Source organism: Lagopus leucura, unplaced genomic scaffold (assembly GCF_019238085.1).
Source record: "Lagopus leucura isolate 7727_CA_CO unplaced genomic scaffold, USGS_WTPT01 Super-Scaffold_100001, whole genome shotgun sequence".
Classification (NCBI taxonomy): Eukaryota; Metazoa; Chordata; class Aves; order Galliformes; family Phasianidae; genus Lagopus; species Lagopus leucura.
In genome coordinates, this window is record NW_024962262.1 from 44,810,229 (window position 1) to 44,941,886 (window position 131,658).

The 131,658-nt window shown below is 40.1% G+C and overlaps 2 protein-coding genes across 4 annotated transcripts; one reads left to right on the forward strand and one right to left on the reverse strand.

Annotated features, from left to right (window-relative positions):
* Nucleotides 1-64,601: 64,601 nt before the first annotated feature.
* On the forward strand, nt 64,602-121,242 carry UXS1 (UDP-glucuronate decarboxylase 1). 3 transcript variants are annotated; one of them, XM_042867329.1, is made up of 15 exons: nt 64,602-64,754; nt 76,939-76,966; nt 79,813-79,864; nt 81,780-81,823; nt 85,244-85,304; nt 90,123-90,303; nt 95,025-95,129; nt 96,370-96,429; nt 97,282-97,403; nt 107,866-107,985; nt 113,206-113,249; nt 114,399-114,459; nt 115,828-115,885; nt 118,253-118,356; nt 120,415-121,242. In XM_042867329.1, the coding sequence occupies exons 1-15, from the start codon at nt 64,658-64,660 to the stop codon at nt 120,544-120,546; spliced, it is 1,269 nt and encodes a 422-aa protein (XP_042723263.1). In that variant the 5' UTR covers nt 64,602-64,657; the 3' UTR covers nt 120,547-121,242. The 3 variants fall into 3 exon arrangements, with proteins under 3 accessions (XP_042723263.1, XP_042723264.1, XP_042723265.1); XM_042867330.1 differs by having other exon boundaries at nt 79,816-79,864; XM_042867331.1 differs by lacking the exon at nt 107,866-107,985.
* Nucleotides 121,243-128,118: 6,876 nt separating this feature from the next.
* Nucleotides 128,119-131,205, reverse strand: ECRG4 (ECRG4 augurin precursor). The gene is made up of 4 exons (XM_042867678.1): nt 131,052-131,205; nt 130,634-130,681; nt 129,996-130,153; nt 128,119-128,493 (listed from the first exon to the last, which is right to left on the reverse strand). The coding sequence occupies exons 1-4, from the start codon at nt 131,140-131,142 to the stop codon at nt 128,332-128,334; spliced, it is 459 nt and encodes a 152-aa protein (XP_042723612.1). The 5' UTR covers nt 131,143-131,205; the 3' UTR covers nt 128,119-128,331.
* Nucleotides 131,206-131,658: the final 453 nt, after the last annotated feature.

The window sequence follows — 131,658 nt, forward strand, 5'->3', positions numbered from 1 at the left end:
ACCCCCCTGACAAAGCAGGTTCCCTACAGCAGGTCGCACAGGTAGGCATCCAGGCAGGTCTTGAACATCTCCAGAGAAGGAGACTCCACCACCTCCCTGGGCAGCCTGTTCCAGTGATTCCTTCTTCTTTTACAGATTCTAGCATATTGCTTCAGGAAAGCAGCAAAGCAGTGAAAAGTCATCAGCTGTTGACATGCACATTTTTTTTCTGAGAGAGGAAAGCTTTAGAAACCTTTAAAGCCATTTCCATTTCACTGTTTTAAACTAACAGAGGGGAGATTTATGTTAGATGTTAGAAGGATATTCTTTACCCAGAGCGTGGTGAGGCGCTGGCACAGCTGCCCAGAGAAGATGTGATGCCCCATCCAGTGCTCAAGGCCAGGTTGGATGGAGACCTGGGCAGCCTGAGCTGGTGGGGGGCAGCCCTGCCTACGGCATGGGATGGGGCTAGGTAAGCCTTCCGTTTCCACAAAGAAAGAAAGTCCTCCATGAAATGTATTGGAAATAAGACTAACTTTGGGGGGGTCTCCTTTGAGATATCATTACAAATGCTATCACATTTAAATTGCAATTTGAAGCCCGGAAAGCTAAGAAAAATATTTCTATAACATGCAGCAGTGAAACAGTGCTGCACACTTAAACAGTCATGGGATTTATTTCTTCTCTGTTTAATATTACTCATAAAAACATTGTCTCTAATCCTCCAGCTTCCAGCAGTGACCTGTGTTTGACTGGATAAGCCCATAATGCACATGTATGGCCATGTGATGTTGAAACTCTGGTCTAGGGCTTGATTTACCTAACAGTTTTTGATTCAGATCACACAGAAATGTGCGAACAACAGATGACAAATGTCATAGAATGTATTTCAGTCATACTAGTAGGATGCTGAGTTAAGAGTGCACTTTTATTTCTGACCGTTCATTCTAATCTATGGATGTTAGTCTGGGACAGGATTAGCACCTCCACCCAAAGAATATTTTGGCCTTAGTATACAAATGCAGTATTCCCATGCTTCAGTTTTCATAAAGTGATCACAACTTTGGACAGTTTTTCACTGGAAAAATTATTATCAATAATTTCAGGCTAGTAGGGACAATAGTATGCAGGCAGTTATTGGGACTTTACCAAGAAATAATACAAGCCTGAGTAGTGGAGAAAGATTATATTTAATGCCCCATGGATCATCTCAAGAGATCAGAAAGCCCTAGATGCAATCCTTGTGTAGGTCTGCATGTATGTGGAGAACAGTCTTCTGGATAGCCAATCCAATCTCTATGGATGAGGGATCTGTCAGTCCTTCTGTGTTTATATGGGTAGCAGTTTCTGTCTGGCCCATGAATTAGGCATTTGCCTCTGCAGTAGTGGGAATAGTTAGCAGGAGGCATTAGGATGGCAAAAGTCAACTAGGATCAACAGTGAACACAGTGTTCCAAACAGAAATATATGACAGTGACTCAAACTATATGCACTCCTCAGGGATCTGTACTGGGACTGGTGTTATTTATCATTTTTGTAGGTGACATGGACAGTGGAATTGAGTGCATCCTCAGCAAGTGGTGCAGCTGACATGCTAGAGTGAAGGAATGCCATCCAGAGGAACCTGGACAGTCTTGAGAGGTGGGCCCAGGACAACTTCATGAAATTGAACTAAGCCAAGTGCACCTGTGACTCCTGTACCTGGATCAGAGTAATCTCAAGCACAGATACAGGATGGGCAGAGAATGGCTTGAAAGCAGCTCTGAGGAGAAGGATTTGGGAGTGTTGACTGAAGATTCAACACAAGCTTGCAGCCCAGAAGGCCAACTGGATCCTTGATTGCATCAAGAGAAATGTGACCAGCAAGTTGAGGAGGTGATTTTGCTCCTCTACTCTGCCCTCATAAGACCTCACCTGGAGTACTGCGTCCAGATCTGGGCCCACAGCACAAGAAGGACATGAAGCTGTTGGAGCTGGTCTAGAGGAGGGCCATGAAGATGATCAGAGGGCTGGAGCACCTCCACTACAAGGACAGGCTGAGAGAGTTGTGGGTCTTCAGCCTGGAGAAGAGAAGGCTCTAAGACCATATGGCAGCTTTGCAGTACCTGAAGGGGCCTAAAGGAAAGTGGGGACTTTCTATAAGGGCATGTAATGATAGGACAAGGGGAAATGGCTTTAAACTGGAAGAGGGTAGATTTAGACTAGATATTAGGAAGAAATTCCTTACTGCGAGTGTGGTGAGACACTCGAACAGGCTGCTCAGCAAGGTTGTGGATGCCCCCTCCCTGAAAGCTTTCAAGTCCAGGATGGATGGGGCTTTGAGCAACCTAGTCTAGAGGGAGGTGTCCCTGCCTATAGCAGGGGCTTGGAACTAGGTGATCTTGAAGGTCCCCTCTAACCCAAACCATCTATGATTCTATGATTCCTCTGTACAGCTAACATGAATTTAAGCTACATATCCATTTATATAGCAATTCTTAAAAAATTTTTGAAAAAATATACATCATTCTGGTAAATTACAAGTACTACCATGACCTTAATGCTGCCCATATTAATGGGGTCAATGCTAATGATGCTTAGTTTCAAATGCCAGAGCTTTGTAATTGTGTGTAACTCCTCCCTTCTCCATTTGAAGGATTCTTACTCTGTAGTACAAATGTTTCAGTTCACACCCACCCACAAACATTCAGACAAATCTCATGCAACCTACAAAACTTCCAGGGGTGAATCCCTTGAATCTGCAAAGCTTTCTTTTCCCACAGACATTCTGGAGATTGTCAAGGAATGCCCTAATTACCCGGTAAGCAGATGAACACTCAGCAGCAGCTATATGAAGGAAGCCTAGACTGAAATTTAACACATTGCTGGGCATTGAAGGCTGGTGCTCAGGAACTACTTGAGACAAAAACTGTGATCGTCTCTCTGCAAAGCGTGCCTGATGCATTTGTGGTCCAGCCACACAGGCATTACATGCTTCTGCCCAGATGCAGCCAACAGTTCAGGTGCTGCATCTGCACACAGTGATCCCAAATGAAGGAGCACAGTCTGCTTCACATGATGCAGATGAATGTGTCCTCCATCTCACCCCTAGCATTATTAATCTTTACAGCTGCTATTATATTTCTTCCTGCCCACAGCAAATACATGCCTGAATGTGTCAAAATAGGATTCTGATAGCATAAATGCAGTGGCAGGATGTTCAGTGTTTCCCTTGATCTCAGAAGGAAATTACAATAGCTGTTTTTATGATTAAATCACTTGGGAAAATAGCTGTCATAAATCATCTGAAATCTCCTATCTTATATAAGTAAAAGATTTCAGTAAAAGCCAGTCTGTCTTATAACACCAATAGCTATTTAAACCATCTGTCATTAACACACATTTGCCTCTACTGTGAGAACTGTCCAGGGTTTTTTAATCTCTTCTTGCACTTCCTTCAAGTGAATGATTACACTATATAATCCAGAATGGCTAAGAACTTAGAAAAGGACCTGATGTTTCCTTGCAACACAAATACTATATCTGTACATTATCACAAAACAAGGTCAGAGGAAGAAATGCAAATTTCCCACTGGGATGTTGGAGTCAGCATTTAAGCATGATAGACAGAGATGAGATTTTTCTTTTGTGATTTTATGTCATGTGTGAGATTTGTATTACTTTCTTTGAGTTTACCAGCTAGGATTCATCTAATCACTAGTAGATGTCTCTGCCTGAGCTGGTCACTGCCTGTTGACATCACAGTATTAACAAATATTGTTACTGCAGATAAATGGTGTCTGGTAGGAGGACTCCCTAGTGCAATGCCCTGTTGGCCTGCTGCTCCTCAGGTTTCATTCTCATTCTTGGTCTGAGTGTGCACAGCACCAGATGGCTGCCTTCATCGACCTAAGTGCTGTGGAAACACAACCAAGCCTGAACGCAAAAATGAAATCAGTAAACTTCTTACTGTTGAAATAAGAGATGTAATCTTCATTTATAAAAATATTCAAATAATACATAATTTTTTTATTTAGAAAATGTAAATTTGAGGTACAGTATCTAAATCTTACCTAACCACAGATTCCTCTGGCTCTGTGTGTCTTCAGACTTTTCTATATGAATAGACACCCTTATATAGTCTCGAGCTTTTATTCAATCACAGAACCACAGAATGGTTGAAATTGCACTTCTTGAGTCCCATTGGCCACCCTCTGCTCCAGAAAGGCCACCCAGAGCAGGGTTCCTGGAGCCATGGCCAGGAAGCTTTTGGAGATCCCCAAGGAGGAGACCCTACAGTTTCTGGGCAGCCTGTGCAGTGCCCTGTTACTTGCACAGCACAGAAGTGCTTCTGGTGTTCAGAAGGAGCCTCCTGTGTTCCAGTCTGTGCCTGAGGCCTCTTGTCCTGATATTGAGCACTGTTGAGAATAGATTGGCTCTATCTTCTTTGCAAGTATCTGTTCAGGTGTTTATAAACATTAATGAGAATGCCCTGATCATCAGCTCTCTCAGCCTCTCCTCATAGTAGAGGTGCTCTGATCCCTCTGTCATAACCTCTGTGGTCTTCTGTTGGACTCTCTCCATTATGCCCATGCCTGTCTCGTTGTCAGCCCAGAGCTGTTCCAGGTATGGCCTCCTTGGTGCTGAATATAGTTCACTTCTCTGGATCTGCTGATGATATTTTGACTAATGCAACCCAAGATACCATTAGCATTCTCAGCAGCAAGAGCACACTGCTGGTTCATGTTCAGCTTGGTAACCACCAAAACTCCAGGTCTTTTCCTGCAGAGCTGCTTTCTATTTGGGTATCCCTCAGCATGTGATGATGCTCAGGGTTGCGCTTCCCCAGCTGCAGGACTCTGCACTTCCTTTGGTTGAATTTTGTGAGGTTTCCATCATCAGTCAGTTTCTCCAGTGTGTCAAGGTCCCTGTGCATGGCAGCATGGCCCTCTGGTGAATCAGCGACTCTCTCAGGTTTTACACGGGTTTTCTTTGGTTCTTTCATTTGCTCCAGAGTAATCTCCCCTTACAAAAACAAATCCAAACCTCCTGAATGCTTTACAAGGTTAATTTACTTGTACAAGCAATTCATAATCTTAACTAGCAGAAATTCAGTCTCTGCTATGAAATCTTCCCAAAGGACTCAACTTGTTTTCTGTCTGATCCTGATTAAAGCATACTGTGCCTTGTTGCTACACAAATTCTCATAAATATGTTCAGTAAGTGAAAAAAAGAAAAAAAAAAACACATTGGAAAATAAATATGATCAGAGTTTTCATTTTATATCAGAAACTGTATAACCATTTCAATACAAACATGCTATTTTTTACTTACCAGTTGGAAAACACAACCAATATTAACACACTCCACCAAGCAGAAACAATGTTATTTTGTCCAAGTTATTAACTTTACCTGAGGTGTAATAAAACTCTCGCCTGATTAAACAGACTTCTTACTGTTTTCATCCTAAATAACACTCTTTTCTGCTCCACCAGCTCTTTCAGAAGCAGTCCTTACCCCGTTCTGCCTTCCTTGCCCAAACTTCAGATAACGTCATGCTCTGCAGCACAGCAGGAAGCAAGATCAAAGACCAGATGTTCCTTCAGAGCCTGCATTCTCTGTGCTCACCTCTCCGTTACAGGTGGAGATTAACATTTGCTGGTTCATGAAGAGGATGCTAGCAGCCACATTGCAATCTCTGAGACTCCCCAAAGAGGGGACATAGAGCACATCCTTTCTTCTCCAAGAAACTACCCAAAAGACTCAAGAGTTGCACATCTTCATCTTGTACAGCTTGTACCGAGGATGTCTAAGTGGAAACTAGTGTCTGTAATAAGGCCTGTGAAATTCAGCAGATGTGCCAGTCATTGCACTGTTCATCTTAATTCCTTAGAGTGTTTGATGTCTTTTGATCTAATACCTCAACGCATCGAGGTTGTACAGGTTTCATGGTTACAGGAAAAGGCATAAAACTACAGACAGAGCATGAAAGATCTAATGCAGAAAGAGGTCAAGCTTCAACATTCTATCTGCACATCCATACCTGGTCTTTTTTGCTTGAAAGGAAAATTCTTTCAATTCTTTCAAGTCAGCTGTCTTCAACCATTCAAGTTACATGCTCAGTTCCATTTAGCAATCCAGCAATCTAGCAATACTTCCTTCATAGTTGTTGAAAAAGTTGAGAAATGCCTCCAGGTTCAGCTACTCATTTTGGGATAGGACAAATCACTTGAGAAAGCAGCCTGTCTCTGGATGATTAGTTATAAAACAGCCTGTTTTTAAAGTGAGTGGCATGAAACCCACTTTCTATGTATGTCAGTGACAACTGATCCACCACCCAAATATGTGAAAAAAATCCCTTGTGTAGCTGGCTGTCGAGGAAAATTATCTTTCAGATTTAAGAGTCGACACTAAAACTACGGCCAGGCAGGAAATGGTTGCAGTGGCAAGCAGAAGAATTGGAAATAAGATGAAACAATATCCTTCCACAAGAGGAAAATACCTTCTTTAGGATCATTGGTGGGTCTTGTGTTGAAATAGAAATCTGTTCCTGCTCAAACTGAAGCCTGTTGCTGCAAAAGCTCCACAAACTGGCTAAATTTTGCTCCTGAAAGGGACTTGTATTCAGTGAAGAAAGTAAACTCTACACTGAATCTGATGTCTGCTGCACTTAACATCTGCCCCACTGCAGGCATCCACCGTGGTCATGCAGTCACAGGGCCGTGTGGTGGCATTCCCCTATATAATTTCATTAAGACCTGGAGAAGTTAGCACTGCTACCGGCACACGCATGCAGCCCTGAGATGTCCCTGACAAAAAGAGAGAGAAAGAATGTAAACAGATTCTCTCACAAATGACATGCAGCTGTTTCTTCCCTTTAAGCTGAAACTGCTTCTCTTCTGACCACAGAGGATCAGAATTGTATGCAGCCAACTTGCCTGGGGGATGCACTCACATCAGGGAGCCTCCACCTCCACCATGAACATCAGTGTCCCACTTTCTGAGGTCTTGTAGGACAGCAGATGTCTAAGGATGCAAGAATAAACAGCAATCCTGATGCATGCCAGGGACCGTGGTGATGTGCCAGCTGCCCTTCAGCCAGCGCCTGCTTTTGCTATATTCTCCTTCTCGCTTCATGCCAATGTTCTTAATAAGGATACACCTCATTTTGGCTTAAGGAGCTTCTCTCAAGCCAGATAACCTGATGGTGGTCATCCAGGAGCCATACTCCTACCTCCTTCCTGGGCACTTGCTCCCAGAGCTGAGTGTGAATCTCAGCAAGGACACCCATATGGGGCGACTCCCTCCACTCTGGTGGCAGTGGCAGGTCTGTCCTGAGGAGACCATCTGTCACTGACAGGCAGCAGCACCCAGAATGCTTTTTTCCTGTCTTCTCCCGTGCTTCTCCTATTTCTGCATTATTCTCATCCTTCAAGCAGTAGTTTTTATTCTCTCCCACTGTTACAAATCTCTACACTGTATTCCATCAGGTATGGCATACACTCATCAATTATATAAGAGATGTTAGGAGCTTTTATAGGTGATCAAATAATACACATTTGAAAATATAAATATCAAATATGCTTAGTTTTTAAGATCTGTTAAGATGTCTTATTTTTAAAGCCTTTTTTAGTTTGAAGATAGAAGCAATCTGACAAATAAATTTCCTTGGGACCTGCAGAATGCATTTTAATGAGTCAAGAAATGTCATGCTTCTGCAGAGAAATCATTTCGTATTTGAAAAGATTTGCAAAGCCTCTAGAAACTAAAATAATTTAAATCATTGTGCATTGATTTCAGTTTCTGTGTTTGCCTATAGATCTGTACTGTTCCTGATCCACAGAGATTTTTCATCTCTCTGCCATAAACAGAGTAAGAATAGCTGTAATTCAGCAGCTGTTGTTCCTGAAGCAAGAAGAAATTCTACTCAAAGTGTAAGGAGAGTGATATTGCTATTACACACAAAAAAACCAACACATGTAGAAAATCTGAAAGTAATAGAAAAATCTAATCAAGAAGAGAAAGGCAGAATTCCCTCTCCAACTTCAGAGAATCATGGCGCAACTAAATTAGTTTGATAGCCTTGCTTGTGCTTTTGTAATTAAACGTACAATGGATGTCTCAATAACCAAATAATAAGGAGCAGTGAAGCTTTCTACAGAATGCCCTGCATCTTACAGTAAAGGTAGCAAGGTATGGCTCCACTCCATTTGAAGCATTTTCTATTTTGTTGTTGATTAGGTAATAATTAATTTGAAGACTTTCTTTAATTGTGCATAGATCTTGTTACATTTAGGAATGTTACTAATTCTCTTCAGTAAGACACTTTATTCCCTGTTCTATCTGTATTCTATATGATGTAGTTCTATAATTGTACCTTATAACAACGTCATGCAGTTTTACCATGTATGCATATACTACATCTATCCCTCGTGCAATAGGAAAAGGAAGAGGATAGATGGTCCTCAACATGAAATTAGGAGGTTAAGCTGTGGTCTTTGGGGTCTACATATTCTACAGGCTAAAATGAGTTAAATTAAAGAGATATTTTTCATTCTTGTACATATCAGTCTCCTTCCTTCCCCCAAAAGCCACTGAGTTTTGGGTTCTGTATTGGCTTTGGTAGTAACAGAAGGACTAAAATGCGATTGTTGGTGCTATATTTTAAGATGAGAGTAAAGTACAAAGAATTTCTAATTACTCTTTCTCATGACAATTTTTTAAACCCTTTTTGTTATTAACAGGCACACTGCCCCGTGTGCCATCATTGCAGACCTTCACTGTTTGAAATCAGCCCTATCGAGGCACAGACCAGTAGGATAACACCCATCCAAATCTTCTCTTCTTCAAAGAAAGCTCCAAATGAGAAGGACCCAAGTTCTCTGAGGACTTCTCATGCACAGATTTTGCATAGCAGTTCTAAAAGACAAGGCTGAGGAATGACAAGATAAGTGGGACTTTTCCTGAAGTGATATCATTTACAGATCACTGTTTTCCATCAAGTGCACAGAAGGGAAGACACATTTCTTATTTAAATGAAGCATGACTGCTAGTTTGATCTGTAACCAAGTTGTATTCTGTACTGTTTTCTTTCTCTCTTTTCCCCTCCCTCCCCCACCTCCTCCCAACTCTCATAAGCATAAAGATTTTTGGCAGTTTTAAACTCTATGTCTAGGCATTTTTTTGAATTGTTAATGATGCGTGATTTCTGTGCTCATGTCTGGAAATCCACACATAATTGAGAAAATTATGCAAGTTTTATGAAATGTGTAATTGGAAATTAAATACCAGTGGGTTGGGATTAAATCAAAATCAGTATTAAGTTGTATCTACCCCCTTGAAAATTCTTCCTATTATTTCTTTCAGACTGTGTTGCAAAACAAAAATGATATTTAAAGATCTTTCACAAATAGCTGTAGCCTTTTGTGCAATTAGAGTAGGGTTAAATTGCTCTGTTTTTTTGCTTTTGCTATGGTCAGATTTTCCATTTTTGACCAGCAAAGAACAAGCTAGTTTATGTAATTGTTTAGAATTGCCTTGCTTAATTGATCTGCCTCTCTGACAACCATTTGTCTGTAGGGGCTATGCTTGTTCTGCCACTAAGCCTCTATCCGTTTATTGCTGAATGTCCTGTACATTCATACAGATAGCTGACCCAAAGCAATCAACTTGAAACATATTCTTAAAAATATTACCTTCCAATTCATGTCATGAACATTTATGTAAGCCATAAGTTTTGAATGGGTTTGACAGAGCTAATTCCCAGAGCTATAAAATATGCGGGAAAGATGTTACGCATTTGGAAACCACTGTTCCAGCTTTTAAACTGAAATGACATCAGCTCGCATGTTGGCACCTACACAAACATCCCAGATGCTGCTATATTATTCATAATTAGGACTACATATTTTTTTTCAGTGATTTTGTTATAGTATGGTAATTCACGTACACAGTAACATAAACATGAAGGTAAATTGATTCCTAAATAACACTTCATTTATCAAAACATGTTTCTAAGTGGATCTTGCAATTGTATTTACCACTGCTATCTAAAAGATTTAAAGGTAGCTAGAGATTTCTGGGATTTATTTTTCTGCTCACAGAACAGCATAACAACAATGAATTCCACTCAGAAACAGCAAAGGCAATGCAGTTGCCACACTGTTGTCTAATCATTGACCATATAGTTTATCAATGTTTTATGATGTTTGAACACATAATAGCTGAAAATACATACTCTCTGCTACTCTTCTCTCAAGAGTAAGCAAGGGATTGTAACAGTCCATAAGATTAAGAGCCTAAACCATGAGAGGAGAACTGGAGGGAATAAGTGAGCCATTGCTTATTTCAATATGATATTACAATTGGTTTTGCAAATGTAGCCTGCTGAAGTGGACAAAATACCCTGACAGTCAGAGATGGCTCAGCAAGCCTCCTTCTAAGCTTTAAAAATAGAAATAATGTCATATAGGATCTATGTAAGTATGGTGAATTTAAGATTAAAATCCTTTTGATGATGTGAAAGCAAACAGTTAAAATAAAAGTTGTTCTGACTCCCTCACTACAGAAAAACATTTGCCTTTGGTGCCTGTTCAAACAAAGAATTGCCTCATGCTGTTCCTTTGCCACTGCTCTTATTCACCTGTACTTTACCTGCGCATTATAGCCAAGGAGGTGGATGGGTCTCCCCATACTCAGCTCCAGAAGGATCTTATCCGTGCTCTGCTTTTGCAAGCTTTTATAAGATCTCATTAGTACTAGCAAGGTTTCTTGACCCTACTGTTCCCAACAGGATGCCACTTCTAGCCTTTCCTTACCTTAGACTCTCATTAAACCTATGCTAATACTACCCACTCAACTGCTCTGAGTGTGGCCTTCATTATATTTACTATTTAGGCTGGCCTGAAACCATTTTCTGTTCAGAATATGATAAAAAATGCTCCTTCACATCCTTCCCACAAAGTGGAAAAAAGGCATGACTCCACAGGAAGAACAAAAAGCACTTATGACCTTGTTTTAATCAAGCTAATTTAGACCCTGTGAGGACTCCAACCTTATCTGTATGGGTTTCAATTACAATTAGATAAGTCAGCAGTTATATAGGCCCAGAAAATCACTGCCAGCCATGGTCCACTGGGTTAGAAATAGTCTGAGTGCACATTTCTGGGGTGCTGTCCCACCTCCAGCGGCAGCATAGAAAGGCCCACAGGACCTCTGCTTTTAAGGACCGTTGGTGCTTTCTTCTCAGTGCTTTGCAGAAATATTGTTTGTTCAGTTACTCTACTATGTATAAATACAAGAATGAGTTCCACTTCTAAAAGTTTCTGACAAAAATACTGCAGCTGTGTTATCATAAGCATATTCATCATCATCAGCTACCACTACTCCGTTCTCTCCAGCCTGGTGATGACAACTTCTGCTCTGTGCAGAATGAGGAACTACAGTAGGAGAATGGCTGAGATGAACAAAAGCTCAGTGAAAATAAGGGTTAACTTCCCCTATGCAGTGGATGGGTATCTTGACTCATTTCATTGTCCAACAGTACAAATGTTGATATCAGCTCAGCCCCATGGTCATTATGAGGCTGCACTGGCTAAGGGAGAGATGTGGATGGCTGAGAATATGAATGACAGTTTTGAGGTGCTTAAGCAAACCTTTTCCATTCACAGGCAGTAAGACTGGAGTCTTAATATCCCATATCATAACCACTAGGCAGTGTCCAGGTCCTGCTGTTGAGCAGTTCTGACTCACACCTGTAGAGGCTGCACAGTGACACCAGCAGAGATTGCAGCTTCCCTAGCAGCGAGTCCTACCCTACACATCACCATATTTGACACGTAATTCTTTGTACCTTCCATGACCTTCTCCCATTACAGCTGATCCAATAGTTAGTTTGAGAACACCAACCATAGCTGAACAACAGCTCTCTCAAAAACTGGGATTAGGGCCAAGAGGAGAGGAGAGGCATGGTAGCTCTGGAGGCAAGCTCCATTTTTCTGCCTTACAGTGTCAGTGATAAAATGTAGAGAAGTCACAGTGGTTTGCCTATACCTGACTTTTAACTTATCATCATACTGGGTGCACTATAGGAGATACCCCCTCTGCTTGGCCAAAGGAGTCAGAGAAGGGAGAAAAGACTGATCCAACATCAGTGAGAAAACCAGAAGACAGACTTACTCTTCATGAATACTGAGAGGTGTACAAAGAGCTTACAGCTTTTTCAAGGATTATTTGCTCTTTCCAAGATTATTTTGATGAGTTTCCATGTATTTCTCTTCCCATCATGATAGTTTTCTGAATTAAATTGTAATTCAACCGAATGCTCTAAGTATTGTGAGAAAATGTAAGGGAAAGCGTAACCATGGAGGCAAGCAGAAAATTCAATCTTCTGTCATTCAGAGTTTCACAAAATCATCTTTATCATGATTTATCACTTTGGCTTTGTCTTCCAACACCTGTGTTTCTCTTACTCTTAGAAGAATGGAAAAGAGTGAAAGTGTGCTACCTTAAGGGGCGATTCGAAAATGGGTTGTGAATTGGCCACAGTAGGAAAGAATTTTACAGAGCAAAACATAATGAATATAAGCTACACAGATGGGTGCCTTCTTACAGATGTCTATCTGATGAGGGTAAATGTGGCTGAGTATAAAGTAAGTGAAGACATGATAATTAAATCCACAGGCGATGGCTTTTCCATGATTCAAACCCCAGCAGAGAATAACAAATGAAACACGAAGATCTTGAACCACAATATACATCCCTGCCTGAAGGCATCCATCCACCTTTTCCTTCTGCTTGTGTTTATAGCCTGAGCCCTTCCAATAAATGCTAAATCCAGCAGTAGATTTACGAAATGATAGGAACACTGTCCAAAGCATTTAAGAATTTCTTTAGATGTGAAAAGGTGACGTTCTGAATTTCAGTTCCTAGCTGGTAGAAAACATGAGTCTCATACGTTCCTGCTGAGATATTTCTTACTCTCCCATCAGGCTGCTGTATTCCAAAGCAGGTGACACTGTTGGTTATCTCACTTGATTTGAGGGCATTGGAATAATTAAACATCAAGAAAATATCAAGGAGAAAAAGAGTCATCATCCCTCCTTCATAACCTTCACATATTCTAGTATTACTCTCATTTGCTACCCTTTCTTCTTCTCTTACTACTCATATATTTCTTCTCCCAAATGGCTTCCTTCTGAAAACAACTTGTTTCCTTACAGTTTAAGCATGACTTACTCAGAAATAGCACATCTGAATCAATATCAAGGTTTCTGCAGAAAACCTCAGCCACAGTTAATGTATGTGTGCTTAAATGCATTCCTAGGAAATTCCCGTGCATATAAACACGTATGTACCCTAATATTCAAAGCATTAAGTAGTCATGAATCGCAGCTACTGTTGTTCAGTCTGGTTTTGTATGAATAAAGGCACTACCTTTTTTTTTATTTTTGCTCTTTGCCTATCATTATCTGTTGGTTTTTTTAATTATTATTCTTCCTTAGGGCAAACAAAAAGAATTTGCAATGTAAATAATAATTAAAAAAAAAAGCAAAAACAGAACTAGCTTTTGGAGGCAAAAGAGGAGAGGAATTCACATTTCTTTCTTAGCCTACAGCCTACTCTCATATCAAACATACTTTCAAAAAGTTGATACTGCTGAGCTGAAACTTCTGCTTTTCTACCTCTGTGTTCTCCTGGCTCTTTTATCAGAACTGTTTGATTTTTAAAGGGAAAAAATTAATCCTGCCTTCATACAGAAGCTTTTTAGATGGATTTACCCTGAGGAATTCATGATTTTCAGTTCTTCCTGTCACTGAGAGCAGGTCCACCTAACTTACTCTTGGGGAGAGGCTTTTCATAACATTTCAGGGTCTTTTTTCCCCCTCCCTTTTTACTTTAGTTGAACATATATCTTCCAGATAACTATTTTTAATAGAGGTCATTCACACATATTTGTTTACTCACAAAACTCAGGAAGTCGGTGATATGTTACTCATTTGATTTCCCTTTGACCTTGGGAAGACTTGTGCTATCTCAAGTATTTTTGAAACTGTATTCATTATAACAGGACAGGAAAACCAGATCACATGGAAAGTAAGGGTGAAGATAGAATAAGAGCACCTTTCTTTCTCAAATTCGCACATTTTCATTTCTTCTTTTTCACCTCAGTTGTCATTTCAGTTTGATTATGTACAATAGCATGCCTGAATCTGACTACTTAGCTTTTGTGGTTTTGATCCAGTGCCCACTAGACAGTGGGCTTTTTAGTCTATCCACAATTATCATATAGTTACTTACATTATATGAAGCCCTTTTCTTCTATATTGGCTGACAATTTGCTGTGAGTTGTGGAGAGCAAGAACTGTGCTTTCTTTTGGTTGAAAAGTACTTAGTATGCTGTGGATGCCACCACCAACAGAGAAATAATAACAATCTTCCAATCAGTCTTTCTCTCCAACTGTGTAGTTTAGCAGTTTATCCTCCAGAAACTTAGAAAACTAAGATTTTTTTTTTTTTGGTCTTTTTTATTCCTTTTCTATTGTAAAGTCTGAATTTCTGAGTAACCAATGGATGTTTCCCAACAGAAAATCCAAAAATGAAAATGAGGAACCTCTTTATCATCACTCACATCTGAGGCCATAGAACAATGACAGATTCTTGCTTCAGAAGATCTCTGCAGTCCTCAAGTTTATGGCATACCATACACTTACCAAATTGTACCACTGGCTAGGTTTTTTCTCTGATGACTCCAGTCACTTTAAAATTACACATGTGAACAAATATTCTTATCTAGAGTCAACAGGAACACATATATTCTTCCAAGAAGAATGTCATTCGCCTCCCACTGGGTGTCTAAACTGAATATGCCTCCGGAGATTATCTAAATTTCAACACTGACTGAAGTTTTAAAAAGCTCAAAAGAGTTGAAAGAAGGTGATACGTTTAGATGATCTAAAAAGAAATTTATCTCACATAGAACATTAAGGAATGGTTTTGTTCTGTTTAGAAGGAGAATAAGATTTCCAAATGGATACCCTTATAAATGGAAAATACCGTTCCCACCAAATCCCATTCATTTATGCCACTCCTAAGTGAAAAACCTGCAAAACTGTTTTCCAGTATGGCCTTAGTCAGAGACTATGGTGGGAAGGCTGGATAAGGACTTTCACCGACATAGCACTGTGGTTTACTCTCACTATGAAAAACTAGGGATAGGAAAAAGTTTCAGTGAAATGTGTTTGTCAGGGTCTCAGAACTTCCACTGAGCTTTTTCAATACAAAGTTCAAATGGCTTCAAAATGCAACTAGGACACGATGATGAAGTTATTATTTTTGTGAGAATCATAGAATCATAGAAATGGTTTGGGTTGGAAGGAACCTTTAAGATTGCCTAGTTCCAAACTCCCTTGCTATAGGCAGGGATACTTCTACGAAACCAGATTGCTCAAAGCCCTAACCAGCCTGGAGCCTCATGGCAATCTGCATCATCCCACTCACATACTATTATTCATCAGTATTTTGGGTAATGTTTTGTATTTCTATGAAAGTCAGCAGACACCAAGAGAATGGAAGAGGTGCTCAGAATCTACATGAGCTCATGGAACTGACCTTAAAGAAGGAAGTATGACTCAACTCCTGCTTTGTAGATGGCAAAAGCAACACAACTACTTAAGAAATGTCCTCAACAAGGCTGACATTGTAGCCCTTTTTAATCTGTTAATTTTCAGTGCAATTAGACCTCTTGAGAACACAAGTGGCAGGGCTGGACCCTGCTTGTATATAACTTCATGGCACTACAGAAAAATACCTGTTGTCCTAGTTTTATTCCACAGTCGTTCTGCAAGCACAGATGGCCAAGCAGCACACACCTGATGTTGGGGCTTTTGTGTGTGTGCGTGTCTTGCAAAATACACAGTACAATGAGCAGACTGTGGACAAAGTATTCCAAAACCTTGCATCTCTGCACTGTTTTCAAAGTCCCGTTTTTCTGTAAACTAACACAAATACTACAAAAATATATTATTGATAAGCACAAAAAAAGCCTTGCATTCCATTCAGCCGCTGTCAAGAATTTATTACTCTATGCAGATGTATACTGTAAATGGGACAAGATGTTTGATTGTGGACCTCCATTTTGAAGAGCTGTAACATATATTTCCATTACCTTCTTTAGACTGTAACCTTGCAGACACAATGCATTTCATCAGCCTACAAAGGCTCAGTCCTTTTCCCACTGCCAATAAATTTTCCCAAAATATGTGGCTGTTGTGGAAAGCTTGCAAAACATTTGCCTGTTAGATGTTTAAAAGACCTAATTGCAAATGTTAATGCATTTACAGCAGCAAAATAAATACTGATCAATTTTCAAATTTTGTAATGATAATTTCAGTCTGGGTCAGCATTTTTGCCAGTTAAATTCTATTTAACAAGGGGGTTGAGATTATTTTCTTTCTTGGGATAATAATGAGAAGCAGAGAAAAACATAAAAGCAGAGGTCTGACAGCCTACTTTTGCGGAATGACAGAATGATAAGCAGCAACTTGCTTGTTTGTATTGAGCAACTGTGCTCAATACAGTTAACATCATGGGGCCCAAATACAGATACCCCGGCAACTTCATCAACTTTCTCAAAGAATTTGCCTGGAAGTACTGTCTTCTCAGCATCTTCTTGAGGGAGTGATGTATTACAGACACAAACACATTTATTCAAGTGGTGTTTAAATACTACCAATGTACTAAGAAAATGCACTGACAAAATCTTTGCACATCATTTATCACCACACACTTAAACTCTGAAGGACGATTGAATAGTACTCAAGATGCACTCTGTCCAGAAGCGTTGCAAATCAAGGAATGAGGAAAACTCACTCTCAGTGGGCAGATGTTCCTGGTGAAATACAGTAAATATGGAGGGCCCAATACATGGCTTGAGAATCAGAATTTGAGATGCTTGTTTATAAACAAGCATTGTTTATAAAAGGGATGTGATACTGGATGATGCTAGATTATAAACTCATGCTGCTGCAGGGTGCTGAACAGTGCCATGTAACCATTTTGAGATCATTTTCAGAACTGTTAACATAACTTCTTTCAGAGCTCTTAAAGTTACTTTGGTTCTAAATTAACTATTTGTCCCCAAAGCCTTTTTAGTTTCAAGGGTCCCGTCCTGTTGACACTGATGAAGAGATGACTTCATTTATCCTCATTCACTTTGCATTGCTCGACTTCCCTGAGCTGTTGTCAGCTTTATATTACACTTGCTACCCTGTGTGCTTTGCACCACAGAATCACAGAATTACAGAATCACAGAATCACAGAATGGCCAGGGTTAGAAGGGACCTCAAGGACAAAGTACTGCAGACGGGGCCTCACAGGAGTAGAGTAGAGGGGGACAATCACCTCCCTGTCCCTGCTGGCCACCCCTTTTCTGATGGAGCCCAGGATACCATATGCTTTCTGAGCTGCAAGAGCACACTGCTGGCTCATGTTAAGCTTTTCATCCATCAGGACCTGCAGGACCCCCCAGGTTCTTCTCTGCAGTGCTGCTCTCAAGGACCACTCCTTCCAGTCTGTACAGATGCACCCATTCTTCCAAGTGTATTCTATGGTACTACACTTATGAGTTACTTTCTCAGTCTCATCTTGATATACCTCCAGTTTCAGAATTCTCATCAAGTAGAGGAGAATTCTCATCAAGAGGAGTCACGGCACTAATGCAGTATTATGCTTTAGTGCACAAATAACTCTCTTGGACCACAGATCTTTTACGCACTGCATAAACTTTCTCAGTGAATGCATGATTTTTCTGACACGGGTATAATGCAGTTTAGGATAGAATTAGAATGCATTTCACATTGCGATTGACATCACTATTTCTAGTATAATTCTGTACAAAGAAAAGGCCACAATTTATCATTAGGGAGCTATTGTCAGTAGGGAATTATTCGTAGCTGAAAATGTATATTCTTCTTCGAGTGGCCCAGTCATTCAATGTTTCACATTATTTTTTCCTATTTGTCAAAGAAAATGAGTAACACCAGTAAGGTTTTAAGAAATTAGAGTATGAGCTGTCCAAGTATCAGCTCTTTTCATACACACAACTTACAAATTCTAGTCTAATGTTTAAAGCTCACAAGTTGATTTTAATACAAATTCTCAGTGACTGTAAAAGATAATACACAGAGATTCAGTCTTAAGAGAGATGCTGAGTGCAACTCTGCATAGTTCTCAGGTCATTTACATGGAGATTGTGAAAACTTCTTCATGGAAATGAACGATCAGTGACCACAATGAATTTTAATATCCAAATTAAACTTTTGGTCTAATGTGGTAATGATGTACTCATTTGTAATTCTTTTGAAGAAGTAGAGCTACATACAGATAAAGTAAAGCAGGGTTTAGCCTTAACTTCCTTCAGTGAGCCCATTCGCTCTGTTACAGATGCGCTGCTACTTCTCTGCTTTGGTAATTACTGAGTATGTCTACCTCAGGTGCTACTGACACCTTTCTTTTCAGGTCTTCAGTTTCATTCTCTCATTTCTTCTTTGTTCTCAAAGTTGGCTAAAAATCTCTTCGCCTTTGCAATTCTTTCTTCTTCTGTTTTTGTTTATTTGTTTGTTTTACTTCATCACTTTGGTTCACTATAAAAATAAGATGAACAAGCATTAGTGGGCAATCAAGTAGCAGGAATTACAATTAAAAGTACCCTCACAGTCATAGACTGTAATCCTGTGTATCCCCTCCCTTTTCCTTTGTAAGGCAGTTTCATGCCGCTTACTTGAAACTAAGCCTAGATGAGTAAGTTTCCATACGGATAAGAACTAGAAACTGGCTTCAGACACGTTCTGCGACCTGCAGGAATGTGCTGACAGGAGCACAGGCCATACCCAATGCCACCAAACTTCCTGTGGCTCAGTTCCTCCCTGTAATGCTTGAACAATTTCTCCTTGCAAACATAAGCCCAGACTTCAGGATGGTAGTCAAATGTGCTGTTCTCATAGATTTTGTGAGACAAAGTATAGAGGAAGGTTATGTCTTCTGAAGCCCACACACTGCCAGTCAGCCTGCAGGTAACCTCCAGGTATATCTGCATTCAGGCATTTTTGTAAGAGATGCAGCTACGAATCTCTTGAAAGCAGACAGTGACAGAGAAAAGATTTTTAGTCACTGCTTCCATCTATCCACCTGATCTTGTTGGAGTGACAATGCTGTGGATGTGTATTGAACCATGTAAATGTCATCCTTCATTTGGAAGGGATGGAACAATATCTCTGCAGGTTACCTGCATTCAGGTCTGTGCTATCAGCTGTTTGACACTTGAAGAGATGACACGTTTTTGTGCAGCTGGAAACAAGCTTTTCTTGACTTGGAGCACAGGATGACCTCTTAACAGCTTGAGATAGGAGGAGGTCAAATTAGGCAACCAAGTTAGGAAAATTTTCATTGTGATGGTAGTACAGCCCTGGCACATATTGCCCAGCAGGACTGTGACACCTCCATCCATCCTTGGAGCTTTCTGGGACATGGTGAGACAAAAGCACAGGTGACCTGACGTACTGCTGGTGCCAGGGGATTAGAATAGATTGATCATCAGTGGTTTGCTTGCCATGACCACAATAACAGGTGAGTCTTGAAAAGTTTCTCACATTTCCACAGCCACACGGTATTCCTCCCCTTATGATTTATCCAGGCCTTCGATTCCGGCTGTCTCAGGCAGGAACTGTCCATCTGGTATTTGCATGCACAGTGCCTAGTGCTCTCTCATTGAAATCCTGACCTATTTTTAAGTTGAAGTAAAAATACTGTGCATAAGAGACCAAGATTTCATTCTACATCTCACAGTAGTTTTTCTGAGTACTGTAGTTGCCTTTGATTATTTAGCTATCTTCACTGCCAACTTTTTTCCTTGAAGCAAACTTCCCTAAGTAGACTCTTGTAACAAACACATCAAACACAGAAGCATAAAATTGTAACGCCTTTATTTTGATTCATGACTGTTAATTCGCTTTTCCTAGGAGGGTTCCAACAATCAACTTCTTTTTTCTTCTCCTACGTGAAGGATCATAAGCAGCAGACATTTGTGAGTGAGGCCCTGGCATCAGTGAACAGGGCAGCAGACGCGGTAGGAAGCAGCGGTCGCCGTGTGACCCCTGCTGGTAGCAAATAATTAGTCAGGAAAATTAGCCAGGAAAAGGGCAAGGGAAACGGACTTGGGTTTGCAATGAATGATTGATTCAGTATAGTGCATAAATCAAAGAAAGTCGGTAGCAATAGAGGAAATAAATAAAAGGCCCTGTCACTATGGAACAGGAGACACAAATGAGTAAAATGTGGTCATTAAAGGTGTCTATTATCTATTTCATTTTATCAAGAAGCTGAGCCCTGTGCTCTAACCTGCAGTGGCCACAGTCAGTACAGGGCAACACTGATGTTGCTACATGAGAATTTCCAACACAGCACTTAAAGGTCATGTGGAAGTGACAATCTTCTACCAGTTTCCTGGAGTTTCCTGAGGTTTTTGGCATTATTGCTAGGCAAAATAAATCCAAGCTTCAGTGAAGCACACATTCCAATGCATTCCAGAACAGACCCGTGCTTCCCAGAAGGATCACAGAGTCATCGACAGTGCATCATGGTGCATTTCCCAGGGCACATTTTCTTTGAGATAAATAAAGCTTAGGAGACACAGAACAGAGGAAGACGCAAACAAATTTTCTGTTGTTTTTGTTAATCAATCACATAAATGTATCATAAATACCTTAATTTGAATAATACAGAATTCCCCTTTCAAAATGCCATTGATTTCCAACACGTTTTCAGACGTGCTTGCTGATGGTGGCTTGCTGATAAGCAAGTAGTAAGATTCATTCATTCATCCAAAATAAATGAAAGCTACACCAGGACAGGCGCTAGGGGCGGGGTCTCCATCTGCAACCAGCTTGCTTAGGCTCTCTCTGAATGTGTAATTCCTACACTGCTCATCTAGCTCGTTCAAACTGCTATGTGTTTGCCCTGCTAAAAGCATACACACAGTTCCCCTCAACCCAAATAGAGGGAGCCTGCATGTTCACAGATCATGTGTCAAATCATCCTTGTTATCAGCTTGATTCTTCAAAATCATTCCCTATTTCACATGCCGATTTCATTTTACATGTCAGCACATCAACAATTTTCTACATCTTCCAATCTTAACTCATAACAAGTGTTCCCCACCACATACCTGTGCTGCAATGGAGACCTGAAAGACGTAAAATCTAGTTCCTAAAGATGATGCCTATAAGCTGAACCAAGCTATGTGGCAGACATGAAGCAAGAGTGCAGAGAAGAGAACAAAAGAAGCTGCTTCTTTTCCATTAGGTTATGAAACTCAAGAATACACTGGATTTCAGTAGGGTTTTCAACAAGCTTCTTTAATTCATCACCAAAGCGCTGATCTCCGGTGAGCATTTTGGCCTGACAATCTTACTTTCACAAGTCTAGGGAAAATCTGATGCAACACAGAAATTACCTGTTACCAAGAAACTCCTGACTTCAACCACTACAAGACAAATGATGTACCATATGGAATACAGGTGAAGGATACCATCAAAGCCACCTCTTCCCAGCAGAGTCCCAGAAGCTGGTGTGTTTAGATGCACCAGATTGCATTCAAAACAGAGATAGGCCTTTGCTGAGAGAGATGGATTTTGATTTACTTTTCAAGTGTTCCCCTGCTTCTGCATCTGAAGTTAGATCTATGTGCACTGATCGAGTGCTTTCCATAAGGAAACAGGCTTTTTCAGAAGGATAGCTGAGGAAGATGACTTCTGTAATGGATGTGAATGTGTACTGGGAAATAGCTGGTCTTTAGATGAAAGCTGAAGGCTTTTGAAGAATTGTAGCATTTGGTTTTCATGTTGTGCTCAACCAGCTGTCGAGTAATGTTCTGACATGCTATTCATAGAATTAATATTTCAGGGGACAGGCAGGACAAGGGAAAATGATTTTAAGTTGAAGGAGGGAAGATTTAGGTTGAATATAAGTGGAAATTTCTTTACCAAGAGAGTGGTGAGGTGCTGGAACAGGCTGCCCAGAGAGGTTGTGGATGCCCCATCTGTGGAGGTATTCAAGGCCAGATTGGATGGGGCCCTGGGCAGCCTAGTATTATGGAGGTTGGTTGCTCTGCATGCAGCGGGGGGTTTGGAGCTTGATGATACTTGAGGTCCCCTCGAACCCAAGCTATATTCCAACCCAAGTGATTCAGTGATTCTGTGATTTCTTTTATTGAACCTTAAACACAGAGGCGAAAATTTTGCAGATTTGTTCATCTTCAGGCCATGACTGTTAGTGTCCATAGTGTAACCTTTGGTACCCAAGATCCTAAATATTTTAATTAACCAAAAAAAAAAAAAAAAAAAAAAAAAAAAAGCAAACAAAGCAAACATCAATTATTTATCAATTATTTATTTTTGAGCAAAACCACCAGGACAGTTAACTCCGTCAGCATTCACAGAACAGATGTAGCTTGACCACTCATAATTTTACCAGATTTATACTACAGAAGTTGTTCTTTATCCAGAATATCCCAGAAGAATAAAAATAGATGTAAAAATGTTATGTGTATTGGTAGGCAGAAGGAACCTTCTGGCAAATGAGGTCATCAGGACAAAGCTCTATGCCTCAACAGAAGGAACTCAGTCTGCCTGACAGTGTGGACAGCTCACAACCAATGCACAATGTGGATACTGATGACCACAAAAGCCCTGTGCCAGGAATCAGTCAACCGTAGCTTCTTTATTCTCTTTTCTCACTTCTCACATTATGCCTCTACAAATGACTCAACCCTCTTAGCTGTTTCTGATGTTTTTAGCACTTCTCGTATCACAACATTTCACATTGCCATCCCAAATCAGGTCTACTCCTTTACACTGGAACCTTTCCTTTTGTAACCTTTTCTTTTCAGAATGAATTCAGATAAGCACAAATGGGCATATCACTCTGGGAAAGTGCGTCTTCACATACATCTAATCAGCAATATCTTCAGCACATTGAATTCACACTTGAAGCAATTTAAATTAAATTTAAATTAACTTTCAAGTGCAGCTATGCTTGGAAAACATTTTAGTTTTACTTGCAAGTATATAATAGAAAATACTTACAACAGCAGCTATCTCATCATCCTTTCTCTCAAGAAGGTAAAACTTTAAAGCTATACTGAAACAACCATCAGAGGGTGCATTTTCACCATCAGTTTGGTTTTATGCGTATTTCACTCCCAGGTCCTCGTACTCTGGCTGTCCATTCTGTACCCATGCCAGATCTTGGAACTCCCTGCCAAGCTCTGCTGGCTCCCTCTGGAGATTCAGTCCTAGCTGTAAGGATGTGGATCTCTCAAGGGGCAGCGCTTCCAGCTCACAAAACCTGAGCGGAAGTACTCAAAGCAACCCTTTCTTTAAAGGGGGGGACTTACCTTTAAAATATATGGATAGTTCCAGACATGAAGGATCTTTACATCTTCACTGACTCTTTGAGATAAGAATGGACTTGCGAAGTAGAAGCAAATTTTAACTTATTTCTACATGGCCCATGAAAGAAGGAATCAGAGGAGAAGCTTTTAAAATATAAATGTGGTGATAATTTAGATTGCCATGGTGCCAGTTCAGGGAAGCACTTTTATCCAGGCTGGCATTGCAGGTCTCATTTAAGTTAGTGGGTTTATGGGTTTATTGAAACATTTGCTTAAATCAGGATATAAAATATAAAAAAGACTAATAACATGCACTATTTATACACTAATTATATTTATACACTACATTATAGGACTGTTAAATATGAGGTTGTTAATAGAAGAAGAAAATGCTGGGAACTTTGGGATAATTACTTTCCACTTTTTTTTTACTAGTAACACACAGTAATTAGTTGTCTTGAACTTTGTTAGAATAATGAAGAAAACTATAGATACATGTGTTTTGTATGTATGTACGTCTATGCCTACATCCAAACACATATGCATATAAAAAATAGAGTGACTGATGGGTGCCTTATGGTTGAAGATTTAAGGCACTTGCTGTTTACTGAATGAACAGCTTGATAAGCTGAACTACTTGTTCTCAACAGCAGCTTGACAGCATCCATGCAGTTACAAGGCCTAGTCAAAGCTAGAGCCAAATTCTCAAGCTAAAGAAAAGAAAAACTCTGTTCCCAGAGAAATTCTCCTGCCTTGCATGATGCAAACACTACTTCCAGTGCAAGCAGCCACCAGAAAATTCTTAAATTCTTTACAGATCGTTCCTGGAAAGTGAAAGACAATAAAGGAATCGTATTCATGTATGTCTGTGTGATGGTCTACATACCTCTCTGTCAGATGTTTCTACTCACAAACAAAAAAAACTTCTGTATTAAAATTGAATAAATTGAAACTTTCAATCAGGAGAAAGAAAAGAACTCTTGCAAAAGTTAAAGTGGGAGATTTATGATTCTGAAGCTGTGGTAGTTCTCATGATTATTGATATAGCTGTGACTATTTCTATGGATATTAAAGAAAAACAGTCAAACTTGACTTGCTTTGTAGTCCTCATTAAGATAGCTTGTCCAGTTACGAAAGCTGCAGAAATAAGGTGCAAAGTTTTACATCATATAAAAGGAGATAGAAATTGAACTTGGATAAGCTCACTGGCACATAAGTGAATGTGCCTTACATCATTTCGCAACCCTGTTTCCCACGATTCAAAGAGTTTTAGTCAGGTCAGAGGGGAAGAAACATAGTCAGTTCCATCTTCAAAGTTTGGCTGCCTTTCAGTTATGGCTGCCAAAACACAGAAAAATAATATTATTATGCTGGAAAGAAAAATACACTTTTCCATTCCCCTTCTAATTAAGAAATAAGTAAATAAACTGAGGGTTACAGTTACTTGTGTTTTTCTAAAGCAATCTGTTCTTGGACGGAAACCAAGGTAGAATGTTGTAACCTGAAAAGTAGCGATCTGAGAATTAAGGGCTTAATCTTTAATTCTTAATACCAGTGGAAATTCCACTTTCCCATTCTGACTCCAAATTATGTTCTTTGTGCTGAGTTCAGCACAACATGTTAGGCAACACTTGAAGACAGACTTGTCCTGAAGTGCTCTGCTGAACGGGATATTTTCATATCTTTAGCCTCTGAGCAGGCCCCCACTGCTTTATCCTGTTAAGCACAGTCATAGAGCAATGCCTGGAAGTAAAGTCTGACAGCAGGAAACATATATTTTTATAACAAACACAAGATGTAGTGAATTGTAATAACGGGTTTTATCAAATGATTTGCATCACAGAATTGCTGAGGATGAAAACCACCTCTGGAGATCATCTAGTCCAACCTTGTGCTCAAAACAGTGCCTACTAAAACAGCTGAACTCTGCAGCGGAAGGGTTTGATTATCTCCAAGGAGGGAGATTCCACAATCTCTCTGAGCAATGTGTGCCAGTGTCTGATCATCTTCACCAAAAAGGTGAGCAAGTACACTACAGTAACAACAACAGTGTTGTTTAAATGGAATTTCCTGTGTTTCACCTTATGCTCAGTGCTTCTTAGAATCATAGAATCACTAAGTTTGGAAAAGACTACTAAGGTCATCCAGTCCAACCATAATCACATCCCCATCATATCTACTAAATGGTGCCCCTCTGTGTCACATCCACATATTTGTTGAACACCTCCAGGGACAGTGATTCTACCATCTCCCTGGACAGCCTGTTCCAATGCTTGTCTAGACATTCTTGTTCTGTCCCCAGACAACACTAAGGTGAATCTGGTTCTGTCTTCTCTACTTTCCCTCATCAGATATCTGTACCCATAAATAAGATCCTCCTGAGTCTTCGCTTCTCCAGGCTGAACAGTCCCAGCACTCACAACATCTCCTCATAGGAGCGATACTCCAGTTCCAAATCGCCCATCACTGGAATCACTCCAGCAAGTCCATCCATATGGGGAAGACTTGCACTGGACCCAGTCCTCCAGCTGTGCCTCACCAGGGCTGAGTAGAGAAGAAGGATCAACTCTCTTGACCTTACCAGTGCAGGTTGGGATGCTGGAATGATGGTACAATTTTCTGATATTTACAGTATTAATCTCCCACAAAAGTTATTCAAAAAGTCAGTGTCTTCAGATGTATTTGATGTTTTTTATAGAAAAATCAACTGCTTATGTACCTAACAGTTATGCTACAGAAGCTAAAAAAAAAAGATCTCTGCTCAAGAATGAACAGCACAAAGGAAAAATCCAATCTCCTTAAAAAAATAATAATAATAAAAATCTTTTGTCTTACAGCGACATGGAAAACACAGAAATTCAGACATCTTTAGATGACAGCATCTCATTAAAAAAGAAACAGTAAAAATCACAGATAATCTAAGCTAATCATAGTACCTAAGATAACACAATTGCAGAAAAAAAAAAATCAATCATATGGAAACAAAGATTTTCTGTTTTCCAGTGTATTTCTGAAGATAAAACATATATTTTCAATTTGCTTGAGTGAAATTGAAGAAAAAAAAAAAGAAACCATCACCTGTAAATACGGTCAGAAACATCTTTCTTTTGCTGGACACAGATGTGGTATGTTATGTACTAAGGGGAACAATTCCTCCCTGTGATTGATGGTAATGCTTTCTGTATGTGTTCTTGGCTATTGCTTCTGCGATGTGCAATGCAGAAGTATCCTGAAGAGGGACAAAGGCTGTAAAAATCTCTGTCCTTAAAGGTTTTTAGGACTGAGCTGAGTCCTGACAAACCTGGTCTCATCAGATGGTTGACTCTGCTTTGAGAATGTGGTTGGACCAACAACACCCCCTGACCTTCTCCAACCTGAAAAATCCCATGATTCAGTGGTACAGAGATGTTTAGGTTTCTTATTCTGCTACATACACCATGTCTGGAGACTTGAAAGGCTATGCATTCCCATTCTGAAAAGAAACTCTTTTTGAAGCTTTTTGCTGCAACCAAAGGAGCAAGAAAAAATGTCATTTGAAAGTGGAAATGCCATCAGAAAAATAATTGCAGTCATTTGTATTACAACTAATACAATTTTTTTTTGTCAAAAGTGAAGTTTGCAAAGAAGTTTCCTCTGAAATTTTCCATTAGAAAATAAGCTATTTTCTGACTTAAATCATTTAGATAAGAAAAAAAAAGATTCAAGAATTTCTAGCCAACTGAAACTGCTCAACTTCACATACAACTTTGTTTGTATATAAGCATACTGAGCTATTATCTCTAGTGCATCATATTGTTTTCTTTAAGGTCTCCTAAGTGTCTGGTCTGCAAACCAAACAAAGTAGTGAATTACAACAACATAAGTACATTTAGAGGTAATGGAAACAATTCAAAAGCCAGTCTGAAATCCTCAATTTGCTAACTACAAAAATTTCAAAGAAATTGGGAAAGTTAAAGGATTTTTCCCCCTTTTGTGCCTTCACATGAACATGGTTCTGACTTTCTGCCACAACCTCCAGCTCCACCAGCTCTCCTCTTCTCAGGAAACACTTCTTTACAGAAAGGGTTGTTAAGCACTGTAATTGGCTCCCCAGGAAGCTGGTTGAGTCACCATCCCTGGATGAGTTTAAAAACCATTTGGATGTGGTGCTCAGGGACATGATTTAGAGAAGGGTTGTTAGAGTTAGGGTAGGATGGTTAGCTTGTGGTTGGACTCCATGATCTTTAAGGTCTTTTCCAGCCTGAGAGATTCTATGATTCTTTGATTCTTTCTCCTCTCACACCAGATAAGAACCAAAGACTCCTATTCACCCTACTTGCCAACCACAATCCTTACCAAGTGAAGTAACTGCCTTCTGACCAAAATAAGGCTGTGCACATACAGTCCTTTTTCAGCAGTTTAACTATGCCTATTGTAAAAGCCCATTAATTGTTATACGAGTGCATTTCTGTGTGCCCAAGCTTTTGCAACCAGCTATGAGAACTGAAGTAAATAACAGGCAGGTGAAGCTGCATCAAACTCTGCACATGTTCATCAAATCAAGACAAAAACCTACATTAGCATTTATGATCCTCATTACAGCAGTGTCATTTTCATCCTCTTAGTCTGGAACAGTGGAATTGACACTGAGCACCAGCACTCACCAGTTGCAGTAGTATAGGCAGACAGAAGAATTAATATATAGAAGTGGCTTCCAGCATATCACTTCCTTCTTGACGTCCCTACTGAGCAAGGACTAAGGCTTCTACACCTTTATTTTTGCCTTTATTTCTGAGTATTCGGGTGCTCACATGCCTTGTAAGACCTCCAGTTCCTTTAGAGGCCACATTTATGTCAGTGTCTATGCCATAGTCAGGGTCTGTGCATACAGCCAGAGGGCAAAATTATTTACAGAACAAGATCTTCTTTCTTCATCAGTGTTTGCACAAGGAGCTCAGCCAGGAGAACTCTCCACATCATATCTCACCAATAACAGTCTTGCTTTCCAGCAAGGCAGAGCTGTCACCCCAACACCTGCCTTGGGCTGCTGGGTGCAGCAAGATGGCCTCTGGCCAGGCTCAGGGCTGAGCCTCTGTGTTCCTGTGCCAGAAATCAGGAAGGTGAGCATGTCTGGGTGCAGAACAATCAGGAGCAAACAGGTCTCTTGGGGAACACACAGTTCTTAACAGCAATTTGCAAAGCCTCCCTCTTCTTATTTATATCCGGAATGACAGAGGGCAAAGACTAGAAGAGACAAGTGTTGTGAGGCAGTGACTGGAGACCAATAAATTCTCTGCATTAGAAAGCAAACAAGCCAAGAGAAGGTGCTTTCTGTTCTGTGAATATTCCCTGTAGGTCTCATTAACTGTCAGAAATTAAACAAAGGTATAAACATTTCCCACAGTTGGCTCTTGCTGCTGGGAGCACTCACACTGATGTTATCATTTCTGAAGTGATTCAGAGCGATGTGCAGGCAGCACTCAAGTGAGCCATGCACTGACAGCAATGTAGTCTGCTGTCATTTTACATTTTAATTACACTCCCTGTGTGCCACAGCCACCAGCCTACCTGACCTTCCTGGTACCGGTTTCAGACAGGCATGGTTTTTATGTTTGGTTTTGACGAGTTCTCACAGTGACCTTGCTCATCTTGGGGAGAAAGAGGCCAAAAGTTGCCCTTTGTTGTTGTGACTCTTTAAACTCTCTGTCGGCAGCTTTGGCAAATCGTATGGTAGGCAGTTGCTGTTTTCAGGACTGCCTCATGCAGCTCAGCTCTTCTGGCCCTGGAGTAAGAGGAGAGCTATGCTAGAATACCTCTTCTTTTTCACGCTTCTGAGGCACAGGTACTCAGAATAATTTAGAGGCAAGCTGCCCAAGCATTTTCAAAAATACAGATGAACTGTGGAGGATAAACACAGGAACAGAAAGAAGCAATTCACTTTGCTTGGAAGAGAGAAGTGATAATATGTTAATTGTAACAAGATAGAGATATAGAAGAATTAAGGTAATAAATGCAACATTAACAGTATTCCGTATGGTAGGGTTCACAAGACTGTTACTTCAGAGTATTGGAGGATTCTCAAACTAGTTGTGTGCCTGAAAATTTCCTCCCATTAGAGCTCCAACAACATTTCCAACAACATTTTTGGCTATAAGCAGACATGTAGAACCTCAAAGATTCTTCCCTGAGAGACAACCAAGCCCCAGGATCACAGCACACCCTCATCCTGCAAAGCTCAAGGAGTTCTCAATTAGGATTGCTATTTATCTGTAGGTTTGTGAGGTGATTGACTTGCAGTAGGATCAAAAGATGGTTGACTTTTAGTCAGTTATTTTCCACGATTCAAGTTTTTTTTTTGTTTGTTTGTTTGTTTGTTTCTTTGTTCGTTTTGGATTGAGGTTGTGCAACCCCCCACCCAACCCTGAACAAATTACTGTGTCTTTGCCAATTAAGCACATCATGGGAACTCTGGATACAGTCAAGGGAGGCACAATCATCCTGTGTCTTAAAGGATACTGATAACCAGGCATGATGCAGGGTCAGGCTCCACCACACTTTAGATAACAGAGGAACGATGCCTTGGCAACTCTTCCCTGACCCATAGACTGGACATATAGATAACAGCAGTGCTCAGATAACAGCAGCTCAGAGCTGTTCTACCACACACACATTGCTCTAGCTGAACATAGATGTGAGCAGAGGAGTCTATCCTCTGATCAACCAGTCCCTCGTGGCTTGCAAAGGGAACACTCCATAAAATCAAGAGGCTACCAGCGAACTTGAGAAACAGCTCAACAACTGTGGTTTTTGTGGCATCAATCTCTCACTGTACCTGGCATTACTGCTCTGTAGGGAAGTCAATTACAGAATCACAAAACTGTGTGGGTTGGAAGGAACCTCAAAAGATCAATGAGTCTAAACCTCCTGCTAAAGCAGGTTCCCTACAGTAGGTTGCACAGGTAAGTGTCCAGACAGGTATTGAATATCTCCACAGAAGGAGACTCCACAACCTCTCTGGGCAACTTGTTCCAATGCTCCATTACCATTACCCTATAAAGAAATTCTTACACATGTTTGTATGGAATTTCCTACATTCAAGTTTTATGCCATTGCTCCTTATCCTACTGCTGCACACCACCTAGAAGAGCTTGACATCATTCATTTGCCTCCCACTTCCCTTTAGATACTTATTAAACAGATCCCCCCTCAGTCTTCTTTTATCCAGGCTGAATAGACACAGATTATTCAGCCTTTCCGCATACAGGAGAAGCTCCAGGCCCTTTGTCATCTTTGTGGCCCTCTGCTGGATTCCTTCTAGGAGATCCCCATTTTTTGTGAAAGGGGAAGCCCAGAACTGGACACAATATTCCATATGTGACCTCACCAGGGCAGAATAGAGAGTGAGGATAACCTCCCTTGAACTGCTGGCCATGCTCTTTTTAATGCATCCCAGGATCCCATTGGCCTTTTTGGCCACCAGGGCACACTTCTGGCTCATGGCCAACCTGTTGTCCACCAGGATACTCAGGTCCTTCTTTGCAAAGCTGTTCTCCTTGAAGTCATCCACTAAGCTGTACTGATACATGTGGTTATTCCTGCCCAGGTGAAAGATTCTACGCTTGCTCTTGTTAAACCTCATCAGATTCCTCCCTGCCCAACTCTCCAGTCCATCTAGTGTAGATGTAGTAGCCTTTCAGTGTGTTAGCCATTCCTCCTATCTTTGTATCATCAACAAACTTGCTGAGGGTGGACTCTGTCCCTTCATCCAGATCACTGATTAAGACATTGAACAAGACCGGACCCTGCATCAGCAGCCGGGGAACACTGCCAGTTACAGGTCTCCAACAAGACACTGATGACATCCCTCTGAGCATTGCCAGTCAGCCAGTTCTCAATCCACTTCTCTGCCCACTCACACTTTCTAAGTTTCATAACAAAGATTTACAGGGGACAGTGTCAAAGTTTTGCTGAAATGAAGGCACACAGCATCCACTGCTCTCTCTGCATCTACCCAGCCAGTGATGACATTGTAGAAGGCTATCAGGTTGGTCAAGGACAATTTCCCCTTGATGAATCTGTACTAACCTCTCCTGATAACCTCATTCTCTTCCAATTGCTTGGAGATGGCTTCCAGAACAAGAGGTTTCATTACATTTCCAGGGAGAAAAGTGAGGTTGACTGGCCTATAGTTCCCCAGATTGTCTTTCTTGCCCATTTTGAAGACTGGACTGACACTGACTATCTAGTCTTCGGGCACTTCTCCCATTTACCAAGACCTTTCAAAGACTGAAGCAAAGAAGGCATTCAGAATCTCTGCCTTCTCAGCATCCCCTATTACCAGGGCACCCATCTCATTTAGCAGGGGACCCACATTTTCCCTAGTTTTCCTTTTACTGTTGGCATATTTTAAAACATCTTTTTTGTTATCCTTTACCTCCTTTGTGAGGTTTAATTCCAAGAGGGCCTTAGCCTTCCTCATTGCATCCCTACAGTCCCTGAATAATAGTTTTCATCTACAAGAAGAGAGCAGCAGGATTTGTTGCAAGAATCTAGGGCACCAAGTCACTGTGGATGAGATGAAACAAGCAGGTTAGTTTCTGACATGCTTGTTCTCTATTTGCTTCAAAAAACAGGATCAGTGCTGTTCCACACATTTTTAAAAGGAAGTAAAATAAGTATGCTGAATTGTGGCAGTGTTACAATTAATATATCAGCTCTTCCATATCAATCAATCTATCATAAGCAACAACAACAAAAAAAATCTTCCTAAAGAATACAGTTAAGCTTATCAAAATGAATTTTCATCACAATGGTCAATGAACTTGTTAAACAGGACAAAACTCAAACGTAATAAGGTCAGAACTTTTCTTAGTATGGGCACCATGCTTTCACCAGTCCGAAGGAGAACTGTGTCCCTCTGATAGCTTCACTATGCATGCATCACTGCAAGTCACACAACAAGATTAGTTATTCTTCTATGAAACAATAACGTAACAAAATCCGTCTGTGATGTTTAAATTGAAAGAGGGTTCCTGAGTGGGGTACCTGAATGTAACTGCAAGAAAAAGTTCAGAGAAAATACTAAAGCAAACTGACATCTCTGCCTACAGTTTCCATTAACTGTCAGGAAATTTGCTTTTGTCTGAAAAAGCAAAAACAAGTTTTTAACACTTCAAAATATAAAATAAGTCCAAATGTGCTTCTGAATCCAAGTCAGAGCTTTATAAAGCCTTCCTGTAGTATGGCTTTATAAATAATATACATAAATAAACTTTAGAAGTCTTAGAAGCTCTATGCAAAAATAGCTAGGAATTACTTCTTCCAGAACTAAACCTAATTGGATATAATGCATATTCTCTGAACATTTTCTCATTTTTAACAAGTAAGAAAAAAAACACACGGTCAGCTGGCCAGCAGCTCAAAGTAAAATGAATACAATTTCTTACGACTGCAAGTGAAATCATACAATTTCACCTGGTCGGTGGTTCCAACAGCTATTAAATACAAATAGTCATTGGAGTCAAGCAGGAAATTCCATATTCCAGACATATGGAGTTTACCTGTGTACATTTTGTGTAAGAAAGCATTTAACACATTCTCACTGCTCAGCTTTGTGTATACCAAACAGATGAGTGTTAAGGATGCCACCACCTCTGAGGAAGGCACTCACCAGTCATCTTTTCCAGTATGGCTCAGTGCTGATCCTCCATTTCTATCACATGCACAGTCATAGTTTCAGAAGCCCAGTTAAATTCACCTCAGTCTGCCTCTTTCAATACCCGCGTTTCCTTCCTTCACCACACTCATTTCCTCCATCATACATCATCTGTACACCAGTGTTCTCCCTGCACTGGAGAGGCCATGCTCAGCAGGGCCCTCTCCCTTCAATGTTACACTTCTTTAATGCTGCAAAAAGAAATGAGAAAAAAGGAAGAAATAAATAACAGAGATTAATAAAGCTGGATTTTGTTGCTTTATTTCCTCAAGAGTCCAGATTTTTCTCAGGAGCTCAGGAAAGAGGTCTTTACTGGCACAAGGATAACATGCTCAACATGCAAAGTCTACAGAGTCAGGTATTTCAGTAAAATATTTTCCTCTAAAATAACAAAGAGACATGATATTTCTCCTCTGCTCATGTTCATAAACGAAGAAAATAAGGGCAGACATCTGACATGAAGGTATGACTTCTTACAATATCTAGGTAAAGCCTCAGTTTGCACATAGGAGACCAATTTGATAAGGTAATGACAGGATGAGAGCACAAGGATAAAAATGGAAAGAATAAGAATAAAATAAGGAAAAGACCAGAATCATCCATGGCACAGGCAAGCACAAGACTACATCATGCAGAAGGAATCACTTAATCAGGTCTGTTTCCAAAAATGCAACTTATTTTCCTGTCCCCGAACACAACCAGTCCTCTTCTATCTACTGGTTTCTGCTAAGCCAAGACACCAAAATCACGTCCTCTTGGAGCAAAGTGGGGTCTTTTTTCCAGCTTTAGGGACCTTCAGTACGAACTGGAGCTGATGTGAGACTGCTACATTCTTCATGACGCTAGAAGTGAAGTCATGATCAGAAGTCTTTCTTCCCTGATGCAGCCAAAGAAAACAAAACCACACAGCTGCCCAGTGTGTGCTGACAGGAGTATCCACGTCTGCACAAAAGTGTGATTATAGACAGGAGAAAAAGAAGAAAATAAGGTAGTACACAGTTTTAGCAGGGAAAGAGCAGTCTACATGGAAGTAGAAAGCAGCAGTATGCAGGCACACCTACTTGGAGACCCTGTACAAAGGCAACTCCAACTCAGAAGGATTAAAGCAAAGCTATTAATGTGCATGCACACACAGGGCTAAAATCTAGACCACCAAGTAATCCAGCACAAGAGGCACCAATGAGCCTCTGGAAAATTTCCATCTATCGTGTAATACAGTCCTGGTGAGACAACTCAGTCATACCTGAAAAGGGTTGGTGAGGGGATCCAAGCATACAAGTGTTTTGCATAGAAGAGAAACACAAGACATTTTAGAGCTAATCTGAGTACACAGAGCAGATGATAAGAATTTGCTTTTAAGGTAAGAAAATATGCAGTACTGGTCAAGATTTTCTTCAGCTTCTGTTCCAGTACTGAACAAACGTACATATAAAATGTTTTTAAAATGAAATGAAATGAAATGAAATGAAATACTATCATGGAAAGCTATAAATAGGGAGTTCTACGAATGTGAAGGCATGAACAAGGGTGCTAACACACAAAATGGAACCAGAATAAGATTCTAAGTGATTGAGAAGGGAAATGAAAACCTCAGACATGAAGAATAAAACAAAGGTGTCAAGTCATAAATTAAATGCATTCTTACCAAAAATCAGCTGAAGATGTGCCCCTTTTGAAACCCTCAGAAGATGGATAAATATGTAATCATATGTTGGGAACATTCAGAGGTATGATATCTAATAAGTAAAGAGGTATAGATGTGCTTCCAGAAGTAAACTGTGCTTCACTGCTTTCTAAGTCCGGGAAGGGTGTTCTGCAATTGTCACAGAAGCTCATTTGTCAACTTTCACAGTATTTCAGTGTTTTTGGCATGTAATTCTAAAAACACTTGAAAATCCCAACTGGATTTTCTAGAGGTTCTGAGTTTAGAGGTTCTGGAATACTGTCTCAGAGGCAGGGTTTGGGGTATCTGTAGTAAAAGTGCCCCAGATTTTAGTGATGCTCCCATGGCTTTACAGCATATTGGTGCAAGGAATGCAAAGGAAACAAGAAACTAATTTCAAAGCAAAATTGTTCCAAATAATAGAAAGCTGAAGAACAGAAGAATTTTTAAAAAGCAATATCTGAAAAATGTGTTAGTTTGTGGTTTTCTTTTTGACTCTGTTGATTAATCTATTGCTAATATTCACAAGTGTTCAACCATCAGTGAGGTTAGCTCACTTTGGCATTTTTAATATATTTAAATTTTGCAGTCACTGCAGTTACATGATCCAGGCAAAAGAAAGCTTGACAAAAATAATACTTATTTGGAGAACTTGTCTCCCAGAAGAGACAATTTATTTACAGGTTGTCTTAACCTTCTTGTATTGAGCCCTGTGCATGACAAAAGTTATGCAGAGCCCACAGTTTTCATCGGTAGGATACTGCTACCATAACTGGAGCCAGTTTAGAATTACAAGTTTTCCCACCACCTTTCTGTCATTTAACTATAAATTATCCTTTCATCATGCACACTGGTTTCTAAGATGCTAAGTTTTCTATCAGATAAAAGAAATTCCTTCTTTCCTTTTTGAAGGCAGGGATGCAGTCAACAATCTTCAACAGGAGATGATCCAACAATCTTTGGCAGGAGATGGGGATTGGCAGCACAGCCAAGAGAAGGCTGTTTTGCAGCACAGGTCTTCAGCAGCTCCCCTTTTTGTGACAATGAATAGCACAACGGTTAATGTGGTTCACAAGCAGAGAATGCACCTTTGCTATTCATTTCTTGCAGTGTTCAAGAACAAGTGTGAGGATAACAGTGATGCAACACTGGGCACGGACAGGCAGAGGGAAGTCTCAGAAGCTGTTTGCTGGCTGAAAAAGGCAGAGAAGGACTGAAATAAGGTGGGGCATTTGAAGTAACTGAATATCAGATCACATAAGAAGCTATTAATGGGCTATAACCCATCTCCTGATCTGAAAAATAAGTGTCCAGTCTGAGCTGGCAGTTTAAACACTTCCTCTAGCCAAGAGAGAGAGATTGGCACCTTCAAAAGGCAACATCTAGTTATTCTAGATACTTATCCTAAGAAGATTAGAATTGTTGTGATGATTAACAAAGATTAGCTGCCTAAATCCAGCTAAGATGAATTCCTCCTTTCTTCAGCAGCTGAAACCACAAAGGCAGCTTTTGTGCTTACATACTGACTTGCTGGACAGCCTCTCCATAAAGAGTGGAGATTCCTGCCAAGCGCTTGTGTAGTGAGGTAACGTTTTGGTGCAGACCTTGCAGGCTAAGAAAAGGAAACAACAGGCAGCATCCATCAGTGTATGGTCTCTTCAGTCTTTGACAAACTAACAACCTAACATGAAAGTTCCTACTTGAAAAAAGTGCTCTGTGGTGGTACTTTAGCAAACTGTAAGAAGAGGGCTATAGATAAACATATAAAACAAATTTTGCCCAGGCTGCCTGTCAACAGTTTTGATGGGCCAAGTGAGAAGAAGGGGAAGGGCTGCGTGGATAGAATTATGGAATCATGAAGATTGGAAAGACCACTAAGATCATCTAGTTCCATCACCAACCCATGCCTGTGACAGTTCTAGACCGTATCACTCGGTGTGACATCTACTTTTCTCTTAAAAACCTCCACCACTGCCCTGGGTAGCCTGTGCCAGTGCCTCAACGCTCTTTCTGAGAAGAAATTTTTCCTAATATCTGGTCTCAATGTCTTCCTTGTAGTGAGGGTCCCAGAAAGGAACACAGTATTCCAGGTGTTGCTTCACTTCAATACACAGGGATGACCGCCTCCCTGCTCCTGCTGGCAACAGTTTCTGATACAAGCCAAGATGCCACTGGCCTTCTGAGTCACCTGGGCACACTGATGGCTCATATTCAGCCAACTGTCAACTAACATCCCCAGATCCCTTTCCTCCACGCAGCTTTCCAGCCTCTCTGCCCCAAGCCTGTAGTGATGTATTATGCAACCAAAATAGAGGACTTGGCACTTGGTCTTATTGAAGTTGATACAGTTCAACTCAACCCATCGATCTGGCCTATAAGGGATAGGAGGAGAGGGATAGACAGGAAATGCTGTGCATCTGAAGACAGAATATAGACCAATATCTTGGTGAGCTTCATGTCTCCTTTGTGGAGAGAAAGTCCGGATAACACAGCTGATGAGAGGCAGTGACCACCTGAAGCACACCCAGCTGCCCCTGCCTGGGCACAACTGAACAAATGCTGATGTTATCGCTTACAGTTTGTTTGAATCTTGCTCCTCTTCCCAGTATGATTTCCTTTTCTCTTGGGATGGCAATTCCCGAATTTCCATTTGGAGATCTTTTACAGAGGAGTAGGACTGAGTGTGAATGGTGAAGAAGTGCAAGCAGTGACTGCCAGCAATGAGCCAGGAAGTCAGATGGGGGGACTCAGGTCAGCGTCAGACACCACCCGAGGATCATCCAGCAAGGTCCTCTGTAACAAGGCAGGCCCAGGGTCAAGCCAGGAAGCCAAGCCAGCAGGTCTTGATCAGAAACAAGCTGCCATTGTCGGACAAATAAGCGAAGTCTCAGCTTGAAAGCCAAGAGAAGGGAGAGGCAGGCTCTTTCCTCTTTTTTTCTTCTCAAGAGGTGACCATGGTTCACAATGTAACTCCTCAGAAGGGAAATACTTTGCTCTTTCTCAAACAAGCACAGGTACGTTCATGCTCACACATTCTCTGCAAAGCTCCAAGGCAGGTTTTTCTTCACTTTTGTAGCATGAGAAACTCACAGTGGAGCCTCACAAAGATAAAGAGGCAAACCATGCTTTCCTTACTATCTAGAAATATCTTTGGGCAGTGACACATCAGTTAGAATATACTCAGTTTTGAAGTACAAATGGTCTTGGCAGCATACACATTCAAAGGATTTATGCAGATCTTAAGTCTCAAAATAAAGTCTCTCTTCTATGTGGGTCCAAAGCACACCTACAGTTAGAACAGGAAGTGAAGGCAGAAAACTAAAAAATGTTTCTTGTTCAGCATTGTACCACTGAAGTTTGCATCAGTGAATGAATGTTTCCATACAGCCTCTAAACAAACAAACAGCAATTAAACTGCTGTCTTTTTAGGGAGCTCTGAGGCATTAAATAGATTTGGTTGGAAGTGTTTTGTTAGTGCAATTACATTACGAGTTTCCCATCTGGTTTGGCCAAGGTGATAATCTTCATCTTGAAGAAACTCTTACTTAAGTAAATGTCTTTTTGTTCCATTATTTGTTTGAGCAGTCTTATTAAAAGCTTCAAAATTTCTTCCTCTCTGAAACACTTGGATATATATAGCCTGAAGAAATGGCATAGCTAAAACAAAGTGGATTAACTAAAAATATATGGTATTTTACCCATTCTGAAGAACATTACTTGCAGCAAGCAAAACTGTCTGAAACAACAACAAAAAACCAACCTACAATCAAATTGAAATCCCACTAACTTTTTCAGGCCCACAATATCCCAGTGACCTTTGACTGCAATATTAGGAGTTTCTCCCAAGCTGCTGTTATTAAAAAAATCTTTTGATCCAACTTTAAAGAATAATTACTACTGATATTTTGGTGTAGAAAAGACTCATCGTGAAATGCAGCTATTCCTATTCCTATGGAATGAACAAGTAAGGATGTGAAGAACTAATTAAATTCCAGTTGAATGTAAATATAACTTCAGCAAGATGGTGCTGTGGTATCTGAGTGTGAAGACAACAATGAACCAAACAGAACTCATCTGATACAGAATAGGTGCTTTTGTTTTTCGAGTTGACTCTGTCAGTTCAGAGAACTATGAAAGAGCAGGCACAGCCATTATAAAGACTGGAGCTGATTTTCACCAAACAAGAAATACCTTCTGTTTCCTAGTTGTCCAAGAAAAAGAAGATTCTCGGTACACTGGGTTCAACTGCTAAGAAGACTGATTTGCTTTTCTGAAAAACTTAATTGCTAGTTTACTATTACTTCTAGAGATGGGATGTTCTGTATGCTGAGCTGATAACAAGGAAGTGTATCTCCACTAGCTTGACCAGACCTACTTATGCTCAAAGATTTGGATTACTTTATTATTTTAAAAACATTGAGTGTTGAAATTTTTTATACAGCGAGTCTTACTATAAATAGTATGTATGCCAGCAGAGGAAGATCAAATAACAACCTCTACTAGCTTAATTATGCAAAATACAGTGCTGAGTACTGTGAGCCAACAGTGAGAATCAAAATTATGTAGGTCTTTATATAGGATAATGATGTCGTGCACTGTGAGACAAGCTTTTCATAAATCTTGCTTGTCTCTAAGTATTCTGCTTTGGTTGTGAAAGCTTAACTACTCACATTAACCATTTGTGCAAGTTCATTACTTAATGTTATTACCCTAACAGTCATTGAAAGAAGGAAGTGGTGCAGGTGCTTGATTCTTTATTACAACAATCTTACATTCCAGATGTCAAAGTCAATCATTCATGCATACTCTGGGTGATTGCAACTGATTGACTCAGGTAGGGATTTTGAAAATGCGCTCAAGAGCTCAGGCAAAAATAGATTTTGATGACACATTGTTGAGTTATAAGTACTGTTTGCAGCTTTTAGGATGCCATGCAAATACCTTAAAATAATACATATTCAAATCAACTGTAAAAACTGAAGAAATATTTGAGTTCTGCCTCAAAGATAATAAATAGGTTCGTTTGAAAAATTAAGTGAACTAGGAATTATCATTAGGAGAAAGGCACAATCTTTAGCCAGTCTGGAACCACTAACACAACAGAATTTCTTAAGTCTGATTTAAAACTCTTCACTGCAGTGTGAGTTACTATATGTACCAGATGTTTTGGTGGCTGATGTGAAGGCTGGACATCTTGTAAGGAACCAGCACAGGTCTTTTATACCCTCTGTCTAGCATTAGATACACTACAAAGCTCACAATGCTAACACCACAGTTCCAGTGAAGGGAGAGAATTTTAAAATTACCGAACTGTGCAGAGTGAATCAAATGGAAAACAAAACAAATTCTTCATACGTTCAGATGAACAGATGGGTTCATACATTTCATTCCTGGCTGATGCTGAGAAATACTGAATTGCAAATTCTGCTTTTACATTTAGATATACTTATGGTTTCACAGCACCTGAAGTGTTTCACAGAATGAAAGGAACACTGCAATTACACCCCTTAAAAGTTTAAACTTTGCATTTTAAGTGTGTATAAAATCAGAATAGATTTCTGTGGCATGGCTCTGAGGTGCCTTATTGCATTAGAGGATTGGAATTTTGTCATCTAGGCCATTTGGTCAGACCTCTGTTGGCTTTACACTCCCTGTGGACTTTGGGTTTGGCACCTGATCACCCAGTCTCAGTAAAATCAGGAACAAAAGTGAAATGAAACGTACAATTAAAAAAACTGTACATTTTTTAAGCAGGTAAACTACAATTTGAAGATCCCCTCAGATGCATTACTGTTTTTGGAATATTTTTTCCCTTCTGCTCCCATTGGCAATAGCACGTAATCCAGTATTAAAACTAGGAAAAAGCCTAGATTATGTTTAGCATGATTATCTAAGCAAATAAAGCTTGTGGAATTGTGCTCCATATTTGGTGCTCTCTATTAGTGCTCATCCAGTGGTGAAGAGGAAGCAGATAAGTGATGAGAAGGAACAGCCTCTGGAAGCTGTGCTCCATTAGTTCTGTTGCACACAGAATTGCTTGTTCCTCATGGTTCCTCATTGGTAGATGGTCTTACTGGGCAGTTTCCTTCCTGAATGAGATTGCTCTCACACTTGTGCCTTTGAAGACTTAGTTAGAACTACACCACTGAAAAACACATTTATGGAACTGAACACTAAGGCTGTCTTTGGATCATATCCACCTACTTCTCTTCCTGAGGTTTTCTATGTCTCTAAATTGTCCTAAAGTAGCTGCGTTCTCCAGAAATTACAGGCTGAGGTGAAGAAAGGTTCAGCCCAACACAAGCCAAAGCAAGACCATCTACTCCCTGAAAGTTGATCTCTGGCCCCTCAGGAAGACCAATTGTGCAATCTGGGGGCAAGCGGCTGTCTGTCAGACTATGTCATCAAAAACTACCTTGAGTGGTTTATGGCCTATATAAGCTTGAACATCCTGCAAGGGAATTCATCAAACATCACACTGTATCCATGCGCTCCTCTTTTTACACAGCTTGTTTATCCAATCAGTCTCTTAGCAGCAGCACTTTTTTGCAGTGCTTATCATTGTGCCATAGCCCACTGTTCACAACACAGCTCTGTTCATAACCACTGTATTGCTGCCAGTCATTGGCAGAAAGACCACACCCTGGCATCAAATACTTACTGCGCTGTGAGGTGGGATAGAGACATTTATCTCTTGCTCATTTGTATGACAATTCTCACTGCCAAAAATGCAGTTACAACAGTGTTGTCTGTTGTATGAGAATAAGAATAATAAAGAATGCTTTATGTTTCCCTCTTCTGCCGTGACCTTTCTGAGTGGCTTCAGAGACACCAAACTACATACCCTAAAACCACTGACTGCTGGCATTGCTGCGCACCACTTATTCCCTGCAATGGGATGAGCTTGAGCTGTAGGGATGGAGCAGGCCACCTCCCACCCTACAGAAGTAGCCCTCCAAACAATATGAGAAGGGGCTCCCTGGCACTCCATGGTTGTCAGGGTGAGCAGGGGACATGCAGGGCTGCCACATCTGTGGCATTGTGGACTCTCCTGCTGTCAGATAGCAGGGCAATGTAATAGCAGTAGTTAGATAGCAGTTAGTAGTTAGATAGCAGTAATGTTAGTGGACAATTTGATCTGTCCCCTGTGTGACACCTGTCACCCCTTGCTCCTGACCAGGCTCAGAGAGTCTCCTGTTGAAGAAGTCTGCAGACTTTCATGTGGACATTAGTAGACCATGAGGATGTCATTAGATAATGACTCAAAAGACCTCATTCCTCTGCTCTACAAGGACTCTATCTTCAAAAAAACAAACAAAAAACAAAAAACAAGAAAACTACTACTGATGAAACGAACTCATTGTATTCCACCAAGAAACACTGCTATATACATACTTCCTGCCAATGTCAGAACAATCTGACACATTTCAGTTGTATCAAAGTTCTTCTTAACACTCACAAAACCCCAAGGACACTCACTTACAAAAATGGAAAATACCTAGTCCTTCTTCAGCCCCAGGCAACAATTCCATGGCATAAAGTAGGAGGCAAAGAGTGCCTCCTAAGAGTACTGCAGTATAGTGAATATACACATTTCTTATTAACTGATTCTGTCAGTTCAAGAGATAGAAGCTATTAATTTTAAGTGAGTGGTCCATTAATTTCTTGTTATCCTAGCTCTGTTAAATGAACTGTGGATGCTAATATTTGCTAATGAATGCACATTGAAAAAATTACCCTCAGCAGGATTTAGCAGGTCCCGTACCTGCTGTAAAATTCTAGTTACCAGATAAATATAATTCTTTGTTCAAGATGTAGAGTAACAGGAGGTTTGTATATGGGCATGTGAATGTTTTTTACAAGCATATAGGCAAATAAAATATGCAAATAAACCACACTGTTCAATTTAGTCACTGAAATGAATTAGTCTTTTTTCAAGCAATGAGAATTGATCAGATTAGCATACAAGTAACAATTAACAACAGTAAGAGTTTAAAATAATCACTGAGCCTTCTACATATCTTGAAAACACTGATGTCAAACTGAGCATTTCATTGTTTTCAATTAGAACTGGCTCCAACCCACCAGTTCCTGGCACTCCAAGGAGATTAGCATGCATAAAAAACAAAAAAAGAAGAAAAAGTAAATTAAGACTTAGGTTTAGATTAATACAAGGAACAAAGTTGCATGCCCAAGGGGCAAACTGGAAAATTCAGAGGTGACATCATGAAAACAGAATGTAAAATGTGGCAACATTCTGCTTTTCATAAAACAATGCAAAAAAAATGCTGTGCTAACCAACTAATTACCATCTATTTTTCCTGAAGTGTTTTTTTCCCTTCAAACTATACATCTGTAGGTTTTTTAAGCTACTACTTCAAATCCATTCAATTACATGGTAGCATAAGTAACACGTACAGCAATGTAGTTGGCATTAAAGGGAAAATCGTGTTCAGAACAAAAGTTTTAATTAGATTTAAATGTAGAAATATAGTGCACAGTAGCTATTCCAAAAGGATTTTGAATTATCAAAAGTTAGTTGTCAATGTAACACTGATGTGATCAAAGGGAATACAGATGTCCCACTGTATGTGGATCAGAATAACCCAGCAGGTAAATAAATGATTGCACTCATTCTATACCAACCTGGTTATTGAAAGCAGGTTCTTAAAACACCATCAATGTTGAAATGATCTGCTTCTACATAATCTTGTCTGGATGACTGAAATACTAAGCATTTCAACAAGCTATCAGTGCAGGTGGTGCACTGATTCAGCAAAGCACTGAGGTTGGGAAATCTCATGGGGTTTAAGTTCCTTCTGAAGTATTTTGCTTGCATTACACGAGGACAAGTTTCTCAACCTGCTGCAGAGCTGATCTGCCAAAATTTTGACAGTGTTTAGATGGATATGATTGTTGTATTTCTGATCTCAACTGTTTTTCACAAAGAAATCCCAGGATTATCCACGATGTTGCTGAGAAGACAAACGACAGAAAAAAAATAAAATACGTGCTATATATATAAAACATAGATATAATTGTCATATATATCAAATATAATATAACGTATATATTATATATGTATGTATATATCAAATATAATATATATATAATTACCAGGACTGTTATTTCTCTCTTCCTTTTCTATCTTAGTAAATAGCTTTTATCTCTAACTTGTAGACTAAGTTCCACCTTTTTTTTTTCCCCCAGTTCTCTCCCCTTTCCCACTGGCAGGAAGAGGAGTGAATGGACACCCTTAATTGAACATCTAGATCAGGGCATGTAATGGTAGTCAACACACCTGCAAACATAGTAGCAAAGAGTTTCTTCAAGATACTTCTGTATTACAGTTGATACAAAATATTGACCCCCCCATTTCTGTGAAGGTGATCATTTTTCCCAATGCAGGATAAGGGAAGAAGGCAATTTATAACTTCCCTATCTTCATGCTAGTCCACTTAACAGGAGGATGGGCATTCCAAAGACTCTAAGGTGATAGGGAAAACCTTCTAGGAAGGATAAACGAGACACAATAAATTATGTTTATGCACTGAAAACTGGAGAATTTGTTGAGGCCACTGATTTTATTTTTTTTTCCCCCCAAGAATAAATCAGAAAAAATATGGGATATTATGGCAAGGGGCTGGTGTATACAGGGGAAAAAATGGGAAATAAAGAGGTACTTAAGTGATGAAAATAAAAGGAGATTGAAATACTTCATAGAAAGTGAAAAACGAGAGACAACATCCATTTTAGCAAGTATGTGGTGTAAGAAAAGCAGCTGATCAGGGAAGAAATCAGTGTTTGTCTGATAGAGATACAGGAGACGATGCACAGCTCTTACTTCAGATCAGACTTCAGCTGTGCTCCTGGCTGCAGACCAAACTTTCCCGAAGGTTCATGATTAGTTTTGACCCTGAATCCTGTTAAGGGTTGCAGTGCAGCTGATGCACAGCAGGAGCACAGCTTCTGATTTTACATTCTTCAAAGGGACTTTAGCTTTGCACACAGCCAACTGCTCCACAGGCCAAATCGCTAAGTGCACAGCTGACAATAGCTGGAGGAATTCCCTCCACAGCCTCTGTTCTGTACCAAGGCAAAGTTCTATGTCAGCGCAGCCATAGATCCCTGTAATACACTTTGGGAAATGTCAAGTAATGTCATGTAAAATCTGCTTGTCTCTTAATTAGGAGAATCAGTATAGAACCACAAAAAAATTGGAGATTGAAACACAACCTATTGATGTGAACGTTGGTCATTTGTATGTTTGGCAGGAATGTAAAATATTCATCTCAGAATGAGGAGCCTCTCAAAGGAGGAAGGGATTGTGGAGATAAATCTCATTACTACTTTCAGCTGAAGATAACAATAAAATTAATGCAGCTTTATCATCTTGCACTGATTTCTGGACAGACATCAAAATTTATGTAAGTCACACTGGATAAAAACTTGCCAACAAGTTTCTTTAAAAGTAGAATGAACAAAATCTGTGAGGAACTGCATAACTCTTTAGTCATGTTTCTCCTGGTTGAAAAGGCTTAGATGTTATACCCCCTTCATGTCATCAGTACTGTCTGTCACATCAGAAAATAAATAAATCCCTTTTCAGTCAGGTGAGAGTTTTTCCAGGCAGAACTTCCTTTTTTTCAGCAAATATTCTCATCCTGGAAACAAATCACTGTCTATTCCTCCTGTTAATGACCACAAAACAGATTTTTGCTTCTCTTTGGGAAATTCCTAGAGAGCTGTTGTGCATAATGAAGATAATGAATTAATAGAATAAAAAAACCCTGGAGTTCTAAGTAAAACTGGCAGAATTTCAGTCTCCCCACTTGGAGACAGCATCACAAAGTCCAATATGTGTGCTCTGTTTATCTTTCCATACAAGCTCAAGATCAGAGAGTATTATCAGACTTCAGGAGTCACATTGCCCTTTGCATTCAATATATGACTTCTGAGCTCCTTTAAATTATGTTAAAAATCTATCAATTTAATTAATTTAATTGTGGTCTTAACCAGTCTATAGAACTGGTATAAAGTAAGGATTCAAAGATACACAAATCTAGTTTCATGACCTCTCTTTAATTTGAATAATTAGTTCCACATAATTACAGTTTAAAATACATAATCAAAATTTCTTTACCATTATCTGCAAAGCTTCAGAATAAAATTGCTAAGTAGCAGATAAGAACGCTGCCTAGGAAAGATACATCAGTGAGTGGCATTTGTTGCTTTCTGTTTCCTCTCAGAATCGGCACAGCCAAATATGCTGAGAAACTGACACCAAATCAAACAAGGACAAGGAGGAAAGAAGAAAGTAATGACGAAGCAGCAAATGCTATAATATCTTATATGAAAAATTGTGTGTCATCAGTTATTCAGGCATATTTTGTTTAACTTTTTCCAGCTGTCTACCAATGAACAGAAGACAACCTTTCAGTTTAACAAATAAGATAAACACCACTTACCCTCACAGTCTTCTATTATGAAAATAAAACCAACGAGCATAGAAGCAGGTAACAAATTACCCTCGGGAATTACGAAAAGCCAGTGCTACTAATCATCACAGATACTTCCCATTGACCAAAAAGAACTGTCTGAAAATGTTGCAAATAAAATTCAAGGTTTTGAACAGCAGCAAATCCGTTTTTGTTTGTTTTTCTGAAAACAAAGAGAACAAAAGAGAGAGAGAGAGGTTTTCAAATTTTGCTTTGTTTTGATTTTATTTTATTTTTTAAGAAATTAAATATTCCAGCAATCAGCAGGGTCTTATTTAAGAAAATATAATGTAAAGCTTCATGAGAATTCACTGTCAAGTATCATTTTTCTTGTGTCAGAATCCAAAGCATGAGTGTTTTCCAGTAGGCATTTCATGTGATTACATCCGATATATACTCTGGTGATTAATTAAGACCATAAAACATATCTGGGGCTTTACTGGAATCAAGGAGGCTAAACTGTACAGGAAAACATGGCATGGAGAACACAAACAAGACTTTCTATGGTACCTCTGAAGTAATCTTTTTTTCTTAGTATATTATTTCTTTTATTTCTGAATTTTTGTCTGATTCCCCTATGGGTTTTAAAAACAAACCCACCACCAAACCAAAACCACACTAATGAAATTACTGGCTTAAAATAGTAGAAAAAAAAAGTTGATGTTTGTCAAGAAATCATCCCATTCACAATATCAGGTAGACAAGCACCATATCCAAATAATCTCATTTTTTAGTTTCCAGTGGTGTAGTTTCACAGTGGAGTTCAAAAAGACACAGTAAATCCCAAAGCAAACAGAATATAGCGTGGATGTTCTACAGAACACTGACCATTTTACTTGACAAATCTTCTCTTACCTTCCGTTGTTAGGACAGGGTCTTAAATCCCAGTATATTCCAGAAGATAAATACAACAAGACTTGTTACCTGTTGACATGTACACTGCATTTCCTGTGAGTTATTGTAAAAAAAAAAAAAAAATAATAATAATAATAATAATAAAAAAAGATGAAGAAGACAACTGCTGCGAGTAGTACCTCATAGTGGAGGAGAGAATGTGGGCAATCTGTAAAAGAACATGACTATTCAACCTTTGAATGTTGTCCTCTCCATCATTTTACTCACCTTGTCCATTCACTCACGCTAAAATTTGAAGACATCACGTTCATAAACAATTGATGTGCATTCCCTCATTCTGAAAGACATGGCCTACTCAACTACTTTCAGGTGTAAATCTTTCTCCAGAATATACAGTTTGGACAAAGTAAATAAACAAGAGATCATTGCCAAGCTGTAATTATGTGTAACAATTGCCTATGTTCTGAATGCCTTAAAGAGAGACCTCAGGTGAGCGTTTTGGGAGGAGCCATCGTGTGCTGCAGACGACCTCCAGAGCTTCCTTCCAAATTCAACCATTTTGTGATCTTTAAAGAGAGAAAAAAGGAGAAAAAGAAAAAAAAAAAGCAAACGTGCTTGTTTGAAAATATCTATAGGCAGGAAAAGTCTTATTCTGAATCACAAATCCTGTGGTATAAGGATAGTCACTAAAGGAGTTCACTCCCCTGTCTAGCAAAATGTAGATACATGCACCAAATGTCAAATTCTCTCAAGATCAAAATATTATGGATTCTTACCTGTGGAACATCCTCACTGAGGAGAATACAAAATATAACATAACAAAATATAACCTATTTAGTGTTCAAGAATGCTCTCAGAGACACGTGAGCTCTGGAACAACCAGGCTCTGAACAATTGAATCTAGTTGTGGGTGTCACTGTTAATTGCAAGGACAAATTGTACTAGATGACCTTTAAAGGTCTGCCCCAGCTCAAACAATTCTATGATTCCATAATACTATGATTCCCATCTATGATTGAGCTTCAACCACCCTGCCATGGGCAGAGTTGCCAACTACTAGATCAGGCTGCCCAGGGCCCCATCCAACCTGGCCTTGAACATCTCCAGGGACAGGGCATTCACCACTTCTCTAAGCAATCCGTTCCAATGCCTCACCACCCTTACTGTAATGACTTCTTCCTTGTATCCAGTCTAAATCTCTTCTATCTAGTTTGAAAACATTTCCTGTTGTCCTATCACAGAAGACCCTGCTACAGAACCTGTCTCCTGCTTTCTTATAGCTCTCTTTTAGATACTGAAAGGCTGCTATCAAGTCTCCCCAGAGCCTTCTCCAGGATGAACAGCCCCAGCTCTCAGTCTGTCCTTGTAGGGAAGGTGTTCCATTCCTTTGATCAAATTTTGTGGCTCTCCTCTCTGGGTGTGCTCCAACAGGTCCACATCTCTCTTGTAATGAGGACTCCACATCTGGATGCAGTACTCCAGGTGAGGCCTTACCAATGCAGAGAAGAGGGGCAGGATCACCTCCTTGTACCTGCTGACCATGCTTATTTTGATGCAGCCCAGGGTATAATTGGCTTTCTGGGCTGACCAGAATATCAGAAAATGGCATAACTTCTGGAGAGAAGGGTTAAATTATGGTGGGCATGGTTAATAGTCTACGATTCTTGTTAGGAAGGAAGTTTTAAAAATATGAGAAAAAGAAATACATTCAGGTTTTGTGTTCTCTTACAATCTCAATAAAGAATTGGAAAAAGGGTGTGATTGTTATATGGCACATAACTAGAAACAGACTGATCAAGTATAGCAAATGAGATCATTCCTCATATTGTTTGAAACACTTCAGTTTTCCTAATTGTTGTTGTTTGATCAGTGTTAGTTTACATTCACTTAATTAAACATCAGAAATGCAGTTGGTGTGAATCATTCAACACCTACTATTTTAACCAAATGCTGAATAAAGCTTTCAGCAAAACTACAGGTGACAGGATTTCTTTTCCTGGTATTTCTCACATTATAAAGTGAAGCAGAAAGAAAGTTTGGAAAGTGCACTTTGTCCTCTTGTTATTTTGTTGTTGCCATTTGTTCTTCTTTAGTGAGAACTGCTAAAGATTCTCCTCTGCACATCACCTGTAGTGAAATAGTATGTACATCGAATCATCAAATCATTAAAGTTGGAGAAGACCAAGATCATCTAGTCCAACCATCAACCCAACACCACCATGTCCACTAAACCATGTCCCCCAGTGCCATACCTCCATGCCTCCTGACCACCTCCAGGGACGGTGACTACACCTGTTCCAGCAGTCCAGCCCACAGCATCCTCATGTGCCAAACCCATTGCTCTTGACCTGGTGGCAATGAGCCTTTCCATGAGACTTTTCTACCTTTCTGCCTCACTGATCCAAAACCAGATGAATCTGGATTGAGAGGAGAGCACTATATTATTTTAGCTCTCTAGTGCCATGTGGAATAGTGCCACAAGCCAACGCTGTTGATTAACCTTTTCAAAACAATTGATACATTTATTCTTTCCAGCCATTTGATGAAAATGTTCTACTAAATATAGTTAAAACCATTTCAAAATTTAATTATTCCTCTTAATTTTTAACACGATTCAATTCTGTGACACAGAATAAGCATTAAGAAAGGAAATAACAGACATTAGTTCCAAGAAGCATGCTTACAGTTTGCCACCTATTAATACTCTGCAAAGCGCCTTCACAAGTTGTGACATTAGTGTTTACAAACAGGAAGAAATTATTATTTTTGCTGTTGTACAGTACATGGCATGGATACAACTCACTACTTCCCACTTCAGAATAGTTCAGGAGAATAGCTAATTTTTAAAGAATCTAACAGGGGAATCATCATTAATAATCTCTAGAACAAAATAAAAAACATTTCAGTGTCAGGGGTCTCTGGTCTAGGAGGCAAGATCTCTCTTTTCTGTATTGAAAGACAAACTGTTTTCACTTAAGTTCTCAGTGTAAAAAAATACATAGCAAATAAAGCCAAAATGGATACAGAGCCACATTCCAAGACCTCCAGTTTTTCGGTGTTTTGCAGTTCCTTCAGCAAGCCAAGGGACAGGAGATGAAAGAAATAAGTCAAAACTGGGACACAGAAAACCTTCTTAATCCACCCAAGTGAGTGCTGTAAGGCATGTGGGAGAGGACAGGCTTTGATTATGTGGGCCTTCTTGTTATTGCTAGCATTCAGCTCAGTTTCAGTGAACATATGAACATGCAGGGAAACTAAATGTTTACTGGTAGTCCCCCTGTTCAAATCCATTTATTACCAGGCTTGTACTTCCTGCATTCTGGATTTTTCATGTATTTCAGTTCCATCTCTACAACATCAACAGAAGAATACATTGTCAGGAACTCACACCAATCTTGTGCTAAGCTGTGAGATGGTACCTGTAAAGCATATCAAGAGGGCAAATATACTTACAATGACATGTTTAACAGCCAAAAATGGAGGGAAAGGGAAGCCAGCTAACTGCACAACAATGCACTTGCTGCTTGGCAAACCACATTCCTTAACAGCATTCTTTTTAAGTTATTGCTGCCAAATGTTGTTTGCTTTAGCTGTCAGAACTGTCTGCATTAATAATGACTAACTGCTTGGAAGCTACTAACATCAGGCATTGTTTTCACTCACTGCCACAGACACTTCTTCAGAGCAGATGAGAGAGCACCTCGTGCATGTGTTCATTGAACAATCCTTTTTTTTAAAGCACTTAGGCTGGGACAATGTTTCTATGGGTACAAGTCCCACTGGTCTGACCTGCAGCATCTCCAGGATGTAACCTCTAGACCTAACACACTCTGCATCTGAGTTGCCTGAGATCATATTTGCACTATGTGCAGTTGAGTTAGCTCAGTTGTAAAGGCAGGCTGTTAGCAGTACTTATGAGAGCAGTGAGCTGAGGCACTCGGGGGAGACCCTCCAGACAAATGTAAACTCACTGCCCTCATGTAATATGGTCCCAGAGGGAGAAGCCTCTTGGTACCATGAGGAAGGCTTTCAACACAAAAGTGAGGTTTCTGGTAAGCCTTGTACAGTCTTGCAAAAAACAACACTGTTACCAGAAGAAATAAAACAAAGGAAAATGTCTTTTCCACACACTGCAGATTCTCTGTTTTTGTCTCACCTGTATTGCTGCTTTTATTTCCCCTCCATCAATACCAGCTCTGTATGCAGAACATACAAGGAAAATATAATTCAAAGAGTGTCTGACAGGGAAATTTCTATCATGAAGCTGATTTGCTTGCAGTTTGGTACTGTGATGATTTAGTCTATGTGAGCTCTGGCTACGGCTGCAAAGTTGCTGCCATTAAAACTGTGTGAAGGACTTCTTGCTGAAGTGTAACACAGTAGCTGCTTGTGTATCACTAATACTTCTTTTCCAGATAAGGTCAGAAACAGATTTAGTCCCGGGCAGCTAAATTGCTTTTGAGAAAGGCAATCACAGCTTTTAAGCAAGAACACTACATAGGATGTATTAAAGTCCATCTCAGCTGTAACAAGGTATTACCAAGATACAGTTTAAAAAGTGGAAGAACAATGGAGTGGTAATGAGAATTAAAAGGGAGAGGAGCTTTGTGATAAGACCACAAAACTCCAAAATGAGAAAACGTCAGTCCCAACAGGACGGTCAAGATTATACAGAGTTGTGCAAAAGGGTAGAAAAGAGCCTTGCTGGAAGCAGTAAAGTATTGACTTATCCCCAGCTGCGTAACCCACGCTTGGGCCCCTCTGGCCCATTGTCTCCACTGTGAGACTTGTCACCTAGTTGCATTCATGCATCATAAGGACAACCACTACTGAAAGCTGTTTTGAGAGACATGGAAAAAAAGAAGAGATCCTGCATTTAACTCCAAGTATTTTTGCATGCTTTGCATGTAGGAATGAGGCAAAACCAAAAAGTAGTTCAGGTGAGGGACAAAGCAAGATCCTCAGCTTGAAAGAAATTGTGGAAGGAGTGAGGACCTCCAGCCAAAGCACATTCCATCCCTTTCATCACAGGAATTCTGCTTACCTTGAATGCACTTGGCCCTAAGCCCAGGTAGGCATACTCTCAGGAGGGGAGGAGGGATGTGCCAGCACCCTCTGGACTCCTGATATCAGCATTCAGTGTGGGTTCTTCGTCTAAATGGTGATGAACTCCTGGAAAAATGAGAAGAGAGTTGTACTTACAAGTGGAATCATGCATTTTCAGGAAGAATGTGATAAACTTTAAGACCAGTTATGATTCTGAGTGTTGCCTTTGCTCTATGGTCACAAAAAGCATGCAGCTGCAAGGATGCTCATGAACCACATAGGATATTCCATCTAAGAAAAACAGGAAAGTAAACTGCTATATGGTTTTGTTTAAAAATGAATAGAGATTGTTACTGTTTAGTGGCACCTGTACTATTTGTCATGAAAGATAGAAAGAATGTTCATTTATATAATCAAAACCAGACAAGCCTTTATTCTGAATGCTGAAACCAGAGTCCTTGTCAATGAAAAACTTTGAATCAGCATGTGAGCTAAAGCTAGTTAGCTAGCTAGATACACTTTGTGGAAACAGAGAGTAATGGTTAAGCCATCAAATTAACTCAGGTGCAAAAAAACTACTTAAAGATTTAGGTAACAGCCTTGTTACAAAGTCCATGTAAAATATCTCTCTCTATATATAGTCATTCCTCCAGACTTACAGAGACCACCCTTAGTATTTCAGTCATCTAATACAGACTTTGCTAGCTGTTGCGCAGCCACTCCAACCTGAAGCACCAGGGTACTTTAGGTTGCTCCATTATTTTCCTCTTTTTCATGAAACAAAAGGGAGGATAGTTTTGATCTCATCCCATGAAGATAATTGGTGTAACAGAGGGAAGGAACAGGCAGAATGACGGATGTTCAGAAGAGAACCGGTTTCTCTAGGAACCTGGCAGGCACAGTGCTGATACAGGACTCAATCACCCAAAAACTGAAGCCTAGACAGTATAACACTTAGATGTCTGATCCAAAGTTGAATTTATGCTCCTGCGTCGCAAGCTGTTTACATAATTCATGAGGAGAAGGAGCTAGCTTAGGGTAAAATCCATCTGCACAATGAACAATAAGGTGTTTCCAGTGGCCTTGGCATTGAGCAAGTCATCTTCCCAGTAGGCTCAGGACTTCCTTTGTATCTCCCTGTATCACTTATTTGATATAATTTTCAGTTTGCTAGATTCCATTCAATCTTGCAACACAATCATAGCTAAAGTGGGGTCACAAAGAATACAAACCAGCTGTGAGAAATGTCTACATACAAATTGAAGGTACAGCTGTTAGTAAATACAACTAGCATTCATAAATACAACTAGCATACAACGAGTGTATTTTACAGTGGAAAGCATGGGATACCAGGACTTTCTGGAATAATTACTTGGATTTTCTAACTTTCAGTTCAAAAACAGGAAAAAAATCTGCAAAAGTGACTCAGTTGCCACCAAAACAGCAAACAACACTCACCTTCAACATCAATGAATCCTTTGGTCTTAAACTCCAATTCAGAGTGGAGTTCAGGACCCATACCAGTTCATCTAACCATTAAGCATGTGGCTTAACGCTGCATTTATAACAAACCACTCTTTGTGAGTCACTCTTTAGAAATTCACTTTCTTTACTATCCTTGCTTTTAACTTGGACCTCAAGGAATCCACGTGATTTCTTGTATGAGGCTCTTTACTGACTTGGCACTGACCCATGCTAATAAAAGGCATGTCTTGCTTGTGTGGTTCCCATTAAATTCAGAGAGTAGGTAGACAGTAAGTGTATTCTGGAAAAATATCAATGTATTAAATATTGATGTTTTATTCTGAATAGCAACCCCTTAGCTACTGTTTTCCTTCTCTCTGAGTAAGCTTTCATCAGGAAGATTGGATGGAAACAGTGCTAAAATATTAAAAAAAAATTCGATATCTAAATCAAGCAGTGAGTAGGCAGGTTATAAATAGACCTTTCTTAATTTTATCAGATTAAAGTAGAATTCTATCAACTATTTGACTCCTTCTCCTTATGGGAGAATTTTTAAATAACATTTTTCTTGCTCTTACTTGGAAAACTGGATAGCCAGATAATAATTACCCTACTTTCATCTCAAAGTTTTTGCGAGAGGAGGCTGAGCTATTGCAATCTAGCAGTGATCAACACCTCATCAAGCTCAAGAAGCAATTAAGCCAGTGAAGTTTAAAAAAAAATCAGGCATGAACACTTTCTTAGTGACTTGCATTAATTGTTCCAAAGGCTTTTAGTCACATTCTTTAAATTGTCTGTACTGTAAACTGGGAAGATCTTTCATGTGATGGTAATAGTAACACATTAAAGGATTCAAAAATTTCTCTAACTACCTGTCTTCTAATGAAGGATTTCAAAGAATACACCTGAGTGGGTATTTCAATGGGTAAAATTTTGCCCAGTTTACTATATTCAGAGATCTACTTTTCCATGCTGTCCAGGATTACAAAGAGGAAAGGTGCTTCAGGAAGGAAGTGTCTGTGCATTTGGTGGAAGATTAGCTCTTGAAAAGCTGAGGAATAAAGCTAAAGCCATTAAAAACATACATATTATCTAAAGGAGAAAAAATACCTATGGACATGCTCAGGACTAACAGTAGAAATTTGCACACAAAGTCATTGAAAACACAAATTAGACATTATAAAGGACCATTATACCAAAGCACATCTCCTAGCACTCTCTCTGTTCTGCCTGCTTTTTCCTATTTAACTAATGAATTTACACTGATTTCCAGGCCAAATGGGCAATAGATGGGAAAGAAGTATCTACAGAAGCAGTGAGATGCTTCACACAGGTGTACAGAAAGCCTTACTCCCTCTGTTTCTCCCTAGTCTGATGACATAGCTATGCCCCCACTGCATGTCTGTGTGTGAGTGCGGACACGGACCATGATGCCAATGCTACAAAGCTATCAGTATCACATGCCTTCCCGGTGTCCTTCTCCCCTCCCTTATGTGCACACCAGCTCTGTATCTTACAAAAAGAGCCCTTCTTTTTTTTTTTCCCCCGTCTTTGCCAAAGACCTTAGCCTCACTATATGTGGAGAAGATGAAAATTTTGGCCAGATGTCAAACACAAATCTCTGGACTATTGCCCTCCCCTGCTGTTTGACTGTGGCATGCCCAGGATCTGCATTCAGCAACCCTGAGCTGCAGTTGTGTGTACTTGAATCCCTTACCCGTCATCAGCAGTAGCAGAGGGGTGTGCTAGATGATAAGTGAGAGATGGGAAATAGAAAGATTTTTGTGCTGTTGTATCAGTAATTGCCTGCTAACTGTGATTTTATGTGTGGCCTGAGACCAAATGACAGTCAGTAATTTGGTATTAGGGAGTCCTTCAGCTCCCAGTGAAGGACATCAGAACTATAGATAGTAGCTCAACTAATTTCAGGATGCAAGATAGACTGCAGCTACTGCTAAATATATGAGATTTCTTTGTTCCTGGTGGTGAAGTGTAATTACATCCCAAAGCAGATGACAATGTTGAAGGGCATCGTTTTAAAATCCTTAACATATGAGTTTTTAATATAGTTCTTATTTGCACTTGTTTGTATTTCTACTTAGAGACCACATAGAATACCTAAGCCCTGAAGCATACAAGCTTTAACTGAAGCTGAAAGAACATGAAGGGTTCCACCTGTAAGAATAGTACAGGTTCTACAGACTACTTGACTCAAAAATTGAAATAAATGACATAGGTAGTGAGTGAGGAATTTCTTCTTGGAATGGCTGTAGAAGAGCATCCTAATCTCTGATCTCTAGACAGAACTTGCTGATGCAGTCCCTCCATACGGTCATTTTCTTTTTTTTTCTAAATTCAGAAACAATGCATTTCAAATGCTTTTTCTTATGACAGAACCATACAGAAAGCAACTGAATGGTGTGACAGATGGAGTATAAAATTTGTTCTACTTGCACTTGCCCTGTGGTTGGCTAGGTTTAGCAAATGAAGGCTTAATGAGAATGGGGGGGCTGAGCCAGTGCACATTACCAAAGTGCCATTCATGTGGATGACACCCTTCCTTCTCTCCTCATACAAACAACCTCCTCCTTTTGTAAATGCCAGCTAATGGGATCGAAAGGGCTCAGAACTCCACTGTAGATCTTCATTACCTGGCATCGTTCTCAATATTTTGAGGAAAAATGTGGATGCTTAAAACTTCTGCTTTAAGATATTTAGACACAGATTTTTAATTTTAATGGAATGCTTTCTTCTCATTTCCCCTTCCCACATTACTCTTTATCTTCTATAGATTTCTCTGCTTCTGGGGCTCTGCTCATTTCTCAAAGTTAGCTGGTACTTTACTCTCAAGATTTGTGACAACTATTAATAACTCCAGAAACAGAGGAGCTAATGAAGTCTAGTTGCACAGGAGTCTGTCTTCTAGTTGGATTGTTTCGCATCTAATAAATTTATCAGCTCTGATTGAAATTGTCACAGTCCATCAAATCCTGTCACATCCTGTTGAATTCCTTACTGCTCAATTAGACTTGAGCGTAATCTCTATCTTTTCTATCAGCCATCATCAATACGTGTATAACAAAATTAACACCTTTGTGGTCTATTCTATTTCAGATGAAACAAGCTGATTAAAATATTACTGAGGGACCAGAGAGACAGGGAAGCAGGGAAAAGACTTCAAGAGACACAGACATACACACATGTATGTTAAAAAAAATCATAGCCCCCCGCCAACACAGAGATTAGGGCAAAATGTCTAGTAACAACTAATTTTATTGATACTGCTTGATTCTTTTCGGGAAACTGGTTTAAGCTATCTTCCAAGAGATATCTTTTTCCAATACCATCTGTACGGGCACAGGAAGTGAATCCAGTACAGCTCGGTTGGAAAATCTTTCTGTGCGTGCAGTAGGCAAGCTCCAGAGCCATGCATTTGCTGAAATCATCAGTAACTTGAATCAGTATAATGATTTACCTTTCAACAGGCACTAGTTTGAGATTCTGTTCCTACATATTCAGCCTATCACACGTGCACAGGAGAAAGGTTTCCATGCCTTTTAGTTCTACAGACCCCCTACACCTCACATGTAAGCCTCCTGATGAAAGGCTTCCTTTCCTCAGAACCTTTTGAAAAATCTTTCAAAGCACTTAGAACTTCAGGATCTAGGAGTACTTTCAGAAGTAATTCAGGTGTATGTTTTGGCTTTGCCTCCACCACATTCCTTCCACAATTCACCATTCACTTCACAGTATTGTTTCCACAGGAAAAAGGGAGGGTTACATGAGCCATTAAGGTCATAGTGTATTGTCTAGGACTGGCCTAAACAACTTAGCTTAATTGCCAAGTTGGAAGCCCATGATAAATGTAAGCCTATTTATTTATAAAAGCTTCCCATGGAAGCACTGGCATAACAGGAAAGGATATTTTTTTAATAATTATTTTTGATCTAATGCTCAAACACAGTATGCCTTAATCCTTTTGTCTATTGTTGGTTGTTTTTAATATGTATTGTAGCAATAAATCTTCAGTTCCAGTGGCAGGCACAAGGTAAAAATACACACATAAGAATTACCACATTTTTTTCTACGAATAAGTTTCATACTCAAAAGTTCACACTGCTTTTACATGCCTTGGAGATTTGAGGAGGTATTGCCTTTACCAGGAATTAATTTACAATTTGTATAACAAGAACATTCAAGGATTTGTTTATTAATTTTGTTTGTTTGTTTATTGGGCTCAACACAATTTGCAAATTCATTTAACAGGTATTCACTGGGGGAATTTATTGTTTATGTAAGACTATGATTTAACTTTGGAAGGCAGCAATGAAAGTTTATTTGGTCAAATCTTATTAGCTGCTGTAAAACTTCTCTGGAAATTACTAATCCTCCTGGCTTCAAAATATGACTTTGATACTAAAATTACCTTGATCATAGGCTGTAATTCTAAAGGTGGAAATTACAAAAGAGAATAAGGTTACACAGAAGGCTGTTCACTAGTGATTTTATTCACATATTTCTATTGAGATTACTAAAGTCAATTCATACTTGCATTCACATGGTTTTGTATGTATTCAGCTCTATCAAGGAGCAGAACAAGAGTAACACAAGGACAAACAGCAAAGGAAAATATTTGAACCTGTGCTTTTGTTTACTTTGTAAATACAGAATTATAGAATGGCTGAAGTTGTCAGAGACCTCTGCGTCCATCTGGTCCAGTCTGTGCTCAAGCAGTGCCACCTAGAGCAGAGCACCCAGGCATATGTCCAGGAGGCTTTTGGAGATCTCCAAGGAGACCACACTGCCTCTCTGGACAGCCTGTTCAATTCTTCAGTCACTTGCATAGTAAGAAAGCATTATCTGATGTTCAGAGGGAGAATCCTGCATTCCACTTCATGCACATTAACTCTTGTCCTATCACTGGGCACCATTGGCTCTGCATTGCTTGCACCCTCTTTTCACATATCCAACTGAGCCTTTTCTTACCCAGACTGAACAGTCCCAGCTCTCTCAGCCTTTCCTCGTAGGACAACTGCTCCAGACCCTTAGTCTTTTTCCTGGCCATCCATTGGATTGTCTCCAGCATGTCCATGTTTTTCTTGCACAATAGAGCCCAGAATTGGACACAGGGCACCATGTGTGGCATCACTTGTCCTAAGAGGAAAGATCACCTCCGCTGACCTGCTGGTCAGATTCTGACTAACAAAGCCTAAGATAACATTGGACCTCTTTGTGGCGAGAACATGTCTGTGAGATTCTGTTTGTACACATCTCATCTGCATCACTCCATCCAGGAGGAAAAATAATTTCCTGTGGGAGAAAATGAAAATATTTGGCCCTGATGAAATCCCAGATCTAGAGTACACAGACACATCTGAGCATAGAACCTATGCTTCCAAGGGTCACACGGGCCTCTGCTGCCTAGTTCTTGAGGAACCTGCAACAAAAGGCTGTTTTGTTTGCAGCTGTTCTAGATTCCTCTTCATAAGATCATGCAACTTTATAGCTACACGTCACATAAACTCAGTAGTATTTTTACATTACATTTCCAGAAATGTGTGAATGTCTATCAGTCATCCTACCTCTCTGACACTGCAGCTAGGGAAATTTGTAGAAGAGAAATAATACCAAGTATCAGCAGGAATTTGAGCACTCCAAATACATTTCAAGTGGACTGTGATATAGACTCTTCCAACTATTGCCTTTCTATCAACCTTACAAGTTCTCACAACACCTTTAATGATGTTTACTTTCTGCTTTATTTGTCAGTAACATTTTGTGATGAACAGCACTAAGATTCTTTCCTGCCTCCGAGGGAAATTCCATCAGTAATGTCTCCAGACTGCAGAGCAGATGTGCTCTCCAGCCTCTTGCAGCCCAGCTTCCACAGTTACTCAACATTAGTTCTTTACTCACAATTAAATTGATAATCTTCACATCTGTATAGTGCAGAATTGCTATCACTGAGTTGGCTTGTAAATCACCTGCCTGGAGCTCGCATGAGGAAAGAAGACGACCTTTTATATATTATACAGCTAAAATAGCTATAGTCACATCCAATCTGCATCATTACAAATAAAGATGCCAAACAGCTTCCCTGTCCCAAGCGTTGCGGCAGCCAGCATGGATTCCCAGCATAACCCAAGAGGATTTTCTTAAAAAGCCATTCTAAGCCACTACTTTGAGTTCACATTACATATATATATATAAAACTGATCCACCCCAAAACAGCCTTTTATTTTTTTTGAGCTGGGCAATGACATACTGTTACGACTTTGAATCCAACCCAAAATAAAGCCATTCAAAGTCACTATTTCCCACATGCTGTAGGGAAGAACAATGCCAATTAAAAATCTCCAAAGGATTCAGGGAAATAATGAAATGTAAAAGAGGAGTGAATGATTAATGTGCTTGCTGACCCAGACTAATAAACTAGCCTCTTTGATGATAAAAGAACTTTGAGGAGCAGTGCTTTCAACTGCTCACAAGGTTCTGCAGTATAGCCACTCTCTGCTACTTCATTCTTATTCAGTTATCTTCTGCACTTCCAGAACAGATACAGCATCTCAAAATCTTTTTCCAACTTTGAACATGTACATCATTGGTTACCTTAGAAAAAATGTGTCATGAAGAACAAGTACTTTATGTAGGTAATGCTTACCAATCAGTAATTGCTGCTTGACTTTTATTTGTCTCTCTATGCCATATCCATTTCAAATCCGGAGATGGAAGCAACTTTTCTAAGCAGCTTTTTGTATCAAGAAAATAGCTTTTCTAAGCTATGTTCTTGATACAAAAAGGAGTCTCTCAGCTTTCACAGAATGACATCTTGGGACTAACAGAGTACCCAAGGAAACTGATTAACAAAATAGATGGACTACAAAGATTTTTAACATACAATTATTTGCTTGCATGTTATAATTCATTCTTTGCGAATAGCTGATTAAATAATGAAATGATTCACCTAATTTCTGCAAATTTGTATCCCAGCAGACACTTCCAAATTTGACACCCACTTGTTTGTTTGTTCACATTCTCTGGATGATCAGCCTCCTACTTTGTATGCTTTCGAGGTCTAGGATTGACTCAATTCTGCATTCATGTAATCCTAAAGGCAGCTGTGATCTATTCGTATTTGAAATTGTTTGTCGCCATCACCATCCAAATATTAAATAATAACTCTCTGAAGCAGTTTTAGCAGTTTTTTTTTCTCTTTTGAGATGCTAATGTTAAAAGAACTGTCACAATTCCCAGAACTGCATGTTCCCTCTCCTTTTGTCTTAGAAAAAAACCACAAACTCTCTAACTTCCATCTTTCCCTAAAAAGAAACACTGCTAGCTTTATCTCTGACCTTTTTGTCTGACTTCCCCTCCTCACTATCACCTATTGTTAAAAGTAGACTTAATTTAAAAACAAAACAAAGCACAACACTTGACATTTCAGACTTTGTTGGAAAAACCTGTTTCCATGTTTTCACTATCTGAACAGGGCCAAATGCCAATTTTTTTTCAAGATTATCTAAGCCTCTGTACAACTGCACTGTTGTGCCTATGCAGTACAAAAGTCCTACTCCATAGAATAATCTACAGATTTCCTAGAAGATAAAGGTGCCAGAAAAATTCCTCCAAGGAGTGTACCACTAGGTGTGGTACAGCTGTAGATGAAGATGGGCTGCAAGGGAGGGCAGAGCTGTCCAACTCAGTCTTGTCTACTTTCAGCCTTAATTGACTAAGAGAATAAAGTCACAAGAGATGATAGTAATATGGTGGTAATAGCTTGTTTTTACTTCTGCATTTTTTTCAGTGCTTTGCAGCTCATTTTCTTATCTCATGCACAGCAGTTCTCTCTGCTTGGGTCTCACTGCCCAGAGTCCATTTCTGTTTGGCAAATCATATTGTGGAACATTATCTCTTGAGAAACATGGCTGGGACAGAAGCACAGGATCTTCTCTGTATTTCCATAGGACACAGCAGCTTCCCTTATGTAACGTCATGCAGGAATTGTTCATATCACGGCACTCCTTTTTTTGCCTTATTCTGAAACAACAGCTGTGCAATTGCACTGTTCCACAGTTCTGATCTGGTCAGGCTTCAAAGAAAAGGATGTTGCAGGGTGTTGTTAATTCTAAATTCGTACCCATCATTCAGGCATATACAACTGTGCCTTCACATTTTTAATTATTAAGGAAGACATAATTATAAAACAAAAATCATTTTAAAAAATTGACATAATTTCACAGGCTGTGGTTTAGTGAAAAATCAAAATGCTCTCATAAAGCACTTTAAGAAATAAGGATGGAAACAGTAATATGGGAGACAAGGTTTATTGCTTGCAAACAAGCCCTGAGAGGTTTGCCATTAGATGAGGTCATACTGACAGCCTCGCAGAGATAATGACTTAAGGCAGATGGATGCTTGCTTCCTGATGCATAGCAGTCTCATGAGGCAGCTTCCAAAACCATACCATCCTCAGTCTTTCTCTTGACACATTTAGCAAGCCACTACGTGCCAGAATCTCTGCTACTGGTGCCAGTCTTTGGCACAAGGTTGTGGGGGTGACCAAACACATCCTGAAATAAGCACCCTACTTTTGGCTACTGTTTGACTAGAGAACTTCATAACACTTAAAATGTACTTGCCTATTGTTGTAGTTGACATATAATGGGCTCTTCTGCAGCCCATGTTAAATTCAACATGCTCCAGATTACCTGCAAAAAAAGCATGGATGCAGTCAAATGTTACATGTCACAAAGAGCTGGCCCTTAAGGGAGCACAGTTAGGCTGCTTCCATGTGGTTCTAGTCTCCTCCATCATGACCCTCCATGGAGCACTCTGCTTCCATACTCTCTTTTTCCCGTCTTCATGAATTGCAAACTGTCTCAATACGCTCCTGCAGCAGAACTAACCTGATCACAGAGCATGAATGGCACCAAGCAAGATGTCATACGCAAGCAGCCCGGTGGATTGTGCAGTTGAGCTTCAGGCAGGGCAATTGTTAAAAATGTCTTGTTTAACCCCAAAGGCCTGTGGAACATGAGTTGAGCATGTGAGTAACGTTATCCAAAATTCTGACTGAAAACAATGGGAGTCTGAGCTGCAGGGATCACCTTGTAAAAGGGATGCAGTAATAACTGTAATAGTCTCTAGCTTTCATGCAGCACTGTTCAGCTGTAGATTTTTGATGGCCAAATTTACTCCTGGTATAAACTGTTACTATCTGAGTGATTGCTCTGCAGATAAACTCAGTGCAAGATTGTATTTTAAATGATTTTTATGTTTATACTCTCTTCTCCACATGTCTATAAGCAAGTAGAATAAACATGCAAGTAAAGTATATCAAATACAAACCAAAAGAAACAAAAGTCAAGAGGAAAGAAGCTGGCTTTATACTTACAGCACAGGAGTGTTGTATCCTACAGATAGGAAATTTTGATTCTCAAGGCTTCCTGAATAACATTACTGCCTCTCCGGGCCACAGTGTGATATTCTTCATCGTGCCAAATGGCATCTTACTGCACATTATCCTTTGAAGATCTACACTTCTTCCTGACTTTTCCCACATTTTACTTGCTAAGTATGTGGGCCTTTGCTGGACAGGGGTCACAATAAACAGCTGCCCTTCTCTTCTGTAAGTAAATAATTGAAACGAGTCATTTAGTTCAAGAACACTTATTCTTGCAGTATTCTCTCAAGGGAGATGAATATGAAAAATAATATTTGTCCGAAAGTGTTTGAAGGTCATAATATTGAGACAGAATGCTTTTGATGGAAGCTTTCTTTTCAGAATGTGTTTTACTAAGAGAAAATACTTTGACACATGAGAAAGGTTTCTACCACTCCAGACAAATACAAATCAGTGGTTTGCAACAGGGTGTAAGGTCTTCAGATGGAAGTTGCAGAGAAACCGTAAATGATTTTTGAGCAGTTTAAATTTTATTATCCTACACAGATACAAATTAATAAACTATTTCTTTCTAACAGGAAAAATGCCAGTAAAGAAACAAACCCATAGCACTGTGCAGTCATCATAGCAAAGAGATGCATGGAGAAACAGACAATCATAGGATCATTAAGGTTGGAAAATACCTCTCAGATCATCAAGACCACCAGCCCACCCTCAGTGGGTCCCTCAGTGCCACATCCACATGGTTCTGGAACACCTCCAGGGATGGTGACTCCACCAGCTCCCTGGGCAGCCTGTGCCACTGCCTCACAGCTCTTTCTGAGAAGCAACGTTTCCTAATATCCAACCTGATCCAACCTCCTCTGGTGCAATTTGAGGCCATTCCCACTTGTCCTATCGCTGTTACCTGGGAGAAGAAGCCAACCCCCACCTCAAAATGATCTCCTCTCAGGTCTTTGTAGAGTGTTAAGTCCTCCCCTGAGCCTCCTCTCTCGTTTAGGCTGTGGGGGCTTGAAGAACACTCAGTTCCAACCCCAGCTATGGGCAGGGGTACTTCCAACTAGATCAGGTTGCTTGCACTGAGGCAAATGGAGCTTTCAGGACACCAGGCACTGACTGCTTAGAAATGAAGTGGGCTTAAGTGAGAGGTGCTTTTTTGGGTGTGCAGCCTTCCTGTAACCAGCAGGACACCTAAAGGCCACTACCGCGGGAGGCAACAGGAGACAGAGCCACACACATACGGTAGCACCTTAAAGGACCGTGTCAGCGGACCAGAAAGGCAGCGGGCGCCTCAGGGTCGCTCTGTGGAAGGCGGGCGCCCCCAGTCAGCCCATAGCCGAAGAACCCGCAGCTTGCTATGAAGGAAGAACAGACAGACGCAAGCACGCACGGACTCAGGAGCACCGCCACCTCAACGCTCCGCCCTGCACCCGTCGTTTGCAGCGCGTCGCGAGCCGCGCATGCGCACTTCCAGGCGGCGCGGCGCTGCCGCCGCCGCTCCGGCCGCTTAGCGCAAGCAGAGCAGGGGAAGGAAGGGGAGGGCGGGCGCTGTTGCGCTTGCGCGAGCGGTTCCCGGGCAGCCGGGCGGGGGTAGCCGCGGGTGGCGTGCCCGGCTCTGCGTGCCCTGGGCATGGTGAGCAAGGGGCCGCTGCTGCGCCTGCTGACCGCCATCAACCGCAGGAGGATGAAGCTGCTCGTGGGGCTCGCCTGCATCGCCTACGTCGCCTGTGAGTGAGCGGGCGAGCGAGGAGGGGGCTCCGCTGGTTTTCCCTCTCGCCGCCCCGCGGAAACTTCCGCCGGCCCGGCGGGGCGGCTCGGGGCGAGCGGGCCGCGTTCCGCGGGGTGGTCGTGCCGGTGGGACGGGGTTCGGGTTGTGCCTGTGTACCGAGAGGCACAAAAAGTACTCAGGGAGATCTCAGAATAGCCGCTGAGTGGAATGTTTACGGCGTGCGTTACAGGCGTGAGTCAGATAGACCCTGAGATTTACCGTGCTGCGCTGTGAGCACTCTTCCCATTCGCGTCCCTTTCGCACATTTAGCGTTAGCCTGCTCTTGTTTCAGGCTCGTGTGGATTTTGTGTGGCCTGCACGTCACCAGGCGGGATCGTGGAAGCTCTGTCAGCATCGCTAGGTGCTGTCGGTGCTGCAGGGCGCGTGTAGGTGAGCTCGCCTTGGAGATGGGTGTGTGTGAGGGCCCCTCAGGATCCTCCGTGGGCATTTGGCAGGGTTCAGAGGTACAGCTTGGGCATGTCGGAGGAAAAATGGTGTTTCCTACGCCACAACTGCAAGATAGGAATTCCCTTTGCTGCTTCCCATTAGTGTGTTTGCAAGATCTCATTACTTACTCGCTGTTGAAATTGTTGAAATCATATACCAGCTCTCACACTTAAGACAGTTTCATAGAATCATGGAGTGGTTTGGGTTACAAGGGACTTCAAATCCCACCCATCCCAATCCTTGCCATGGGCAGAGCTGCCCCCCACCAGCTCAGGCTGCCCAGGGCTCCATCCAACCTGGCCTTGAGCACCTGCAGGGATGGGGCACCACAGCTTCTCTGGGCAGCTGTGCCAGTGCCTCACCGCCCTCTCAGTAAAAAAAATTTCCCCAACATCTTACCTAAATCTCCCCTTTTTTAGTTTATTCCCTCTTGTCTTGTCATTACCAACCCATGTAGAAAGTTGATTTCCCTCCTGCTTATAAACTACCTTTTAAGTATTGGAAGGCTGCTCTTGGGTATCCCCTGAGACTTCTCTTCCCCAGTTTGCTCAAGTGACTTAGGGTGCGATGCATAGTAAAGCTGGAATGACTTAATGATGACTCTTCTGCTTCTGAAAGGATTTGATATTTTGCAAAAGAGAAAACTTAATATAGAAAGCAAAGCTGTCAGGCACTGAGATTGAGTGGCAATTGGTATGGCTGCTAGAACCTGGCTATTGAATAGATTGTGGACATGATGATTTTTGCTGTCTGGGTAAAATCTAGACTTAAGGAAGAGGAAAACTGCTGTATTATTTTTACTGTTTGGGCTGCAGGTTATAGAAATCCTTTCTCTCCTTGTTTCTGGTCATTCTTTGAGTTTGAAAAAATCAGGAGAGGACTGCAGATGGGTGTGGCAAAGGGCAGCTTGAAAAGGGTATCTGGTGGGTGTATGGTTTCTGCACATCTGCCATGTCCAGTTGCTGTACTATTCCATCTTTTCAGTAATAGGGTAGCAGAATCATTAGTTATTGTTCTGGTGTCTCCAAGTAGTATGTTATTTTGGCAGATGTCAGTGATGTAATAGATTGTAGAGAGACTATCTTTCATTACCTTTTCTGTGGAAGTGATTATGATTCCATCCCCCTATCCTGATGGTGTACTACTTGCAATATTACTGAATCATCACTGTGCTCTGCATGCTGTCAGATATTGCAAGATTAAAATAGCTTGGAATTTGAGAAAACTGAGCTGCTGGTGTAGGTGTATGTGCTGGCACTTCTTACATTTTCGTTCTCAAGTGCTCTCCAAATGACTAAGTGTTTTCAGGCTGTGCAGCGTCCTTCTGATGAATTTCTGTTTGGTGTCTAGTGCGTGGGGAACCAGAGTTAGAGCACATTGCTTCAGGGAATGGAATACTTGGAAGAATGTGGAGTTTGGGGGGGTTCTTGTTTGTTTTTATGAAGTAGGAGATATGATTTTTTTCTTTTTTTTTGTTAGTACCATTTTGTGAGTTTGCATGTGAAACCATGGGAGAATGCTTGGAGAGTATCTTTTGGAAAAATGTTTTATTTCATAGAAAGCTTCTGCCTTTGAATGTATGTTAAAAATGTCTGAAGAACTTATTTTCTAGAGTCAGTAAACCAGAGGAAGAGCTTATCACAAGCTGTTGACAGACAGAGGCCCTCTTGTTCTCAGCAGTCTTTGGGTGGCTGTCCTGGTAGGTTCACAGCACACAAATGTTGAATGGCTGGGCTGGCTTAGGCATCCTTGTTCCACATCTCCTTTTTCCTACCAGTCCTCCACATACAAGGACTTAAACTGCTGTCCAATGAACCAGCTAAAGGAGGTCTGGTGTAAGATCACTTGGTGAGAAGTCAGCTTCCTTTTTAGCTTATTTATGACGTAGGTATTCAGACAGTTGTTTTGGTCCAGCTGAGGAGGTGGTGCAGTGGGGATATGGGGAGCTGTGCTTAGTGTTTGGCAGAACTTGACTGGTTCTACAACTTGGGTCTCATCTAAGGAGCCTTGCTGAATTTGGTTAAAGTACCGTTGTGATGTGAGGGGTGCAATAAGGCTAATCAAGAATCCAAGGTTTAAGATACCTTGGATTCTTATGGACTTGTAACACTTAAAGTAAGAAGAGTCCTTACTTTCAATCTCTGTTTGAATTAGCCATATTTGACGTCTCATTTTTCTAAATGTAATTTGTATTAATTTCAAAAAATCATTGTTCACTTAAATCTGGTAGTACTGTAGCTAATGAACTGTCCAAATCTCTCTGTAGGTGGTTTTGTCTGTTTGTTTCCAGGATTAACTTAGTTAACTCACTTGCATTGCTGTCTGCATGGCTGCAGTGTGCTAGATATAATGGGGAGCCGTGATCAAGGTGTTACATCTTTGCTTTGATTTAATCCCCTGCAAGATGCTGCAGATGTGGTAGTTGTCAATGAAAGAAGAGGGACAGAGTGTGAAGGTGGACCAGAACAAACCCTTTCAGTAACAGGCTGCACTTGCATCATCTTGGAGCCACTGTGAAACCACAGCTTAAGAACATGAGGTGATTAGAAATGCCAGTGAAATGGATTTAATTGATTTTTGTTGTCCACTGCAAAATGTAAAATTGTCACTACAAATGTAGACAGATCATAAACGAGCAGCCAATTTAAGAGGTACTGAAAAAAATATAAGAAGTATCTGATGCAATATGCACATATTTACTGAATTAAAAAAAAAAGGTCTGTCTTTTTGTGGTTCAGTACATCAATAAGTAGATACCTTGAATTCCTTTCCTTTGAGGTTTTAAGTATTCATTCTGCTTTATACAGACTTACTGAGGTGCTTCAGTGAGACTGTTTTTGTAGAATTGGGCTCTTATTGAAGTTGTCAGAAGTAGATTTTGAATGTTGGCTACAAGATTTTACAGACCAGAGTTTGTCCATCTACGTGGCTTGCTTTAATCTTGATGCTGCTGTGAGTAATCTGATGTCTTGGTGTAACAAGGGAGCTGCATGATCTTACTGAAAATAAGGGAAGAGTTCTATTTCTGGTAAAGTAGAACAGTTCTCTTTGCTCATTCGTAGATCAAATAGTTCTCTGGAAGTATGTCAGCTTTGCTCATTTTGTAAGGAAAAAGCGAAGGAATAGTAGGGTGCTGTCATGAGATCCAAGATTAAGACTTTTATTCCTTTATAAAAGAAATCAAAGAACGGCTGCTAAAGCAACTTAAAACGTCAAAGTAATGTGAGTAAAGTGTGTTTTGTGCTGTAGAGCTTGATGTCTCTGAGCATTGTTAATTTCAGTGATTGTTTTATAATGTTAGCCATTTATTGGTCAGATTTCCATCAAGTAGGAAGAATGTTGTGTCCCCTTCTCTCAGGATAACAAGGCATGGGAAGCTTAAGCTTCTAGGCTTAAATCTTACCAGCCTCTTGCACCTTGTTCAAAATAAGGATTGAAGGATACTTAATTTTTTATTCTGATAAGCTTGTAATTTCACTTTTCATAGCAGAAAAATAGCTGTGAAATTGTTCTTGTCTTACTGATTCAAGCTAGCTGTCTGGAAGTTATTTGGCACTGCTTTTGAGAGTAGAAGGAACAGTTCTTCGTTCCCTGTTTGTTTTATGAGACAGCAGGATTGACAGGCCAAGGATGATTCAGGAGTGGTGTGATGTGACATCAGGCTTGCCTGCTTTTTGCACCAACATGCCACAGATTCTCTACAAAAAAAAAAATATCTAAAAAACAAACCCTAAGCATTTGCTTGCTGCCTTTGAACTAGACATTGCTGTGTAGCTCATGAGAGTTTGACTGAGCTCCGGTAGCAGTTTGGAGTTTAAATCAGGAATAGCTGGCCAGCAAAGCAGGGCTGGAATCATTGTTGTCATTGTTCTTGGTTGTTTAGTGAAATGTTTTTGGTATTTTGTAGAAACTCACTCATACCATTCCCAGCATATCTCTGCTTAGGATTTGTCTTTGGCTGTGGCTTGTGCAGGAGGTGGTGCTGTCATTGTTCCACTCTGGAACAGGCACTCATTGTGCTTGCATCTGCTTCCCTCTCTGCATTTTTGCAGAGGAGTGATGTTTCCCTGTCATTTATATTGCCCTTCTTTTTTGAAGGTTGATTGGCCAAAGCAGAGTTTGAACTGGTGGTTTTCAACTTCAGGTCTTTGGACCCTTGGGAGAGAGATGTGGGGGTTTCTGCATCAGCTTGCTTAAAGGGGTTTGTAAAATATAATGGGGAGAAGAGAGTGTTTTTCAGCAGCCTCACAGCATGCTACAGTGGCCAGTACAATAACTGAGAAAATCATAGCAGTAAATAGTAATCTGCAGCGTTTAGTAGCTTGACGTGAGTCATGACCCTTTACTTGATCCCTATCTCTGATCTGAATCTTGCTGTCTCACATGACTGCTCAGGTTCTGGGGTTTGTAAAGTGTGTATCATTGTTATCTGGAGCGTGGAATATTCTCTGCCTCTCTAAGCTTCTTGAAGAATGTTTCCCCCATTCTGTGGACCATGTCTGGGGGAGGAAAAAGTGCTTGGGCACTATCTGCTTTAATTTACTCCTCTTTTTAACAACAACGACAAAAAAACAAACAAACAGAAAAACCATCTAACCCTTTCCTCAGCCACTATAAATCCTTTTACCTTCACTGTTCTGCATGACAGTTTACAGCTCTGAATGACTTGCATTTATTTATAACCTGTTGAAGCCGATTTCTAATGTTACTGATGAAGTTATCTAATAATTAACCTGGTTACCTTTTGTCAGACTCCTTCAGGTGAGTTGACACAGTGACCCCTACCTTTCCTTCCTTAGACTCCAGAGGCCGGAAGTTGAAAACCACCCGTTAAAACTATACTTTGATCAGTCAGCCTTCAAGAAGGAAAATGAGCTTTGTAACAGAGAAAGGGAAACGCTTCCTGTTTGCAGATACTGAGGGAGGAAAGTAGATGTCTCGTTTGCTTGAAACTACCTTCCAAGTTTCTGAAATATATTAAATACCTGTGCATGCATTTATAGTGAATATGTTGGAATTGCATTTAAGTGTATTTCAGGCTTATGTGACACATTCCTAAATCTGCACCTTCTTGGGGAAGAAAGCAATCCCTTATGCTTTCTTTGTTGCTTTGTTTTCTTTGCAAGTTAAAAACAAAACAGTGTTGTGTTAAAGCAGAAGGAGAAACTGTTTCTCAGCAAACTTTGTGCATTTCAGTTGCATAGATCAGGTCTACCAGAAGATAAATGTCATTTTGTAAGGAGAAAGTTGCTGGATTTTTTTTGAGTGAAAGCCGCTGTTTGAAGAAAGACTTAAGGATTTTCAGATCTTTCACAGAGTGAAAAGGGCTCACAGTGGTGTTAGTAATTTAGACTGCTTAGATTTCACATTGTCAAAATAATTCTGACCTTATTCAAATTACAATTTTGAACTCCAGTTAGGTATAAGTTGAAAGTCTCCCCAGAGAATTCCTACTTTTTGTAGAGAATCAATCTATGTGCAGACCACTGTTGTTATTTTGAGGCAGTAACTTCAAATCTGAGAAGTTAAATGATGTCCAGGCACACTGAAGTGTACAGAGTGATGAAAATGGAGGGTCCTCATTGGAACTTCCAAATTGGGTTGAGTTCTTTGGGGTGAAAATCAGATGCATTCTGTTGCTATGTAGTTGCTGTAAGTATCATGTGTTTATGTATGTGGTAGCGAACAATCAGATAGCATTACTTTGCTTGTGGCAAAACGTGCGGTAGACAAAAATGATATGCTAAAGATACAGGAAAGAGTTGAAACACTGAACAGAGAACTGAGGGGGAAAAAGAAAAAAGAAGACCTAGAAAGGACTTCCTAGCAATGAAGAACTCTGTTCAGCCTTTAAGTGATGATGTGAACTGAAATGTTGTAAGCAGTAAATATGCAATAATAGTTAGGTTTCTATCCAGTATGACATCCAGTTAACTGTCCTAAAGAAAAAAAACAACTACCTGTTACTGTATCTGACAGCTGTAGGAGTGTAGCAGTTCAGTGCAGTTTAAGTGTTCCTTTTTGAGGGAAGGCACAAAAGCATTATTCTGACAACTGCTTTTTCTCTGCTGGAAGATGAGTAGCAGTGGAATAGCATACAGTGAAGCCCCATAAAAACAAAAACACTCTATCCTAATGGTCTATGTTACTTCCCATGAGAGGAAATCTGAAGGTTATATCTTCTCTCTTTGGGGCAGGAACTTTAGATCAGCTAGGTCCAACCACCTGCAGGGCTGCCCCCCACCAGCTCAGGCTGCCTAGGGCCCCATCCAGCCTGGCCTTTACCACCTCCAGGAATGGGGGCATCACAGCTTTTCATATGTCCACCTGATCCCTACATGCAGGGAAAGTTCCTATCCTCTGCAAAAGTGGGTATCTCCATTTCCCAGCTGCTGGGATTTCAGCTTTCTTCAATGGTGATTTTCCAAGGGCTCCTCATCAGCAGCAAATTACATTCAATATCACCAAGGCCCATTCGTACTACTTATTCTTCACATTCAGAAGAGCAGCTTTCACTTGGCTGCAGGACTGTCGTGTCTCCAGTCTGTACTGAGATACAATGTTAAAATCTCCTCATTTCCTCCATTAAGAGTTACTTCAAGATTCCCAAGCAGTTGCTATTTCTTCCCTCCCCTTTCCTGTAGCTATTTCCTTTAGAGCCCACAATATCTTTTTTTCACTTCTCTTTCAGGTGAACTGAATTCTTTTCACCAACTCCAGTGGGAGTTGGACAGGGACCTCCATTAACACCATAGATGATTTTTCTGTAACTTTTGACTACAGTCAAGCTCACATTGTGCAAGGCAGCGCTATTGGGCTTAAATATCAGTGTCAGCCAAAGGCAAAGAGAACTACTTCTGGAGGAGCCAGAGCATACACTCAAATGTATAAAGGGAGGAAAAAGAAATAGCAATTTCCTGTAGCTTCCTTTATATCACTACACATGTAATTGAGATCTGCAAAATAATATAAGGCTTTTTCTTTCTTAATGGATCTGTAATCAACATTTTGAACTCCCTCTGCTTACTTTTCCATTCTGTCAAGTTTTTCTCTGAGAAGAAAAAACTTGTTTTTAACCAAGAAACCAATGCGGCTGTGTAACCATGGTGAGCCTGATTTAAGAAAGAGGAAAATAAATACATAAATCCTGTTTTTAACATCATAGCATCTCTCTGAAATAGGTTTGTCTGAAGCAATTCGCTCTCAGCCTTCAAAGGCTAAGATTTTGTTCTAGAAGTTCAGGTAACAACTGTATATCAATTCAGAGTGTTCCTTCGTGCTGTTTCTTATAGCAGAATCTTTTTGTAACAGACATCAGTTTGTTGTCTCCTAATATGAGGAACAGGGGATGTAAGGAGGGCAGCACAGGGAAAAAAATCCTGTGTTTAGAACTAGATCTGCTTGGGCAGAAGTTCTCATGAAAGTTTCTTTAAGTGCCTTGGAAATGCAAACAACATAATCATTGTGAAGGAGAATGGTTTTAAAGGAACTGCATTCATTGTTGCTCAGAATGCAGTTGAATCTTCACGGGCATTAGGATCCTGCTTTTTTAAAACATTAATTTTAAAATGCACATGGTGCTGGAACTAATGAAATTGTCTGAAGCAGTCTGAAATGACTGAAATTATCTCTAATCATTTGAGGTTCAATGTTAATTACTGCAGTTCCCTTGTGATAGATGACTTGATATTAATGTCACATTCTTAATCCCAGAGAAGAGGGACCATCCTGGGGTAAAGGCACTGATTTCCTTTGAGATTCTTTACTTTCCTACCTTTAGATTATGATTGTGCTACTCTTCTGGTTCCCCAGCCTATTATGGATGAGCTAATTAAGACATGCAAGGATAGTAAGCTGTGTTCTATTAAAAAAAAAAAAAAAAAGCTATACAGCAACTATTACTGCAGATGGCAGACTGAAAGGGCATTCCAAGCAAAGTATGCATCCTATTCCTACATTTTCAGGGTGCAAATGAATGACTCTTGCCTGCAGTGAAGTATAACTGGTCAGAGCCTAAAGTCTGACTGAGTTAGGTGAGTTAGGTAGGGGAATGTGCATTTGATATTGGATGCTGAACAACAAATAGCTTGGGATTTCTATTGAACTTATTTGTACTTTGATTTAATAGGTTTTGTTTTTCAAATCAAGCCAGCCCTGCCTGCATAATGTATCTGAAGAATTGCTCTTGAAATGTGCCTTTGGTGAAAACAGCTCAATCATTGCACTGCTTTGCATCCAATGTAATTTCAGAGATGGACTTCTCTAGGAGGACTAAACAAACTGCTATATGTATAGGAATACGCTTGTATGCGGTAGGAAGACAGCCTTTCTTTTACTCATTCATGACTGCCTGTCCTTTCTTTTTTTTTTTTTTTTTTTTGAAGTAGTTTGAAGAAGTCTTTGAGATCTGCAACAGTTTTATGAAATCATCCTTACCACATAGCTGTAGCTTTATCTTTTAGGGGCAGGAGGAAAACCAAATAGGGGGGAGGGGACAAAGGAGTAATTAATGTTTAGTATTTAAATTCAGCCAGCCTCTTTAATAACAGTGCTGTGATCAAAGCTTTAAAAAACAAATCCCCTTTTTTCCTGAAACAATAGCTCTTTATCACTTCATCAAGTTATGGCATTCTTCTTCTTTGAAGTGTGGTATCTGTGGGAGCGATTACTGACTCGGATGTATTCTTAATCTTAGTGGTACTTGTTATTAATCCTTAGAAAACTATTGCAGGGAAAGTGGCTGTTACTTTGTGGAAGGAAAGCAATAGGGGAGAAACATCACAGATCAGATAGAGTCAAAACAGGGCTACACTTTAATCCTGCAGGCTATTAAACCTGGTTTCCCCGTGTCTCTGAGCAATCCAAATACTCTAATCTCTTCGCTAATGGCCACGTATTACTACCATAATGAATCATTGGGTGAGGTTTAAAAATGGTCTTTTGAGAGGATAAGCAGAACTTCTCTCCCTTCTCCCTTGTAATGAGTGTCTTAATTGTTTGGTTACAAGTCATGCACCTGTCTGTCTAGTCCAGTTAATGATGAATTCTTCACTTTCACAGTTTCAGTAGATGGCAGGAAGGCTGTGCATGCTCTGTAGATGGATAAATGCAGAGTTCTTCAGCATATGCACTGTGTGCGGCTGTGGAGGAAGACTGTTAAATGTGCAAGGCCTGAGTGTTGGCATAGGACTGTTACCCCCATAAGTACTTCTCTGTTTCAAAGTTTTGGCTTTTGTTTTGTTGTGTTGTTGCCGTTCTTTTCTTAAAGACTGACTTCTGCAATAAAGTCTCGGTTATGTTAGAGTTTGCTCAAATTGGGTCTATTAGGAGTCTGATACTTTTGAAAAAAAGATGGGTTTGCGTGTGGTGCCTGATTCATGATCTTGTAGTTAGGAAGCGTTTCTAACTGTCCGCACCTGCAGCTTTTGGTTCAACCTGGTCTTGGTTGGCATGGGTTCTGTGGTGCCTCTGAGGGCTTTTGTCTCAGATTTAGGCTTGTAATTCTGCTTCACTCTGCTTGCTGCTTTGGGCCCCTGGCCTCTTAACCTGTGAGCCCTTCAACCTTGATGTAAACTATGTGGAAACATACAGTAGTCAAAGAGAGCCTTCTTTAGAGCTGAGCATTCAGAATCCTTTGTGAGGACAGTATGTCCAAGCAAACTTCTGTGGCACCTTTCTGTATGGGATACACTTCGGTGTTCTTCAGTTTTTTCCATACAGTTAGCCCATTTTCTTTAGCAAGCTTTTTTGTTGTTGTTGTTGCAACAAAACTGGCAGGATGGTGGTTGTGGAGCAGCTGGCAACTTGTTTTGTGTCAATTCCTGCTTCCCCAAGCAAGTCCAGATGTTTCCTGCCACTGCACAGACAATACCATACATTGTGTGCATGAGTTTCAGCAGCCTAGAAAATGAAATGATAGTATATCTGAGTGATCTATAGCTTGACAATTGTGTACCTGTAGTTGTCAAATGATAGTCGTTCACGCAGAAGAAAGAAAAAGTAAACTCTTTTCCACTAATATTATCACAGATAATTCTGAAATCCTAGCCAGATGGTGAATAAATGGAATGTAACTTTAGTGCTCAGTGCTCTATCTCTTTTCCCCACTGAGAATCTAATTAATGTAAAATCCATGGTGTTTCCTAGTTCAGCTGGATTTTATTGATCATCTGTCCAAATGTGAAGCTCTACCTTTCTCCTACTCCAAAGACTGAGGTTTTATGATACCACTGCAGATATGCTGTAGTGCCCTCCTTCAGTCTGATGATCTGTCATGGATTCATTTGTATTACTTGGCAGCGCTCAGTAGTTTAACACAGTTCAGTGGCTTTGCCATCCCCTGGAGGGTGGAACTGTAACTGCATTACTGTGTTCTCATGTGTGTTTTTTTTCCTTCTGATGCCTGTGTCTGCAGTTGCATTTGTTGTTCTCATCTCTATAAGACCTTACTGACTGCTTGAGATCAGTAAGTAACGATTGTGAAGTGTATCTGCAAGGCCTGAATGCAGACAAAGTACTTAATTCAGCTGCTACTTGAGGCCTGAAGCTCTGCTTGCTAAAACTGATGTTGCCTCAGGAACTTTCTATATGCATAATAATACCATAACTGCATACAGGCTACTACTTCTTAAGGCCCAACGTAATCTGGGCACCCAGACTGAGCCTTGTCTCTTTAATGGGCATGATTTATTGAAGATATTCTGCGTATACTTTGTGTTTCCTATTGTTACAGAGTTCCTTGCATAACTGTCCCACATTAACCTTATTTGTGTTGACAGTGTGAAGTTGTCGACTCTGTTGTGCAGCCTGCTTTATAGTGCCTTTTTTTTTTTTTTTTTTAACTACATTTTCTAACTACATTCCGTGTCCTAGTTGAAAGTGAAAGTCAGTGTTCTGATAGTCTTTGTGCTTAAACTCTCAGTGGTTTCAGATGTGTTTTCAGGTGGAGAATAGATGTGGCAAATGGATGCAAAGAGCTGATACCCATTTGCTGTATCATTTTATACAGTTGTCTTCCTTGAAACTGTTTTCCATACCAAAAGTACAAAAAATGAGCATTGCTTGCTAAGTGAGGCATTTGGTTGTATTATTACTTAGGTTTATTTTGAGTTTAAATCCCTGTGATAAATAGTGAATAAGCATACACGTTAGTACATGCAGCCCCCTTTAATGCAGGACTGTTGTGACACCTCTGAACTGGTTCAGCTGTTACCAGTGGTGGCCACTTTTTATTTTTGCTATTCTGCAGTTTTCAATCCCAGTGGTGCAGGTGCATGGGACTTCCTGCTTCTGACTTTTTTTTTCAGTGCATTTAATAAACAAACTTAGAACTCTTTTTAATGTGTGCAGTGACAAATTATAGTTAGTGAATTCTTGTATGTTTTATGTGGTATAGTTTGGGGATAGTGATCAGAAATGGGGCTCTGCTATCAGTGAACTTTAGATATGCACTGGAATTATCCTCTTTAAATCATTCAGTTTTCCTCCTTTTGTCATCTCATGTAATCATCAGAATTCCTCTCATACTCCAAAACCACATTCTGGACACTTGTTTTGCATATGTATCTGGCATGCATGCAACGTAATTAAATCATGAATATATTTAGCATTGTTTTAATTTCCTTCTGATGATGATACGAAAAAATTACCTCATGCTGCTATTACATGATGCTAATGTTCTCCTTTTTATTTTCCAGCTGTCTGGGGCAACTTTGTCAATATGAGGTAATGTATGTATTTATATTGAATATCCTTATCTGAAATAAAATTGTTACATTTATCACTGGATGTCAAGTGGGAAGAAAACAGAAGAGTAGCTTGAGCTGTTGCTGGATGGTTGCTAAGCAGCTGATACCATCTTTTAAATACAGTGTATTCAATCACAGAGCAGCGTTTGTGTGCTGTAATTCTCACCCCGGGTCTTCTGCCCTTCAGCATGTTCCCTTACATATATTTTATCCTGGGAGGTGGTTTAAGGCAAGTTGCTTAGCATAGTTGAGCACATAGGCTGATGAAATTCTTCTTTCCTTCATCACAAACCTGACCCATATCTTAGTGGCAGTGCAGGCTGTAGAACTGAAAAGTAGCAGATCATCTGCTTACCATAGTTATGCTTCTGTGCCTAGAATTGGAGATGGTGTTTTGAGGACTTCAGTCCCCACCCTCATAGTTAACTGGGAGAGAATAAGGTGGTTAAAGTACTGAAGAGCAAATCCTGTGTTGTATCCCCCATAGTTTTTGCCTTTGGAAATAGGATGACGTAACATATGAATGCAAACGATGCAGATTTCACAGTACTGCTGGTTACATGTGAGTGTCATGTGGGAATTTCACAAGGAAGTTGTAGCTGGAAAAGAGGGTGAAGAGAATAAAAGGATGCTGTTCGCTACAGCAAAGTCTTTGTGGATATGGGACAGAATGTATCACAGAATGGCCAGGGTTGGAAGGGACCTGAAGGATCATGAATCTCCAACGCCCCTGCCACATGCAGGGTCACCGACCTCCCCATTTAACACTAGACCAGGCTGCCCAGGGCCCCATCCAACCTGGCCTTGAACATCTCCAGGGACAGGGCATCCACAACCTCTCTGGGCAGCCTCAGTACCTCCCTGTAAAGAACTTCCCCCTCACATCCTACCTAAATCTTCCCTCCCTCAACTTAAAACCATTTCCCCTTGTCCTGCAATGTTTCACCTCATTAGTTACTCTGTTACCATGCTCGCTGGCATGGAATGAAGGAAGTTTGAAGCAAGGTAAGAAAATCAGTGAATTTTCTGTGGGCTTTCATTTACCCAGAATAGCTTTCTATGGGATGTGCTGTTGTCAACACATAGCTGTCCACTTTACCCTTCTTGCTGTTTCCCACCGTTTCTAGAAGCGTTCAGCTGTTAGTCGAACAGCTGCTGAGCTGCTGAGGTTTGCAGACGGGCTTATTTAAATTATTTGTTAACTCATGATCATCCAACTATGACAGTTCAGTAGCTGTTAGGTGTGCAGCTAAGCATTTCTGAAGGAAGGACAGGATCTCAGGTGTTTGAGAAGGACGGGGGGGGGGGTCATGGGGTCCAGCACGTTGATTCCCTGATAAGCTATCCTTAGAAATTGTATCAACCCTCTTGTTTGGGGAGACCCTTACAGAGCTACTAGGGGGAAAACTATTTCTGAACATGATACTCAATAATAATGTTAGGAGGAAGGACTCGTTAGAAACTAACCTGTTTTTGAACAAAGTGTGGTTTGAGCTGTTTCTTTGGGGACCCTTTTGTTGTTGGGAAAACATTTGAAGCATTCACACAAATTTCTTAATGTTTCCTCATAATAAATTCTTACTGTGTTAACTGGAGTGTTTTTACTTCAGTATTACTATAAAAAAAAAAATGCAGTTCTTTGTGAAAAGATGATTCGAGGTCTGTGTATTGCAGCCTTGAAATGTACTACACTGGTATGACAAAATTAATCTACTCATTGACATTTTTGCCTCAGTAGTATAACTGAACTGGCTTTAGTAACAAAATTTTACAGAAGGGTGTGAAGGGAATGGTTGCTCTGGCTTTGAATGGCATGGCATATGTGTACCTGCTTAACAAAGGGCCTTCTGTTTCCTTAGGTGTAATGACTGCAGGACCCAAGTAAAGGAGCTCTGTTTTATTTGAAAGAACTCCATTTTAAGTTGGATACCAATGAATCCTCTAGTATGCAAAAAATTAGTACTGTAAGGGTTGATAAATAATTCCCCTTTCAGAAGCTTTACTTTGGGGGAGGGGAGGGAAAAAAAAGAATTATGCAAACTTAAGGAAAATCATATGACTAGATTCAAGAGTTAAAATATTAAGATATTCTACATTTACAGAAGTTCACTTAAGAATGAACACAACTAATTAAGTTGTTTTACACAACAACAAGTCCACACAGATTCATGCAAGAAGCCAACTCCTAGGCAGTCCTGTGTTTTTACAAGTTACCATGACATCTTTCTTTCTTCTGTGTACAAGCCTGGCATCATTTCAGAGAAATATGTGAATAGTCACTGTTGCCCAACAGCTGATCACTTCAGAATAGTTTCAGTATAGGTTTTTTCCTTGTTCCTTGGAAGTTAAAATTCAAAGCTAGCAACATATTTTGTCCTTTTTTTTTTTGTTTTGTTTTGTTTTATAATTAAAATTACAGTTATGACATTAAGAGAAAATGTTTTGTTAGCATGCAGTAAATGTGGACCTACAAAAAGTTGTCTTAAGCATTCACATAATGGAACTACACTTAAAAATATTACTACTGACTCTCTGTGCGATGACTGGGCACTTTTGTACAGTTAAATTGATTTTTGTCTGTAAAATGAATCTGTCATCTTTAATTTTATTTCTTTTTTCCCATGGGTGTGGTTCAGGTTTTGCCAAACTTTGTGACAAGGCTGTAACTGTTTTCAGTGGGAACTGAACCAACCACTTTCATTTTCTCTGTCTATTAAATAATATTTAGGATAATATAAAGCTACTGTTTCAACAGGAAAGGTATAATGTAGGTGCAGTGGAGCAAGCATTACTTGTGTATAAATTGTTTTTTTTTCTTGTCAGCAGGTCTCTTCAGGAAAATGGAGATCAGAAGGTAGAAAGTAAAATAGAGGAGGTTAGTTTTATAATGGCCATTTGTTCTGCTTTAAATATTCAGTTTTGCTCATTTCATATTGAAAGAGATTATTTATCTAATTACTCTGAGTTCCACTAAAACCATTCAAAGCATTACACTTGTACGTAACAGTATTTGAACTGTTATTCTTTGTAGTGGAGTTACTAACATAGATCTGCGACTCTCAGCTGTTTGCTTTTTTTTCTTTTCATCTAAGCCTTTTTGGGGAGCTGTAGCAGTAGAGGTGGTCTCATTTGCTGCAGTGGCTTTATTGATCACTCTTGAGAACTGACTTGAGTTACTGAATATTGGACGTATGCAGATCCTTTCCTCTGTCCCTCTTCCAAAGTGCTTCAGTAGACATTTGGAACTTCACAAATATGTTTTGCTTTGTTGTCAACTAATGAACAAATGTAGCAGTGTTGATAGCTGAGAGTAGTTTGCGTTAAAAATGCCATAAGGACAAGTACTGGCAATTTCTAGAGTAGATATGGGTATTGAACATGGTGGCGGTTCAGAAATTCTATACCAGCACCTCTGAATTTCAATTTCAGCCTCAGTTTGTTCTGAAATACTGTAAAAGTTTACAAGCAATCCTTTTTCAAGATGCTTTTAGACTTCCTATATAACAGCAATAAAATAATAGACATAAATGTATTTGAGGTGAGTACTTCCACTACTTTCATGTGTGTTTGTGTGAGATTATACTAATTTACTCTGATCTACATTGTGTCCTGGGTTCCTACAGTTCCTGTAGACGCAGTGAAAAGCTTACTGCAGTTGCTTAAGGTCAGGAGAAAGGCTGTTCTTAGGTCTTCTGCATTTTCTTTTTTTTTTTTTTTTTAAACTGGAAAACATTGCAACAAGCATTCTGAAAATCCCAGTTGTTTAAGAATGATTAAATACTTGAAATTTGCTGAGTAGATCAGAGTTGCATCCCTGAGAAGTCAGGCACCTCTGGTTCTTGCTTTTGGAACTTTAACTGTGTAGTACTTTAAACTCTCATGGGTATGACTTCTTGGGAGCTGTTTGCTGTTCCACAGAGCTAGATGCTTGAAGAATAAATAACAATAGTGTATTTCCTCTGGACACAAATGTGCATCTTATTTCAGTTCATTTCTTAATTTCCTGAGTTATTTGGCTCTAACTGGCAGTATTTGTAGAAAACAAATAGGGGTTGATACGTATTACTATTTAATACCATTTCAAGTGTTAACCTTCTGATAGCTTTCCATTTACATATGATTGTAGACGGTAAGTCTATTGTTGAAACTTGGCAGGACTGTTAGAAATTCAGGTCTTGTAGTAAAGAACCTGAAACAGATACTGACCGAGGTGCTTTTCATTCAATGCAGTGAAAATATAAACAGAAGTATTAGTAGGTGAGCTGTATTTTTCTAGCGGCTTTCCTTTTATTAATACTTTTTTGAAAGGCCTGGACATATTTTACATTGTCTAAGTTTTTTTTCAAGTGTGGTGTTTCTTTAATTTCATGTGTTCTGAGAGAGTTACAGCTACTGCTCTGGAGCTAATGCTTCTGTGTTTATTTCTGTTTAAGTCAAGTGGGAATCATAATGTTAGATGTTCTTATCCCCGAGACTGTGGTACTCATAGCCTTGGATGCTCTTTTGAGCAACTGCCTTACCTCTGAATATGCTTTGTTTTCAGTGCTGTGCTAAGGGATTTCATGCTATTAGATGTTTTTGTTTCTGTTTTTTTTTTTAAATGAAAATGATTTATGGATTTTTGACATCAAGAATAGTTTGAGGTACAAGTTTCTAGGAATGTCTTCTCTAAAATTCTTCATTAAAGACAGTTTGCCATAATTTTTTGCTCCAAAGTAACTCTATCTGAATGCTTTGTGATGTGAATCTTGTCTGTTCTTCAAAGTTTAAATATTACTCATTTATTTTAGGCTGTTGCACCTCTAAGGGAGAAAATCAAAGATCTAGAAAAAAGGTACGTCATCTTTTCTAAGTTTGGGAATCAGTTAAAAAGCACAGTTTCTGCTTTGTAGCAGTTAATTCTGTAGCTTCTAGGCTTGAGATTTCATGTTTTGCTTATGCCCTCAATACCTTTCAGTTTTTATCATGCTTAAGTGAGGATGAGCCCTTAAATGCCAAAGGACATCAATGCTGAAGATAATCAGGCTGATTCAATCTCCCTGAAGTAACTGTGAGTGCTGAATTCTTGTAAAGCACAGATCCTGTGGAGGAATATGCAGGTTTTAGTATTGGTGAACAGCTACTGTAGTTATCTAAGTTCAGTACAGACATGTGCTGAAATGTACTGGTTTCAACTACAGAAAGCTGGAAATGTTTCCCATACTTGTGATCATTTACCATGGTCCAGATAAGCTGCAGTGATTTGCTTGTGAATCTTTGTATGCGTGCATTGGATGGGCCCAACACACTCATTTTCCTTAGGACTTGTGAGGGAATGTGATTGCTTGAATAAAACTAAATAACACAGCAGAGGAGAGCAAATGAGCTTTTTGGTGAACCACAGATGTTAAATGTGGAGGACTTCTGTGCTGTAGTTCCAGGAGCACCTTAAACTCAGGATTTATTTATTTTTATTTTTTTAAGTAATATGAGTTTCACTCCCTTATCTCTGTCTGTTTTGTCTATTCTGTAACATCATTTCCTCCCTAGGTGAGAATGCTGCCTTACAAGGGGCTAAATCTAGCCTTTTCTAGGCAGTGCCACTAAGCCTGGACAGTTTCATGTGATGTACTGGTGGTTTTGTGCTGTTCCCCTGGTGAAGGTGCAGAATGACATTGCTCTTGGTCAGAGGCATGCTTGACACCCACAGTGTTTGGAGCTTTGTCTTGTCAGTGAGCAGTTGACCCTTCTCCCTGTTACTTCTGTGGCGTAACAAACAACCAAACAACAACAAAAGCAAAAATATGGAAGGGGTCACTTTTGATACTACTACACCAATCATAATAGTGAAATTATGAAGAAATGAGTTCAGGTTAAATTTTTGATGTACTCTATCTGTTAATTGACTTGTTTAACCTTAACTGATAGCCAGTATATCTTCAGTTTCACTTGTTGGTAGTTCAGGTATTTCCTTCTGCCATTGTGGTAGGAGTGTCTGATCTTTTTTTCCAATTAGTACATTTTTTCCAAATGGACATTGAGTTGTTAGGTATAACCATGAAGTTGGAACTTCTCAGGAGCCATCAGGCAGCTCATTCCATTTTGAGTTGCATGTGCAGTGCGTTGATGGCTCTTGCTACAAATGTCTAGCAATGAGCAGAAAGAATCAAAATATATTTTACCTCTGTAAGAACTGAAAATATAATTCCATTTTCACAAAATATGGGCTTTTAAGCTGCTAGGGCTCATATCAAAACAGAGACTTACTGTTCTAAGGTTTTGTTGAACAGTGCAGCTGCTTACTTCGGTTGGCACAACTGCATGTAAGATGTTGCTGCTAATAATTTTTAAATGTTGCAACTATATAAAATGGCAGTATGTAATTACTCATCAGCCTAAAGGCTGATCCTGCTTGAGAAACTTATTCTGTAATTTCACTGGTCATTTGGTTGTGTTTGTCTTGTTTGTTTGTTTCACTTTGTTAGCGGATTAAAATCTGTAAGCAAGCCACCTTCTTGCTTTTGGGAAGCAGATAAGTCAAGAATTGCTAGTTTCGTGACAGAAGGCTGTTTAATAAGCTAAAATTGGAAAGTTTTTATTAATAATTTGCACAGCAAAAAGCATTACTAGGCTAGTGTATTCATCAAAGCATTAGGTCAAGGTAAGCTTGAGTTCTTGCCAGAAGATGAGTGTTCTCTTCAGTCGGCATCATACTCCTGCAGGCTGCCCCCAAGCCATTGCTGGCCTAATAGAAGGTGCAAGAATGTTGGGAAATCCCTTTGGCAGCCATGTCACTTCATGCCAGCATAACGTAACCTGACCTTAAAAGTGGAGGAGTCTGACTTTTATATCAAATTATTTGACACTTTTAAAAAATAACTTCATAAAATTTAGAGGTATCTTTTTTTATCAGTGGATTTGCCCTTCTTTCATGGGAAGGCTGCTTGTCTGTATTGTGCTTATGCACTGCTATTCCTCATTGCTTGGTCTTAAATCAAAGAATTAAAGTTACTGTCACCAACCCCTGTAGCAATACAAGGCAGGTGTTGGTAGCTTCTCATTTTAGTCTTCCTGTATGGGTGATGTTTGAAGATTCTGCTGCCATATTTCCCCTATCTATGAAAATGGCTTTTACTCTAGGATGAAAAATTTGTCGTAAATGCAGAAGTATGTATGCTTTGTCTCTGAAAAATTCCTGTTGGGCCAGTACTGCGGGGTACAACCAGAGGAGACAATTCAGGATCAGAGGTAGAGAGTCTGTAGAGGTGTGTAAAAGAAAATGTAATCTCAGTGTGAATTCCTGAGAAAAATGCTTTCTGCTTGCTACAGCCAATTGTATCTCTAGCATGTGAACTGCCTGGAGGAGAAGAGTAACCATAGTTTCAGTTCTGGCCACTCTCATATTTAGCTAAGAGTAACTTCAACCTTTGAAATACTGCCAGGGCTAAAATGCTACTTACTTTAAAAATAATAATTCACATCTTCATTTGGAGAAATTTGCCATATGCAGAGTGCCGCCAATGGGGAGGGTGAAGAAAAATGTTGCATGATTTTACATCCATGTAAGCATTTGTGGTTCCGAGCATCAATTTTGAAATTGAGAGCACCTAAAAATACAAATGTTAGTTTCATTCTTAAGATATTTTAGTTTTGATTGAATTCTTTTGGAAAAAAAAAAAAAAAAAAAGACTCAAAAAGATTAAAGTGCAAATGGCTTGCAGACCATCAGAATAGTGACAATGTAGCCAGTTCTCGAGAAGAAATTTAAGATTAGCTTTCAGACTAGTAAAATTGAGTATTTTTTGTTTGTTTTTTTTTCTTTAAGTTGAAGCATCGTGAAGAGTTTCTTCAGTGTTCTGCTTGTAAGCGTGGTACTGATTATGTTGAAACTTTAAGTGTAGTTGTTTGAGGTCAGTGTGCTAAGTTAACAGAAGTTTTTTTGTTGTTGTTGTTCAGAACATTTTAATAGATTGCTTGCTTTTTAAAGTTTCAACTGTTAGAAGCTGAGTGAATCACAATAGAAAATCAGTTAAGCAAAAGTTTGATGTGCTTCTTGCAGACCAGATGTTATATTTTTCACAGTGCTTTGACAAAGTGCAGGTAATTTCAAATGTTGGTCTAGATTCTTTAGGAAAATGGAGTGAACATAACCTTAGAACTTCAAAAATTGGAGGTTGTTAGAATAATATTTTCTTTTTCAAAGACAACTGTCTGGAAGAAGAAGCAAAGCTCCAACTTACGTATTTTTTCTTCTTTGTTTTGGAATGTTCTTTAGTTTTACCCAGAAATACCCACCAGTGAAATTTTTATCAGAAAAGGACCGTAAAAGAATCCTGGTAAGTTTGTATTTACTCGGGGGTTGTGCTTGGGAACTAAGAGTTCAGTGATGTGATCAGTTTACGTACATGATTAAAGTTATGAACAGGAGTAAAGTAAGTTACTTTTGTTATCGTATGTGCACGGAGTTTTTTGCTTCACTTACCCACTCTGATGTGCTCAAACACAGTGAATGGGTATTAGACTTGGGCTCTAGTTTGGAGGTTTGACTTGTTGATTAACCCACTGTACTCTGCTTCTAACATCATAGACTTGCATTCTTAAATGATCTTTGTGTTCTCAGATGTGTTAAGCTTGTAGACTGGGAAACTTATTTCTCATGTCATGGAAGAAAGGCTGTGTTCTGGATTGGACAAAAACTAGTTGTAAAGCTGGAAGTCTGCAGTGCTGTTAAGGAGGCGTAGTTTAACTGGAGGAGTGTTCATTTCCTTGTTATTTTATCTGTTTGTTATTTTGCAGCATCACAAATGTTCAAGGGTGGAAAAGGAAGGAAGTTTAAGTCAGGACAAGGAAATTCAAATTTCATTAGTTTCGTTTAATTTCATTTGTGACAACTTGAGGGAGGTAGATTTGTAGGCTGTTTCTTTGTTGAAATTGAGATGGACAGTGAGGAAAGTAGCATAGAGCCTTACTCTGAAAAGTCCTTAGTTGCTCATATCTGCAACTGTAACAATGTCACCGTAAGGTTCTTTTAGAATAAGTGAGTAGGTCTTTACAAGAAAAGTATCAATGTATGCTGATAATAGAATCATAGACTCAGAATGGCCTGGGTTGAAAAGGACCACAATGATCATCTAGTTCCAACCCCCTGCTATGTGCAGGGTCACCAACCACCAGACCAGGCTGCCCAGAGCCACATCCAGCCTGGCTTTGAATGCCTCCAGGGATGGGGCATCCACAGCCTCCTTGGGCAACCTGTTCCAGTGTGTCACGCACCTACCCTCTGTGTGAAAAATAGGTTAGGAGCTCTTAATACTGAGTTTTAAACTTCAGCACTTGAAGGTACTGGATGGAGAATAAAGGTGTTGGAAAGAGAGTGTTTCTGCTGACCTGGAGATAAATTAATTTTTGGTGTCTGCATATTGTAGAGATCAAATTCCTACAGGGAAAGCTGCCAAAAAGCGCGAATGAGTCATAGTCACAGTCATGAGATATACTCATTTCTTCTATATTGCATTTGGGAACTACTTCAAAGTAAATTGCAAGCTCAAGTGGGCAGTTTTATTTAGAAACTTGCTGTTATCGTGTAGTAAAAATGTTCTTCTGACTAGTTGAAAGTCAGCATATGGAGAACTTGTGTAAACTTTGAATTTTGTCAGGAGTAAACAACAAGAATTGGCAAGCCAAATGAAGCTTGGTAGATGACTTGCTACATATTTTGCTGACTTCCCTATACTATTCTAAATTCTGATTTTTTCCCTGACCACAAAGTCCGACTGCAACCTGGAGATACCTGCAACACTGGCATGACCAGACAACATTTCTAGCAGTCCTTTGCTAATACTGTGTATCTGTGAATAATTTCTAGTAGGCTTGGTGTCTCAGCTAAGATGAGGTGCTCTGGGACTTTGATTCAAAAGAGCTTCAGTCCATTAAACTTCATCCTGTGGTGTGTGTTTTATCTAATTTGCTCAGTCCTCTGAAGTGACCAGCCACAGGCTATCTTATACCAGAGGAGGAATTGTGCAGTATTATGGATGAAAGGGCTGATGCAAGCTCAGTCTGCTGTGTGTTCTTCTGTGTGTTTTTGGTGTTTTTTTATTTCTTTATAAATTCAATATTTTAGACCAGTAGAAGCACAGAATAATTTGATGTAATTTCCAAATGGGATATTAGATGTTTTGAATCTGACTGCAGTCAACAGAAATGAACCTGTCTAGTAAATAGGCAAGTATTTAAGTGCCTCTATTACAGAAAATGTAGTAATATTTGTGCTTTTCAGAAGATGCTGAAGTTACAAGGCATATTGGCACTTTTAAATAATTAAGTACATACTTTTTTAATGAGGTCTTACTAAAGAATGTCTATTTAAGTCCCAGGTGCTAATGCTTCAGTTCTGATATGGAAATGATTCATGTACAGTATATGATTCTGGAGATTAATATGTCACTGTGATTTGCAGGAAGTCATATTTAGAAATGAAGTATATTAACCTTGCTTTTGTAAGTGATTACAGGAAGGTTATACAGAGAGCTCCAATGAAAGATTATCTTTTCTTTTTTTAACATAGCCTCAAGTAATGATAAGTAATTTATACAGTTCTTTACTTTTCCAGGGGAAATTCAGCTCCTTTTCCAGGTAGTTCATTATCTAATACCTATGGAAATTATGTGTTAATAAAGCTAATACAGTTCTATGATAAAACTAGAGTTCAAGTACTTGGAACTTCTTTTCTAGGAAAATTGGCTTGTGCTTTTTTTTTCACTCCTTTTTTTTCCTTTTGCTTACATTTAATGTGAAAGGGTGCTTGCTTTGGTTAGGAGATGGTGAAAGAATTTAGCTTTTGATGCTTTGCTGCACTAGATAGATTGCAAGTATTGAATTCGTCTTTTCTAGAAACCTGGAAGTAAAAATAGTGGGAGGGAATTTTCCTAGACCTTAGTTAAAGGAATAGAATTACAGAATCTTCGGAGTTGGAAGACACCTTTAAAAATCATTTAGTCCAACTCATTTGCAATGAATGGGTATCCACAGCTAGATCAGGTTGCTAGGAGCCTGGTTCATCTTGGCCTTTAAAGTCTCCAGGGACGGAGCATCCACCACCAGTCTGGGCAACCTCACCAACCTCACTGTAAAAGACTTTTTCTTGTGTCTAACCTAAATCTCTCCGGCTAAAGGATCTGTTCCTTTTTTTCTATAGCTCCCTGTTAGATACTGAAAGGCCTCTGTCAGGTGTTCCTGGAGTCTTCTCTTTTCCAGGCTGAACAGCCCCAGCTCTCTCAGCCTGTCCTCACAGGAGAGGCGTTACATCTTTTGAATCATTTTTGTGACCCTCTTCTGGACACACTCCAACAGGTCCACATCTGTCTTGTAGTCCCCATCAGGATGCAGTACTTCAAGTGAGGTTTCACCCTCACAGAGTAGAGACCTTCTGACCTCGTTTCTTTTGATTTAGATTCATATCCTCTACAGGAAATGTTGGTCCTGATCACCACAAAAAGACAAACTCCTTAGAACTTGCAACAAGGCTGCCAGTTGTGGAATTGCAAGTCAGGATAAGCTTATGGCAATAGATTTTCTGTGTGTTCATTTTTAGTTTGGTAGGTGGTGATACCTGGCAAATGGCTGTTCTCCCTCAGTTATTGCTCTTCTTTCCTTGCTCTTAGCATTTTGCTGTCTCTTATGGGATAGTGGGAGCCCCAAGATCATTGCTTTCTTTTACTTTAGGAGGGCTACTCCTAAATCCTGTTTCTCCTTTGTATTTGTCAAGGAACTGAGTCACATATCCAAATCTCATGCAGGGAAGCACTGACAAATGCAAAAGAATACCAAGTAGACCAACAAAATCTTTATTAACTTGGTACTTATAATACCTGTGGCACTGAAAGAAAGCTGCATTTTACAGAAGAAAGCCAATGTCAGTATCTTTTCTTTTTAGTTTGTTAGCTTTATTTCTTTCCTGATTTTAAAATCAGAAAAATTATTCTCATCTGTTGGTTGGTTGGTTTTGTTGTGTTTTTTTTTTTTTTTTTCCAGGAGGGAGGGGGCAGGATAAAGGTTTAGGCTTTGATTAACACAAAGTGAAAGAACTTTGGATGTCTACGTCCTTCTACACACAGTGCTTTGTCATCACGGCACTCCATCCACGTGTTAGATTGCTGTTTGACAGCTTCACCATGTCCTTATATTTGGTTAGTTATCACTGCAACTGGAGAGTGGAAATCAATAGCTGAATCACTTTTCCAAACAATGAATTTTATCATGCAGTCATACAGAGTATCTTGATATGCCACACTGGCCTTTTACCTTTGTTCCTTCAGAGTTTTTATTACCTGTATGTGTTCTTGAAAGGGCAGACGAAGTAATTGCTTCCATATTTGTGTGGATGACACAACTTGCAGTACTACTACGTGTAATACTGACTGCTTGAACACTTTGTTAATGGTTTGTTTTTCTTCAATGTTGTTCGCTCTTACAAATTTAAGTGCACAAAGGGGAAAAACAAATTGCTTCCTTGATTTCTTTTCCCTCTATCATGGAAGAAGAGCAGAAGATTTTAAATGATTTACTTCTGCTTGTTGGAGCTACTGATGTGTGAGGCTGAGAACAGAATGATAGGATGATTTTGGCAGCTATTTCAGATGAGAGGCCTTTCACCTCTGCACTGTGAAATAATTTGTAGTGCTTAGGACACCCAATGTGTTTTCCATTTAATCCAGACAGAAGCTGGATTTAATATTTCTGGTATTATAACAAAAATAATGTGAACTTCTGTCATCTTTTTTTTCCTCTCAGTAATGGAGATCGCAGGGAATTCTTTTTCTGGGTGTATTTTAGATCTTGCTATGACAAAAGGGCACAATCCAATTTGTAGGGAAAAAAAAAAAAAAAAGAGGAAAGGAAGATAATCTAATCTAAGAGTTTTTGCTGACTTGAGTGCTTAGCTGAACTTTCAGGTTGGAAGTGATGAAGCATATGTCTCTCAAATTTTAGATACCCTAAATACTGGGTAAAAAAACTGAACATGGAAATGGAGTTGTTTCCCCTGGGGTAAGCAAGGATCTGAAAGCTACTGTTCTTCTGTTTTCATGCTTGTAGACTTTGTCTGGTGTTTCTGTAAAAAGAAAAAGAAATTTATACCAACTGTCCTAACGCAGATAACTGGAGGAGCAGGGTTTGTGGGTTCTCATCTTACTGACAAACTAATGATGGATGGCCATGAGGTTACAGTTGTGGACAACTTCTTTACGGGCAGGAAAAGAAATGTGGAGCACTGGATTGGTCATGAGAACTTCGAACTGATAAATCACGATGTCGTTGAGCCCCTGTACATTGAAGGTGAGTAGCCACTACCTTGGTATCTGCACTTGACTGTGCTTTATGTTGATAAGCATGTTTGTAAAGAAATGAAATCTATGTGCTGACTTCTGGATTGATCTATTACCTGTATACTTGGTTTATTGTTCTAAATTCTATGAGCAGTGTGGGCTGAGCGCTGAATAACTCTTGTCTTTGAAATCAGTTCTTTTCAATCAGAATGTTCATCCTTTCTGATTGGGTGGGAGAAGGAAATGTTTAATATTTCCTTCACATGACTGATCTTGTGAGAAGGCAGGTTGGCGAAAGATCAGTCTGTCCATCTGTTGTTTCATATTCATTTGTGCATGCACGTGCTCACATACACAGAATCTGCATCTTGATTTGAGAAGCTTAATGTAAGGGTGTTGGTACTGTGGATTGTGTACCTCCTGCAGAGGAATGTAAGCACTTTCGTAGTGCAAGTCAACTTGCTTTTTCTGTTACCTTACATATTTTTCAATGGAAAACAGTGTGCCTGGTTTAGGTATGAGCATTCCTCTGCCCACAGATTAGGAAAATGTCAGCACAAAATTCCAACAACAACAAAGCAAAAAACATTTCACTTCAAAGATGTAGGAGTAACTGATCCTCTGAACTATCATAAAGCATCAGACTGTTATGCCAGCTTGTAAGACAGCTATTTTAAAAATACTTAGGCATATATAGGCTTTGGGAATATATCAGTGTATAATGAATCAGTGAAAAAGTTAATCTAATTATGCTGGAGTTTTGGTGATTTTGCTCTATTTCTTATATTTCTTATGTATTTCTGGCAATCTAGTTTTTGTTTCAAATTAAAAAAAAAAAAAGTGAATCTGAGGCTGTATTTTTTTCAGTTATTACTCAAGTGTATTCTCATGGGCCAAATTTCACAGGAAAAATCTATAGTAATTGCATCTCCTGTGCTATTGCTTGTGATGAATTCCTGACAGTGCTGCTGAAACAGTTTTGGAAATGTGTTCCTTCTCTGTTCTGATAATGCATTGGTTCAGTTACTGTCCATTACTTTACTTGAAATTTGTGTTTTTGCTGACAGGATAATAGGACCAAGATCTTACTAATTGGCTCCAGGTGGTAGTAGCTTATACCACAGCTACATTGGTTTGTCAGCTTTCCTAATCTTTCCTCCATTACTTTTGTTCTTACTGACACTTAAGAACTTTTCAGAGAATTAGCAGCAGTTTCCCAATCATCAGGCACAAAAAAAGAAAGGGAATTCTGTTATCCTTTTGCTACCTGTCCCATGTTCTGTATAATTAAGATACCAGTCCTCTATTGTCCGATGATAGCAAGTTGTAATGTCTTTCAGCGTGTAGCTTATTGAATTTCTTCTCTTACTCCAACAACATAAATGTAAGCTGATGTGGGTAAATATTAAAACAAAATTGACTAAGTATTAAGAATAAAATAAAATACACAGTATGGTAACATGGTAAAGTTTTGTTAAAGTTTAAAAACACGATGAAGATTTTTGTGTCCAGGAAGGAAAAGTGGGGAGGGAAAAAAAAAACAAAAATGGTGAGAGGAGGATGGGTAGGGAGCTATTGTAATAGATTAAAAAGTTGTTTTTTTCCTTCTGGCTTGGATCCATAGCTCTTAATTTAGTCCCAGTTAGTCCTTTTCATTTGAAAATGGAAATTGAAAATGGAACTTTTTTTAACTTCATAGTGAGTCATAAATACAGTCTACCTCGTGTGAGTCATTAACTTGATCTGAATTGTCCAGAGACAGTAATGTGGTCAAAATACAAGTTTCATTTCTTAGCCCTGTGGATGTTTACTGCAGTGCTGAGTGACTTTATGCAGTAGAATTTCTGTTGCTATAGCGTTTAGGGAAGATATCAGCAGAAATTGCACAGGGACACTTAGCTTTCATTTGTGCTTTTTCAAGGAGAAAAGCAGAGGTACTGAATTTCTTAATGGAATGAAAGTACTTGAAGGGTAAGAAATAGAAAATCTGAAAATAAAATTTCTATGAACTTTTTTTATTGTATTTGAGTTGTATGTTCTTAAATTACCTGGGATTTTTTTTATGTAAAGGTTTAAACCACTAATAGATGTGGGTTTTTCTAGTCCAACAAAATAACTTTCTAAAGGGTGAAGTATAGATGAAAGAATCTCTTTATTATTTTGTGTTGTCTGGAGGAAAAAAAAATATATAGAAATTCACCTTTGTTTGACTTCCTACCTCTGATTCTTTACATTCTTTAACATTACAACCTCATCAAGTTGTTTACTTGAGAGCACTTTGGCTCATGTTTCTATAAACTTTAGTATGAAGGTTCATAGATACAGTTTGGAGAACAGAAGAGAATGAATGCTTAAGCTAATGTTACTGTGACCTATCCCACTTCTTGGCAGTAGAGTTGTGTTTAAAACTACCAAATGAAGTTTTGGATTAAATGTATAAAGGGCACAAATAATGTACTCAGTTTACATAGTAACTTGAAAATGAGTGCCTTAGAATCATAGAATGGCCTGGGTTGAAAAGGACCACAATGATCATCTAGTTCCAACCCCCTGCTATGTGCAGGGTCACCAACCACCAGACCAGGCTGCCCAGAGCCACATCCAGCCTGGCCTTGAATGCCTCCAGGGATGGGGCATCCACAGCCTCCTTGGGCAACCTGTTGCTTTATCTTACAAAAAAAAAACAAACAAGTGGAGGTTGTTTGCAAGGTGCGTTTGTTCCTGTCCTCCTGTAGCAGAATATATCAGATGGTTGAACAGTTAATCCTCTGAAAAGAAGCACTGACTACTGTGGTTTGAGGAAAACCTTAAGTTGCCTGCTGGCCTTCGTAACTGCCAGCTTTGTCTGTGTTAGAGAATACGGTGTTTGTAGCCAAGCTAGGTACAAGAGGTTTTCTCTCCCTCTGTACTTTTTCTGTTTGAGCACTTCTTATGAAAGAAAAAAAAAAAAAAGGTTGTACAATTCTGAGGAATCTTAGTGGTTTTGTATTTTATTTGCATTTGTTTGTGGCTAGCAGTCAGATGGCCATTTGGATAATCTTGTGCCTGACTGTATCTTGATGCAAAGAAAGGCGGATTTTAGCACTGCTCATCTGAATAGCCTTGAGCCTTTATGGGAATTGTTCATTTAAGAGTGGCTGTATATTGAAAATTCAGCATGTGTTTTTTTTAAAAATTGCCAAAAGATTATGGGTGAAGATAGAGAGGCAGGAATGTGTTCACTTCTCCTCTGACAGCATAGGTCTAGACAGTAATTTATTCATCAGGGGTATTCCTTCGGCTCTCTGGCCTGCTTTGATGTTTTGTAGGCAACTGGACATTGCTATTCTAGTTATTAACAACTGCACGCACTGTGATTCATGTTACATAGAAGTCAAAGACGCTTTTGTACTTACAGTTGTTATATTACGAAGGGCTTGCTGTTTGGGGTTTGTTGAGCATTGGATCTTGCTTCTAACAAATAATCCAGCTTTTGTTGTACTGTTTTATATTATAATTAACTTTTCTACCCACCATCTTTACATCCTCTGGTAGTGTCTCCAACCTTGGATTCTTATTTCATATGATGATATTTGCAACTCTGACATGCTGAAGCTGGTCTCATGGTTAGGATTTGCCTTAGACTTCTGTCATTACTTATGTTATGTTTATATCAACCAGTATCTTGGGATTCTTTCAGCTTTCATGTTTGAGTGATTCTGTTGCTCTTATTAAGGTTAGCTTATTAAGGTTATTTTTTTATATACTTTAAATTTTTTAGAGTGAGCTGTTCTTTCTGAAATTCATCGGTGAATATATACTGACTTTTTTGATGGCCTGTTACAAAGCCAAATTTGAGCTGATGTCTGGTGTGCTTGCTTCTTTGTATCAGATTCCATTTATGATATCTGTATCTGTCTTTTGAAGTACCTCGATGGGGAAGATTGCCATGCTTGTTTTTGAAATAATCTCCTTTATTATTATGTGGATAAGTATTTGGAAATAAATGAATAAACGTGACTACCGGATAAGGAGACAGCAAAGTAGAATTCATTTAGCTTAAGGTAGAAATAAACAGAGGCTGAGAAAGGTGGAGAGATAAATTCCCAATTAGTTATATAGAGCTTTGAACATAAAATCTGCTGAAATAAGAGTCCTGGTTTTTGTTATAGCTTTTACTCACAACACAAGGTATAACAGTCTAGCTTAGTTACACTAGGCTCTATTTTTGCTGTTGTGTAGAATGTGCATTTCTTGACAGTAGTTTGAATCTTTGTGTTTCTACAAGCTTCAGTGACAGAAATGCAGCAATTTAAATTAGTTAAGATTGGGACTAGCATTATTACCTGTACAATCTCTTGCTGGTATGCAAGCCATCTTACTTTGAATTAGACTAGACATCAGTATACCTTCATTGATTGTAAATAATATTCAGTGTGAAGGTAAAATAGATTCCATAGCTTGAGGAATATCTGTTGGGAATGGCATTATTTTAAGTGAAAAATCTCCACCTGGTAACAGATATGTGTTAACATTGTTGATGTATGATATTGATGTAATTTTGTGTTACTGAAAAGCATGTCTTGCTGTGGCTTACAACAGGTTTGCAAACACATGATGTATAGCATGTGAGCTCCAGTGTTAGGAAATGCAGGAAGAATAATTGTTTTTCAACTCTTGCACTTTCTCTTTCCATATATAATATGGGAAAATATTAATGCTTCCTTTCCTCCCTTCTCTGGCTTTCTGTAGTGGACCAGATCTATCATCTAGCATCTCCTGCTTCACCTCCAAATTACATGTATAATCCTATAAAAACATTAAAGACCAACACTATTGGGACATTAAACATGCTGGGTAAGTAGAAATCTTTTTCTTCTTAACAGTGTTACATTGTAATATGATTTAGACAGAGTTGGTAGGGGGAGGATGGAGCGCACCAGTCAAAAGCACTAAAGAAGTTGCTTCTTTAAGAACAGTGGGTGTTTTTTTCTGTCTTAGAGAAGTTGTTATACTTTTCCCTTAACTGTACCTGCAGGTGAGCTCTGACAACATGGAAGCTCAGCTAGCAAAGCAACAGAACTTCCATGTAACTCAGCTATGGAGTAATACCTGTGCAGTGATTACAGAAATCACACAAACAGCTAAGAGCCTGAACTATGTGAAACTGCACTAGCTCTGTAAACCCCAAACATCAAGATCCATCTCATGTGTGCCTTGGCTGGCAGAAGTGCTGAAAGGACATTTAATATCTAGCTTTTTACTAGATAATTGCAAGGCAAAATTTGCAGTTTTTTCTGTTGGTTCTGGTGCTGGGAAAAAAAAAAAAAGAAGGTTTTAAGCCTTTACTACTTTTTCCTCTCATCTTTAATCCGTTTGGCATATGCTGCAACTTGTACTAGCTGTCAGAGATCCTGACTAAGAATGAGAGAGAAAAAAAAGCTGCTGGACTCTATTCCATCTCTTATTTAGTATGCAAGTGAGTTCAGTGGAGAGAATTATGTGATTTAGATGCAGTATGATATCAGACATTTGTACAGCATGGATGAGTGATTTCTTTGAGTGGCCATGTTAACTTGCAACCCATAAGATCGTTGAAATGATGAGCAGAGTAATCTCAAGTTGGGTGCCATCATTCAGACTGTTTTAACAGGGCAGTAACTACAAATAGTAGGAAGAAAATGTTTTTGTCCTATAACGTGTTGTTCTGTACAAGTTTGTTTATGTAATCTAGCTTTCTGTCTCATTAGCTATACTACAGTGTATTGTTTCAATTCTCACTTAGTATCTGGAATGATTTATGCTTTCTTGATCTTTACTTAGGTGTGATATATTACGTTACTTGGTCTTAGTTCAGTTTAACTTTTAGTCCCAGGACTAAGGACATCACACGTGTAGATGTTGTTCTGCTGTTTCTCAAGTCTCCTAGCTTGAGATTAAGAGCTACAGACACAACTTACAGCTAGATTTATCTAGTAAGAGAAATTGAATTTGCTATCAACATAGCACAGACCAGAATCGCGTTAAAGCAGTTAGTGTCACTGAAAGCTTCTTGTGCTTCCTCAAGTATGTTCTTTCACTGTTTCCCAAAATTTAGGATTAGCCAAGCGTGTTGGAGCACGACTGCTGTTGGCCTCTACATCAGAGGTGTATGGAGGTAAGAGTAAATGTTTAGAACTCTTGAGATGTAAATACTAAAGGGTATTTACATGCCTTTAGATGAACAGTAGGTATTTGTCACTATCTTAGCTTGATTTCTTCTTCAGATGTACTTATCAATAAAAGATGAATTAGCAATTGCTTTAAGTTTCTAATCACAATGGCGGAAGAAGAGTCGGACTGCTGTTTGTAAGTTTCCTTTGTCTTTTTTTTTTTTATGACTTTTTTTCAAAAGCAGTGTTGTGTAGGGAGTTTACAAGTGCTTCATAGAGCTGCATCTGTCAGAAAGAAGGCCAACTGTGCTGATCATCCAGGTTGCAGAACCTTTTGGTACTTGTGTAAAACTCCTGCCAGCTTTTCTAATCATGTAAAAACTCTGCTTTTTTTTTTTTTTTCATTGCTCTGTGACTCTTGTATGGCATTAATTCATCCATAATCATGTCTTTGAGCAGCATTAAGAACTGGAAGGAGTTGATTAGAATTATCAAAGTTTTTTTCGTTAGCCTGTACCATTTGAAAGTTCCATGGTAATATATGCAAACTTCAAACCCATTTAAAAAGGAAAAGGCAGCACAGATCGGTAGCAACATGAGGATATGTAATAAATGTATTTAACCCTCTGTTCTCAGTCTCTTATTGGAAAGCCATTGAAGGCTGTTGTTTACTTGTACTCTGTTTTCTTAGTAGAAAACTGTATCTTCTGTAACTGTTGTTTTCATAGTTGTAGTGAATATACTTTTAATGAATTATGTTGAAGCTTGGTGGCTTAACATCAGTGATGTGCCAGAATATTAATTATATAATCACCTTTTTGACAGAAGATATATGAAGTGTTTCCTTTCCCCCATAGATCCTGAAGTTCACCCTCAAAATGAGGATTACTGGGGCCACGTGAATCCAATAGGTCCAAGAGCCTGCTATGATGAAGGAAAGCGAGTTGCAGAGACCATGTGCTATGCATACATGAAGCAGGTATCACATTTGTGTCAAATTCAGTGGATTTTCTGTAACGAGGAAGACTGAATTAATGGAATCTCTGCAGTATGACTACTTAGGGGTAGGAGAGCATAGGAGAATGTCATGAGTAGCATTCCTAGTATGGTGTAAAATGTGTGCTTTCTTTAATGCAGAAGTTCCATTGCACTCATCTTTTGTTATTTCAGATGAGCAGTGTTCAAGAAAATGTGTGTTAGTCTTTGATAGACTTATTATGTCTCCCAGTATAATAGTTTTTAGACTGATTAAACTAAGGTGACCTTATGAATCAGGAGCCAGATAACAGATTGCTTTAAGTTGGTCTTGTACTAAAATGCTTTCCTGAATACAGCAATTACTGATAAATGTGGGACATCTAGTGAGCATAATTGAAGTCAGAATATGTGGGTATCAGTGGGGAAGTAATTAATATAAAAGCATTCTGATATAAATACTAATATAAAATGCATTCTAAATTGCTTTAGAAATATCTTAAAAATAGGTAGGTACAAATATAACCCTTAGTGAAAGATATGAATCCTTAGTTATGTAGTATACTTTTTTCAGCCAAATACAGTAAAATGAAGATTAAAATGCAATTTAAACACATTTTTGCAATGACACAGGCCAATACTACTAGGTTTTATAATACCAAATAGAAACTCTTAAGTAACTAACCCAGCAGTGACTCTTTTACATGCAATGCATGTGAGTCTTGTCTAATTAAATTGCTATTCTACTATTCTCCAGAAGACTATTCAATTATAAAATGTGGCGCATTAAAGAAAGTCATCTCGCTGCTCTTGGTGTTTGCAGCCTTAATTTTATAAAGGTAAAAATCAATCAAACATAATATATTCTGTGGAATTTTAAAACTTAAAATAATAAAATTCTAAGTGCTTTTAAAAAACATGAAGACAAAATTGAGCTTAAAAGTGAGGAATTTAGGGGTAGTGATTTAGTACAGAGGATGTAGAAATTTTCACTTAACTCTTCTGCCAAACAACAGGTAATTCTTAAGATTTGTATCTGTTTTGTTCTCTTTTAAATAATTGAACATTTTAAAATTATTAACCATTTTAAAATAGTAAAGTTTGGTATGATTGTACTGTTCATGTCTTCTGTATTTTATATATTTCTGTATTTTATATTCTGTAGCAAAATACCCTCTTGGGTTTGGAAATGTGGTTCACAGTTGAATATTACAGTTGTGTTTTTTTTTTGTGAGAAATTCTTGTGCTTCAGGGTATTGAATTTTCTGTGAGTTTATGGTATACATCACAGCATTCTCTTTAGAAGGACAAGCTAGGTCATCTTGAATATCATGGGCTTGCCTCTTAAAGCCACAGAATGACTTAATCCCATAAGATTTATACAGGATTTACAATGACTTGCGAAGGTTTGTATGGTGGAATTGCTGTTTGCACATGCATTAACTGAAAACACATGATGTGAATAAGCTCTCTGTCCTATGGGCAGCTCTGTCAGATGCATCTTGTTCTTGGATTAAGAAAGTGCACCCAAATTTGCCCCCACCTTCCTGTATATTCCGAAACACTGAGTTGGTTTTTTTCATAGTGCAGATGTTATAATTGTTAGTGGAAATATTATCCTTTGTGAGGAAAAGGATTTGACTTCTACTATGAAAATGACTATTGTGTTGTTTTGGAAGGAGGGAATCAGTTAGAAGTGTCGTAGCCCAAAGCAATTGGATTTACAGGATTTCACAGTAAGTATTTCTAGAATTTTCTCAAAAAAAAAAAAAAAAAAAAAAAAGGCAAGCAAACTTATTTATCATGTCTTAAAAAGTTTTCCTTCATTGTATACATTCTTAGGTACCTTAAATATCTAATCATCCTTCTAATGACAGAGAATAAAAACTAACTTCCACATTTTACTTCCAGATAGGCTGCTGGAATCAGAACAGTTCTTGAATTCAGTCAAAGAGGAGTCTTTATTCAGAGTTCCTCAGTAGTCTGTCCTGAGCAGAACATTTCTCTTCACTGCTTTGACCCTCTGAGATAAACAATTCTTGACTTAATCTTCTGTTCACAACTGCCAATTTCAAACATGCTCTGTGGAGCTTCCTTACCAAGGAGTTCAATCACAGCAGTAGCATTCAGTAAGATACAAACATTTTCTAAAAAGTGAAAGGTTGAAATGTTTGCTGGAGAAATGCGGGGCTCAACGAATGCAAAGTGTGTACACTGGGTTATGTCACCTCATGGGTCGTGTCGTCTCATGTGAAGCACTGGAGTTTGACAGGATGTTTACTATGAGCTTCCAGGAGCAGATGCCCCTCCTTAAATTGTATGGGAGCATAGATCAGCCGCTTAAATTAGGCTACACGTGGATGTGGAAATACCTCCTTTGCAACTTTTCTCAGGCTGTGGGAGGCTTTAGTTCCTTTACCTTGTTAATCTGGAAATTAAGTTGCATCGTTTGACTGAGACTTCAGTTTCCTTCCCTTCAACTTTTTTTTAGTTCTTTCTGACTCTCCCCACTGGGAAGCTTTATTTCAGCACTTAATTGCCCATAGAAGTTGCGGGGCATAGTTTTGAAAAACTCTTAAAGCAACAGCTTTTCTTCCGTCCTAGATTCATACCTTTTTTGCTGTTCTGCATATCTGATATTCTGCATATCTTTTGTAATCCTACCAGTGTTTGGGTTGGTTTTTGGTTTTTTTTGCGTAAAACGTGTGCTGGTGAATGACTTGAAACATATGTGATGATTGCATGGCTGGCAGTTTTCCTTCTCCACAGAACTTAGTTTGCTAGTTAACATAGTACTAGCATTTTCCAGAATGAGCAGAGTTCCCTAAACTCTGGTAAGATCTTCCTGAAAATGTGGAGGTTTGAAGAGGAAAGAGGTTAGAAGGGGTGAGGAGGAGTTTAAACACTTATTATTGCAATTTGAATTCTGGGCTTTGTTCAGGAGCTGCCATTCGGTATGCTGGTAGCTTCAAAAATCTGTGGTTGGAATTATTGGTCTTCCTAGAAGACCAGAATTCATGTAGGCTCAGCTCTGTGACGTAATTTAAACACTAGTCACAATCTGATGCGACCTGCATGATGAGAATCCAGTATGTTTGCTTAAGCATGTTGTAAATACAAACTTGGATGTTAGTGTATTAAGGACAATTTGTGAGCTAGATTTAATCTCTTCTTATACCATTGGTCTATTAGGAAGCTCTCCAGACCTGAAGCAGTGCTTCTGCTCAGCCTGGAGTGGCACAGGGAAATTTTTAATTTTCTTCCACTGTTTTCACCCCTTCTTTTTCATAGTGTCTGTATAAGTTTACGAGCTTCAGTGATAGCAGATAGGCCTAACTGTATGTGGGACGATGATTTTCAAATTGCTTTTACATACTGTAGGGCTTCCAATCAAGAATTGCATCAGGTGTCTTTCTTAGCATGTAGAAGTGAACTGAGTAATGATAGCCAAATATTAAGTATGACTTTAGATGGACAAGGGTTATGCTGAGCATTACAGAATATTCTGGAGTCAGGACTGCAAAAAATCAAGGTGCCAAAAAATTTTAACAGGTAGCGGAAAAAACAAAGGCAAAAGAGGAATGAAATTTGTTTTACTAATGAGAGGATAACATACACAAACTGATGTTGAAATCAGTTAATTATAGAAGTGCATTACAATTGCAGCCCTAGGGTGATTTCCTGTTGCATATTGAGTTACGCTTTTATTTCTAATCTTTAATTCACAAAATGAGTTGGTTTCAGTAATCACGAAAAGCCTTGATGTAAAATGTAGGGGTAATGAAAACTTGATTGAATTGCAACTGAAAAGACAATCAATAGTGAAGAACTGTAGTTATTGAGTAAATAGTTAGGAAACACATAGCTGTGTTGGAATAAAGGAGTTTTCTTCTAAATGTCTTCCATGTGTTTATCTTGTATTCTCTAATTATTGTTAGTTGCTTCCTTGATACTCATTATACATTTTTTTAATCATTCAGCATTCTTTTTAGTGTTGTCATATGAAGTTCTCAAGCAGTTTGCTTAAGAGGTGGTGCAGAATTGGTGCTTTTTCTGGATGGACGGAGTCGGATTATCTGTGGTATTAGCAGAAGAAGAGAAGAAGAGGAATTGCATCTCATCAGGGCAATAGTTAAAAGAACAGTTCTTTAATGCCACACATAATGGTTACTTTTGGGACACATACTAGGCCAAAGCTAAGTGGTAGTGATAAAAAATATCTTGGAACACTAAACTTTTTTAGGAACCACGTAGAGGAGTTTTACGTGCAGGAATAGAAAGAGTCGAGATTGGAGTAGGAGTCTATAACATGCTACAGACAAAATCAGCACCTCGGGCACTGATTGCATTGTAGGAAAGAAGAGATAAGATGCTACAGCCATTCCCACTGCACTGCTGACTGAATCCTTTAATGTGCAGGTGTCATTACCACAGTTAGTGTTCTGTTACGTGAAAATCAGGTAGAAGGGGTTGGGGAGAAGCAAATATGTTCACAGTTCCTTTCCTCTGCAAAGCTTGAGAGCGTTCGCACTCAGTTGTGTTAATATTCCCCATAAACATGGCAATTCCATTGAAAATATCAAGTATTGTTTGTTGGTCACTTCTATCTTTCTAATTATGTATTTCTATTTTGAATGAGGAAACAGTGCTGTTTCCAGCAGTCGTAACTTCATGAGGAAAGACAAAAAAGACAGGGACCTCTTGGAAAGAGTCCAGCGAAGGGCCTTAAAAGTGGTGAAGGGCCTGGAGCATCTCCCCTATGAAGAAAGGCTGAGTGAACTGGGTCTATTTAGCCTTGAGAAAAGATGACTGAGAGGGGACCTGATCCAGGTTTTTTATAAATATCTGAGGTGTGGGAGCCATAGTGGTCTCAATGATCTCTAGAGGTCCCTTCCAACCCCTGCAATTCTGTGATTCTGTGAAAGTGAGGCAAAAGAGGGAGCAGGAGAACTCTGTAATGTCTGAGGAATTACCATAAAAATGCAGCATATCTTTTCATTGGATCGTTAGTAGTTAGAGCCCCTCTGTAAGTGCAGAGTTCTGCCCTTAGAATGCATTCCTGAATGGTGTTGGTTGATTTATCTGAATTGTCAGACCTTCATTATGCAAATGCATGTGTGCAGTTGAAGGCTTTCTTCTGTCAGTGCAGCCACACAGTTTTTTCCAAATTATGTGAAGATAAAGCAGGAAAAAACTGTCTGGTCATCTTGCCCCTGTTCAGACAAAATGGCTTTTTTGTTGCTGAATTATCTTTATTGTTTCTACCTGCTCTTTGCTGGTAACAATTACGAAATAACCTTGTACTATAGGCAAGGTCAAACCTAGGGCTGAAGGAGTAGGAAAGGGTTTCCTAAGACAAGTCTGAAGGCTTTCTGTAATCTTTGTGCTCAAAGTTTTGTTGTTGTGTTTTTCAGTTTTTTCCCTGCTGTGCTATAAGAAATCCCATTTTCTTATTTCCCTCAGGTAATTGGAGAACTTGGTTCCTTTGTTCCTGATACCATTTGTTCTGTTGTGTGTAAATTGAATTCTGAAGTCAAGAAGACTTTGTGCTTTTCTTTATTCCAAGATTGATTCCCTTTTTTTGGTTTAGCGAGTGTTTGAATGAGTGTATCTGTAGCAGCATTCATTTGTTGATGCAAAGTGTTGTTTCTGGTGTTTTTCTTTACAGTTTAACATACCTCTTATTTTTGTCTGTAAGATGGGTCTTCCTCATTCAGCCATCATTGCTCTGAAATCTTTGAGAAGGCACTGCCTTTTACCTCTAACTGTTCTTTTCATACAATTCATGAGTATAGCTCTGCAGAACTCTATCACGCAGAAGACTAAAACTGTTTGAAATACGTACTGTTGGTTGTTCGGGAGTATTAGTATTTCTGACCCTTAATGGAAGCTGTGTTAAAGCTCTCATTCACTGGATTTTATTACACTGTTTATATTAACTGCTTCCTCGTGTTCCAAAGCTATTCTGTTCAGTAAAATACTGGAGTTAAAATCACAGTATCACCCGGGTTGGAAGGGACCTCAAGGATCATGTAGTTCCAACCCCCCTGCCTGGCAGGGCCACCAAACATACACGTTTAGATCAGGTTGCCCAGGACCCCGTCCAACCTGGCCTTGAACACGTCCAAGGACGGGGCATCCACAGCCTCCCTGGGCAGCCCGTTCCAGGGCCTAACCACTCTCCTTGTAAAGAACTTCCCCCTAACATCCAACCTAAATCTTCCCTCCTTCAACTTGGATCCATTTCCCCTAGTCCTGCTATTGTCAGCCCTTTTGAAGAGTTTACTCCCCTCCTGGGTGTAGGTTCCCTTCAGGTATTGATAGGCTGCAATGAGGTCACCCCGCAGCCTTCTCTTCTCCAGGCTGAACAAGCCCAACTCCCTCAGCCTGTCCTCATAGGGGAGGTGCTCCAGCCCCCTGATCATCTTAGTTGCCCTCCTCTGGACCCTTTCCAAAATCTCAATGTCTTTCTTGTACTGAGGGCTCCACACCTGGACACAGTACTCCAGATGGGGCCTCACAAGAGCCGAGTAGAGAGGGACAATCACCTCCCTGTCCCTGCTGGCCACCCCTCTCCTGATGGAGCCCAGGATCCCATTTGCCTTTCGAGCTGCCAGAGCGCACTGCTGGCTCATGTTCAGTCTCTCGTCCATCAGGACCCCCAGGTCCTTCTCTGCCGAGCTGCTCTCAAGGACCGCTCCTCCCAGCCTGTACAGGTGCCTGGGGTTCCTCCGGCCCAAATGCAAAACCTTGCACTTTGCTGTGTTGAACCTCATCAGGTTCACCCGAGCCCAGCCCTCCAGCCTGTCGAGGTCCCTCTGAATGGCATCCCTTCCTTCCACTGTATCAACCGCACCACTCAGCTTGGTGTCGTCAGCAAACTTGCTGAGGGTGCACTCAATTCCCTCATCGATGTCATTAATAAAGATGTTAAAGAGCACCGGTCCCAAGACAGACCCTTGGGGGACACCACTTGTTACCGGCCTCCACCTGGACATAGAGCCATTGACCACCACCCTCTGTCTGCGGCCTTTCAACCTGTCTATAGGGGGTACCCTAGTAATTCAGGCATAGATACACTTTAGTGGATACACGTCTTCCTAATGGCAGTAACTCCCATCCAAGTGCTGGAAGAACAGACTTGTGCCTGTTTCATTGGCCATATACAACACTTATAAGAGATAAATGAGCTGAGGCAAATGCTAGAAATAAAACATTTTAGCAGAGAGATCAAAGTAATGGTATGAAGAGACATTGAACTGATACGATGGCTTCTCTGATCTGGGAAGTGTTGAGCTGGGAAGTGTTGGTAATATTCAACCAGAAGATGAGAGTGTTAGAGATATGCCTGGATTGTGTTCAAAAACCTGCATTCTACCAAAAGTAATCAAGACAATTGTGATTGCCCTTCTTAGCATGTCTACAGGCTCACCATTTATGAAACTCAGACATCAACATCACTGTATGTTTGCAAAACAGTTCAAAAAAACTTTATATATATATAAAATATATATATATAGTGTGTATATATATGTGTGTGTGTATGTGTATATATACATATATATGAACCTCAAATTGAGCCTCAAGGTTAGAATACTGTACCATAAAAACGTTATGGATGGATTCTATTGTTACTGGGTTATATGATTACAATTCAGGACTGGGGGAAATAAAAATCAGAGTTAATTAGTGATCTCATTGATGAAGAATGTGAGTCACTAGAAAGGTGACTGATGCAACGAGGGCAGCAATCTTAGTAGTTTTAGCTGAAGCACTGGTAAAGACTTGTATCAGGTCACAATGCTATCCATGCAGCTGTCTAGGCATTCCCTGCTGATTTTTTTTTTTTTTTTGGTCCATGAAATTCATTGTCTGCCTGAAAACAGACAAATGCAGCTTTCTCTTTCCTGACTTTAGGTTAGGAAGTTCTAATTTATTTCTGCTGTTTAGATGCACCCACAGACTTTACAAGGAGGAAGTGTTTAGCCCTCTTAATAAGACGAATTCTCCTGAGATCTTTATGAAATATGGCCACAGCTTATTATCTTCATACTGGTAAATAAGAGCAAACTAAAGTGTTTTGATAGCTCACAATGTTGCATTTTACTAGCTTGCTTCCTATCTCTTTTTGGGCTGCCCAAAGAACTTTCTCCCTTAAGCGGTGAGGACGGAAGCCAGATGACCACATTTGAGCTCATCGGGGGTTAGTCACAAGCTCTCTCTTTGTCCTATGTTTATACTGCTCAACAAAAAATTTCCTGCTTTCTCCTGGGCTATAATAAAAGGATTACACCCGCCTTACAGCCAGAAGTCCAAGGAAGTAATCGACTTTGCTAGTGGGAGTATTGTGAAGGTGGTCAGTTGAAAGTAACACCTTGATATTCAGAGTAAAGGGTGTAGGTAAGAGAGTTCCAGTAGTATTTGTAGGCAGTTAACAAAGGAATTAACTCAAAGGAGATTTTCATGAAATGGTAAAAGAAAATTTAGAACAGTTATTAGAATATTGGCACCAAGATCTATTTCTGGAAGAGTTTCTTTTGAGAAGACAGATCATAGTTTTAGAGGCACAAATTGGAAATCTGCTGCAGGGAAAACAGATTTTCAAAGCAGGTTGCTGCCTAGAATAGCTTTGCTAGACAATTCTATAAATAAAAGGTTAGTGATTTTTAAAATATTATGGGTTTTTGCAGATGAAATAAATAAAAGGGAGGATAAATACTGCATTCACTGTGGTGATGAGTAAGTGCTTATACAGCATGTACTGTTTTTCTTTTCTAGAGCCCTTACTGTTTTCCAGCCAATGCTGGAAAACAAGGCTGCTGCTGTAGCTTGTGGAGTACAAGAGAGGCTTTTTTGGTCAGCATTGTTTAATGAGTTATTTTTATCTTGAGTACTAGCTTCCAAGTGTCTCATTTTCAGTACTTGTTATTAATGGCAATGTCTGGAAAGCCCACATGAAATACAATCCCTCTCTGGAGGAGTCAGTGTCCTTTTAAGCTAGAGTGCTGGTGAAAACGGAAGAACAAGAAACTCTGCCAGAGTGTATTTTCAGATACAGAGGAAGCTTTGGGAATGGCTGTGTAATATGCTCCTGGAACTGTATGTTTGACATGCTTTTTTAACTGCAAAGGAGGAGCATGTTCCCAGATGATGCATTTTGCACAGGAAGGAGCTTCTGCTCTTCCCAAGGTTATTTTTTGGCTCTGTTATGGACGTAAGCTTGGTGTATGAGTGATCCAAGCTGTTCATATGGCACAAAGGTTATCTGCCTGGTTAGTGTTAGCTTATAACGTATCTGCAAATATAAATAGCATTTTGTCATGGAGTTTGAAACCTTACCTGCATGTAAGCAGAACTTAATGTTGCCTGGCCTTCTCCCTAGCAAGGATGTTGGGCTCTACCTTTGCTACTTGGTCTTTCCCATTTGTCAACACCATGTAATACCCGAAGTGTTAAATGTGCTTTTGCCTCTCTCACTTGCATATCTCTAAAATGGTAATGCTACTGTTTTCACAAAACTGCTCTGAGGATTCGTTTGTGTACGGATCACTTGGAGATCCTTCCCTCTGACTTGTATCAATCACTCACTTGGTAATATCTCTTTACAGCAGAACATGCTGCTCTAAGTTCATCCAGAGCCAAATGCATGCTTCAACTTACAAAGGCCAAGAGTCCTTCTTATAAGTTTTAACATGAACTGTGGCTTGTCCAAATGAGTCAGTGTCAATAAACAGAAAGTATTTGGAGAGATTGCTTCTGTCCTGCAGTCTCCCATTGTTAAAATTCTTTGTCCAGACAGTTTCCCAGTTTCACATTTGTTGCATTTTACTTTGAAACTTTGCAGAATATCCTCCTGAAAGACTTTGAGGCAGTGGCAGAAATACTTCCTGGTGAAAAAAGTTAAGGCATTGAAAGACTTGTACTATAATCCATGAATTTATGCAGCTTAATAAGTAGCTAAGAAACATAATGATTGTGGCTACAAAGCCTCTTTATAGCACTGGTAAAGACACTTACCTGAAACATTCAATTCTAATCTCATGAAGCGATACCCCGGCACTACATCTAGTGATTGTGAGACTTATCTTAAAAAAAAAAAAAAAAAAAAAAAAAAAAAACTCCTTAAGCTTTGGGTGGAAAAAGTTCTTGTTGAATGGGTACTACTGAAAGTCTTGAAGCTCTTGTTAAAGGAAAATGCTTGTACTGAAATCATCAGCTGTTGTAGCACTGACTTAGAATTCGCATTACAGAAACAGAGAAGTAGCATTATCTTGCTGTATGCACTGTTTCCGGTAGCATTGATGAGAGGTTAGAAGTGTTTCATAGTGGGAAAGTAATGCGTTTTAAATCTGCAAAATGAATTCTTAAAAAAGATTTTGGATAGGAGAGAGTTAATTTGCAATTTTGGCAAGAAAGAAATGCTTACTAAGGTAGTAATATGTGTTTGTTTTTTCCTTCACCTGCAGGAAGGAGTCGAAGTAAGGGTTGCCAGAATATTCAATACCTTTGGTCCTCGAATGCATATGAATGATGGTAGAGTTGTCAGTAATTTTATCCTACAAGCTCTCCAGGGAGAGCCGCTAACAGTAAGTAATGATTTGTCACTGACATGAAGAGTTGTTTTCTGTATATTCTGTGCTCATGTGCTATGATGGAGCTTGGATTTTAGGAAACACTGAGGGTTTCCCCTCTCTGAAGTTTAAAAAATATATATTTTTTTGTAGTATATCAAGGTCATGTTTATAGAATTGTACGTGCAAAGGTGTGTTCTGTTGATTGTATTGATATTGCATCATAACGTAGAAACAAGCTGCAATCTAGGAAAGTATTTTAGTCATCCTAAACTTGAATCTCTTGTCTGCTGTAACTCTTCCTTGTGGTCAGGTTTAGAGTACTGTGGCTTTGTACTACTTCTTGTTGAGGAACTTGCTCTGAACCATTTTTGGAAGTTAGGCATCTAACTGTCTTTTTGCAAGCTTAGATATCAGCCTAACTTTCCATGAGTAGCATAACATTAAAGGCCTTCAAGCTACATCACATTTTAGTAGATAAAGAGGCCAGGACTGGTTTTTGTTGCCATTGACAGCTGGTGTGACAAGGCCCACATCTATACAGCTACATTTTTCTGTTTTCAAAACAAGTTGGAACATCCAGACTGTTTGCTCGGAATGGTTCTTGGCTTTTGATAGTACTGAAACAGTTTTACGACATCGGGAGAGCAAGTGCTGGCATGGGCCAAAATTCTGCCAAAAATGCTGCTGATAGTTTAGCAACACAGAGAGTACCTGATTTATGTCCTAATCCTTTGTTTGATTTGTTACTGTAAAATAATGAGCACATATAAAATAAAGGGAGGGAGATATCTTGAGACAGGGAGAGAAGTACTTTGGATTCTGAGATTAGTTGTGAGCTCATGGGAAAATATACAATGTAATGTGACATATAGCAGAATTTCATTTGAAAATTTGTTAATGTTGCCTAGATTAGAAGAGTGAAGTGCCAGGAAATCACTCAAAGGGCTCTTGTTCTGATAAGCCAGTAAACTGCTAAATAATATATAACTGATAAAAAGCAAATAAATGACAAAAAAGTTGCCCTTCCAGGGGATAACTGTCTTGAGGCTGAGATAGCAATCCTTTTACTAGAGACTATAAAATACACAATTCAGCCAAGACTTCCTGTAGTATCTTGAAGACAATCCCAGGAGGGAAAGGATGAAAATTCTGTGGCAACTTCCACTACTGTGATTCTTGTGGGGAAAACCTGAAGCTGAACAGTGTTCAAGAAAGGAATACTGTCTTAGGACTGTTCCCTGTCCCAAGGAATCACCTACCTTCAGCGCAGTGTTTTTGTTTTTTTTGAAAGATTGGTCGTCTTTATAGTTAAGCATCTATTTTTTAGCTTGCTCTTTGTCAGTGGTTGCTCTCTCAAGCAAATTTATTACTATTTTTTAACATTAACCAGCAGTGGATGTTGTCAACTCTGTTTCTCCTAGCTGCTCTGCTTATTTCAGAGCAACCAGCCTGTGAGTGTTGTGTGCATCCCCTTAAGGTTGTTTTCCCTCTAGAGATTTACTTTTTTTTCTACAGAGCACTGACAGTGCTTTTTGTATTTGTAAAGAGCGTGGTGGCAACTGTGTGATCCTGACTGAGGCTGCAGATGCCAGGGCTCAATCTGGAGCAAGTGAGAAAGCTAATGAGACTAGAATGCTGTGCCTGTACTGACAAGAGTATTTTCAACACTGAGCAGGCTAATTGCACAACCATGTGTGTTCAGTACAGGTTGGGAAAAAATAATCCTGCCACACAAATTTATGCCCTACCTATTGGGAAATAAGCATTTGCCAGCGTAATTTCTCAGGAATTCTGCTGCTTCTGTGCTGGAGGGCTGACGTTAAGCGATCAAAACAGAAGGAAACATCATCTCTTAATGGTCATAAAAAAATAAGTAGTCTTCTCTTAATTTTTTTATTTGGCTGGAGTTTTACATGGGGTTCTTTTGGTTGAAAAATGGCGCTGGAATACAATCTGTTAAATTGTTGTACATCAACAATAAACTCCGGTTTCCTCCTCCACCCTCCTCAGATAATGGCTAGAATGAAGTGAACTACTTTACAGCGATGCTCCATTTCTTGTCTGTACATTAGCACAGCTACTGTAGTTTGTTTGGAAGTAAATGTTTTTCCAAGGCCGTAAATCTGCCTAGATTGCCTAGACTAGGGGTGTGTATTTATTAATAAGCTTTGGGAATAGAGGATCTGTTAGCAAGGCTGCCTGTATGGAAGAAACTGTAGGGATGTTTCTTTTTCGATACTTGTTCGCACTATTCCAGATTTCATTCTTCATGTCCCAGAAACAGCTACTTATTGATGAAAAATGCAAGGCTTTGACAGAAATACGCTCTTCAAACATGAACGTTGCCAACTGCTATACAGCTAGGGTAATTAGTTGCCCAGATACTGCTTTGTTCTTTCCTTCTATTTGATGATGCCCTAGATTTGGGAGTGATTTGCAATGCTTTGTGGGATAGAAAAAATATATGCAAAAGGCAAGTCCCTGACTCAGTCAGTCTTCTCTTAATGTGATCCTTCTGACAGTAGTGCTGCAGGTAGTCCATTAGAGTTCGTATCAGACTGCTCATAAAACAAACCAGGTGCACAGGAGATTTTATGAATGTTTTTCTTTTCAAAACATTAAACAAATTCATGTTGAGTTTCATTTTCTTACCAGTAAGCCATCTCCCAAAAGCCACAGGTTGAGGCTACTTCGGTTTGTTGCAAGGCAGTAAGCAAATGGAAGCAGGCAAGATGGAGCTTCTTTCTTTGAGACTTTAGGTCCTGGTAGGACTTCTTCATATCAAAATATGTGTAGGTGTGTAATTGTATGATAATGGGTTATAGCACTGTACTTCTATTGCTTCCAGGGTAGTATACGGGGGCATGAAGTCTTGAGCCTCTACATGACATTTAGAAAGCTTACCTAGCTTATAAAGCTTGTAAAGGGTCCGAAGGTCCTTCCATCTGTTATGTTTGCTGCCCTACTGCTTGTGGTGAGCTTTTGCTGTATTTGATCTCTGAAACATTTTTCTCATTCATACTCTAGTTGCTCAAATTTTATTAAAAATAGTCCTCCAATCTTCTATAACTAAAACGGAATAAAAACACTAACTGGAAATTTTGTGAAAACTTATTCCAGTATCAAATATGGAGTGATTATTGTGTTTTAAAATGTGCAATCCTTGGGATGTTTCAGAACATCAATAAGATGAGTCTGGAGTCAGTGCTGTTCTGTGAGAGGCAATATTAAAAGCTTTATTTTTCTTTTATAACAGCCACGCTGTCTAGACTTGATTATCAAGAAAGTAATGAGGGATAAAATAAAGGATTTTGGCCAGCATCTCTGTTCCATAGGGAATAACTATCTACAAGTAAAAATGACTGGAAATGAGAAAAGAGCTAAGGGGAGAGTTGTTTGGCTAAACAGGTCAAATAAAATGAAATATCAGCAAGGAGCAGTAGTTGAGATTTAAAAAATAAATAAAAATTTCACCCTTGTATTAACACAGAATTTGGCTGTCAGGAGAACCCACCCTTGAGCTCTTCAAAATATAACCAAACACAAGTGTTCAGTCTCTTGGTTCTGAGTAGTAGTTCAAATGAGGTAAATTCATCTGACGAAGTGAAAAGTGTTTTTAGTTACTTGCCTTTAAGAAATTGCAGCTTATGCAAACGTGGCCATCATTTCTTTTTATTGTTGAAAAGGAAGGATTTATTAAAAGAATTTGAAAGGGGGAAACGTTGCTGTGTTCTCGAGCGGCATGTAGGAGAGGTAACTGCGTAGGTGACTTTGTAGAAATCATGCACAAATGGCTTAGTTCTTTAAAACATATCTAGTGAGCCAAAAGAAGACAAACAGGAATTTGCGTGCGTACATAAAATGTACTTTCCATTTGCTTTGAGAAGCCACCAAGCTGTCAGTGTGCTTTTTTGGGTACCATTCTCTCAGAACGAGTTATTTGGTAAATTCTTAAAGCCTTGAGTGCTTAGAGTCTTACCCAGTGTCTACCAAAATGCAAATTCTTTGAACTTGGAATCTGTCTCAGACAGCAGGCTCAATAAGATGGATGATGGCATTATATACCAACTGTAGTTTCTTTCCTATCCCCTAGGAAAACAAACATGCTTTCAAATCTATCCTTCCAGAACCATTTTCTTTTGTAGCTGATGATGCGTCTCACTCAAATTTGTGTTTTTCCCACTTAAGGATGCCTGCCAATAGCTTTCAGTACTTAAAATATCTAAGTATTCATGTTCTAGGGTTTTTAGTTCTGCGCACTCTTCAGCTGTTTAAAAAATAAATTAAAAAATTGTCTGATAGCGTTATATACATTCTAAATAGTTTTAATGTCTGTTTTGAATTTAAACAACTTGATTGCTCCAAAGTGTTAACGCCTAAACCAAGAAAAATATTTTTAAGTTCTTTACAGAGAGAGTGGTGAGGTGCTGGAACAGGCTGCCCAGAGAGGTTGTGGATGCCCCATCCCTGGAGGTGTTCAAGGCCAGGTTGGATGGGGCCCTGGGCAGCCTGGTCTAGTGTTAAATGGGGAGGTTGGTGGCCCTGCATGTGGCAGGGGGGTTGGAGATTCATGATCCTTGAGGTCCCTTCCAACCCTGGCCATCCTGTGAAACAAAAACATACCAAACAGATGTGTGATTTGGAGAATGATATCTACTAGAAATTATTCTTTCTCCCATTTCCCTAGATTCCAATAGAAAGTAATTTGACTTTGTTGCTTTTCTGATTCCTTGAAATTTTCTTTTCTTTTTTTTTTTTTTTTTTTTTTAGGGACTATGAATGTTTGGTGGTCTTTTTGAAGCTCGTTGCTGTTAAAGAGCAAACAAAAATTGCCCATCATAACCACATCATAGTATTTTGAGGTTTGCTTTAAATGTTTGGTGCTCTTTTCTGGCTGAGTGCCATATTGCAGCCTCTTTCAGTGAGCTGGGAGAGGACAAAGTATCGCTTTGTCTTGCACCACTAAGAACATTCCATAGGTTCAGAATTCTAGATTAATTAGTTGCGTAACAGTATATTTGCTGGAGGAATTTCCAAGAACAAAAAGAACCTTCAAAGGACTGATACTTTGCCAACAGACTGCAAATACATCTTTTTCCAATTTTGTAATGCAGAGCCTGTGTCTTGGGTGCTTCTCCCTGGCACTTCTTGCTAGGATGGCGAGGAGAAGATAATTGAGCTGGAGAAGACTCTTACAGTTCTGTAACTTCTCTAATTTTCATCTGGTTTTAGGTCTATGGACCTGGAACTCAGACGAGAGCTTTCCAGTATGTCAGGTAAGCCTTGTTTGTGCTTTCTGATACTTGTTTACTTAATTTGCTGATTCTTTTGAGCTTGGTCAGTTAGTATGAGCTTCATTTTAATCCAAGAACTGTTTTCATTCTTAGACCAGCTTTACTTTCAGAAAGGAGATGCTGAAGTTTTTAAAAATACCAAGGAACGACACATTATTTGGTTTAGAGCTCTGAATTAAAATACTGTGGTGTTCTCCTAAGGGGCAGCCAGTGCCTGATAGGAAGGTTCTTAATGCTGCTTTGAGCCAGAACAGTTTTTAACTCTCTGCATTTTAATACAACGCTGCCACCTTGTGTCTTGGTGGTGGACAGTACAGTGCACATGTCCCCTTCTAGGGGAAGGAACAAGTTGAGGGGGTATTGCAGCAGATGATGTTTGTAGTATAAGCAAGACCAGAATGTACTTTCACTGACAAAAAGTCAGTCTGGTCCTTAGACTCTTCTGCTCTGTTTTGTTAGCTAAACATCAGGGCCAGACTTCTGGGTTGTTTTAATCATAATGTGCTTGGAAATGCTGTTCTTTCAGTAGTGGGAAAGCAGTAACAGAGGTGATGGAAGCCACTCCTTTAAAGATGGTATTCTGTAATGAAAGAAGTCAGGATTTGTATGTCCAGGGACATGCTGATATTGTTGTATCAGATATCTGTGTTATTTTTCTGTGAGGAGGTATCACCAAAACACTTTTTAACAAACTTGTCTTAAAATTTTCAGGAAGAGAGATGGTGATTGAAATAATAAACTGAAAATCAGGTGTTGATGCTGTCATGTGAGATATGTGGGAAATGAGCACCTAATAAATGTGTGTAGGAGAGGAAAGATGAAGTATTATTTTTTTTTTCAAGTAACTTTGGTTGTTTTTTCATTTTCCTGAATGTGCTCTGAGGGATTGTAGCCAGTATATTTCAAACCCCTAAAAACTCACCTTCATTTCAATGTATCTTTCAACTGGGACTGTGTAACAAAAAGCTACGGAGACATGCAGTCATTTAAAAATATGCTGTAAATCTTATTTCAGCCTTTCTCAGTCAACTCATCTGCTTTAACGGAGCTCTGGGGAGGCAGCTCTCCTTTTAGAGGAGAGCATTATTTATGGGGAAGTGAAAATTGCCTCAATCTGTTCTCTTTTTGTAGTGATCTTGTGAATGGATTGGTGGCGTTGATGAACAGCAATGTCAGCAGTCCTGTCAACTTGGTGAGTATGAGTGCTTCACTCTATTGAGTTTACTGTGCACTAACCAACTTCACCCATGTTTTCCTTCTTGACACTGATGCTAATTTCTAGAAGAAATAGATGCTGATTTCTAGAAGTAATGAACAGAATAAAAAATCTCTTTAACCCTGCATTTTCTGTATAAGAAGAAGATTAAGCACCTAGGTGTTAAGATATGATAGTGTCAAGAACATGAGAAATTTTTAGAGTTTTTTTGTTTGTATTAACAGGAAGATTCATGTAATTAGAATATGAAATCGAAAAGGGTCAGGATGCAAAATACACCAATTACTTTTTAACTACAATGAGCACTGAAAAGGATACTTAGCTCTGACTAAATAGAAATCATTTAATACTGGCTTTGATTGGAAGAAAATGGGTTTATTTTCGATTGGGTAATTTTCTAATATTGACTGTGATTCTTAGAACGTATCTTTTCCACTAAGGTTTTTACTATGTCCCATTTGCTATCACATTACCTTCAGCAGTGAATATAAGAATAGGAAAAGAGTGCACATGCCAGATCATTTCTTTGTATGTCAACTTTTGCCAAATCAAGTACTCAACTCTGCAGGGCAGCTCACTAGTTGTTTTGGTTTTTTTTCTTTCTTCCTTCCTTCCTTTTCTTGTGGCTGTAAGCTTGTTTCTGTGTTTCTGTCTGAATGCTGATATTTTTAAAATCCATCATGTGTTTTGCCTCTGGAAAACCAAGCATTTAGATTTGTGTGTAGATAAATGTTCAGCTGTAGGTCAAACAAGATGTAGTAAGAGGCCTGTTAAAACAAGGAATGCTAGGGACGGAGGGAATTGAGTCTGAAGACGAGCTAATCTAGCAAGAAGCTTTCAGCATTTTATTCTGAAATGCTGAGATTGTTTCTCATGTGCAAGTTTGCTGAAAAAAAGTGTGACTTAAGGAAGGAAATATTGTATAGGAAAGCAGGTAGCCTCTATATGTATTGGTAAATTTGTAGATGTGGTAAATTTGGAAGTAATCAACTGCAGCAAAATTGGTTGAACTTAGTGTACTTATACATATGAAGTCTTTATTATATCATCTGTCCTCAACTCATCAAAGTTGTTGTGTACAGACTGAACTGATGATGTGGTTGTGTGGGCTGCTGAATTGGGGTATGTAATTTTACTATGATTAAGGGATGCATTTTATTTATTCTTTATATAATAGTTTCTGAATACCCCCCCACATCACACTGAATTATTTTCATCTGAGCAGAAATGTGGTAATAATGCTAAACTGAAAAAACTCAACATCACTGTATTAGAACTGTGTAATGTCAGAAAGCTAACTTGTTATAAATTCTTATTGTAAAGAGTATTCCTTCCCATTTCTAGGGAAACCCAGAAGAGCACACAATCCTAGAGTTTGCCCAGTTAATCAAAAAACTGGTTGGTGAGTATAGGAAGTAATTCTTCAGTTGATCTCATGAAGTACTTATTGTCATTAGGTGATTTTGTCTTGATTAGTGTATGTATTATATAGATAATTTAATTGGGCTTTGGGTTTCTTAATAACGTTATTAAAATCAATTGTATCCTGGCTATATAATTAAATATTAATCAGATAATCCAAATCCTCTGAGCTCATAAAAAACTGCATGAACAGTCAAATGAATACATTCTTTCAGTGTATCTGCATGATTTATGTCAGTAATTTTATATAATGTTTATGCAAGTTACTAGATAATTACCTGAAAGTGAAGTTTTCCTCACTGCATGCTGTAAAAACATCTTACATAATATCCTAGCTGAAATACAGATATTTTAGCAAGGGGATTTTCACAATGGTGCAGGCTGTTCTCCTTCAATTACCATTAAAAAACTTCATGCTGTGTTGCCAGTCTTTCTCTACTCTTCTTTGATCTACCAGTGATTCCTTCAAGGGCTGCCAGCACCTCTCCTGAGTGTGGCTTGGAAGAAAACACTTTGACTTCCCCTTTTTCTGATATCTGTAGCACTTCAGAGCCCTCAAGAATGGAAGTAAATAGCTGTGCACAGTCTTGTAATGTGGCTTCCTCATGAGATGAAACATGCTGGTGCCCTTAGCTGAGGATTTTGGTCTGTAGATTCCATGAGTGCTTCTGAGAGATCTGTAAAAAGTGGCTGAAAAAGAGAAGTTCAGACATACAGTACAGAAGTTGATACATGTGGTGTTTCAAATAGAGAACCATCCCCACTGAAAAACATCTGTAAATCCACGGTTCAGGGAAGGGATTGAAAAACACAGCACCAAACCCATCTGGCAGATAAAATAATCGTTACCTTGTCTGTTTGTTCACAAACAACTTGACCTGTTTCAGTCTGCCTGGAGTGGCAATTTAGTTCTACATCCATAAAATCTCACAGTAAGATGGCATATGAACTGTTGGCTAGGTTAGATTAGATAAACTGTCCTGTGTGTTTTCATGAGGGAACACAAGTGCTATGTGTATTTAACAGTCAGACTGAAAAGTATGGGCAAAGAGCAAGTGAAGTGCTTTTGCAATGGAAAAACACTAACAGAAATGCAGAACTGAACAGAAATGCTGAAACTGACAAGGATCTCTGTGTTGCTCTGGCCCAAGTCCTGCTCAAGCAGGGCCACCCACAGCAGGTTGTCCATGGACATGTCCATGCATCTTCTGAAGATCTCCAAGGAGCTGGCTGCAAAGCCTCTGAGCAGCCTGTGCCAGTGCTCTGTTGCCCACCCAGTACAGAAGTGTTTCCCTGGTGTTCAGAGGGAGACTCCTGTTCCAGTTCGTGTCTGTTCCTTTGTCTTGGCACTGGGCCCCACCAAAAAGGGCCTGGCTCTGTCCTCTTGGTGTGTACCTCCGAAGGGAGATACACGTAGGCTGAGGAAATTCACCTTGTAGCTTCTCTTTTCTAGGCTGAACAGTCCCAGCCCATCCTCACAGTATAGGTACTTCAGACCCTTGGTCTCTTTCATGGATTTCTTTTGGACCGTCTCTGGCATGTCCTTGTCCCTCTTGTACTGGTGGACCCAGATCTGGGCATAGTACTGAGTGGAGAGGAAGGACCTCTCTTGACCTGCCTGTAGTACTTTGCCTAATGCAGTGAATAATAGCATTGCCCTTTTTTGTTCAACTTGATGTCCAGCAGCACCTTCAGGTCCTTTCCTGCCAGGCTACCTTCCAGCATGCCCTGGTCCTTGAGGTTATTCCTCCACAGGTACAGAACTCTGTAATTCCATTTGTTGAACTTTGTGAGGTTTCTGACAGGCCATTTTTCCAGTGTGTCAGGATCTCTCTGGATGGCAACATGGCCTTGGTACTGGTGTACCAGCCACTCACATTGGCCCAGTGTTGACTTCTGGGGGTACACCAGTAGTGTAGGCCTTCAGCTGGGCTTTGTGTTACTCATCACCACCATGTGGACCTGGCTACTAAGCAGTACATCAACAGCTTGTGTAGGTGAATTTCATGGAAGACAGTGTCAGAAACCTTGCTGAAGTCAATAATATCCACTGCTCTCCCATTGTCTACAGCGATGGTTACTTCATCAGAGAATGTTACTTAAGTGGTTAACATTACTTCCCTTTGTGAATGCATGCTGAAATCTTCATGAAATGTTTTGTGATCCATGCTGTTCTAGGACAGCTGGTTCACTCAGCTGTTGTGTGCAGTACAGCTGCATGGAATGCTTTTCAGTGTTGGAATTACGATGCAAAAACTTCAGAATCACCTAATGTTTCAGTAGTAGAAAAACTAAATGTACCATGTGGTGAGTTGCAGATCATAATGCACAGCCTCTTGTTTGATAGGCAGCGGGAGTGAAATCCAGTTTCTCTCAGAAGCACAGGATGACCCTCAGAAACGAAAACCTGACATCAGAAAAGCCAAGTTGTTACTTGGATGGGAACCTGTGGTATGTACAGCTACGCTACTGCTGTTGTGCCCAAAAACATGGGAAGGACCACATAGCAATGATATCTTTCAGTTTTCAAAGTATCTGCTTAACACTATCTCCAGGACAGTTTTAAAACAGCTGTAAAGTGCCTGGAGTCTCTCGTACTGTTGCACTAGCTTATGATTCAGGAACTTCTGGATAAATTGCATGGTTTGTGCCATACAGGAGAACAGATTAGTACTGGCATGTGTGACAAACGTAAGTAGAAACCATTTTTTTTATAGGCTTTTCAACTTTTTCACATGCTTATTATGAAGTGGCTACCTTTCTGTAAGCCTGTTGGATTCTTTGAAGGATGTGGTACATAGTTAAAAGAGCCTAACGAGTTTGCTGTTGCTTCTGTTGTCTTAGTTCCTGTTTTGCTGTGGTGACATGCATTACGAAAGGAAGAAAAAATTCTTTTTAGCTTAATTAAAATGTTTTTAGAAAGATCTATAGAGTAAGACTGTTTTCAAGGTGATTAATAACAATGTTGCATGTTAATTTGGGTTGCCTGTAGGGAGGAATATGACAGCAGAATTTTCTGTTTTGTCATAGCTCATTTAAAGGGAGCTGTGTGAAACTCAGGCAGAGCAAAATGTGAACCTCATCAGAGAGAGCTACATGCTACTTTGTGTGTTTTTTAGTTTTGTTTTGTTTTTAATTCTGATGGACTGAACCAAACCAGAATCTCTTATTTTGGGCTACAAGTATCATACATAGAGATGTTCAGGGTTTGTTCTATGTGTAAATAAGCTTGAAATGTGCTTAGGGTTAGTCACTTGTCTTACTATCCACAGTAAGGCTTGTCCACCTCTGAAGCTTGGTTGCTCACCACCTGAGGTGGTCAAGATTGTCATTACTCAGCACAGCTGATATGCACAAGTTGCCCGTGATGACATTTATTTTCCTTTTCAACCTTCAGGTGAAGATAATTGCAAGTGTATAACCAAACAAAGCTGATGATAAGATCTGGCTTGTTTGGGGAGGAGAGGCCTATATAATCTCTGTAAAGAGCACGACTTCCTTAGTCAGCTCCTCGTTCTAGCCAGCACAACAATTTGTTGGCTTTTCAGATTTACAGAAATCTTGCCAGGAAGCCTGCAAACCCATCTAGTAAATGCAAGCCTATTAATGGAAAAATGTAGTTCCAGACCCTTCTGAAAGGATTCAGAGACACCAGATATTAATATACTGTACCTTAGAGCACAAGGAGGATGATCACATGAAATGATCACAGAACATGTATGATCACAGAAAGTTTAAGAAAGTTAACTTTTACACTACTGACCTTCTATGTTTGGTGCATTCAGTACTGAAATCTGCTCTGAAGTATCAGTGCAATATTAATACATGGAGCTGTAGGCATGTAGCTTTTATACTGCTTTTTTATTCTCCTGCATTGATGATACCAGCAAACATGTCAGAGCTCATGGCTGTTGAGAAAAGTGGATAATAGTTCTGTTGTTGCTGTCTACAAATCATAGTGTATAAATATAGGCATAGAATATGAAGAATTATAATTATTTCTGTGGGGTTTAAGAATGTTACATAAAATACTGAAGGATTATCTGTATCCCTTTTTCTTTATATTGGTGCAGACAATAACAAAAATAAAGCCTACCAGCTTTATACCTTTCAATGGCATACACCATTCTGTGAGAGTCTGCAAAAGATGGTTCTTAATATTAAAAACAGAAGGGGTTTAAATTTCTCTCTCTTTCACTGCATAATTCTTGAATTCTGAAAATGTGTTTTAACACTAAGTCGATCAAACATAACTATCTGATGCTTTGAATTTGTTAGATTTTTTTTTACTTGCAACATCAGAAAATGCATCTGAAGTTTGAAAGCTTGAAGTTTGATGCATTAGCAGTGCTGAGATGTAACCAGTATGTGGTGCTGTTTATACTTAAATTGGCAAAGAATTAAAGGACTTTCTAGCAGTCTTTTGATAGCTGTATTAAAAAAAGTTACTGTTGTGAAAAGAGCTGATGTCAACTCAGAGTGATACGATTCTCTCATTTTTGGGGACAGGTCCCTCTGGAAGAAGGTTTGAATAAAGCAATTCATTACTTCCGTAAAGAACTTGAATATCAGGCAAACAATCAGTATATTCCCAAACCAAAACCTGCAAGGATGAAAAAAGGAAGAACAAGGCATAACTGAAGACTGTTGGTTGGACAGGAAATGCCCTGCTTTGACATTTGACGGATGTAATATTTTTCTTTTTTTTTATTTGAAAGAGACTTTGAAACAGGTATCATGAAGAACAAACTGGAATTTCATTCTGAAGCTTGCTTTAAAGAAGTGGATGTGCCTAAAAATAACAAATATTCCCCTTCCCCTGCAAATCTTGCCTTGCACTTTTTAAATCTGTCTTTTTATGTAAAAATAGAGTAGAAGCATCTTTTAGTATCTTCAAGTTTTATATCTTGCTGTGAGATCATTTTGTTGTGACTGTCCTTGACAGTTTTATTTACTGGTTTCTTTGTGAAGCTGAAGATAAACACAAATGGGATGGAAAAATGCCAATTTATTTATAAAAATGGATGCTATAAAATATGAGAAGTTCTACTATGCATAAGAAAAAAAGATTAGTGGTATTGTCAGATGGGAGACGCTGACATCAAATATAGAGGAGTTTAAAAGGATTCTGTATGAGAGCTTTATGTATTCTTTAAACGAGAGATTTTTTCAAAGGTTTAGTTTTAGTTGTACACTTGAATTTGAGATATTTTCATTGATTACCATGGATAAGGATATTTTGAATCACTACTGTGTTGTGCGTGCTCTGGGAATAAAGTTAATGTATTATTGGTTACAGTGGTTGAATATGCTATTTTAATAAAATATTGAAACTTCTATTTAGTTTCAGCGTCTCACTGTGGGCACTTGTCTGGCATTACATGTCTGTGTATGTATTGTGTGTTAATTAGGAAGTTACAGTCCTTGCATACTTGGCTCAAGGCTAACAGCATTTCGTCCTGCATTGTTCATCTCTTAGTAGCTTTATAGGAAGGGAAGCAGGATGTCTGTCGAAATAGACTGGACAAAAGCATCATGATTTATTCCAATCCAGGCAGTTGACAGTGACGCAGAGTCTAACTTCAGCATCCCTACCTTGAAGAAATGCTTCTATTTTAGCATTTATTGAATTACCTGTAAATGCTTACAACTTTGCAGAACTATTTCTGTCACACACACCCCCCCTCACACGCACAGATTTTCTTCCAGTGGAAGTCTGCTGTGCAATGAAGGTGGAGGGCCTGTGGGAGCATTTCCCCCTCTGGTTGGAGAGACAGCAACTTGCCTAGAATTTAATTACTATCCATCACTTCTGTCATTTTGCAGCTGAGCAGCTTGGGGTCTGCTTTTGACTTGAAGCCTTTTTTTCTGGATAGTTGATCTGGGCATTTTTTCCATATTAAGTTGCCTCAAAAGTACACCATGGTATGTGTGCTCTGAATGTGCATAGTCCAACCTATAATTACCAGTACAGTCACAAATCACTGCCTCTCTGTATGCTCAAAATCACAGCTGGATACATGTGAAATTAGTGCCCCCTCCATTAACAGTTCTGCGTTGAGAACTGCAAATCACCTTCCAGCACAGTGTTTTTAACCCTTAAGTGTTAAGACTCAAGTTTAAATAATCTTACTTAAGCTGTAGAGTATTTTGTGGGTAAGGTATTCTTCCTCCTTGTATTGGATTTGAAGAGGTTGTACACAAAGGTGCAACACAGCTCCAGCAGCCCTTGAGAATAAATGGGAGTTGAAGGTACCAGCTGTTACTTCCAGGACTGTTTTTAATTTAATTCAATGACTTTTGTGCAAAGCATTTAAATTGTAGTGGAAAAAGCATATTCCTGGAGGCTAGCATGAAATGTGCATTTTTTGAAGAAAAATCCCTTTGGAAGTCTGAATGTTTGGATACTACAGATAGGAATTTAAAAGCTTTTTAGATTGCTTCACAGCCTGATCTCCACGATAGAAAGAGCAAATCAGGCAGAGGGCAAATGGCTGGCACTGATACAGTCGGTTTGTTTGTATGCAGTATGCCTCCCAGTGGGCCTGAGTGACAGACCGTATTGATCTGCTGCTTCCATTATATCACCTCCAGCTTTTGTTTCAGTGACTCCTGGTTCAGTTCCCATATTCTTTCTGTATAATGTCTTCTAGGAGCAGCAGGTGAGGTGCTGTTGCCTTTTGTGTTTTAAGCCAGTGGCTGGCCTGGCCCTCTCAAACGGCGTGAATTAAAATAGAGTCTGCTTGTTCTTAAGCACTGAATTGGTAATTTTGGGTTGGGGAAATCTGAGAATTCACATTTACTGCTGTCACCTAGGCAGGCAGGGTGAAACTAGCATGGTGCCTGTGTAGTCACAGTGATTCATGCTGAAGGGCCACTAAGCCCACGTTAGACACAAATCCCCTTGTTGCAGCTGGGAACGCACAGTGGGTATGGTGAATGGGGCAGCTTGGTGCTGGCAAGTGAGATCTGTCTGGAAGAAGTGGTGTGCAAGGCACTCTCTGCTGTGGGTTCCTCCAACCTCACAGGGAGGACCGCTCTTACTGCCTGGAAGTTACCACAGCAAGAGGGACCTGGACAGGCTTGAGAGGTGAGCCTGTGCGAGCCTCATGAAGTTGAGCAATGCCAAGTGCAAGGTCCTGCACCTGGTTTGGGGCATCCCAAGCACACATACAGGTTGGGTGGAGAATGGCTTGAGAGTAACCCCGAGGAGAAGGATTTGGGAGTCTCAGTTGATGTGCACTTGTGGACCAGAAGGCCGACCGTATCCTGAGTTGCATCAAGAGAAACGTGACCAGCAGGTTGATAAGGTGATTCTGCCCCTCTGCTCTCAGGAGGCCCTGCGTGTAGTACTGTGTCCACTTCTGGGACACCCTCCACAAGAAGGACATGGAGCTGTTGGAATGGGTCCAGAGGAGGGCCATGAAGATGATCAGAGGGCTGGAGCATCTCCTCTACAAGGACAGGATGAGAGATCTGGGACTCTTCAGCCTGAAGAAGAGAAGGCTCCTGGGGGACCTTATAGCAACCTTCCAGTACCTGAAGGGTCCTACAGGAAAATTGTGGAGGGACTTTTTATACGGGGAAGTGGCTTTAAGCTGGAAGAGGGTAGATTTAGACTAGATATTAGGAAGGAATTCTTTACAGTGAGGCTGGTGAGACACTGGAACGGGTTGCCCAGTGAGGCTGTGGATGCCCCCTCCCTGGAAGCATTCAAGTCTAGGCTGGAAGGGGCTGTGAGCAACCTGGTCTAGAGGGAGGTGTCCTTCCCTATAGCAGGGGGGTTGGAACTAGTTGATCTTAAAGGTCCCTTCCAACCCAAACTATTATATGATTCTAAGAGATCCACTGTTATATTACTGCTTTTTTAATATATAATATACTTCTATGTCTACACATAGGGCTGCTCAGAAGCTCTGTAATGTACATTATTTATCCACAGGCAGCACAATGAGGCGTGTAGATGCAATTTAAGCAATAAGTTGCGTGATCACACAAACTAGAGAAGCCTTGTGTCTTATCTTTAGGTTAGATTTTATGCTCTGGGGGAAAAAAGTAGTCATCTGACAGTCTTTTCTTGTGTCTGAGGCATTTGCAGCTTCTCTATGATTCTGGCTAAGCAACCACTGCCCAGGGGATACTTATGAATGCCTCTTTTTTTTTCCAGAAACTTTTAGAAATATATATTTGACCAAAAAAAGTTCACCACTGTAAAAATATGTTTGAAATCAGGTTTAGAGTTGAAGCAGGCAAGGAGAAATGACAAATGCAGTTACATAAATTCATTAGCCCTGGAGAACAGGCTAAAGAGCAAAACAGGGCTGTGATTAGTGTGATGGATTAAGGCAGTCCCCAGGCCTTTATTAGTACTAAGTTCAGTGCTACTTGAGGCCAGGAAGTCCTTGTACGTTGTTAGAGGTTGCTCAGAGATTTGTCCACAGAAAAAGGATGCTTTGTTAACAGTAAGGGAAGTGTATACTTAGCATTGCCAGTCCTAACATCCATACATCCTCCCCCTGAAAGCAGTGGAAATGTAGCCATCACAGCTCCATAGTGGCTTTGTTCTAAACATTTCCCACTGCTGGCATGGCATGGAAAAGATCTGGACTTCAGTGGGGCTGCTGGCATACAGACAGTACTTATGTATGCTAGAGTGACCAAGATGGAAATCTCCACCTGAGTCATATTTGTGGTCTTGAGACCTGTATTGTGCCACGCTTGTGAAAAGCTTTCGCATGTTGAAGTTCTTATTTGCAGCACCAACTCAGAGCTACAACAAATAGCAGCCATAGCTATGGATAAAAGTGGAGCTCCTTCCCTATGACAGGAGATTCGGAAGGGTGATTCCGTATCAGTAGGGAAATAATTGAAATATGGTAGGAAATAATTCATATTTCCAGCAAATAATCACTCTGGTTCCCTACTCTTTTCCAGTCCCTTCTCTTACTCACCTACCTATAATAGCACATGTGGTGACAACTTCTTGTCTGCCTTGTTTTGTTGCTGCTTTACAGCTTGGAACAAGGAACAGCTGTTTCATCCTTGCTGTTTTGCCTAGATTTTGACTCGTTCTTTGGCAAGGAGAAGATCCTGTGCTCTGTGCCATGGCTGAGCCAGCTGAAAAGTCCAAAGCATGAAGCAGTGTCGTACCCAAACTGCTATCAAAGCCAAGTACCTCATTCTAGGCTCTGTCCACCCCACCATTACATGGAAGGAAAACTATACCTCCTATCCAGGAAACAATTTTGGAATAAAAGCGCATGATTCTGGCTGACTTCTGTGGCTGACACCTGCAAACTGGGGATGCAGCATTGTGAGGCTGTGGAATGTTAAGATACGGGCTGTGGCCTGTTTATCCCTGTTCTGTAGGAAGCCACAATGAACAGTGCCACTTTTCTGTCCTAGTGGAGAGGTTACATGGTGTCAGTGTTGAGTCAGCCAGGGACAATGATGTGATGCTATCTGTGAGCAGAAGAGAACAGTTGGGAGAGGGAGTCTTCCGTTTGTGTTTGGGGACGGAAATACTCAGAGAAAATCCTTAACTTGCTGAGGATACAAAGCCAGGAATGGTTGATACACCAGAAGGCTGTGCTGCCATTCAGTGACATCTGGGCAGGCTGCTGAGCAGGGCGGAGAGGAACCTGATGAGGTTCAATAAGAGCAAGTGTGAGGAGAGTAGCTCTTAAGAGAAGGACCTGCATGTCTTGGTGGGCACTGTGTTGGCCATGAGCCCACAGTGTCACCTGATGGCCAAGAAGGCCAATGGGATCCTAGGGTGCATTACAAAAAGCGTGGCCAGCAAGTCAAAAGAGGTGATCTTCTCTTTATTCTGCCCTGGTCAAGCCAGATCTGGAGTATAGTGTACAGTTCTGGGCTCCTCAGTTCAAGAAAGATAGCAAACTGCTGGAGACAGTCCGACTGAAGGCTGCAAAGATGGTGGGAGGCCTGCAGCATCTCCCTGTTGATGAAAGGCTGGGAGACATGAAGTTGTTCAGGTTGGGGAAAAGAAGGCTGAGGGGAGATCTCATCAACGCTTATAAATATCTAAAGGATAGGAGTCAGGTGGATGAGGCCAGGCTCTTTTCAGTGGCACACAGTGACAGGACATGGGGCAATGAACAAAAACACAGGGAGCTCCATCTGAACTGGGGAAAAAGTTCTGCTGTAAGGGTGACAAAGCACTGGAACAGGCTGCCCAAAGAAGTTGTGGAGTCTTCTTCACTGGGAATATTCAAAACCCACTGGACATCTATCTCTGCAATCTGCTGTAGGGAACCTGCTTTAGCATGGACTCCAGAAGTCCCTTCCAACCCCTACAATTCTGAATGAATTTTGTGAACTTTATTAATGTGGTTAACTTTGAAGCACTCCATGCATTGGTGACAAATAACAGTTCTCCTTTTGCACAAACCTGTGGTGGCTCATACCCGCTCACTTGTTCTCAAGACAATTTTAATCACAAATTCCCAACACAGCACCATGAAGTGCTCATTCCGTACTCGGCAAATGGTGGGAAACTGCAGCACAATGTAATGGAAAATATTTGTTTTAATGTCTTGGAAAACCCAGATTTTGTGGGAGTGTGCAAGACACGGCTGCAGGATTGAGTGAGCCTGCAGGAACAGACACAGCTTGCAAAGGCCTACGGATGGATGGCATTTATTTGCAGCACTTTAAATTCTTCTTACTCTGCAGGTCTGAATTCCCAGTTTTATATTCTTGGAAATGATGGAAATTATCAGTGTGGTTCAAACACTGCCAAATTCTTTGCACTTTTTCTTATAGGGCATAAAATAGAACTGTTTGGGTAGGAATAGGTGTTTTCCAACTGTGCAAAGAGAGTGTGCTTGACTCAGAACATGACTATGCCATACCTGGAATAAAGGGTCTCCTTTCCTGGGAAACACAGCAGTTTAAAACCATTGAACTGGCAGTGAGTCTACTGCTTAGTGCAAGAGCTCCAAGATCTAGGGAATGGTGGGTCTCTGAAGGACATTACATGAGTGTGAGTGCACACATGTGTGTGCAGAGGAGTGACTTACATGCTCGTTCAGTTTGGCTCCCTTATTTTGTTGTTTTACTCCTCTTTCAGGCTGGACTGAGAACTTGCAGCTAAGCAGGAAGGACACAACATGGGCAACATTCACAGGCAGCTTCTGCCTGAGGTGGTCAGTGGGCTCTGAGTCTGGACACCCTGCATCTCAGCTACTACTTCTGAAATCAGATTCCTGCTTGTAGCCATTGCCCCAGAGGATCCCTTCCTATGACAGGCTCTGGAAGAAGGCAAGTTTTTCTGCACTGGGAGCAGTATTGGTCTCCTTGCCAACAGGATCTGTTAAAGCTCCATGTCACTCAAGGCTGGGTGGGAAGGCTGCATGCAGTGGGTATGGCAATAGCAGGGGAGGCAGCAAGGCAGCAATTCAATTGAAAGGAATTTTTTCTTCTTTCCATAGAATCAGAATCACAGAATGGTTTGAGCTGGAAGGGACCTGACAGCCCACTCAGCCCCACCCCCTGCCATGGGCAGGGCTCCCTCCACCAGCTCAGGCTGCCCAGGGCCCCATCCAAACTGGCCTTGAGCACCTCCAGGGCGCCTCACCAACCTCTAAGTAAAGAATTTCCTTCTAACATCTAACCTAAACCTGCCTTCTTTTAGTTTAAAACCATTCCTCATTGTCTCAACCATTGTCTCATCACTCTCAGACCACACAAAAAGTCTGTCTCCTTTCTTGTAAGCTCCCTCAAGTACTGGGGGCTGCAATGAGGTCTCCCAAGAGGTTTTTCTTCTTCAGGCTGAACAAGCCCAGCTCCCTCAGCCTGTCTTCATAGGAGAGGTGCTCCAACCCTCTGATCATCCTCATGGCCTCCTTTGGATCTGCTCCAACAACTCCACATCCTTCCTGTGCTGAGGGCCCCAAGCCTGGATGCAGTACTGCAGGTGGGGCCTTTCAAGGGCAGAGCAAATGGGGACCATCACCTCCCTCTCCCTGCTGTCACCCCTGAGGAATAATTGGATTTGTCTCTTGATACAAAACTGAATGAGTAAGCACATCTGAAATGAGTTGGGTTATGCTACATACTCTGTGTGCCAACCTAGATGATATGATGTAATTTTGTGATTGAGTGTAGAAAAAGTAGCAAGAAACCTTTTTTAAAAGTGCTTTCCAGTAGTATGGCTTAATGAAACTCGCTGTTACAGACTCTACTAAATAATTGGAAGCTTTATCAAAAAAGCTTTATTTCTGTAACACTTCATATATCGCATACTACTAAGTAACAATACCAAAAGAAAAGTCATGTTTCTTTCTTGGCAGCTCCTTGGCTCCTGCTGTTGTACATGAACAGGAGGGAAACAGAGACATTGACTGGGGGAGAGCTTGGCTTTGCCCAGCCCCATGCACCCCAGCTGTAGGAGGACGAAAACCATCAGTAATCATCATAGTTGACTCCTGCCCCATGCCTGAAGGTGTGTGGGTTCCGGGGGCCGATGGGTGAGTCCTCATCATAGTGGTGCTGGTAGTACCCCCCATAGTACTCGTTGCCACCACGCCCCAGGCTCGTCCAGTAGGACATATCGTCTTCAAATTTCTGCCAGGAAGAAAAGAAGAGAATGAAATGGAAAGAAAAAGGTGAAAGAGGGGTTCCCTTTGGCTCACGCGAATAATTCAGATCTGGAATATCTTTTCAGAAATCCTTCGCCTGCTTTACAAAACTCTGCAGCTAGGAGACTTTCTCTGTGAGATGTACCAGTCTGGTTTCACAGTTCCCCATGCTGTAGTCATGGCATACCTGAGTGCAAAGCGAGTGCATCGCCCTTTGCTTTATGCCTGTTATTTTTCTCTTGTAAAATCATAAGGCTCTAGAAGCAGCTCACGGCAGCAGTGGAAAAACAGTGTGCAAGGATATCAAATGCTCGCCAAAACAAAGCCTTTCCATCTGAATGGCTCTTTGGAAATATTTCTGGCTGAGATTTGTAAAGTTTTGCAAAATACACAATGGATAAACACAGCCTAAGTCCTTTCTGAAGCGTTGCTGGAACTGACAGTTATCTCATTGTTAAAGCTGTGTCTTAATACTCCTCAAAACCTCCTGAGTGGACTCGCCTCCCACAACAGGCCTGGTTCCATTTGTCAGTGCACACAGGAACTTGTAGAGAGGAACCCATCTTGTCTGCATGGTTTGCCCTTTCTACTTAACTTCTTACTACACGCACCCAGCCTTCAGTTCCTGATTCATAAAACTGCTTTTGTTAATTTCCATATTGTGTAGCCTCGCTGTTAAAAAGTCACTTTTATCTGCATAATGTCCAGGAGCAACAAAAAATGTATCCTTCATTATTTCAGTGCAAGCAAAAGATTTTTTTTTTAAATTGTTCCAGTTTTGAAAATGAATGCATTCATTTTCTAAGCAATCCACATAACATGAAGGTCTAATGTGCATTCCAGCTTGCCTGTGCCAATGCAATCTCATTAAGCACACTCATGCAGCTGTCAAAAGCCAAGAATCCAGCATCTATGACTATTTTTACCTCTTATTTATGTACGGATTATTCTATGCTTGGGACTGCAACTGAACACAGTGTCTGCTGAGCAGAGCTCTGTGCAGTGTGTGTATCACCTGGGGGCTCCTGATCCTACCCCGGTGTTGTTACTGCTTAGAAATATACCCTCATGGTTCAAAAGGAGGTTGGCTGAACGTTACCAGGCAGTGTTCTTTCCCGTGCAGGGTCATAGCACAGCTGTGAGGGCTGCACACTCCACTTCAGGTAGGTAACATTGGTTGGGAAAGACCATGAAGATTATCTAGCCCAACCACCAGCCTATCCCCACCATGCTCACTGACCACGTCCCTCAGTGCCACATCCACACGGTTCTTGAACACCTCCAGGGACAGTGACTGCACCCCCTCCCCAGGCAGCCTGTGCCATTGTCTCACTGCTTTTTCTGAGAAGATTTTCCTAATATCCAACCTGAACCTCCCCTGGCACAACTTCAGGCCATTCCCTCTCCTCCTATCACTGTTACTCAAAAGAAGAGACTGACCCCCACCTCACTACAACTTCCCACAGCCTGGGGAAGCCCCACACTCACCGCCTCATCGAAGCCAAGGTAGAGGAACTGCTGGTACCACTGCTGCACGTCAGGCTGGCTGCGGTCCCACAGCTGCCGCCGCGGGCGCCTCAGGCTGCGCAGAAACCCCTTGGCCGCCTCTTCCTTCAGCGACACCTCTGGCTTCATGGCAATGGGGGCTGGAATGAATCCCCCCCCAAAGAGAGGCCGAGAAGTGCTTAATCAGCCTAAATTGTGCCACATTTCTGGTGTTATTTCATCATCTTTGTGCTCGGCAGAGCGGTGTGTGAAGCAATAATAAAAATAGGGATTGCCGATACGATGGCCTCATAGCTACCCCTGTTCTCTTTGCTTTTATCACAGCTATCCCAAGCTCAAGACATGTTACACACAGAATTGAAATACACAGTCCAAACGGAGAATGGGAGCCTAGACTCTGTGTGCTGCAGCTGCAGGAATGGGAGGGACGCGTGGCCGCCGTGTGCGCTCATGGTGCAGCAGAGCTGTGCATGGTGGGGTCTGCTTGGAGTGCTTACACAGCTCCTGAGTGCTGTGCTGCCTCTGGGACAGGGGCACAGCAGCAGCACCCTGAGATCTGCGATGGGTGGCAGTTGAACCGGCAGGGAAGCGGGCAGGCAATTGGCTGCCTCTCTATTTACCTTCTCGTTTCTGAAGCATCCGCTTAAGTTTATTTCCTCTTGAAATATCTAGAGAAGTAAAAATATAATGCATGCTTATCTATCCACTCTTATTTGGTAAGAAGGAAATAACAATGGCAAAACGACTCCTTCCTACCAAAGAAAACCTGGAGCATGCTTCCACCCGCACCTCCCCGTGCCCCCGTTTCCCTGCCTCAGTTCAACAGAAGCTGTAGGGAACCCTCCTGCAACCCAACATCCTTTCCCCAACGCTTCTTGGGATGGATCCCCATGCCAGCACAGGTTGCCAACACAGCCAGAGCCGGGTTCCCCACCAGGCTCCCCACAAACCATCTCCCGGCGCAGCGACTGCAAACAAAAGAGTTATAGAGGAGAGATGCTGAACTTGCGACCGAAAGCTGAGCCCGCGCTCACTCACCGGGAGCTGCGCAGAGCAACGGCACGACGAAGAGGAGGAAGAAGAGGAGGAAGGCCCCGGGCAGGGCTCCGCGGGGGCACGGTGGCGGCATGGCTGGTGGGCTCCCCGCCTCGATGGGACGGGACGGGACGGGACGGGTCGGAGGGAACGGAGCAAGGGGTGGCCCCGTCCACGCCCACGTCGAGCCCGCCCTCACCCGGCTCGGGGCCCTGCGGTGGGGGGAGCAGAGCTAGGGAGGCCCCGGAACCGGGATGCTCTGGAATGCAGATCTCAGGAGCGGATCCTCAGCGTACAGGCACCAGTTCTTAAATGGGATGGGATGGGAATAGGGATAGGGATAGGGATAGGGATAGGGATAGGGATAGGGATAGGGTTAGGGATAGGGATAGGGATAGGGATAGGGATAGGGATAGGGATAGGGATAGGGATAGGGATAGGGATAGGGGTAGGGGTAGGGGTAGGGATAGGGATAGGGATAGGGGTAGGGGTGGGGGTAGGGGTAGGGGTAGGGGTAGGGGTAGGGGTAGGGTAGGTAGGATAGGTAGGGTAGAGTAGGGGAAGAGAGGAGAAGAGAGGAGAGGAGAGGAGAGGAGAGGAGAGGAGAGGA

What these genes read in the sequence shown, in the direction of transcription:
- UXS1 (XM_042867329.1), top strand. Translation starts at nt 64,658, where the DNA reads ATGGTGAGCAAGGGGCCGCTGCTGCGCCTGCTGACCGCCATCAACCGC. An exon ending in TGAGCCCCTGTACATTGAAG is followed by an intron (nt 90,304 to 95,024) that starts GTGAGTAGCCAC and finishes GGCTTTCTGTAG; the next exon opens with TGGACCAGATCTATCATCTA. An exon ending in GCTATGCATACATGAAGCAG is followed by an intron (nt 97,404 to 107,865) that starts GTATCACATTTG and finishes CTTCACCTGCAG; the next exon opens with GAAGGAGTCGAAGTAAGGGT.
- ECRG4 (XM_042867678.1), bottom strand. Translation starts at nt 131,142, where the DNA reads ATGCCGCCACCGTGCCCCCGCGGAGCCCTGCCCGGGGCCTTCCTCCTC. An exon ending in GTTGCTCTGCGCAGCTCCCG is followed by an intron (nt 130,682 to 131,051) that starts GTGAGTGAGCGC and finishes TTACTTCTCTAG; the next exon opens with ATATTTCAAGAGGAAATAAA. An exon ending in GATGCTTCAGAAACGAGAAG is followed by an intron (nt 130,154 to 130,633) that starts GTAAATAGAGAG and finishes GATTCATTCCAG; the next exon opens with CCCCCATTGCCATGAAGCCA.